We start from the raw sequence: 142969 nt of genomic DNA on the forward strand, positions 1-142969 counted from the left end.
AAAAGTGGTATCACCAGGACAATTTCCTAGATACTCATAGATTTTAAATTTGTAAAGATAAATCCGCAATTTATTTGTTTTCATACTTTTGTAGACGTTGAATCATTTAAAGTAATGTTGGACACATTTCGTAAAAAGTATTTTTTTTTTTTTACTTATTCGTATTGATTTAATATTGATGGTCGGTTTTTTAGTTTTAGTAAACAAAAATGACTCTTTCTAAATTAAGTTTTATAGAGGATGTTAAATCTTGAAGGAATGTTACTCATTAATGCCACGAAAATTGACCCATCGTAAATTTTAAGGATTCCACAGTATCATGACATTATATAAATCAACGATTTGACATAATAGGTTTTATGCCATTAATGTCTAAGTATATACAAAAGAAATTTCATAAACAAAATTAAAAATTCCTGAAATTTCCAGTTGTATCAATGTGAACAACATTTTCTGGGTGTTTTTCTCTCAAAAACTAAACAGTTCTTACATCGCCATACTTCCTTTGAACAGTATGTGTTCTTTTTTCGTGCAGCTTTATGCGACGTTGGCTTGTACCAATGTTCTCACAGTTTTATGTAATTCGTTTTAATTTGATTGTCGACCAAAATTTAACCTTCTGAATGTTATCAGAATATTTAGATAAAGGTTGATTTAATATAGCTACTTGTAAAATATATATATTTAAAGATAAAAAGTTGACGTTATTCTTCAAGATTAAAGTAAATCATACAATACGAAGGACATCGCCCAGATTCGAAAAAAGATAACATGTATAATCTTTATACATTATAGTGCAACCACACAGCAATATTGAATTGCATGAAAGATCACTCGCAAACACTCGACGATCCTAAAGGGAACATTATTAAAATAAATTGCTAAAGGTTACGATCTTTGTACATGTAACCGTGTCAAATTAAATGCGTCACGCAGTATGGACTTTGTAATATCATACGGGGTAGTTTAATCACGCGATGTTATTGAAAACGACTAACCCAGTCAAGAGTTTAAATATCTTATCATTGATTGCTGAACCTCTGAACGAGAAAATGTTTATCTTTATCCATTATATAAACATATTTTTAATTTTGTGTTTTGCTTTTTTTTAATATGAAAAAGAACTTACTGGAAAATGTAAATGAATGACAAAACTCTAAAAAAGGGAAGCAAATGGACATCCATCGGCTTATGTCAGCCTTAAAACAATTATAAAAAAATGATGTCAATACGATTATTTAGCCGTTGTAGAGAAACGGCCTATATACTGTGGTTTTATCAATATTCGCTGAATACCAATTTTCGTGGATTTCGTTGTTTTATTGATCCACGAAGTTACATGTTCATTGAAAATTTTTATTCACCTTTGTAGGGTCTTTGGCCACCAATTTACGTTTTCTTGAAACTGCGATTTTCACTTTATCCACGAATATTGATACCCTTGAATAAAAACGAGACCACAGATATATTAAGATAGTTAAAGCTGTAATCCCGGTTTTTAAACACGTAGATTTGTCTTACTTACAGTAGAAACCAATCAAAAGAAATGTTAATGTTTACACATTTAATACATTACATATACTAGAAACACAAAAAAATAATAAATAAAAACAAAAGGAATGAATTAAACAAAATACAAATTGACATACCTCAGCTGATCAATGACGGCTATGATTCATTTGGCTATCAGGACAGTTTGATACGACGCATACACACGCACATGACATGAGTTCAACATTTACAAGATAAACCCCTTATTCTATTAAACAGTCAACGGATCCTAAACGTGCTAATAGTTTTACATAAAAAAAAATCATTACTTTAAGTAGTTTTATTTTAGAATGATCATTAACATTTAGTATAAAACATTGATGGACTTAAATTAACAAATATTATTTTTAAACATTTACTTAAAGCAATTGAATTCATTTTACATTTAACACTAAATTTTTTAATTGATATATGTATATTATTGTTTGAGCTGTGATTATTATTGTAAGATATGCTTGATTTTATTGCAATATAAACTTGTAATGGTTAAAAATAGCAGTTTTTTAGAAGAGAGCCAAAAATGCGTATAAGTTTAAAATTGCGCCTTCTTTTTAACCTCACTAATGCAATATGAAAACTGGAATTGATCCTCGTCTAGTGACTAATATCTTAAAAAAATGAAGTGTAACAGGTCTTAATGATGTATCGAGACGTGGTTACAGTATTAACAAGTTGATGTCCTTTAAAAAAGGACTACAATACGTGGACCATTGGCATGTGTTTCCAACGAAAGAACTTAAAATAATTATGATCTATATATGAATGAAGTGTGCATGTATAATATCAGGCATTCGGTAAATTCTACTATTTGCGCACACATTACGATTTGCACTACTTTGTTAACTAACGTTATGCAGTGACAGCTTTGTGTAAATTAAAAAAAATATTTTTTGATGCATTTTTCTTGAGATTTAAACTTTTATACAGTGACATAATTATTCAATCATACTTAAATGCATAGAAAAGTTTAATCGGGAAGTTCTCTAGCCTGGCCTACTATAAAGGTAAAGTTACATGGGTGTTCGGAAAACAACAAAACATTGCGAATGATGCTAGTTGATGCATGTTGTAGTTTCGGCATAACATTAACTTGTTTATTAATACTGATAGTTCATATTACATGCCAATCATTTATTTCAAAGGAATACATTGTTTCTGTACTGTTTACCGACAGCTTTACAATTACAGCGCCTTTGAACTTATGTGTGCATATGTGACGGAATCCCGATCCCGATTCAGATAAACGTGTGCTAGCCTGGTTCCCTGAACTACCCATTACGCACAGGAACCAGGCTAGCTCATGCGCAGGCTCAATTTTCCCCATAGCATCCGGTTTAACCTCGCTTATATAGTTTCTGCGTGGACCTCAGGGTCCACGCAAAAACCAGATCTCCCGACAAAGTGGTATTAAAATGCATCATAACATAATCAATATATTATATTATGTTTCGTTTGAATTTCAAAAGCCAACGCTACCCATGAAAGCAGTTTCTTGGTTTTATATTCTACATATCAAATACAACAGAAATAGAAGATTGATATACAGTATGTGCTATCACGGGACCGATCATATTTCATTGTCTGTTAATTCAAAAACCATAAAAGTATTTTCTTGGTCATATAATCTACATATCACATACAACAGAAAAAGAAGACGGATATGTCTGCTACCACACAAGCAACCACGTTTCACTAGCCATACATCCTAAAACCACCGCATACTGTGGTACCGTAGGTCGATAGGTAATATATCAACACATTACGAGGGGCCTAGTGTCAACAACAAATCTGGGCTTTTCTGCAAAAACACAGATAGCTCTGTGTGAGGTCGAGGTTTTTGGTAAGTATTGACATAAAAACACTTTATCATTACATTTTCAGTTTTAAATCGTTGAAAATATTGATTTAAGAGAAAAAAAACTCAAACAAAGAAACATATTTTATGTTCAATAACTGTGCTCTTTATAATATAGCATCACTTTTTTTTACCTTAATTTGATACATATCTCGGCATTATGTGTTTACTGACAAGTCAATATAAACTAAGTGAGAGGGATGGTAAACAACAACAAAAACATCAGATGTACCTAAACTTTTAAGGTGTAATTTTCATAATCTGTACCGTCTTTTTAGTCATGAAAGCATATAAATTATTCGGATTTTAGATTTGAGTATCTCCGTATGGTGCCCTTCATCTTAAAGAAATCAAGTCTGAAATGGTCAAGACCATCCACCTCTCACCCTTCGTAAGCAAGAGGTCGATAACTTCGTTAAAATATTCTTTGTTTCCAACTGATATTAAAGGTTGTCCCCTTGGCTTCTATGGTGGGGATTGCTCTAAGCCGTGTCCTATCAACTGCCATCACTGTAGTATTCTCACCGGACTGTGTCTTGGGTATTGTACTCACGGCTACGACGGTCGCTATTGTGATCATTTTAAAAGAAGTGAGTTATTGCATTTTCTATTGCTATGGATTCTTTAAAAAGAAGATAATAATTTCATTTTGTTTCCGACGAATCTTATTCATGCATACAATTTCTTTTTTGCTAATTCTCATTTGTTTATATTTTATTATAGAACTTATTTTAATTTTTTTTTCTTACGATGTATTTTTCCTGATTTCTTTTTTAAGCAAGATCTTTTTACTTCTCCAATGTTAATTTTCATTCAATTTCATTGTATTATAAAGTGAATTTTCATCTTTTTTCTAAATTAAATCATCTTGAATGAGATATGTATAATAAAGTTAGCTACATACGTAGACATACGTTTCACACACTTATTCCATGATCTATTGTTTTGTGAAAAGCGTTTTTCTTAGTTTAGTTTTCTTTTAATTTTTTTACAGTCAATATGGCGCTGCATCGTCCGACTTTTCAAATGACATCGATTATCGATAAGCATCAAAGTGATAGACTAGTTGATGGTAAAGTATTAGCTGGTATTATCACTCAAGGAGTATACACCTCAACCAAGGAGAACCAAGTTTTTGCTATGTGGGTAGTGAATTTGCAGAGACCAAGACGAATTGAGCGCATTAGTGTGTTTTCAAGAACGGATAATAAGACATGGGGTAAGGAAGGGGTTCGATATTGCTAATGCTTATGTTGAATGACATATTTCTTAAAATACAATTTTACCACCCCCCTTTCCATTATTTTACTGCTCGACCATGTATACGTATATGAACATTGGGTAAATATTTTCTTGTGTATGTATTATATTATTTTCTTTATTCCTAAATTCTAAAATTTATATCACAGATGCGAATAACGGGTTCACAGAAAGGTTTTTGGGATTTTCCATCATTGTATCTAATACAACTGATCGTCGAGATGGCGTCGTCTGTTTTCAAGATACACACTACACGGCGTCCACCATTCCAGATGAGGTGGAAATATATTGTTCTGTGATTGGTCAGTACGTCTTCTACTATAATGAAAGACTCCCTGGGATACATTATCCACAGGATTACAGTAAATATGCACATGGCGACCTCTGTGAGATTGAAGTTTCAGGTGAGGTATTTCATATTAGAGCATGAAATGCATAAATTTGAAATTGAATAACAATGTTGAAAATCACAACACATTGTGAACTAAAAGCTTGTATATGAACGGATCATAGACTAAAAAATACTTTTTGCCAAAATAATTGCTTTTAAAATACCTGTTTAAAATTGTAGGTTGTCCTATTGTCGAATATGGACATGATGATGCTGAATGCACAATTCCATGCTTTGCCATGTGTTCAACCTGTGAGTTTTTTTTTTATATGTTTTTCTTTGTTTGGCTTTTTTGGTGTGTGTTTTTTTTTTTGGTTGTTATTTTCGTTGTTTCTTTTTTGTTGTTGTTTTTTTGTTTGTTTTTTTTAGGGGGGGGGGGGCATTTAACACATAATTGTGGTCAAGAACAAATGGCTGCTACCTAGTTTCTCTCATGTGAGCGAAATCAGTCTTCCCAATTGAAGTTCACACAGACAGACATACAGAGAGAGATTTACTACTTTTTCGAATCCAAGTTGTTAAATTAAGTTAAACTAACTCTAGGTTATTGATTATAATATAATTGAATATGTTAGATACTATTGTATCTAAATATTTTATCTTTTAGTATTAAGGTTTTAGTTAAACGCTGAAAAAAAAACCCATATAATCAAATACAATATTTTTTTAAAGCGTGTGTGTGGCTAAAAGTACCCAATGCAAAGCTAGTATTTTGGGGTTTTTAGATCTGGAGAACTTGAGCTATAAAAAACGCACATAGCAGTCTTCAACCTATGATAAGTTGTATTCGAGCGATAAGGCTGTCGACGGGATGAAATCCCGCCATTATAGCGACGGTCAGTGTACAATCACAAGTCCAGATCAAAGTATTACGTGGTGGGTGAATCTGCAGAAACAGTACAGGATTAGCTTTATTAACCTGTATTTCCGGACGGATAATTCTACAGCACGTACGTAAGGTGGAATATATGACCACACAAAAAAACGGAATTGCAACACATAAGAAGGATCAATAGTCAAGGAAATTTAAGACAGTACTGTAATACTTTAATTAAACTTTAAAAAGTAGACAATATAATAAAGAATATTTTCGCAGAAGTAACGACATCTGGCTTAAAGTGCAAAATGGCAGTATCAATCGTGGGTATATATAAATGTATATATACTGTATACAATTTTCTTTATGTATTATTTGACAAACAGTTTATAATAATTTGGCATTTAACTTTTATATGTTCTTTGAAGATAATTTTTTTTATTTTAAACATTTAGTTTTCAGGAGTACGTTTGCTCCATATTACCTCGGGTTTGCAGTGTACATTTCGAACACGGCCGACAAAGATGACGGTATATTGTGCTATAAAGACCCTGGGTTTACTAAATATACTTTTCCGGATCACTTGACCATAAAATGTGAACACAGTGGGAAATACGTGATCTACTACAATGAACGTCGGCCTGGGGTCTATTACGGGCCTGATTATCGTCACAAAGCTTTTGGGGATTTGTGTGAAGTGGAGGTTTATGGTATTGCGTATTAGAATCACCCGCCATACTTTTGATAAATAGCTCGTTGCATAAATATATTCCAATAGCGTCGCGTTATAAACAGACAGAACATGTAATAATGACAACTGATAATGTACATCACATACGTAAACAATCACAACTTTCTGAAAGAAAAAAGAAAAAAAAGAAAGAAAAACTTTTGTAGGCCTACTCCTTGAATATTCCACTAATAACAAGTGCACGTGTACTCAATTTAAATCGTGTTTTGTTTTAAACTAAGGATGTCCAAGTCCTGTGGCGGATCTAGCGGAATGTTCAAAACCCTGTACTTCTAATTGTGAGACATGTTATCCCAGCACAGGTTTTTGTACAAAATGTAAACCCGGATTCGAAGGTTCGGCGTGTGAAGTAGGTCAGTACATCAGCGTTCAGTTTTTTTTAACGCAGTATGAGCTCGTAAGATATTTTAATATTTAAAAGTATTCTATTGTCTTTTTTAACTCATTATGAAATTGTATTGTGAATATTTTCCTGTCTTCTTAAGCATGCATACATTTTGCTCAATTTTAGTGTGTGATGCAATGAAAAAAGCCGTGATAACCACTGACGGTTTTTATAATGGTTCTTTCAACGAGATGTTTACTTCAAATGGACAGACATTTCTACCTACGCACAGTAGCTACGCGCGTTTTATTTTGACACTCTCGGGAAAGGCCACAAACATTGCAAAGGTGTCTTTCACTATCCATAAGGCATTTAACGTGATTGTGGCATTTACAAATGGCACACAAAATTTTACAAGACTTGTAAGTATTTTCATGGGATCACTTTAATGTAATATGATATGTGTTAATGTATATCTTTAGAGTGGCTTATGGTATTGACATACAATGTAGTTATGTTTGTAGAAAAATTAACATTCAGAATCACAAAGGAAGAGGAATATTCAAAGTAGATTTTTATAATACGTATTTTCAAAGGCAAATGATTGCAGTTTCGTCAGCCGATTGTAATGAAATCAGACAACACGATACCGTCCTTTTTAAATATGTAACATGTATTGTGCTAGTTTGGTTTGTATATTATTTTTGTAATGTAATTTGATTTGACTATTTTACTTAGGAAAAAAAGTTGTTTCTGCATTTAATTGTCTAGCTGTTCAATCGAATCAAAATCTGATATCAAGTCTATTTTAATCTAAAATCTACTCTAAGATAAAAACCCGTCTGATACCGTTCAACAAATATAGTCATCGAATTTATTATAGTCTATTAAACACGCACTGTTTCATTAAATAATTAGTTTTTTTGGATAAGTAAATTTGACAAAAAGGAAATTTGTTTAAGGTATTGTATCAATACAACAACTCAAAACATAACAATTTTAGGATTTTTCATAGAAGATAATTAATTTGATACCGTTTTAGTTTACTATAAATGATAATGCTACGTGTATGTATTAAAAAAAAACAAAATTATGTTTGTTAGCTTCTCACAACCACTGCCAGTTTTTCAAACGCTAACGCATAAAAATCCGACATGTTAATTCAAGTTTAATTACTTATCGTCAGAAGAAATTTTAAAATTATTTTGTATCAACACATTTGGTTCTCTTTTTTGCATTGCTTGTATCTTCTTTTTATTTCGGGGGGGGGGGGGGGCGGGGGTTGGCGGTCATTTGTTAATGGGGTTGGGGTTTTTTTTGGTCTGTTTTGTTTCGTTTTTTTGTTGTTGTTATTTTTCGTTGTTTTTTTTAAACTGACTAAATATAACTACATAGTTTTAGTTTTCATGTATTAACTAACACAATTATTTCCCATTGTAGTATTATGACCAGTTTACAGAAGAAGAACATTGGAATGTCGAAGTATTAAACGGATTTATGTCTAGAGTTCATCTAGTTCGAATCACAGTCGGCTACACCGTTCCTTTAACAATTTCGAATCTGAGGCTTCCTTTGCGGTCTTGCTTCAAAGATGACGACGAGACGGTAAATAGTTTGTTGAGTAATTTAAACGAACATTTTACTTTCAAGTTGACTTTGTAAAGTGTAAGATATCGAAGACTGTTTAGCACAGATTTGGTTTGTCCATGTACTTATAAATAAGTTAAAACTAGCTTTACAAAATTTGATATTAAATAAGAACACAAGATATATAAACTTTTACCTTTCTAGGAAAAAAAATATTGAGAGAGAGAGAGAGAAAGTGAGAGATAAGATAACTAGAAAACATTTTTCTGTGGTTATATGTTACTTCTCTTTTTTAGACACAGCGCAGGCAAGGAATGTTCAAATTTGTGCGGGAAATACACTGAAGAGATATGTTTTCTTGTAAGAATAAAACAAAAACAAAAAATTTTTAAAAAAATGTTTTTTTTAATATAAAAGTTTACATTGACGATGCTTCTTTTTAATTTAGTTACGGTTAAAATAAGACGTTGTTGTTAACATTAACAACGTAATATTCTCAGGTATTTTCATTACAATGCATGTTCATAACATCACACAGTTAGATAGAGATTCTATTCTGACTCTGTTAAGAGAAAATGAATGCCAAGCGGAAATGTAAATTGAGGTAACTAGTAATATTATCAATACTTTTAAAATGAGTTTCAAAGAACACATAACACAAATCAGACGACCAAATCGATTTTGACAATGGCGTTTGTTTATGATCAACTCTCAGGGAAAAGCTACTCTTTATAATCGCTTATACATAATTACGTTATTTACAGATCAATGTCAACTGTATGTGACAATTCACAATTTGTCAGAAAAAACTCTTGCTCTGCAAGGGATGTATAAAGCCTGTTGCACAAGAAGTGTGTACGCTCAAATTATCTACGAAGTATATAAAAGAAAATACATTACATTAATAAACCAAGACAATGAATCGAATGAATTAATGTAAACAATGATTGTCTTTGAACGGAGATGTATTATAAATTGTGCATAATAATAGTTTTTTAAAGAGTATAAAAATTAGAAAAAAAGTATTATTTAAATTAAAGTGATGTTACACATTCTTAGAAAAAATCACATTACGTAAATATACTTGTACTTTACGGGATGCATTTGTCAAAAAAATATTTGTCACCTTACTTAATACCTTAAAGATAAAATTCGCCTGGATAGATAGGTAATAAACGAAATGCACTCTTGAGGTCAGGTTTGGCCAACAAAGCACCCTGCCCAAGTAACTGGATCATCAGCACAGTTTCATCTACATGTATGTTACTATATTGAACCCTGCAAATATATTGATCAATAAAATAATTAACCGAGTTAAAATCGGGGTAGGATAGGTAATGAATTAGACGAAAAACCCCGTCCTTCTTAGGCACAACGCCAACAGGTGAAAATCTGAACGTGGGGAAAGGAATTTCGTCAAAAAGATACCCCAAGCTAACCTCCTTATCAAACTTTTGCTGTACTATTTGACGACCATCCCTGGCTGATTTAAGTTTTTTTTGCTTCATAAGAAATTCTTGGTCCGGCATACTGTAATGGAAAACCACATTTAAAATCTTTTATCAATTGGAGTTCGTCATTCTGAAAGGGGTATGAATCATACTCAATACATAGCTGATTATAAAAATCCCAGACTATACAGGGGATAAACTTGGTTTTGCCTTTGGCATTGGCTTGATGATTGGGTCCTCCGCAATGTTCACATATGTGTCTAAACCTGCAGGGGATTCATGAGCAGGACCCCCTATTAAAGGCAAGGCAGTTGCCGATGGACCTTGGTAGCTTACTGGTATTTTAACATGGTTTGAATTCTGCCCCAGCCCCGTAAGAGCTGGATACTGGGCTGGGGTTCGTATCCCTGGGGCATTGCAAAAAGGTCACTAGGCCCAATATTACCTCCCAACGTGTCTCCGTCAGATGAATGTATAGGTGACTGTTTTAATTGCCCAGGTGAAATTAGCATGACCCACAACTCGACATCTACCCCCCCCCCCCCCGATAATGTCGGATGGCTTTCCATTTTTATCTAGATTGCTCATCATATTTGGACCACGCCAGATGACTCTGCCTACCAGCTGCCAATCGGATGTTATGCATGTATTCAAGCATATTTTGGGCTTAACCTGGGAATTTTTCAAGTTAAATGGACATGAAAATTGTGAATGCAGTTATCAAGGTGTTTATGTTGTTGATAGACTTAAGGTGTTGTTTTTCGATGACAAGTGGATTATTTTTAATCACGAGTTCCTCGGTAATGTTAGGGTCCGTCCGTAAGTCACGGGCCTGTTTTAACAATAATACTAAGTCAATGTAGGCCCCAGCCCATATGTTTTCGCGGATGGCTATGGGCACGTGACTTTCTATAGGGTCACATATGCTCATATCAGCGGCAGGCCGACTAACCTGCACCTGTTCCCCAGTAATGAGACCCCAAATACACTGATTCTCCACGACAGAGCCTACACCCGACTGATTAAATACACAATATTTTGAACAGACAACACATTAGGACTAAAATTAATAGTTGAACCTGTGAATGCGGTGCCCACGCTTTGCTGCAGACTTTGGTCCATTGGTAACTGACCCTGAGGGCGAGACTGTCTACTGCTTTAGCGATCCGAAGACGGCTGTGAAATGACCTGTGATGCTGAATGTAGATGACTCAGGATGACGTTGAGCATCTCCCTTCCGTGTTTGATGCAGGAGGGCATTGTACATCACTGGTCTCGCTCGTAGCCGATGTAAATGTAACCTCGATAATCCTTTGGCTCGGCGTTCTAATTCGTTTCGCCGGGTTCCCCGTACCTTTTGGTTGCCTTTCTCTAAAATGTTCATTTATTTTTTTTTGTGACCCATGTCACATGCCGTTTTTTGGAAATATAGGGCCGCAAACAGAAATGATAATTTTTATGAAATTTTTGCTAAAATTTGACATGTTAATTGATAATTTGAAGAAATTAAAGAAATATTTATAGTTTGAACAATTCTTTAGTTATGATTTTAATACAGTATGTGTTTAAACACCTTAGTGATTATAAAAGTAAAATCTAAGTCAAAGTTTAAAAATTATTGCTTTATTTGTGACTTCAAATGTCAGTACATAATGAACACAATAACAGATGTTACAAAATTTTGGAGTAATCTGAATATAATGCAAAAAACCAAACAAATTATAGTTGTCATCTTTCTAAAACTTTGCATACAAATAGACATTCATATCATGTCTCATTTTAAAGTAAAACAAGTAGGGGGTCACATCTCAAAAAATTGAGATATAGCATAAAATAAGCCTATTTTAGGCCAAAATTGGAGTTGGTTTTTTTTTCTTAATTTCTATGAAATATAAACTAAATATTCCAAAATATATCGAAATACCGTTTAAATCTGTTTTTAGAACATCATGAATATATCGTATTACACAAACTATCCAGAGGTTTGGTCTGCGCTGAAAGTAAGGAAGCTAAAGTAACAGTACTCTAAAACTAGTGAGTTATGAAAATTGTTCATTTCCTTCTCGTAAACATTCCGCCACCAAATATAGTTCCTTACTTAACTATGTAAAAATGTAATTTTTTAAAATCAATTTTATTCTACAAATTTATTTGGCATTGTAAACTATAAATATACCACTAGAATTAATATGTCATGCAGAACATTCAGACTAGAGGTGACCTAAAATGGCTTCACAAAACCTCAGAAGCGAACCGCTTTAACGAAACGTTTCAAGCTGCCCGTCTGCCTTGTAATTGTCGTCTGATAAATCAGTATCTATTAGATGCTTAGTCGTATGATACAATATGTAAATGCAAAGATCATAGTTTCAAAGACGTTTGAATTGAACAACGAGCAGAGTTGTCGCGCTTTAACAGGAATTAAAAGCATTTATCACAATATGGTAATAAATGCAATTATTTACAATTTGGTTAGTTTGATACACAGTATCCGGTAATTTTTTCGACGATCTAATTTTGTCTTATTTCGCTATCACTTTCACATCGTAAAATACCAAATATTAAGCAAATACTACATCAGGTATTGATTAGTATTAGAAACGTTACTCTGGTACATTATGCATTATGCATCTTATCATATCTTGTCTAATCTCGCAGCACCCATACGAGGGTCAATCAAAAAATACGAAGACTTTTGTCATAGCTATGTTACTTAACGTCATATCATTACTAAATTTGGTAGACATAATTAAGCAATAGTTTCAAACAATTTGCAAGAAAAAAAAGTTAATAAATTCCTTTATTTCTAAGAATTATTTAGAATCTAATCCTGTAAAAATGAGGTCACGGCGCACGGTCAAAATGTGTGTTATGTCTACAATAAACCATATAATGTCGAAAGTAATATCTCTAAAAATTCGGCTTAAAACCAAATAATATTGAAACCTTAAATTAAGTTTTGTCTTGGTATTCTATGTTCCAAATAGTGACGGGATATTTTGTTTTGTCGAACAGATATTAGTAACTAAAGACAGATAGTCCTCTTTAGAATTGACTAAAAACATCGACGTCGCCGGACGTCACGGCGCAACGAGAGGTACAAACAAAATGGATTTAACGCAGGAAAAAAGCCGACACAAGCTGTGAAAATGCTCAGTAGTGCAAAAAATAAGTCAACAATTATTTACAAGTTTGTGTTTAACTGTAATAAATTTTGTGGGGGTGGTGGTTATTGTATTTTGAATATAAAACAGTCCGAAAGAGAGTAGAACATCTATAAATATTTAGTCAAAAAATAAGTAATGTCAACCGCCGTTAATTGTTATCCTTACTGTAAACTAAGAGATACAGGGTTAGAAATTGAAAACTATGAAGAACTAACTTATGATTCTCGAAACAATGTGTGCAAATTAGATGTTAAGTGGTTCAGTGTAATTTTAAATTGTAAGGAGAAAGGTACAAGAGACTAAGCGTGATATAAAGATGGGGTTTATCTATAAACTGTGCGTGTTTAATCTTGACGTCATGTTTTGAACGTTACCATGCGCCGTGGCAACAAAACATGTTGTTTTTAAAAAGGGGTAACAAAAATACGGTTTCATCAAATGGACTAAAACTTCGCATATCAATAACATAAGTGTTGGTGCACAGATTAATCTGTTAAGTTTGGCTATCATGAAAAATATATGATAGACAGCCACACTGTCTTCGTATTTTTTGATTGACCCTCGTATTACGTATGTATTAAACAAAATTTGAACAAAAAATAGCATTTTCGTAAACATGTAAAAACAAAGAATGTCTGAAAACCAAAACTTCAGATATGTTTCGAACTAACGTGTTTATGATGTAGTAGTTTTGTTTTATAGTAAATAAATAAATCAAACATTTCATAAGGACTGCGGTAATGCAAACATTTTCTCTAACTAAAAGACATTACATAGCTAATCAAAGTACTGAAGAACTGACGGGAGTTGATTTTGTCGATGTTTATTTATTTTAAAATCAATAATATATTTTTTGCATGACAAGTACACGTATTAGTAGTTTCTAATTTGAATTACGCATATTTTTATAATATGAATTTTTGAACTTTTTCGACTAGAATGTCGAAAAACCTCCATATGAATCATGTTAAATAATATTTAAAGATAAAATTAATTCAATCAAAGTATGTATCAGTGGTAGAAATATTTCTCGAAAATTGTATGGATCCAAGCAATATTAAACTATAGTCTCGTTCAACCAAACGCTCGGCTGACACCGTAAATCTCCGACAAGGGTTAACGGAGACAGCCGAGCGTAGAGTTGAACGAGACTTTATTGAACTCTGGCGTAGGAATACATACAACTACAAAACATATTTAAATGGTTCGTACCATTTAAAATCTGACTATTTTTAAGGTATTTGTAAATAAGTTTCCTTGAAAAACAATGCTTTAGCATACATTACATCGAATTCATCAATTATTTTCAAGAACTAAGTCTTGTCAGGAGCAATGATTTGTGCTGAGGTCCAAACACTGTTTCACTTTCGGTTTGTCCGTGTGACTGAATAGGAGAGTTGATTAAAAATCAACTCCCAAAAAAAGTAATGTCAACCGCCGTTAATTGTTATCCTTACTGTAAACTAAGAGATACAGGGTTAGAAATTGAAAACTATGAAGAACTAACTTATGATTCTCGAAACAATGTGTGCAAATTAGATGTTAAGTGGTTCAGTGTAATTTTAAATTGTAAGGAGAAAGGTACAAGAGACTAAGCGTGATATAAAGATGGGGTTTATCTATAAACTGTGCGTGTTTAATCTTGACGTCATGTTTTGAACGTTACCATGCGCCGTGGCAACAAAACATGTTGTTTTTAAAAAGGGGTAACAAAAATACGGTTTCATCAAATGGACTAAAACTTCGCATATCAATAACATAAGTGTTGGTGCACAGATTAATCTGTTAAGTTTGGCTATCATGAAAAATATATGATAGACAGCCACACTGTCTTCGTATTTTTTGATTGACCCTCGTATTACGTATGTATTAAACAAAATTTGAACAAAAAATAGCATTTTCGTAAACATGTAAAAACAAAGAATGTCTGAAAACCAAAACTTCAGATATGTTTCGAACTAACGTGTTTATGATGTAGTAGTTTTGTTTTATAGTAAATAAATAAATCAAACATTTCATAAGGACTGCGGTAATGCAAACATTTTCTCTAACTAAAAGACATTACATAGCTAATCAAAGTACTGAAGAACTGACGGGAGTTGATTTTGTCGATGTTTATTTATTTTAAAATCAATAATATATTTTTTGCATGACAAGTACACGTATTAGTAGTTTCTAATTTGAATTACGCATATTTTTATAATAAGAATTTTTGAACTTTTTCGACTAGAATGTCGAAAAACCTCCATATGAATCATGTTAAATAATATTTAAAGATAAAATTAATTCAATCAAAGTATGTATCAGTGGTAGAAATATTTCTCGAAAATTGTATGGATCCAAGCAATATTAAACTATAGTCTCGTTCAACCAAACGCTCGGCTGACACCGTAAATCTCCGACAAGGGTTAACGGAGACAGCCGAGCGTAGAGTTGAACGAGACTTTATTGAACTCTGGCGTAGGAATACATACAACTACAAAACATATTTAAATGGTTCGTACCATTTAAAATCTGACTATTTTTAAGGTATTTGTAAATAAGTTTCCTTGAAAAACAATGCTTTAGCATACATTACATCGAATTCATCAATTATTTTCAAGAACTAAGTCTTGTCAGGAGCAATGATTTGTGCTGAGGTCCAAACACTGTTTCACTTTCGGTTTGTCCGTGTGACTGAATAGGAGAGTTGATTAAAAATCAACTCCCAAAAATGATAAGTATCAATACTATTTACATACAATATTTTACATAAAAGTAATTTTAACAAATAAACTTTTGCACAAGCTTGATTTTTATGTATTTTGTTTTAAAAATATTCCGTGTAACAAGCACAGACAAAGTTTTTAAAAATGAATTCGATTAACAATCGATTACATATGGAAATTTCGCGTATTCGATTATTCATCGATAACGGCTTTTTTTTGTCCTGTAATTGATTGTAGTCAGTTTCTTTATAACAATTGATCGATAAATATTCAAATGTTTCAATTTGTTTTCCTTTCAAATTTGAATGATTCCTGTTTTGATCATATTGTATAAACTTTTCAAATAATATAGATTTCGTTTATGAATTATATCATCTGCAGCACATAACATATAGTGGATTTTTTCAAACAATATGCGCATCACAATATACTTATTAGAAGAGTAATCGAAAGTATTCGAAAAATTAATAATAATTTTACTGAAGTTTTAGTTTCATTCTGTTAGATAACATATTACTGTCGATCACGTGAAAATTATTAAAATTGATAACTATTACTCGATTACGGCTACCCCATGCCTGGCGTGTATAATTTGAAATAAATAGATAAATCGATTACGGAACAGTTCAGTCGGTATATCAAACTACAAAACAACATATTAAGATGTTAGAGCGTTTGTATTGATTGTTACAAAAACCTAAGTGTAAATGCAAAATATTAAAGAATACATGTAAATGTATATTTCAGACCTGTTTGCGCAATACATTTTTCTAATACAGTGTTTGAATTTGAATTCCATAAAACAATTATTTTACTAGAACTGTGTGTAGAGACTATCGAATTCAAAACCATATATATATATATATATATATATATATATATATATATATATATATATATATATATATATATATATATATATATATATATATATATATACAATTTATGTTTTAAGTTAGAAAAAAAACTAACCTTAAATCATAGTCGGACCTTAAATAGAATTTGACATTGTACAACAAAAATTGTGTTGTACTACATTTTGATTTTATAATGAAAATAAAACGCCATTGTGCCATATTAGACAACCATAACAAAAATAGATTAGGTGCCTACTGTTTCAAATGTAAAAAAAAGTTTTTAGAACCAGTCTTGCTTTATGAAAAAAGGTCATCTGAAGACACTCATTTTGACAAAAACTCCTATTTCTGAAAGATTAAAGCACATCTGCACAAGGCAAACTATTTTATATTCTAAGAAAAAGATTTTTATCATTTAAAGAAGGTTCAATGAAATTATTGTTTGTGTAAGCATACAAGTCACTTATAAATAACTGATTGTATATTACACAGGATGATTTGTCGTAAATGGTAAGCTATGTTTTTGTAGTTATGTTTGTAAAAATGAAATGCTACTTAGCTACACTTCCGACTTCATAATTTTTTTTTAACCTTTTTGCAATTAATCATGACACCTTCAACCATTGAAAACACAAGCTGGTTATTGAATTCAATCTCAAAGGATGTCTAACACTATTTTATTTTCTCTATTTAAAAAAAGCCATTTATAGTCACACATGAAAAATAAACCTTTGTGGTTTAAATTAATTTATGTACACCTTATCGCACACCAACACAGCACCACTAATAAAATCTTTTAAAATAATTGAATTTGAATATAATTTAGTTAATTGTATAGTTTTTAATATAAAAGCAGCTGTATGAAAAACCAAAAACAGTATATTTAAGATGTCTTAAAGCAAAAAAAATTATTAACAAAATAAACTACTTATATGTAAACACACTATATATATATATATATATATATATATATATATATATATATATATATATATATATATATATATATATATATATATATATATATATACCGGACTCCTGAAGATTATAATGAAACCGGTAGAGTTTTGAATCGGATTTCTGTTATTTTTTATTATTTAATACTTGTGTGGATTAACTTTACTCATTTTGGATTATATTTTTATAAATATATATATATATATATATCTATCTATCTATCTATCTATCTATCTATCTATCTATCTATCTATCTATCTATCTATCTATCTATCTATATATATATATAGAGGTCTTTTTCACATACCGTCCGCTGCGTCGGACGGGATTTTTCTTTCTCAGGCTTGAAATCTTTCATACAAAGATGTAGCTGCCAGGTTTCGATCCGGTGTTTATACATTTTTTAAGTTTTTATATATCATTTAGATTTTAGTTTAGTGCTAGTTTTGTAGATGTTTTTCTTCTTTCATATTTAGTTTTTATTTTGTTGTCCTGAAGAAGAGACGGGTCATTCCGACAATCTGACAATATTTTACTTTATTGTTCGTGTCGTTGGTTATTTTTAGTGCTTATATATATAAATATATATATAAACCACTTGTCATAGTTTACAAGAAGCTACAAGTGGTGTTCTGTTTCAAGTGATATCATTGGCATCAGCCCCAGCCTTTAATAACTTTTTTACCACTTCCAAATGACCTCTTTCATGTGCAGCCACTATTGGTGTTTTGTTTTTTCTGCTTGATTGACATCAGCGCCTGCTTTTATCAACAATTGAACCACATTTAAATGTCCTATTTCACATGCAGCGGTTAGTGGAGTTTTGGTTCCATCACTTTGATTGACATTAGCTCCCGCTTGTATTAACTTATGGACCACATACAGTTGTACTTTATTATATCCACCCATTGTTGGTATTTTGTTTCCCTTGCATTGATCGACATTAACACCCGCCTTGATCAACTCTTGAACCCAATTTAAATGTCCTATTTCACATGCAGCTGTTAGTGGAGTTTTGGTTCCATCGCTTTGATTGACATCAGCCCCAGCCTTTATCAATTCGTCGACCGCACCCCATATTATTAATCTACATGCAGTTGTCAGTGGTGTTTTATTTCCATCACATTGATTAACATCAGCCCCAGCCTTTATCAGCTCATCCACTATAGCACAACATTCGTTTTCACATGCAGCTGTCAGTGGTGTTTTTGTTCCATTGCTTTGATTGACATTAGCCCCTGCCTTTATCAACACTTTGACAACATTCCAATCCTGTCCTTTACATGCAGCTGCTAGTGGTATTTCTTTTCCATTGGCTTGATTGATATCAGCGCCCTTTTTTATCAACTCTCTGACAATATTTATATGTCCGCGATAGCAAGCAAGTGTCAGAGGTGTTCTACATCCATTGTTTAAATTGACATTAGCTCCCGCTTTTATTAACTCATTGCAGATGTCGAAATGACCCATAAAACTGGCAGTTGTGAGTGGTGTTTCTTTTCCATATATTTGATTGACTTCAGCAGTACATGAAATCAACTCTTTAACTACACTCAAATGTCCGAAAAAGCATGCACTTACTAGAGCTTTAGCATACATTTGATTGTCGTCAATATTCCCCTTGTTTAAATCGTTGACTACATCTACTTCTCCTGCATAACTGGCAACTTGCAGAGGTGAAATGTATTCATTTCCTAGATTGACATCTGCTCCTGCATAAATCAGTTCCTGAACTACATGTAAATGTTTGTTAAAGCATGCAACTATAAGCGGTGTTTTATCTCCATCTTTCATATTGATATCAGCTCCACCTTTAATCATCTCTTTTACTACTTCTATATGTCCACAATCACATGCAGCTATAAGTGGCATTTCGTTTGTATTATTACGACCGACATTAGACACCATTTCGATTAACCTTTTGATTATGTACAAATGGTTCCAATAACAAGAACAGTTAATTGCAGTTTCATCTATATTATTTGGATTGACCTCAGCTCCTGCTTTCACGAGCAATTTGATAATATCGAAACAGCCGCCATCAACTGCAGCAATCAAGGGTGTTTTATGTATGTTTACTTTATTTACATCAACCCCTGCCGATATCAACTCTTCAACTACGCTAAAATGTCCATTTTTACATGCAGCTAATAGTGGTGAATCAAAGGTTGAATTAAGGTTGATATCAGCACCTGCTTTAATCAACTTTTCAACAATACACAAATGACCTTCTCTGCAAGCAACTATAAGGGGAATGTTTAGATTGACATCAGCTCCTGTTTTTATCAGCTCTTCAACTACAATAGTATTTCCTTTTTGACATGCACCCTCCAATGGTGAATTTGTATATTTTTGTTTATTGACATTAGCACCCGATTTCAATAACTCTCTTACTACGCTATGCTGTTCACTTTTACAAGCAGCTGATAGTGGTGTTTCAATGCCATCACATCTATTAATATCAGCCCCAGCTTCCAAAAGTTTTAAGGCTATATCTAGATATCCATATTTGCAAGCAATGATCAAAGGATTTTTTTCAAAATAACACGCAGTTGAGGGCCAGACTGTGTTGTTGAGAGCGTCTGAATTAATGTGTTTAAGTAATATTTGCACGGTATTTAGATCGCCTGAATAACAACCAAGACAAAGCAGGCGGCATTGTTCCATAATCACTGGTTCGTTATAAGTGTCAACAATGTTGTCACTATCTGAGTCATTATCTACGACATTATCTTCATCAGCATTTGCGCCACTACCCGTGTAGCTATCTTTGTCAATATCCGTGTCATTATTAGTGCAATGTTCTGTGGCACTATCAGTTTCAATGTAATTGGTATGGCATTCTCCAACATCGTCTGTATATCTATATAATTTCGAAATCATATCATTAATAAGCGAATTACTTCGCATAGTACCAGTGTCGCTCTGGTTTATAGTTGTATTTGTTTGATGACGTTTATTGTAGCAATTCAGGAAAAGGTCATGATTGTTTTTCTTTTCTTGTATCATTTGACTTAAGATATACTGAAGAATTTGATAATGTCCAAAGAAAATAACCCATTTTATTCCTCTGGCACTGCTAATATCAGAATGCAAGTTTCTATATTGAGGTTCAATAAATCTTTCATCTATTAAAAATTGATTGGCATTTGCTCTCAAATTCAAACCCATAAATCTCTTGTCAAAGTCACGAAATTTTCTAAATTGATATTTCCATCTCTGTATTTTGGAGGCATTTTTGAACTCCGACATGAGCAAATTATATAAATCATTATACGACCTTTTACTCAATGTTTCAATGAAGGTTTGAAGCACGGATGGGTTTTTTAAAGCATCATTCCCAAAAACGTTATAAAATTCCCCATGCTGTAGGTCTTTGTAGAAACGTTCAGCTAGCGTTGAATGCTGCGACTCAAGTAGGTATATACTTAAGTCGATGAAAGGCTCACTTTCATGAATGATTTCGTTGAGTTCCTTTTTTTCACATGGTGGACCTTCTTTGCATTCAATTCCTCTTTTTCTTTTTTTGCTGTTATCTCTATCAACTTTGATATAATTTGCAACGTAATTACTACTCCCGTACAACACAATCAGTTCTTGAAACCGACGACCAAAATGATATGCAATAATTTCAAACATGGAGTCGTGAATAAAAGAAAACTCACTGTCACTCTTTTTTGTGTAAGTCCCCAACATTTCAGACAAGGCGACAATCAACTGAAAGCTATCTATGGGTAAATGTCCTGTGCATTGTTTCAGGATCTTGCGTTTCATCTCAATAAACGAATTATCTGTCTTCTGGGTTTCATTATTTTCATTGTCCAATATTTTTTCTGACAGTTTGTTTTCATTAGCCATCAATAAAACTAACGCTGCATACTGGCATTTGTTATGTTTCTGAAGTGAATTCATTTCCTTTATGATACAAGGTACTGGTGATATAAAAAAAGTTGGTCCATAATCTTTCAACTCTTTTTTGCTTGAATACAGTTTGCATAGTAATGGAAACATTTTTGACGATGAAGCCAAATTCTCTGAGTTCAGTATATTTATGTCTAGGTTATACTTCTTAAGTAAATTTTGTTTGTCATCATTACTTAATGCATTTTCTTGACTTTCTAAATTGACCACACTCTCGCTTTTTAGCAAAATACATTCCGATATCATTTCATGATTAAAAACTGCTTTGCGACACGTCATTAGAGTTTTGGTTTTTGGGTTAATTGGATTTGAAAGTCTTTCCCTGAATTTCTCTGTCATATGAAGTTCATGTTCGTTTAATCCAAAAACACCTACCACGTTATCGATAACAAACACCTGTGGAATGTTTTGGTCACAATAATCCTCAATTTTATTTATTTCCTTTATTGGTAGAATTTCATACCCTTCCTTCTGCAGTATTAGAGCAATATGACGGACTGTTGTCGTTTTTCCTGAGCCTGGGACACCAACAAATGTTACGAATGGTTGTTGTTTGACTTTATTAAGCATGGCTGGGAAGTTGTGAGTTTCTAGAAAAACACTGTCTTCTTCTTTCCATTCTGATATATCTCTTTCGTACAAAGCTGAAAGAAAAAATACAATATAAATATAAATATATATATATATATATATATATATATATATATATATATATATATATATATATATATATATATATATATATATATATATATATATATATATATATATATATATATATATAACCATTTTATATTGTATAAAACAAATAAAACTTAAATGAATAAAAACACATAGTCCAACTTAAACATAAGCGCTTTCATTTTCTTCTTTAGATGTTTTACAACTTACCAATGTAACGACGTTATTATGACGTCATAACGTTAGCAAAGCCCCTGGTGTTGACGTCATAATTTTGGCGTATTTTTAAGCATTACAAATATCAATTAAATAAAAACAAATGTAATTTAACACAAACATTAAAATGGTGCACAGATGTTATAACAAACTATTCAATTTATGTTCTTATAAAATGTTTTTTGTCCTTGTCTTTCAGAAGTATTAGACAAATTTTATAAAAGGGGAAAACAGTAAAAGATTTCTTTCCACATACGTCCAGATGTTTAATGAGTTTTTATTTTACAATATTCCAGAGAATTAGTATGCCGTTTATGCATCCGGATTCATAATGACTGCATTTACAAACCTGTTTAATTTAAGGAATTTTGAATCGTGTACGTAACTGAATTGAGATGAATATAATCATATAAAATGCTATGTAATTGCTTTCCAACAATGATTTTAATAAAAAAGTTATTTCCCAATTAGAGCATATTTGCATCACACACTACAATGGAAAATGTAGTGTTTAAGTTCCATAGCGGATGCAAAAGCAGCAATTTTACGATGTCCCAGCATCAAGTTGTGCGCTATATTATGCGTTCGAATTGTGTAGAGATTGACTTTACCTGTGTATATTTCATTTACTAAATGTTTATTTTTTAAATCAACATGTAATATTTGTCTGAAAAAAATATTAATCGCGGTATTTAAACAAGGCCAGACTCTAGTTATTAAAAAAAGCACAGAAGCAGAAAAAAAGAGAAACATCAAATGAAAAAACTGCGTTTACAATGCCGCTACTTTGACGTCTTTTTTAGCATTGTGACGTCAAAGATAAGGGCCCTTTTTTGTCCCCCGCCGCAACGCGGAGCGGGGACATAGAAATGCCGGGCGTCCGTCCGTGGGTCCGTGTGTCTGTGGGTCCGTGCGTCCGTGTGTCCGTCCGTCACACTTTTTTGTAAGCGCTCTCATGCCTACAAATTTTGACGGATTTTCATTAAATTTATACCAAATGTTTATACCACTATTACCTTGGTCAAGTTCGAAAATCAGCATTAGTGGGTACTTTTTGTTGGAGTTATGGGACTTTGACCGCAATAATGACTACGTTTTATCCAAAAATTGACCTTGTAAGCGCTCTCATGCCTACAAATTTTGACGGATTTTCATTAAATTTATACCAAATGTTTATACCACTATTACCTTGGTCAAGTTCGAAAATCAGCATCAGTCGATACTTTTTGTTGGCGTTATGGGACTTTGACTACAATCATGACTCGGTTTTATCCAAAAATTGACCTTGTAAGCGCTCTCATGCTTACAAATTTTGACGGATTTTCATTAAATTTATACCAAATGTTTATACCACTATTACCTTGGTCAATTTCGAAAATCAGCATTGGTCTATACTTTTTGTTGGAGTTATGGGACTTTGACCACAATAATAACTACGTTTTATCCAAAAATTGACCTTGTAAGCGCTGTCATGCTTACAAATTTTGACAGATTTTTATTAAATTTATACCAAATGTTTATACCACTAATACTTTGGTCAAGTTCGAAAATCAGCATTGGTCTATACTTTTTGTTGGAGTTATGGGACTTTGACCACAATAATGACTCCGATTTTTTTCCAAAAATTGACCTTGTAAGCGCGCTCATGCCTACAAATTTTGACGGATTTCATTAAATTTATACCAAATGTTTATACCACTAATACCTTGGTCAAGTTCCTAAATCAGCCTTGGTCGATAGACTCGATACTAGTATACTGCTTGACCGGCGGGGGACCCTGGAATTCTATTCTTGTTCATAACGGCAGTCAATTGATATGTGTAATGCTTAAAAAAATACGCCAAAACTGTGAGTCAACACCAAAGAATTTCCTAACGTTATTATGATGTCACAATAACGTCGTTACCTTGGTTAGTTGTAAAACCTCTAAACATGAAAATGAAAGCGCTTATTTTACTCGGACTATGTGTTTTTATTCATTTAAGTTTTATTTGTTTTATACGATATAAAATGGTTTGGGACAGTTTACGCTTTATTAACCGAGAAGCCGTTTATAAAAAAGCGTAAACTGTTTGTATAAAACTAATAAATATTTAATTCATTGCTCATAATTTAATTTTTTTAGTCTTCATTGTAGATAAAAACGGTCATTGTACAAAATTCAAACGTAACGACAGGCGTATTGATACGTTTTTGACGTTAGTCTTACTATGACGTAGGTAACATTCTTTATAAGATATAAAATAATTTTTCAGCCAATCAGAAAGCGCGTTACAACCAAAATTAAATTATATAGATATACTAGAGCCGAGCTCGTTGCAAAGCAACGAATAGATCTTCCGTTGCAGCTTCCTGTCGGAAAAGGATTGTCAATCGGTCTGATTAAAAGCACCCTTCTATTTTTTCCAGGGTCTGACAGGTATTGATATGGGGTCATATTCACACGACCTAAACCTCTGACCAATCAGGGCTTTAGAAAATTTATTGGAACTTTTTAAATGGAGACAGGCAAATTATAATTCATGCCTGCTTTCTATGTAACCCCCAAACTGAGTATTGAAGAGTTGCACCTCTCATTAACAGATAAAGGCATGTATTTGGTAACTGAGAGTATATTTAGGTTGTGTGTAAATAAGGAGGTCATGTGAAGATGACCTGTTATCGATACCTATCAGACCCTGATGAGTGTAAGCAGAAGGGTGACTCGATTGTCAACATGACCTGAGGGTGCGCTGTACTAGAGGTGCTCAGCGGGAGGGACAACTCTTTGTATAATGTTTGACCATGTAAGCACTCAGCATCGTTTTTGCTTCAGGGAACAAATTTATCCGAAATGTATTAAGTTAAGCAAGGAAATAAAAGAAAGAATTACTAAAATCTTCAAAACCTAATTCGTGGTAGTGGTGGGGGAGGGGGGGGGGGTTGTGAAGCAGCTATAACTTATTTTGTTTACTATAATTTGTTTTCAATTTGCCATAAAAATTTATGTTGCCTTCTACTAAAATGTGTGTTGGGGAAGGGGGGAACAATGCCCCAAAATTCAATTTCCTTTATATTAATTTAAGGGAAAGTTTGGTTGCAAGAAAGGGGGAGAGTGCTCTCTGTAGACCGACTGGCGGTTCTGCGAGCAACCTACTAAGAAAAAAAAATAATAGAGAAAAAGTATTTCTCTATTATAAAAAAAATGGATGCTTCTTTTTCTTATAGTGACACTGAACTTGCAAAAATGATAAAAGTTCAAGTCAGGATATATTAAAGTGCATGTCACAAGCAATCTTTGTGTCAAATTTTAGCTTCTAATCATTTCCATGTATGCAATATATGACAGACAGGAAAAAGCATATTTTTTTTCAAATGACCTTGAACTTGCACAACTGACCCTGGGTCATATTCATGGCACACCCTCAGGTCAAAAGCAATTTTTGGTTTAGTTAATATTTTGTACGCAGCACAGTTAAGGCTTGAATTTGGAGGCGGGGCTTATTTTGATCAACTTTGAACTCATGAATATTCATTAGATATGTAATTTAACGTAAATAACATCTATTAATGGTAGTTGATTAGTTTTTGGATTTAATTTCTTGTTGAGAAAGAGTTAAATCAAATATTAAACTCCTCATTGTGCAATTACGATCATTATTTACTTATTTTCAATGAAAACATTAATTGTCGTTTGGTTCCGATCCGCTCCCTTCCGACGCTTGTATCTATCTGTGACGCGTCGGCTTTTTTTAGCTGGCATGTGCGCCGAGATGTTGTGGATTGATACTATGCGTGTGGATGTCGAACTATGCAGGAGATATGGTAAGTATTGGACAAATCATTCCATAAACTAACGCAAACAGTATGATAAAGAATGTAAACGCAGTACTTATTGTGTGCTGAAACAACAATGTGATGTACAGATCGAGATGTGTTTTCCTACGACCACATGTTGTAAATAATTATGAAGTTTTATTACTTTTCAAAGCACAAGCATGTCATTTTGTTACACAAATGATTATGTATATCAATACTTTAATTGCATATAACTTATTATTTTAAAGAATATTTAAAGAGTATTTAAATCCAACTTGTTGAAAACGTCTTCGACAAATAAATGTCGATGGCGATTTATCAGTTTTTCCCCATCAGACATCAGATTTTACCTGAATGCACAACTCTCCAGTTCCACATTGATTATTTACATGTATCAGCGACGCCTTACATGTATCAATGTAGATAATAAGTAGTGCCACTGTTTTAGACTGTGTTGGTATCTTCACATGGTATATAATCAATATTTTGTTTTTTGCATGTGTACAAATTAATTAAAAGAAATCATTATTACCCTGACAAATTGCCTTAAAGTATCACTTCTGACTGATGATCCATGTGGCTTCAAATAAAAATGTCACTGATCACCTTGTTTACTTAGAAATTAAATAGTCTTAATATTTATTTAGAATTAATTTCAATATAACAGTGTGTCATAATTATATTACCAGTATATGTAAAATTATGGTCTAGAATAAAAAAGATGATACAAGAATTCAAGATAGGTTAATTGTTGTGAGAATTATTATCTCTGAGTCTCTAATATTGTATTGTTTTGCTGACCAGTCTTAACTATCAACATGATCATGCAGGTTGTTTAACATGTTTAATTTATCAGAACATTTTTAAATGAAAGGTGCGGGGTACCCGTGTCATCTTAACTATCAACATGATCAGGTTTTTTAACATGTTTAAATTATCAGAACATTTTTTAAATGAAATTATTTGTCAGGCGCATTGACTGTTCTTGCAGACAATTAAAACATTTTTCAAAGCAATACAGTTATCCTTTTTTGGTAGCATTACATTGTTAATAGCTACAACTAGATTGTCATCACTTTCATTCAACTCGCATCATGCAATTACTGTACACCTTGCTTTCAATGACAGGGGTCAGTCAAAACATTTCGTTGAGACTTATCTGGAGTTAAGGCGGCTATGTTGATTCAAAGCTTTTATGTAGTGCACTGTATGATTTTGACTTTATTTGTTTTAATTGACCGGAATACATAATCTAGAAAGAAAAAGTTGAAGTTTCAAAATACGAGGTGCTATTTTTTTGTCTTTCACACCTTTATTAGCTGATCGCCAGCCTCAAATACTTCATATTGATCAACTATTACTTGTATCGCTGCATAAAATTTGAGTTCAAGTCTAAATAACTGGTAATTTGATGATTTCATTTACGCTGTAGCTGATACATGTATTTCATTTGTAGACTCCTATACTACTTGTGTTGTGTAGAAGAGGTGAAAGATGCGGGGTACCCGTGTCATGTAGCCACGGTTCAAAATCCGTATATGTAGACATACATTGTATGTACATCGCTACACGTTTACGTCCTCACCTACAACCATACAAATAAGGGTGCAACATCCATGTATACATGCATATTATTATAGTTCTGGAAACTATTTATCTTGTTTTTTAATAGATTGGGTATTCATATATTGTTGACCTGAAATTAGTATTGCACTGGCTGTAGCTAATCTTGTTAGTTTATCACATGTAAGTTGCATTACAACCTCATACTTCACAACTTCAATAAAATGGTTTTTTTTATCAATTTTCATATAATTAGCAATAAATAATTAAAATTCCCCAAGAACACATATCTATCTCATTTAAGTGTAACTTTGAGAAGCGCATATATTTTTGGGAGACAGATCTGTCGCTATATTATAGTTTGTAAGTCAAGTGAACTATCATGGAAGAAATCTGTCGACACTTGCAGTATATTGATGATTTCTATGGCGACAGACTGCATTGCATAATGTAGTCGTATTTCATAACTTCTAAATCCCAGAAACAAATTTCATTTGATTTAAAACTTTCAATTATAATATATATTACTCTGTTCATAACTATAGAAGTTAAGCGTGTTCAACAGGTTAATTTATTAGCCACATTCTCAGCTTACGATCTCTCACCTTTAATGTGAAGATGATTGGCTTAATAGCCTCCTTGTTTTACAATTGACCACTGTAGTGAAAGCACCCTTCGATACCCATTAACCTTCGATAACCTTCGAAACATTGTTACATAATTACATAACAATTGATGATCTGCAGCCATAATAACCTGGGGATATATATGTTATCAGCTGTGTGCGCTGAAGCGACACAAGGTTTTCGGCCGCACGTGGCGATTGAATTAACGCAGACTGACCGAATGTTACACATTAGGAGAAGTCGCCAAAAAATGATTTTCGACAAATCTGGATATCTTTTCGCCAATCTAAAGAAATCCAGCGCGAGCATTTGGCAGCGGAGCGGGGGGAGGGGGCAACACAGGAGTGAGTTCGTTTTAACAGTTTTACAATAAAACGAACGACCATGTAGAAACACTACAGAAATGATTAATATATGACTGATAGAATCTAAATAAAACTTGTTTAAAAACTGATGTGAATATTCTTTAAAATAATCACCGACTGCATCAATTTGGGACATTCTTTTATCGTGCCAGCACCTACCGCAAAGATATAATATGGAGCTTTTATTATAATTTGCTTTGATTTTTAAACTACCTTGTACGCAATCGTGTTAATCAATACTAAATCTTCTCGGCCATGTGCGCGGGATAATAATCATTTTTGTTGTTGATTTAAACCATATTTGTACAGTTTTTAACACGTTTTAGACCTACAAACCAACCATTAATTCATGTCTGATGATGTTTCCGAATTGAAGTAATATCGCTTTTATTAATTTTCAGAACGACTTCTTAATTTACACTCCAATGTTGAATTAAATAAATACAAAATGAACACACTTTTATTTCATATATAAACTCAAACACGTTCATATACGGTGTAAGTGTTTGAGTATTAGATAACTGTTTACAAAGTTTAGAATTTATTCTGGAACACAATTATATGAATTTTGATGGTATAACATAAAGAACTAGATGCTGTCATTAGACAGTAGTACCCGCGTTAAGTGTTTGCCCATAAATAACACTGTTTTGTACCAGTTTAATTAAAAATGAAGGCACATGCAAGCTCCGGTAATACATTTAAAAATTATAATTTTCATAACTGCATGAAGGATGAGATCCCTCCCCATATGATAAAACACATGAGCAGCACTTTATGTGCAATTTGGGGTTGAACTGTTTGCAGTGAATTTTCAGTTAATCAATAATCTTAACAGTTCATGTCATAGAAAGTATATATATATATATATATATATATATATATATATATATATATATATATATATATATATATATATATATATATATATATATATATAAAGCACTGAATAAAATCGACAACACTAGGCATCTTTAAAGTGTCGGATCTAATAATCTAATATATAGATACTAAGCCAGTAAACTGAATATAAAAAGCACTAAAAATGGCTAACGACAGGAACAATAGAAATTGAACAATAGAAATCTTCTATTGTTCGTGTTGTTAGTCATTTTTAGTGCTTTATATATATATATATATATATATATATATATATATATATATATATATATATATATATATATATATATATATATATATATATATATATATATATAATGGTCTATATAATTATTACATACAAAATTAAATTATGCCCCCTCCCCGTGGCGGTTGCCGGTTTTAGATTTGCTTCTGTGTGCCTACATGTACATCATCGTGTGCACAGATTTAGAGAAGGGGTGGAAGCGAGGGGTCCAGACCCCCCTCCCCATGAAAATTCATTTATATCAATTGTAAAATTACCAAAAATACACCTTGGACATGTAAACACTTTAACCCATTGCACTTTAATGTTAGGTAACATTATAATGGGGGTAAATATTTAATTAATACTAGTATTTAATATACTTTATTGTTTATCTCAATAGGAAGTATACATCACAATATGCAGGTGTCCTGCACCACCTTAAATTAAAGCTAGCTGTTATTTACCTAACAAAATAGTGCAAGTGGACATAAAAATACATGCATGTTACAAATAACTGATCTTTGTCTGAAGTTACGTACACAACACAGGTTGATCTGCAGGTCTCATTAGCCGGTACTAGTTTTACCCAGCTCTTTGATAAGATCGCCCGGTTCACGTGTTTATACATACATGTCTGTGTTTTCCATATGCAGAGAAGGATTAGTTAAGATCAGCTAAAGGAATTCATTATTGTGTTTTAATTGGATTATCATTATGATGTTGACCAATATAGGTAAGCATAATACATATATAGTAGCAGTAGCACAATATGAGATGCTAGCATGCATAAGTTCTACTTTCACTTTCTAAATATGATCTCCCTTTGACAGCTAGCATACTGTATCATCATCTTTTAATATTTAAATAAGCTTATCACCGTTACCTATCCTATTGCATTTGTAAAGTTTCTGTCATTTTAGTTGCAAAAGTTATTTTTTTCAATTGTCAGACTTGCACTATGCACTATTGAGTTGACCCCATATTGACCCTGTATAAACAATTTCTTATTAAATTTGTGTATAAAATGTAAGTAAGTGTAGACACTTATCATTTTCATATGAGTTATAATAGGAAGGAAGGAGTATTTCTTTCTTAATGTATTATAATGCATAAAATATGATGTAGGTCATGACCTTATGGGACTGTTCTGACTCCACGAAACAGGAAAATACGAAATATCTTCTAATGTCATTATGATGCATCAAATGGTGTAAAGTACACTTATGACCCCCAGGTGTTGTCCCCCCCCCCCCCCCTTTATGAAATAGGAAATGATGATACACTGTATATTTTGTTAACTTCTGAGATCCTCATCCCTAAACCATGTATAATTTATTCTTGCTCTTTGTGTCATTGCGCATAAAATTGTATATAGATTATGCCCCCTTGGAGACACCCTGACATTCTAGAACTAGAAATGATAAAGTATTTTATCTTATTCATATGTAACAGTCGTGTTTGATCCATGTGGATATTTCCTAGCCTAATGATGTCACTGCTTTGTTTAGGAGACTTTACAATTGCCCCAAATAGGCGAATACACATGCATGTAACTTTTGTTTATAAATCTTAAATATTGAATTAAGCAATTTCCAAAATGTTAATGTGCATCAGGAGAGAAAAAGCAATCACGAAATGATTTAAAATTTGCTATTGTACACATGTAAGAATGTATTAAGAAGACTGAATCTTTAGAACCAGGTTAGATTGGGGGAGGGGGGTGAATGTGGAGTATAAACATTTATATTTTGAATCAGTTATTGTTATTAATTTTAACTTGTCAATGAATACTGGTTATATTGATCCCAAGGTAGAAATATGACCTCTGATCATATCTCAATAGATCATTTGTCAAATATGCAAGGTGTAATGTAATTTTTTTTAAGAATAACATTTTTTACCAGTTTATAAAAGTTTTTAGACACCCAAATTATATTTTGATTTTAATAGATCATTCGACAACTAGAGGGGGGGGGGGGAGGAACAGTTTATATTCGAGTTTTTTTGGGGATGGGGGTTCGAAGTCATATATTTGACAATTTTTCAAGGTGTAATTCAAAATAAGACTAAGCCATACTACAGTCATGAACATGAATAGTATAGAACAAAACACAAACTAATACATGTATATATACATAGGAAGTATTACAAAACATAGATGATTGATCTATATCTGGGTTCTTAAATTGAATCATATATGATGTACATATTATCGTTATTATATTATTGTTTCTTTGTTCAAGGCATTTCAGATGGTATGTAGGTCATGATCCCAAGTGCTCTTCCTGAAATTATCAAATATCATAAAACCCATTAAGATCCCCACCTTAATCCAAAGATATTATTCCTCCTTAGGTCATGGCGCATCAGATCATTATGGCATGTAAGTCATGACCCTAAGGGGTCATCCTGACCCCCTTAGAATCAGAAATTGTCAATTATCATTAAATTATTGATGTCTGATGATCGTATCTCTATTTAATCTTAATTATTAAGTCTCCCGAATGAAATTTGGAGACTTATTGTTTTTGAACGGTTCTTAATACATGTATTATTATTCTTCGTCTTCTTCTTAATTTTTTTTTTCTTTCCCGCTCTGAACTTGTTTTTCAGAGATGGCTGAACAGAATTGTACAAAACTCTAGGATATGATAGGCCTGCATATCTAGTTGTGCTCCCTGGTTTGATTTTCCTCATTTTGGGTAAGACAATCACTTTTCAGGGGGGGGGGTGTCTCAAAAAAAAGGGTGTGGGGTCTAACATTGAACCTAATATAGGAAGAATCGTAGACTCTATTGTAAATGGTAACTTGAAAACGGACTAAGATAATAATATAGGGTTTTCATAATCATATATTGAATGTTACTGGCAATATATAGGGTTTATAAGATCTGACCCCTGGGGTCATCCTCACCCCCCAGGAATTTGAAATTGCCATATATCTCAGAAACTGTTATAATCATGACCCCTAAACCATATATATTCATGTTTCTGAAGTCAAGGGGCATCAAATGTTATGTAGGTCATGGGCCCTGTGGGTGGTCCGTTAATATCTTCAAAACAGTTGAGATCCCCACCCTTAAACCATATATATTCTTGTTCCTTGTGTCAAGGGGCATCAAACGGTATGTAGGTCATGGGCCCCGGGGATGGTCATGACCCCCCTCGAACAGGAAGTGCAAGAATATCTCGAAAACGGTTGAGATCCCAACCCCTTAACCATATATATTCTTGATCCTTAAAGGGCATCAAAAGGTATGTACAATGTAGGTAATGGGCCTCAGGGTTAAATTTAATTTTTCAAAACCGTAATGCACATCTATGGAACAGTTCCTTTCATATCCCAAGATATGATGTGTCTATCCATTAAATCATAAAAGGAGTTCTAGGATCTATGTTTTTTTTAAGTGATAAACGTCAATATTCTGCTACATTTTGACTCCCTGGATGAAATTTAAATTTTGAAAACCTTACTGAACATCTATAGAACAGTCCCTATCATATCCAAAGATACATGTATGATGTGTCTATCCATTAAATCATAAGAGGAGCTCTTTGATCTATGTTTTTTTTTGTGATAAACGTCAATTTTCTGCTACTATTTGACTGCCTGGATGAAATTTAAATTTTTAAAACCTTATTGCACATCTATAGGACAGCCCCAATTATATCCCAAGAGTTGACGTAGCTACTCCAAAAGTTGTAAGAGGAGTTCTGGGAACCATACTTTTTTTGCAAAAGAAAGTCATTTATTGTTGCCCACTGATCCCATTAATAAAAAATCATTTTGCTAATGCCAAAAAAAAAAATGACGTTTTTGAAACCAGTTTTTCTTTAAAAAAAAACAAAACAAAAAAACACGTCATTTTTCAGCCATTAAATAACCCCCAGGACAAAATTGAAAATTCCGGAACCTTATTGCGCATCTATAGGATACCCTAAAACATATTCGAAGAGATGATTTGTCTACTGTTGAAAATGTAGGAGAATTCGAGGAAGAAGGTTTTTTGTGAAAAAACGTCATTTTTTACTAATTATTTGACCCCCAGGACCTACAGAGAAGTTTTTAAACCTTTTTACAAAACAACATGATACCCTAAATCACACTCCAAGAGTTCAGTTTGCTGGTTTATAAGATGTAAGAGCAGTTTGAGAAAGTAAAACGTGACAGACGGACGGACGGACGGAACAGAGTAACAACAATATACCCGAACTTTCTTTAGAAAGTGCGGGTATAATTACAGTTTTACAATATTTTAAACAGTTTAAACAACCATTTAAAATTTTCAATGAAGAAAAACTCCCATTTCTTGATGTTACGAGCATAAAAAGGGGACATAATTATTACTGATATATATATATATTATAAACCTACGGACACCAAACTATACCTTGTTTATGATTCGTGCCATCCAAAACCAACATTATAATTTAGCCAGACGCCTCTGTACTATAATATCGGACAAACAACTTCTAAATTCCAGACTAAGTGAACTACGCGACCTACTATAACAAAGAAACTAGTTGAACATGGTATCAAAAAAGCCACATTCCATGATAGAATGAGCTATTACAGATAAAGGATAAAGCAGAAAATGTGTTATTCCATACGTCGCAACAGACAACCTGCAAAATTTTTCCAAATTATAATCAACGTACCGAAGAACTGACGGGAGTTGATTTTATCGATGGTTATTTATTGCATGACAAGTACAGGTAGTTTCTAATCTGTATTTGAATTACGCACATTTTTATAATATGAATTTTCGGACTTTTTCGACACAAAAATGGTGATAAAACCCCATATGAATCATGTTAAGTAATATTTAAAGATAGAATAAATTCAATCAAATAATGTTTCAGTGATAGAAATATTTCTGGAAAATTTATGGATCCAAGCAATATTGAACTCTCGTCTCGTTCAACCAAACGCTCGGCTGTCGCCGTTAATCTCCGACAAGCTAGAGAGACTCTCTGCGTGTCGGAGATTTATGGAGACAGCCGAGCGTCCAGTTGAACGAGACTATATTGAACTCTGGCGTAAGAATACACACAACTACAAAAAATATCTAAATTGTTCGTACCATTTAAAATCTTACTATTTTAAAGGTATTTATGAATTTGTTTCCTTGAAGAACAATGCTTCAGCATACATTATTTCGGATTTATCAATTATTCTCAAGAACTAATTCTTGTCAGCGGCGATGATTTGTGCTTTGGTCCAAACACTTTTTTCACTTTCGGTTTGTCAGAGTAACTGCAAAGGAGAGTTGATTAAAATCAACTCCAAAAAAGCAACCTTCCACAAACAGATTTCATTGAAAGGTTAATTATATTTTGAATTTCTTAGCAATGCTTTCCGATCAAATTTACTTTCGGTCACGATTTCATCACTGTGTAAATCTACCTAATACAATCTAATTTGTAAAAAAAAAAATGTCACCTGTTTTTGTTTCATTTGCTTTTGGTCTACGTTTCGTTGCTTAAATATTTGAATATGCACGAAATAATATGTAACTAAGACTCCATATGTGTCCTTAACATCCCCGCATTGTGGTTTTAATTTTTTTTTTGAAAATGTTTTTGTCTTGGAGAGACCTGGACATGATTTTAGATGATTCCTTTTTTATGCATGAAATAGATAAAATTTGCATTGCTAATGATTGACCAAGGTTTAAGTGTCAGATGTCAATTTGCAAGCGATGAACAAATGAAAATCAAAGTACTGAAGTACTGAAAGCCGGGCTCTCTTGGTGTGTCTTTATGCATATTGTGTGGTAAAGACTAAAAATTAATCTCTTTCTCTCTCTCTCTCTCTCTCTCTCTCACTCTCTCTCTCATAATTATGCTTTTAATGTCGGCAAAGCGTCAAAGAGCGACCAAATTTTGTAAGCATCTACAAACAAAAATATATCTGTCTAGCAGAAAAATGTTTAACAGTTACTGCCTTGAATTTTGCAACAAGCGTTATATATTCAATCCCCATTTCTTCAACGCGCAGCAAAGTAGTTCATAAAAATGCATGCGCATTGTATGTAGCAAAAATGCATAGTCTTGTTTTTAAAACAAGTTATTAATAAGAAAACTAAAAAAGGTAGACAATTCTCTCGAAATTAGAATAAAAGAAACAAAATGCCAACACTTTTGACAAAACGTGGCTCTTTGTGTAACTATTTGGTATAGCGGAAGCTTTTACTTTGACGCTGTTAGGTTTTTTGTTTACTTGTGCTATTTATAGTAACATTGGCGATTTGCCTGCCTACAGCCAGGACTCTGCTTTCAGCAGAGCCCGGCTAAAAATTCTCTGTTAAGTAAACAAAATCTGTGCATATGGCATTTTTTACAAAACAGAGAAATAACGTCACAAACATATGACGTTACGTCATAACGTCGTCTGAAAAGCGTAAATTTTATAACGCGTCATTTTCATCGCGTTTAGTTTTTATACCTTTTTTAAAATCTAATTTTCACATCATTATAAATCATCTCTTACCATACTTCATTTGAACACAAATGTGATTAACTACATGCATTTCTGTGTTTCCCAATCTGAGCTTAATGCTCCAACTTGGCTATGATTTGGAGAAGAATTATAGACATATTTTATCAATTTTAGGTGCTTCACCTTTTTTTTTTTTACAGCGCATTGATATTAACATATTTACACCAATGACATCTTATTTAAAAAAATCTTATTTCAAATATTCAGACCATGCATATACTGTTGATTCCTTATTTTACGCAGGTTCTTAATTAATTCCGCAATTCAGCAGTTTTCCATCAAATCGCTAGAACATAAAATCGCGAATGCCGATTTTTTATCATAGTACACGTTTAATGTAGGTTAATACAAAAGCGAGATTGTAAAATTCGCGAGATGCACTTCTCGCGATTTGACACAGATATTAATTCATCGTGTTTAAATAGGAATCTACGCTTAAAGTGCGTGGAATAAGAAAGCAAAAAAAAAAAATAAACCTAACAAATACATGTACTTGTATCGTCTTTATTCAGCAAGTACCGTTGCCGGTATTGTTTTAACGATGTACGACTTTTTAATGTATGCTGCATGTACAATAAACATATCTTCCTGATAGATTACACAAAAGCAGTAAGTAGAAAAATGTCTGGTTAAACCAGCTAGCTGAAAATATCACAGTAAAAAATACTATTTAGAAATAAGAGAGATTAAAGTCTGCAGTTCTGCACCCATCTCACCGATCCGGTAAACACTTGTATTGTTTAATTTGTCCTAAGTTTAGATAACATGTGTTTGTGTTTCCTTGCACATCCTAATGTTAGGAACGCTGCATTTACATGTAAAAAATGAATCTGATATGCCCATAAAAAACTCAATTCATTGTTTTAATTCTTAATGAGACCAGGTCTAATTATCTCTACCCTATATATTTTTTAATGAAATTTCCTGCATGAAGTTTCACTGGTATATCAATTATCTTTAACAAAAAAATAGCGACCCCTATTTCCTTCAATGTTCCTTGATCAGTAGTCTTCAATGTTATCAATTTTCTTTAGAAGTCCCTATGGGAATTTGTTGAAAAGGCGCTAAATCTTATTTTCCCCTCATATTATTTGTATCTTTGCCCACGATTTTTTTCGACCGATTGATTTAATATCTAGAAGTATATCGTGAGGATTTCAGCTCTGTACGTTTCTATAGAGCTACAAGTATGATTAACTCCTGGTTTTTTAATGAATTGGAGGGGCAAAAATGGGTGTGTGTAATAAGCGCGAATCAAACAATGAAATGCTTTCTCTGGTAAGTAATGCACGATGTGAAGATGGCAACATTGCAATAAATAAATAAATAAATAAATAAAAATTAACATAACACGCCCTAGCGGGTTATGTAATTTTATTCTGTGATGATCGCTACCGTCATAACCCACATGAATCATTAATGAAAGTATTTTATTGTTTATATTTACATCCTTCTTTTTACAGATTAATGAATTGGTCGTAAAGAAAAAGTAAAATTAACTTTATTATTGTTAATGTACATCAATACGTTAAATAAACGGAACCTCTACGTCATCTTAAATGGGAGGTTGAGTCTAAAATCATCATGAATCTTTCGTGTAGTCGAGGATTTTTCTAAAGCTAGTCGATTAATGTTTCGACCAATCGATAAACGGATGTAGATTTCAGTCCTGTCAGTTTCTACAGAGATTTGAATTACAATTAATTTTCTTCAGAAATAGAAGGAATCATACTTGGTGGATGTAAATAAAAACAAAGAAGTTAACTCAATGTACAACTTAATCAATACACCACTTAATGTTCCTATCGGCCGTGTTTTTTGTTAAAAAGGACGTTTTAAACAGACGATTTCTTCTATTTTTTTTTATTGAAAATTGCTATGTTAATATTAAATTTTGCTTGTAATTCTGTCCTTATTACGTCGATTTTGTTTTTAATATTGTTGTATATGTTTAAAAGGTGTTAAACAGTTGAATGATTCAGAAATGATGTAATCATACTCTTATCCTTTTCTGAAAATTAAAACTTCCTATTTCAAGTTATAAATTTAAATAGAGAGCCAGAACAACAAAATAGTCATGATGTGACTCCTATTATACAATTACAGGTTAACTCCAACCTAATTATACATTGACCTGATTTCTAAATAAAAATTTAAAAAAAACCAAGATTCTTTACGACGACGCACGCAGTATGCTTAAAAAAGGGGGAAATGTTTTCTTGCCGGTACCTACGGTGAAACAAGAGTTCGGAATATTTTTCCAAACATGAGTATTTAGTGATAATTTATTGGAAAAAATGTAGACATCATAATTAAAACATATCTTTACTACCATATAGTAAAATTAACGACTCGCTCTTTTCTACTTTAATACCGATAAATCATGATTGAAAATGTTTAATATTACCAACGTTGAACCTACCTCATGTTTTATATCGGAACTTATTCTTTAATTCAATTAGCATTAATAAATCAATAACTTTGCAATCGTCAAGACAAATCTTAAAACTTGATGACGGACATTTTCTTCTGACCATTACTGAAGAACTTGAAAATTCAGACAGTTTCACGATCCCGTCCGAACCTGAGTTTTATTTTCACATTTATTTTAGTCGGTGGAGTGGGTTCATAAAATTATTTTACTGATTTAATTGTGTAAGATTTACAAATGATTTTGGAATGTAGGATACTTAGAGACTAATTACAGCACACTGACGGTGTATTTAAATGCATGCATAAGCTGTGGGTTATGGGAAATGAACGGTTGAGAGTTATTTAAAACTAAAGGTGAAATATACATGTGTACATTAAAAACACGGATTCAATCTCTGCAAACTGCATGTTTTCTCTATAATACTAAACCTACATATTTGCCGTGGAAAAGTAAGTGTCCGGATGTTGTTTTTCATGTGTGGGCACGCCCGAAATGTGTAAGCACGGGGGGGGGGGGGGCTTAACTGTTGTAGAAAAACAATCACGGTAGTTTGGAAAAATGTGTCTTGAATTGATCGAATCGAAAGTAAAAATATTCCACATACACACAAAACCATTTTGTATTATGTGAAATTTATCAGTACTGAAAGGGGGTGAATACCATCCGATCCAGGGAAAGGGCACTCTTTTCCATAAATTCTGCATAAATTCTGCATAAAGTCGAATGGAAAAATCTTTTGAACAGAAAGGGTGGTGTAAAGGGCATGATCCCGGCAGTGGTCGATTAACTACTTTTTTAAATTGTGTTTATCTGTGAATGCACAGGTTAAAGTCTAGTTACTTCTGAAACAATTTCTAAAACTTCAAAAGAATAGTTCAATGCTGCTACTACATGTATAATTGTACAATGGATCATGATTAAAACAATTGTACGATACGGGACTTCTGATATTGTTTTAAAAGTTCAAGTCTAAAAGATGACATATTTAATAATGTCACGAAAATTGTATATGTTGTTTATTTAAAAGAACAAAAGCGACTAATCTGTTTTAGCTATTCATTGTTTATATGGAAACGACAGTGTTTATGTAAATGAAATACGTTCACATAGATTACTCCACTTAATGGTTTCTCGTTGATATCCCAAAAGAAACTGAAACTAAACAACCGCCGTTTCTTTTTTTCTTTTTTTTTTAAAAATCGCTTTTCACTGGCAGACAACTACGCTGTTTTACCGGGGTATTTATGATTTAAAAAAAACAATAAAAACAAACCTTTGTTTTTAAAATAAATGAATACATAGATGCAAGCATATAACTATATGCAACAATGTGATAAGATTCTGATAACAAAGTGCTGTATTTTACGTTTATTAAATGACTAATTCACAGTAATGATTGATAACCTTTACTTAAAAAACTGTTGACGTTGCGTATGTGAAACACGACGTCCTGATTTTCCTTATGAAATAGCATCACTCTAATTGGGAAAAAACTCTACTTAGAATTAGCGTATAGCCATAAAATTTTAGATTTGACAACTTTGAGATGTGTTTAATTCAATTTTGTAAAAAAATCTTAAAATGTGGAAAAAATAACATAAGCACCATTTTCTCATGGGCGCAATCATATGTGTTTATAAATAGTGAACAGTAACGGAATAACTAATTTTTTTCGACAAAATAACATGTGGTAAATGAAAACAACGCGTTTCATTTTTTTATTTAGCAACAAAAACAATGTTTTATTGAAACTCTTACATTTACCAATACAAAAAATCTGTAAGCCAAAAAAGGGATCGAGTTTTGTTTACAAAACAGTAAAATTCTAATCTCTGGAACTTGGTCGTAACTCGATATTTTAATTTCAAATTTTGGTAAAGCATTAACACAAACCATCTTGGCAAATACACACACAGCTATATATATATATATATATATATATTGGTTTGATATTAGCTGACTACAAATAAGTGTTTTGTTTTTCCTGAGGACTATCAAGTGACATACTTTTTTCACAAAAACGCAAAGCCATGTACAAGATGCCTACCATCTTGTCTAAATTAACTCATTTAAACTTAAAATTACTAATTTCACATTTCAAATACTCTTTAAAAATGTTCCCTAAAACATATTTACTAACAATGTTTTGATTTTATTTTTATTTTTTTCGCTAGTCAATTTTAATCGTTTTCTCCCTTTTTGAGCAAATTGCGACGAGGCCATTATGTTTTGCTCCAGACACAACAATGTGACGTCAATATTCATAGGGCAACTACCCTAATTTTGCATAATTTCAAAGGGCAGTTACCCAAATTTTTTAAAGAATTTATGGCATGTGGTTTCTGTATTTAAAAATATGAAATTTCGAAATGAGTAGGCGAAGCGTCGGTCAATGACGGCCATATTACATAATATTAAGTCTCGGCGAACTAACTAAGTGATCTATGATGAAATCACGTGCTATGTTTAAACCAATAAAAGTGTGACATTTCAGTCTGAGGGAAAGCAAATATATATAAGGTACCTGCTACTAACATTGTATTTTTATGCTATGTTATTTTTTGAAATATAATTTTAAAAAATTTCAAAAACGAATATTGCATTTGTATCAGAGTAAAATAAATTGTTACCTTTTACACTCTCGGAAACACATCTTTTTTCAATTCTTTTTGTTCTCTCTGTTTATGAAAAAGAATTAGAGTTAATACTTTGTGTATCTTTTTTAAAACGAGCCTATGTGTCCCTAGTTAGATGCAAAATTATCATTTTAAGTATATTTTAGTAAAATAGCTACCTGAAATATCATGAATTTTTGTATCCAAGTTCTGCAACTCTTTGATGTATTTAGATTCCTGTTCAGGATCCATACAGCATTTTGTGATATCAACAACTGCGGTCTGATATTTGGTTGATATGCGTAGGTAATTTTCCAAATCCTGAATAATGCTGGTAATTTCTAGAACTTTCTTATTAAAATCGGTGTCGGAAATTGATATATCTGTACAATGCCCGTACATGTTTCTTATCAATCGAATCCTTTCAATGTTTGCTGACACACTCCTATCACTTGGGTTTGGATCATATCCCCATTGTTTGGCATGAGGTGGAAGGTTGGATATATTCCGCAACAGAAAATAGAGTAAAGTTATATCAAAGTCTGAGTAGTTTCCATTGAGTATAATCTTTTCTTGATCTTTGGTAATTGGAGGTTGTTTTCGTTTTGGTAAATTAGCTAAATATGTCGTAACCTTCGGTGACAGTGTTGACGGGGGAATCTCTTTCTTGAGAACATCACAAAGAGCATCAGTACAAGGACCCAATATTATGCGGGCTACACGAGCAAGGTTGGTGGTTTCCCGCGTTGATGCATACTTTGAGTTAGCCATCATTTGTAAATCCCGGTACCATTTGTTCTGCAATTTAAAAGGATTTCTTTTTAAAAAGTATTAGGTTGTATCTTTTTTTAATAAGAAAAGTGCGCTGCATGTGTAATTTTCCTCTTTTTTCTCACAAATATGCATGTTTAGTTAGTAAATAGTTTAGGAGAATAATATTTTTGACAAAAATAAAATCAAATTTATCGTTCTTTTCCATATAATATTACCAATACTTTCATCGATATAGTTTAGGGACTTGGCAAGCATTAATTGCAGGACTTGAATTTTGATCTCTTTTTCACTTAATGTTTTTAATCTCACAAATTCAAAATGGTAAGAGAGATGTTGTTGTTAAAAAAAATCATCAGCCTTAAATTGAATAAAATAGCATTCTAACAATGGTGTATTTTAATTGGTATAATATTTCTCATAGAAACATTGAAGATTTACTAATTATTTGGCCATAAATTTGGCAAATTTATAAAACAGTGACACATATCTGGCTTAGTAAGGTAGGTATCGTTTAAGTCTATTTGATATCCCTAAATAACATGTTTTGTCTGCCCATCTTAATATCATAATGACATTTTATTGTTTGAATGCCTGTTTGCTACTTCTATCAGTCAACAATTATTAATTAACTTGTAAGTTAGACTTAAATCGAATAGTTAGTATTGATGATAGATCTGAGGTTTCTCTCACTGGCAACACAGGTATGCCGCAATTGTTGTTACCCATGCATTTAAAACTAATTCGCCATATTCATACTCTCCTTTGTCTTTTTATCTTTTTCCATAGGTAACAAATTAACCGAAGTTCGTTTACTGATGGCATCAACGAAGCAGTAGATTATATGATAGGATACAACCAGTTGTTTCTTGAAGATATAATTTAAAATTTCTTGGTATGGATTAACAACAAACTTTAAATCATTATACATAATTTTATACATAGGAGTCGTTAACAACTCTTTAGATATGATTTTAACTATGTATTGAAAATGTATGGTTTACAAACAAACGTTCTGGAGATATTTTTTATTGTTAACAAGAATTTCATACAAAAACTATGAAATATTTTTATGCAAGAAAATTGAAAAGATTGACCATGATTGTTTGAAATTATGCAATCATATTTTAACATTATAAGCTAATCTGTTTGATTTTCTTTAATTTAACAACAACAGAAAGAATGTTTCGTATATTAACCCACCGATTTGAAATGTCTCTTCATTCTTTATGAACAAAACAACCGTTTTAATCCTTTGAATCATTGTGTGATTTAAAAACAAATGTTTTATTTTACTAGGGATGTCTTATTTGTTAAAGATTTGGCTTTAAATAATATTGTTGACTGATATCCTTTAAGAGGGTTTGCATGCCATTTAATTTCTGTTCTGCAAGAGCATTATTTTTACATGAACAATGGTTTATAAAACAGTTCATATATTTACGTGTTACTAAAGACTGCAGAGCTGTATTTTAAAACTCACTGTGTATTTATCAATGACATGTTTTACGTAGAAACTTGAATTCTTTAAACACCCAAAAGAAGAAGTCAAACAAAGCAAACAAAGTTAGATAATTCTTGCATGTGTGACGTTAAATCAAGTCAATATTTGATATCACGAAGTACTAGAACATTTAAATTACACTCTACAATTTCATCAAAATCGTATATTTTGACCGAATTGCGACTTCTATTATATTTTGAGACTAATGAATATCTTTTCCTACATGTACAATGTTTCCCTGTCACAGTTTTATTGTAAAATTGTATTAAGATAAAGCTAATGACACGTCCTTAAACTCAAAAGTCAAACAGAAATACAAATCAGGAGCTGTGCTAACACGGACCACTACAAAATCAAAGGCAGGATTAGGCGCTATGGAGAAGTTAGCATTTCCTGCTGACAGGTCACACCCACCGTGTGCCTTAAGTCGTAATTCGGTCAAGACTATTAATCGTTATCAACACTACACCAACATAAACATGTTTTTGGGTAAAGCTGACACTTTAAATAAGGCAAAACAATTATTTTATGAATCAACAAGAAATTTACTTACCTTTTCACATTCAAAGCCTCTAGCGCACTATGTTACATTAAAAATATATTCACGTCGTGTTTATTTCTCTCGTTACCTGGCAAATACTATTTCGTGATCGTCCCATGATTTAAAAACCTTTCAGCATTTCCTTATGCTTGATTAAGCAGTGCAAAATATTTAAAAGGCCAATTTATGAAATGGTAGCGCTGCATTCATTTTATTAACAATGCGGCGTGTAACCCTCGGTCATATCAACCCGTTTCAAGTTCTTTACCTTAATGATTCAGAATTTTTTTTTCCAATTTGAAAATTAAATAAACAGCCGATGGGTTTCCGAGATATATTAAAGAAATGTATAGGTTTTTACTTTGTTGATTGTGCTCTCGGATTATTTCCTTCAATATTATATGGAAGAAAAATATCTGAACAAAATATGTTTTTATCACTATGAATATCTGACAAATGTTAAAAAATCCCAAATTATTAATTACAAAGTGGGGCTAATTTGTAAATATTTAAATTTGAAAGTCAACAATGTTCTAAAACTTGTAAACCGTAGATTTTTTTTAATGATACTTGAAAGGCAGGTTTCTTATTGACTAGTTCCCTCTAATTTATATCATTTGATTCTGGGTTTCATTTCATCGGACCTTGGGATCATCATACTGACTACAGGTATGTCGATGTAAGGGTGTATGGTTAACTTGGCGTTTCTCCAATTTTGTCGATTGACTAATCAAATTTCCTTTTTCCATTTTTGTTGAGCAGTCCCCATTAATTAATGTTAGACCATAATTAACATCTAATTATCTACGGACTCTTCCAGGGGGGGGGGGTTCGATTACATAATTACATGTTTCAAGGTTTGTATTTTGACTATCAAAGATAAACTTTATCATCAGCGTTTTATTTTTCCATATTATGACATTTTCTCGGTTTTAACATTTACCTAGATTATGACATGCCCAATTGTGAAAAAAAGCACACGGCGGGTGCCTCCGGTCAGCAGAGGATGCTCACTCCTCCTAGGCACCTGATCCTACCTCTATCATTTTGGAGGTCCGTGTTGCTCTGTTTTGAATTTGTATTTCGTATTATGGTTTTTTGAGAAGGTTGACGGTTTGTTATGTCATTTTTTTTACATAATGATGTTAACATATCAGCATTTTCATTAACAGATGATCTGGATAAAATTGATACATGGGCTTCCACATGGTCTGTGCATTTCAACCCTAACAAAACTTGTAATAAAAACTGTTCAAGACGGTCAAGAAATAATCATCTTCCTGTTCATTTAGGTTTCAATGGTATTTATATTAATGAATCTAAAACACAATGTGATCTTTCAAATTGATGCTAGATGGTCATGTCATATATATATATATATATATATATATATATATATATATATATATATATATATATATATATATATATATATATATATATATACGGAAAAGCTTGTTCAAGGTTAAAAATGCTGAAACATTAACTAGACAGGAGTGCATTAATTAAGATTTATTTTGCTTTTATTCGGCCAATCCTGGAGTATGGTAGTATTGTATGAGAAAATTGTTTACAAGAAAATTCAAATCTCTTATAAAATGGCCAGATAAAAGCAGGTAAAATAATTACAGTTTTTTGGAAAAACTCATATCGTACTGCTCTGTATTCAAAGTTGGGATGCGAACCGTTATATAAGAGAAGGGAAGGATAAGAACTTTTAATATTCTACACGATTTTTATGATATAGCTCCTGTATTTAAACAAGATATGATTCTGCCTTTCAAACCGCCACAGCATAGATATAACCTTCGTAATATTGCTAACTTTAACTTCCTTATACCACAGTCAATGACAGCTACATATTAAAACAGCTTCTTGCCATCCACTATTTAGTTAAGATATAATGAACTATTGGAGACAAAATGTATTGAGTCCTTTTCATCTTTCAAAAATTTAATTCAAATGTTACTGAAATATAAGTCGTAACTTTGATCCTTGAGGGGAGAACTAAAATAGGCATAGCCTAATGTCCAATCCTATTATGTATTTATTTGCATAATAAAATATTTGTTAAATTAAATTTCCATATATCGGGGTTTCATCCAAAAAATGTAAAACATCAGAATATCAGTGGTTTTGTTGCAATGTCCCAGAAAAACTTCTTCAATTTCTAAGTGTTGGTATGATAACTAGCCTAAGGTCTAAATTAAACGTAACATTCAAAAATTTAAAGTTTCGATAAATCTAGTTAATTTGATGTCCACAAAAAATATATGATGCATAAGTATAGCAAAAAGAATAACATAGTACATAATAGTACAATAAAAACAACACATACATTGACTCCAAGGTCGTTAAATGTACATATGTACATGTACAATAATATAATCAATCATACTTCCTTTGTTTATTTCTACATGTATACACAGACCTAAATCTGTCTGCCAACAATTAAAATTCAATTTCGGAGTGATTCGTTAAAAAAAAGTTTCCTTCCCTCTCTACAAAGTTTATAAATTGTGGAACATATGAGTTGAGAGTGGCTCAATCTTCGGAGATTTCGCAGTTCCCACTTACTGAGAACTACTAGTAATTTACATCCTGATTAAACAATGAAAAACAAACTTATATTATACAATTTTATCCATTGCATCCACTTGAAACAATCAAATTTAAAATTAAACAATGAATTATTATAACCTTTACAAAACTTGTTCATAAAACTATAAAAGATTACCACATCATGTTTTGCTCAGCGGTTTTTGAGAAGTGGAAATTGTTCATTCCGAAACGTTCGAAATTGAACAAAGAGAGATATGTTTTGTCACAAGGAAAACTCCAGTTTTCTAAAAACAGTGAATAACTTCACATGTTCATTTAAACAAAAACTTAAAACTCTGTATTTATTTTATAAGAAAAAAACTATAAAGCAATTTCAAAGAGTTTTTTTCGTATATTTTAAGATGTAAATAGCTCATTTCAAATGATTTGCGAAAATTTCAGGCAATTGATCTTCTTTATAGTTGTATACGAAGAATTTTTCTCCAACAGCTCCTGCTACCATCGGTGATAACCCTACAGAACAAAACCGCTCGATAGTAAAAAAAAAAATTATAAAGTAATTGGAAAAATAGATTATTCTATTGTATGGTTATAAACAATTTCTCTAGGTAAATCTTAAATCATAAAAGAAAATTTAAAAATGATAAATTAGCAAACATCATTCTATCCTGGAATGTTGTCTTTTGCGGGTAAATATGAATCTTAAAATCTTACTTTCTTCAGAATCAGAACGGAAAAGACAAATGACAAGTTTGTTGAGAGCAACCGCTCTTCCAATCTCGTATCCCACTCCTAAAGACTTCTGTGTTACTTCAGCAACAATGACTACCATGGGAAGAGAAAGAGAAACACTGCTTTGGGATTTTATATAATTTGTTATGCAATGACATTTTGTCAAATAGAAATACATCGATAAATACAAAATTTATCATTAAATTATACCGTTGTTAATTATTATATACTTGTATTTCAAATGTATGATAAAATGTCCGTAATTGTTTAGCGTGGCTAGCATATATGCAAATATTTGTGGTTATTCAGGGGGTTATTTAACTCGATCAATTTTTATCACTTTATAAAACTGCCCCTCGTTATTGCTTTGCATCAAAAATATGATTCAAATATTATTAATCATATGACTTATTGAAAAATAAAGATTCAGCAAGCTCAGAGTTAAAGAACCTTTAGAAGAATGGTCTCTCATTAATTAAGTTTTATTTTTTCTCTTTTACAAATATTACCGTCACATTCATATAGCCAGTCCATGTCCCTATCATGTATAAAAACGTCAGTTAATCCCGCGTTGTCTTCATCTGCGAAAGTAAAAAAGAATCAAACCGCATTTGCCATATTTTATCCATATCGATTGTATACTCTCAATAACTGTAAAAAATATTCTAAATTTTATTTTACCGGCTTCAACTGTTGGGTTTGCCACATGTTCTGTCAAAACGTTGCCGTATGTCTTTAACTTTTCAACAATTCGTTGATATAAATCAGTATACTTTCTTCCTCCAGTGATTCTCCCGGCGAAGTAGATTGTATGTTTTTCAGTCATGGTTGTCACTGTTACTGTCCTGCTATAGGAAATTAATTTTAATCCACGTTTCTTGATACATGTACACTGTACCTCCTTTTTATATTCAAATCCTTCATTTATAAAGGGTACAATTGAAATAATCACCGAGTCACAATCGACATATTAATATGATATACGAATAATCATTTGTATTCAAGTTCTTACTATGTTATTAGTTCTACTTTAATATAAAAAAAAGACCATTTTTATTTTTATGATCTTTTTATTTCTTTTTTTTTTAAACCATTGCCATTGCATTCCTTCACAATTAGTACGAATTTGCACGCATTACGTTTAAATAATAATTTTCTAGTCAATCAACTTACAGTCAATGGCTTTCTTACATGTAGGATGAAAATATTCTTCAATAAAACACAAGTATATTTAAATCCCAAAGTTCATGAAACTTTCAAAAAATGAGAGGTAAGAGCATGTAAAACCCAAATAATGAAAATCTTACGAACATATTCAACTGAGTTCAAGGTGGTTTTCATGAAAAACAAATGTATCCGAATCCTTGATGGTTACCTTAGGATAAGTTTGTATCGGTCATTGTTCGAAGATAGACAAAATTTCATTGGTTCGTGTACACAGCATTGTTAAAATGCAGCACGTCTTAAAAAGTTGAAAGCTACCGACATCGATCGTCCAGGATGCCTGCACACATATTTTACCTTTCTCATAATGCACCTTGTTTTTTGTCTCATCGGTTACCATCGAGGTTTTCTTTCCTCATGTCCTTCACTTTTAAAGGTAAATCAAACATAACTACTTATTAGCTTGCTTAAATTCATTTGGTTGACAGGTAGAAAACTCAGGTAACTTGGTCGGTCTACTCTTTTAATCTAAAATTCTGAGCAGGATTTACATTTCCTCTTAATTTCTCTCAAAACTATCCTATTATCATGACACTCGGAAAACACTGTTCACTTAATCAGCAAATATTTCTAAAATCCTACAACATGTTCTCAATGCTACGAAAAATTAACCGAAAACGTTTTTATCCGCGTTAATGCAACCTCTAAGTTTTACATGGTAAGACGATTCAATCTATGCATTTTTATTTTAAAAACAAAATTAGCAGATATATAGACAATTTAATCAATTTTAATGAAAGTCTGTCGAAAATTATTCACATTAATACATTCATTACTTACTACGTACGGGAACCGGTTGATGGTTTTGATAGTAGCTGTATGGACGACACCATATATTTTTTTTAACAATGGGTGAAACCATACTCAGTACATTTAAATATGGTAAAGAAAACTGTTGGTTAGAGATTGTTTATTTGACCTTATGTAATGAATCATTCATTATGTAGATTATAACGTCTACTTAAGACATATTTTAAAACATATCAAGAGATAGACATGTTACGTCTGTGTACCTTTAATGAAATATCTAAATAATACATCATTACATTGTAAATACAGACATCAGTCAAGGTGAGGGAATCGTTTCTTGGGCAGGAAAATGTTGTTTTTTTCCGAAAGATACATGGATGAATATAATTCCATTTTCCCATGGTAGACACGAATAAGGATCTCTACAGAACAGTGCCCCTGTAGAATTATGATCGTGTAGAATAATGACCTGTGGAATAGTGACCCGTATACTTAGTGTATGAACCTTAGATTAATGACAAAGTAAAGAACATAAACATTTTGTCATACCTGAATGCATACTAACAATAATCCTTATTTTGCTAGATATATCTTAAAGAGGAATAACTTGTCCTGTAACATGGGCAATTTTTTCAATGACTTCGTCAGCGAATATTTGCGTTACCCTGTGGTCCACCGCTTATTTATATGTACAGACGCCCACGTATAAATTAAAAAAAACAGGAGGTAAACGTGCACTTTAAACAAGATTTATTTTTAATTTTGCATTGTTTTCTTTTTGGTTTGTTCTGTATAATCAATAAAGAGTACTGCTGACTTTGAAGCCATAACTAAAACGGCATACTTTGATTAAAACGTCGTTTAAGACTTCTTCAAATCTTAAAAAAAATTCAAATAGAGTAATTTTTAAGTAATATTTGAAAAACGACACTTTAGCTAAACAAAAAACTCGAGTCAGCTTTTCAATCATCTTTTGTCTCACAACATTGGTAAACAAGCATCCTTACGCTTTAAAAAGGTTTCAAATTAATACAACTTCTTCTCCAATGAATTCAGCTTGACAAGTTCGACCAAAGTTGGTGTCTGGTTAACTCACTTTTCACAGTTTTCTGCTGCAGTTTGATACGATTCTGGCAACCAAAAAAGTTTAAAGCAATATTTACTGCCTCCATATCTTGCTTCTGTAAATTCGTTGGGACACCATTTTAATAATACTCGAAAATGATGAAAAAAGACAGTGACAAAGGTTATGGAACAAATAATACCATTTACTTGAAGAAATACCTTGAATGAATACTGTTTATTTCTTAAAAGGTAAACTTTTATTTTCATTTTATTCTTTTTATCTTTTTTATTTTTTATTTTTTTTTTGTCATTGAAAAAGTTGTAGAAATTTTGGTCGCAATCCATTTAATCTGTGAAGCAAATTACAATTTGTTTGTACCGTCATATTAAATACGTAACAACATGTCATACCTGTAAAATATAGATATACTGCTTTATAATACATCATTAAACAAAATTTAAACATCCTACAAAATCCCTAACAAACGTTTGCGATCCTCGCACATGTATCATCAACTTTGTTTATCACAAGAAACACATGTATACTCTGTACAAATGACACTTTTTCAGTGAAGAGATTTTATCAATTGTATTTATCAAGAACACACTCTTAAGAAAAACAACATCAATGTTATAAAAGTTATTTCTAATATGATAGGACGGTATTCGAGTCCATGTACTATATATTTAAGATGCATGATTACAAACTTCACCAGGTGGCATAAATTGATCAAAAAACAACTTTATATTGACCCACTTAATAAAATGACAAAGACTGACTTTGAATAAAAAAAAGTGAAACCAATCACGATAGAAAAAATTGTCAATATATGTCCGTATATGGAAGAAAATAAAATTTAATAATTGGCTTTAATTGTGAATAGTCTTTACTCTTTCCGAATCATAATAAATAGTGACAAACAAAAAATGGTAATTGAAATTATAAAAAGAAACATCATTCACAGTTTAGAAAATAAATGCCTTTCATCCACAACGTAAAATAAATGTCAAATATTTATGTTTATGAGGCAAATCACAAAAATAGTATCTTTCTTTAAATTACAACTCCTGTTCTTCCTAACTATCACAGTGAGGCGCACTCATATACAAACACACAGCCACACATTTTTATATATAGATAGTTCATGATAAGATTTGATTTTTCACTGAGACAATTTTTTTTTTAAAAAGAGCTATAATACTGTATTATTTGTTTCAAAAATATCACTTCTCTTTTCGATTTCCCTAATATTAGACAAAATTCACTCCATGTTACATGTACGCATCACAATATAGTAAATGTACATGTAGTATGTTCTTAACACATCAATCAAATGTGATGCAATCACAACGAATGAGGAACTAATAAAATAATAAATAAAACAGTTAACTCTATTCTCTCATCCTGTTTACATTAAAAAATTAAATCTGCTTTAAAACATTTCTAGTCCCATGACCTTACAAATTGTTTCCAATTCAAGTTTTCGCACCATGTTTTTTCAATAAATTGACTAAACCTAAATTGCCACTGTTATATGCAGCTCTAAGTGGGGTTATATCCTTTTCACCGAGATTAACGTCAGCTCCAAATTTTAATAACTCCTTAACCTCACGCGAATGGCCCCGTTCGCATGCAATGAGCAGTGGTGTTTTATCTTCATCTCTACCAGTTACATTAGCCTCAGCTTTTATCTGTTGATTGCATGCTGTTGCAAGTGAAGTCTTATTTCCAACAATAAGATTGACGTTGGCGCCAGATTTTAGCAACTCTTTCAGTACATTCTCATATCCATATTTACAGGCAATAATTAGTGGAGTTCCTTCTTTACTGATCTGATTAACATCAGCACCAGCTTTGATGAGTTCAACAACTACGTTAGAGCACCCACCTTCACATGCAGCTGTCAATGGTGTTCGATTTCCATACTCAAGACTGGCATTAGCACCAGATTTTATCAATTCCATAACTATGTTTAAATGTCCCATTACAGATGCTGATATAAGTGGTGTTTTGTTTCCATCGCTCAGGTTCACCTCAGCCCCCGCTTTTATCAACTTAATGACAAGCTCTAAATGTCCCATTGCAGATGCTGATGTAAGTGGCGTTTTGTTTCCATCGCTTAGGTTGACAACAGCCCCAGCTGTAACCAATTCAACAACTATTTCAACATGTCCTTTTGCTGATGCTGATGTAAGTGGGGTTTTATTTCCATCGTTTAAGTTGACTTCAGCCCCAGCTTTTATCAACTCAATGACTAGCTTTAAATGTCCCTTTACAGATGCTGATGTAAGTGGCGTTTTGCTTCCATCGCTCATGTTGACATCAGCACCAGCTTTTATCAATTCAAAAACTACATTAAGATGTCCCCCTGCACACGCTGATGTTAGTGCTGTTTTGTTGACATTTTTAAGACTGATGTCGGTACCTGCTTCTATATGTGCAGCAACTGTATTCATATTTACAGTTCCACACAACAGAAAAAACTGATTCCTTGTTAAGTTGCTGTATTTTAAACGAGCACCCGCCTTTAACATTGGTTTTTCTTTAGTTGAATTACGGACATGTATTTCTTTTGGTCCTGTAATAATATTGGAATCAGCACCAGATTCCAAAATTGTTTTACCAACTATTAAATCTCCCCACGCATAGGTTAAAAGTGTATAATGTTTAGTGCCTAGATTAACATTAACTCCTATATTTCTCTTAAGCAGTTCAAAAAAGGCATTGTTATGTCTTCCTGTACATGCAGCGATAGGTGGTGTATCATTTTCATCCACTAGATTAATATCAGCTCGTGATTTGATCAATTCCAGAATTAGATCCATGTGGCCATTTAAGCACGCTGCTTTCAGAGGCGTGGCATATCTCTTGTGATGATTGACATCAGCCCCTGCCTTTAACAATTCTATAACTATCTTATAATATCCCAGATAGCAAGCAGAAACAAGTGCGGAATCCATTTCTTGTTTCAGATTCTTATCTTCCCTATGTTTCAGCATTATTTTGACAACATCTAAATGTCCCCAAACACTTGCAATTTCAAGAGGTGTTGTATACCCATCGCTTAAGTTAACGTCAGCCCCTGCCTCTATCAATGTTTCAACAATGCATGTGTATCCATCTTTACATGCAGTTATCAGTGGGGTTTTATATATATCTTCTAAAAGTAATGGAGCGTTTGAGTATTCCATTGGGTTGTAAACATCATCTGTACATCCCGAAACATTTATATATTTTCGCATTTTGAAATTGCCAACACTCAGATTTACATCAGCATTAGCTTTTATCAATTCTTCAACTACATTTGCATGCCCCCCTTTACATGCGGCTGATAGGGGTGTTTTATCCCCATCGTTTAAATTAACATTAGCCCCTGTGTTTAGCAACGTCTTAACTATCTGCAGGTGACCTTCACTGGAAGCAGCTGTGAGCGGAGTTTCACGAGAAGAACATATGTTTATATCAACCTTTGTTTTTAGCAATTCCATGACAATGTTTTCATATCCATATTTACATGCTATGACTAAAGGGTCAAAACTTTGTTTTTTGTCTTGAATATTTTCTTGATTTATATGTGACAATAAAATGCACACTGTGCTCAAATCACCACTTAAACAACCAATACATAATAGGCGCGATTGTTGTTTAGCCACTAGAGCACTGTTTATTTTGATTTCAAACTCACTAGGTATTTCACTAGATGATGACATGTTTATATGTCTTGGCTCATCTGATTTTTTTGCAAAATCGCTTTTTAAACCTAAATTGATGTCACTCCCCATTTCAGTATATGCATCTTGTTGTTTTTTTAAAAGAAATTTTGGAACTTTATCAGTGTTTGGGTATTGAAATAAATCATGTATCTGTCCGTTCTCTAGGCATTGTCCTACGATGTAATTTAAAATGTGATGATGTCCATTATAAATAACCCAGTCAATCACTCTTACTCTGCACCTATCTTCATTCAAAATCATAAAAAATTTTAACGTAGGGTCTTCCTTTACTAAAAGTTTAATGGCGTTGGTTTTCAGAAAATCTTCCTCTTTATCATCACGTTTTGGTGCATAAAAATTCTCCCATATCTTGGATATTACTTTCGTTTTTGACAAGAATATCAATTTCATTTCAGTGTAGGACTTTTCTTGCATCTCTTTAATAAAAGATCGAATCACAGACGGGTGTTTTAAGGCTTCATTTCCAAAAACTTTATAAAGCTCCCCCATTTCTATATCCTTAAACAGACGTTTAACGAATATTGGGTATTGGGATTGTTGCAGTTGTATGCACAAATCAAGCACATTTTCGGTTTTACTTATTGTTTTGCTGTAAACGTTGTCTACATAAGCTGTGTTTTCAGACTTTATGCTTTCATTTTCCTTCCCATCAACGTTATCTGTTTCGATCTTGATTTTATTAGCAATATAATCACTGCTCATGTACTGTATAATTAACTCTTGAAACTTGCTACCAAAATGATATGCAATAATTTCAAATATTGAGTCATGAATAAATTTGAACTCGTTGCAACACCTTTTTGTGTAAGTTCCTTCCATTTCTAACAGAGCATCAATAAATTGAAAAGTGTCTGTGTTACTCTGTACTTTATACTTCTTCAGAAAATTGTTTTTCATCTCACGAAAACTATTTTCATTCGTATTAGTGTTTCCATTATCTAATATTTCTTCCGATAATTTGTTATCATTTGCTGCCATTAATATTAACGTGTGCATAGTGATGCCTGTTTTCTATTTTCATCTTGTCCAGATCTTTAAGAATGCAAGGTACAGGAGAAATAAATAGTGCCGGTCCATAGTCCCCATGCATTTTTTCTTTTGAAAATAGTTTGCATATGAGTGGAAACATGTTTGATGACGCTGTCAGCTGTTCTGAATTCAAAATATCTATGTTTAATTTATAATTTGCAAGTAATTTATGTTTATCTTCGTTATCTAACGCATTTTCAGAACTCTGTAAACATACTAAATTTTCTTTTTTAAACAAAAAACTGGTGGAAATTGTCTCATTTCTGTATACCACTTCACGACACGTAAAAAGAAACTTCGTACTCTTCATAATAGGTTCCCTTATTCTACATTCGTACTTTTTTAATGTGTCAAATTCAATCCTGTTTAGCCCAAATATGCCTAGTGCATCATCCAAAACAAACACTTGCGGATTTTTTGGATCACAGTAAGTTTCGATGCATCTGATGTCTTTAATTGGTAAAATGTCATACCCTTTCCTCTGGAGTAGAAGGGCAATATGTCGGACTGTCGCCGTTTTTCCTGATCCCGGTACACCAACAAAAATCACATGTGGCTGTTGATTGACCTTTTCAAGCATTGCTTGAAAGTTATGGGTTTCAACAAAATCATTGTCATCCTCCTCTTTCCATCTTGAAATGTCAATTTCATACATTTCTGAAAAAAAGATGTAAGAAAAAAGTAAAGCACGCAAGTTTATTATAATATATCTTGTGAAATTGTAAGTTTTATCTTCATAAGATTTACTATTTAGATTGTCAAAACATATATTTTCATATAGCATTCGCGTAAAGTAATAAGTTCCCAACGCTTTAATAGATTTCAGCTCTTACAGCTGCTAATGTCTTGTATAAATAACTGGCCTTCTGTACGTTAATAGGTGATATTAGCACTATGTGGTATATTTTTAAAAAAATGATTTTTCTAACTCTTTTCTGTTATATTTACATCAATAACCAGCTAAGTATATGTAATGAGTTCTACATTTCACCGATTTCAGTAAAACTAGCAAATAATAAATTTCAAATGCTAAACAAAATTATTATTATTATTATTAAAAAGTACCTTTTACATTCTGAGGAACACAGCAATTTTCAATTTTATCTGCTTTGTCTGTGAATGAAAATGATAAATCGAAAGTAGCTCGTGTGTCTTCGCAACAGCTTATTTATGATCTTGGTCATATAAAAATTTATGAATTAATTTATGTCATATTTGGGTAAACAGTACCTGCAACATCCTGGATTTTTTCATCCAAATTCAATAATTCTTCGATGTATCTAGATTCCTGTTCAGGGTCCATGCAGCAATTAGTAATCTCAACAACCGCGTCCTGATAAATGGTAGATGTGCCTAAATACTTTTCCAAATCCCGAATAATGCCTGAAATTTCTAGAATTTTGTTATTGAAATCGGAGTTGGAAATTGATATATCTGGACAATGTCCGTACTTGTTTCTTATCAATCGAATTCTTTCAATGTTTGCTGACACGCTCCTGACACTTGGGTTTGGTTCTTTTCCCCATTGTTGTTACCCATGCATGTAAAACTAATTTGCCATATTTCCCAAAGAAAAGTCATACTCTCCTTTGTCTTTTTATCTTTTTCCATCGGTAACAATTTAACCGAAGTTCGTTTACTGATGGCATCAACGAAGCAGTACATTCTATGATAGGATACAACCAGTTGTTTCTTGAAGATATAATTTAAAATTTTCTTGGTATGGATTAACAACAAAATTTAAATCATTATACATAATTTTAACAACTTTTTAGATATGATTTTAACTATGTATCGAAAATGTATGATTTACAAACAAACGTTCTGGAGATATTTTTTATTGTTAACAAGAATTTCATAAAAAAAACTATGAAAAATTTTTTTGCAAGAAAATTGAAAAGATTGACCATGATTGTTTGAAATTATGCAATCATATTTTAACATAATCAGCTAATCTGTTTGATTTTCTTTAATTTAACAACAAAGGAAAGAATGTGTCGTATATTTACCCACCGATTTTAAATGTCTCTTCATTCTTTATGAAAAAACAACCGTTTTAATCCTTTGAAGCATTGTGTGATTTAAAAACAAATGTTTTATTTTACTAGGGATGTCTTTTTTGTTCAAGATTTGGCTTTAAATAATATTGTTGATTGATATCCTTTAAGAAAGTTTGCATGCAATTTCATTTCTGTTCTGCAAGAGCATTGATTTTACATGAACAATGGTTTATAAAACAGTTTATATATTTACGTGTTACTAAAGACTGCAGAGCTGTATATCAAAAACCACTGTGTATTTATCATGTCTTACGTAGAAACTTGAATTCTTTAAACATCCTATAGAAGGAGTAAACAATGCAAACAAATATACAAGTTAGATCATTCTTTCATGTGTGACGTTGAATCAAGTCAGTATTTGATATAACGAAGTACTAGATCATTTCAAATACACTCTATACAATTTCATCAAAATCGAATATATTTGACTGAATTGCGACCTCTATTTTGAGACTAATGAATATGTTTTCCTACATGTACAATGTTTCCCTGTCACAGTTTTCTTATAAAATTATATTAAGATAAAGCTAATGAAAAGTCCTTAAACTCAAAAGTCAAACAGAAATACAAACCAGGAGCTGTGCTAACACGGACCACTACAAAATCAAAGGCAGGATTAGGCGCTATGGAGAAGTTAGCATTTCTTGCTGACAGGTCACACCCACCGTGTGCCTTTAGTCGTAATTCGGTCAAGACTATTAATCGTTATCAACACTATACCTACATAAACATGTTTTTGAGTAAAGCTGACATTTTAACTAAGAAAATACAATTATTTTATGAATCAACTAGAAGTTTACCTACCTTTTTACATTCAAGGCCTCTAGCGCGTTATGTTACATTAAAAATATATTCACGGCAAATACTTATTCGTGATCGTCTCATAGCTTAAAAACCTTTTTAGCATTTCCTTACGCTTGATTAAGCAGTGCAAAAAATTTAAATGGCCAATTTATGAAATGGTAGCACTGCATTCTTTTTATTAACAATGCGGCGTGTAACCCTCGGTCATATCAACCAGTGTCAAGTTATTTACCTTAATGATTCAGGTTTTTTTTTTTCAATTTAAAATAGAATAAACGACAGATGGGTTTCCGAGATATATTAAAACAAATGTATAGGTTTTGACTTTGTTGATTGTGCTCTCAGATTATTTTCCTTAATTATTAAATGGAAGAAAAATAGCTGAACAAAATATGTTTTTATCACTATGAATATCTGACAATAGCTAAAACAAGAGGCCCATGGGGCCACATCGCTCACCTGAGCAACAATGGCTCAAATGATACTGTGCTATATATCCCCTCGGTAGAAAAAAAGAATGCCATAAAATAAACCGTATCCAAATTTTACACTTATTTTTCTACACTTAATCTTTGACAGTGTACCCTTAAAAACCAATTTTACCAAACATTAGATCCTTTGCAAGATATAAAACTAATTTCTTTCTGGGGGGGGGGGGGGTGTACACTGTTTACTTCCAATTCCTTTTATTTTAGTTCTGCCCCCTTACTTTATAAAATGATTACATATGAGAATATGCATATAGGTACATGTTCATCTTCAACTACATTGTACTAGCTAGTTATTGCATTTTATTTTAAAAAATCCTATATGATAAAGAAGAAAATTGTAACTCAAGGCGCTCAAATTAAACAATTAAAAAAAATTAATTGGTCCTCCGCATTATACACGATTGTTGTTTACCAGGCGTGAACTCATGCGACGTTTTATAACCTTACTCACTTGATCGAGGAAAACATTCGACGCGGGGGTGTTAAGGAAGCATATGGGCAATTTAGGGTCTAATTTTGACTGTTATATTCAAAATCGTGAAATTAAATAATTATTTTGAATAAGATCAAAACATTAGTATTATCCTTTAAAATAGATGTCAGTGCAATTAAATCGGGTAGTACATTACTGCAACATTGGTACATTATCACGTGACAACTATTTATAAATCTAGCTTACGTATATACCTTAACCTAAAATAAGATAAAACAACACTACCCCGCGGTTTCCAAAATAAAATAAGCATACCAAGTGAAAGCAAAACATCTCAGTTTAATCAAACCCGATGCTAGAATCATATGTTTGTCCTTATTAAAAAGTTATTTATTCGGTTCTAGTAAAACCTTCCCAACTTTCATATAGTTTGCACGAAAAGCGGCAAATTGCATCAAAACAACACATAACATGGGATTCTAGCAGCACTTTTCAATTTTAGCATTGATCAAACTCACGATACGTATAAAATTTCAAGTTCAATATATACGGGGTAGTGTTGTTCTAGTCGGATTTTTACATCGTAAACAGCGACAGAGGAAAGCCTGGCCGAGAAATAAAAGCAAATTTACATACCTTTTAGCGAATGATTGATAAAACTAAATCTAAAACTAAATCTCTCCCAGTATTCTTAGATTAGTTATATTTTGAATAGGTTTACAATGCTTTCCGATCAAATTCACACGACATTCAACTTTTAGTCATGACGTCATCAAGGTGTAAATTTACGTAACACAAACTATTTTCTGGAAAAAAGTGGTCTTCAGTATTTTTTATTTGTTTTTGATCTACGTTTCGTTGCTTAGATATTTGAATATGTTCATAATAACTATGATTTGTGATTTCACGGAATTACATGCAACTCAGATTCCATATGCTTCCTTATGAAGAATGTTGTCATGTGATATGTTAAAGAGCTATTACATTCCAATCAATGCATAGGCGTCGGCACTGGGTGGAGAGGGCACCCCACCCCTTTTTTTGGCAAAGATAGACATAGCCATACTCAAAATCTTTTTTTTTTGGCTTGTAAAGATTTCTGAAAAGGTCTAGCCCCCCCACCCCCAATCCCTCTCAATGAGCCTCAGACTGCAATATCGCTCTGTTTTACTTAGGCTCACGTACCCTTTTTTCATCTTTATTCAAAATCAATGTTTACAAATGGCTACAAATCAAGATGATTTTCCGCTGTACTTTTTTCTTAAGAATAGCGATAATACATTTATCCCTGTAACAGTAATGTTTTAAACTGTTTTAAAGAGGTCGTTTTAATTTAATTGTGTCTGACAGTTGTAGTTTCATCATATAAGGAGGGGGCCCAAACAGTTGTTACAGCATATCATCCTTTAATTTGTTCTGTACAAAAATTAAACGTTTAGTTAGACATTTCTAGTGATAAATCAAAATGTCAGCGTCAATTGTAGAATTATAAGCAAGATACAGAACTCACAATTCTGTTTGGTTTGAGCCACTGTTTTGTTCACAAGAGTTAATTACATTCAACTTAAGATTTTTAAACTTGGTATTTCCTATTCAGAATGAACAAAAGCATTGGCTAAGTTCTGTGAGCAAAACTCGGTATATTACTTTCAATACGAAACTTGACACAGGTGAATATGGTTTATAAAGAGAAAATTGTAAACAATTAAAATAGAGGAAACATGCACTAAAACAAAGAAAGAGCACAATTTTTTTTCATAATATATCTATACCTATATATCTTTAGCAGCAAAAACAATCACCGTTTAGACTGAAAATGCAGAGCATCTTAACAAAACACGTTGTATTATACCGGTAATCAACCATAACGTAGAGATCGTACCGAAATACTAATAGAATGTATAGTATTTATTATATAATACGTTGTTAGTGCATCAGATTTTGCTAATTTGGCACAGGTAAACAATAACTGTCAAATTTACCGAAGTCTATATTTGATTCGATACGTAAAAATTCCAAAATACAGGCGATTAGCCCCCTCAAGTTAAAAAGCATAAACGAAATTCAAAACAACTTAAAACCACGGTCACGAGTGGAAATGTCAACGCATTGAAAGATTTAACTTCAATTCACTTCACGAAATCGGCACAAATATATTTGGCATGTTTCAAGTATCCCTTCGCATGTAAACTGTTGCACAACAAGCAAATTCATCTTTGTCAGTTTGACCCGTTTGTCATGCGTCAACATTCAAACATGGCTGCTTTGTACATAGAACTTTCGTTTTCGATATGGAATACCAAACCAGAAGTTATAAACTGATTGACCGCGATTATCTCTTTATTTTTATTTTTCGTTATTTACTCATATTTGAAAAAGAATTCGGCGCTAATTTTGCAGTTTATATTATCCTTTTCATAAGGATTAATTATGCGAAATTACGTTGAATTACTAGTTCTTGAGAAGAAGATTTTTTAAAATGCACCCCCGTGTTTCTACAGTTTCAAGGTTTTCTCCGTTTTAAATTAAGATCGGTCTTTCATTTCTGCAATTTATAATCACCTTTCTATAGGGTTGCTTTGTGCCAATTTTGGTTGAAATTGGCCAAGTGGTTTTAAAGAAGAAGTTTGAAATGTGAAAAGTTTACAGACGGACGGACGAACGGACGGATGACAAACAAAAGGTGATCAGAAAAGCTCACTTGAGCTTTCAGCTGAAACATTAACTAGACAGGAGTGCATTAATTAAGATTTATTTTGCTTTTATTCGGCCGATTCTGAAGTATGCTGGTATTGTATGAGAAAATTGTTTACAAGAAAATTTAAATCTCATATAAAATGGCTAGATAAAAGAAGGTAAAATGATACAGATGTTTTGGAAAAATTTATATAGGACTGCTTTTGGGTTGGGATGGGGACCATTATATAAGAGATTGGAAAGACAAACACTTTTAATATTCTACACGATTTTTTATGGTATAGCTCCTGTATTAAACAAAATTTGATTCTGCCTTTCAAACCGCAACAGCATAGATATAACCTTCGTAATGTTGGTAACTTTAACTTCGTTATACCACAGTCTAGGACAGATATATATCATAACAGCTTCTTGCCATCCACTTTTCAGTTATTGAATTCATTTACTATTGGAGACAAAATGTATTGAGTCCTTTTCATCTTTCAAAAATGTATATAAAAAAAAAATCTGTAGAATTGGCTAAAAATGCCAAAGTTTACAATTATGGAAATTGAAAAGAAAATATTACTTACTGTCAACTTAGAAATATATCCCGAAATCTTAAGAAGCCACAAAAAAAGGAAAAAGTCTTCATTCAAAATCTTGAAAATCCTAATCCGGGGGAGGGGGGTGGTATACGTTTTTACCTTTAACTTTAATTTCAGTGATAATTTCCTTATTTTAATTCAATTTTTACATGGTCCCAAAAAACTGGTGGTTGGGGGGTTGGAGGGGGGGGGGGACAATTCCATGTTAATTAGAATTTTTGTATGTAATTTTAGGAAACATCTTTGTTGCGGAAAACATGCTACGTGCCTGACATTTACGAGTTTAACAAAAAATATGTAATTTTTGTAAACTTAAGGCATAAAAAACATGCAAACGTGCAAATTTACTTTTAATTTTTTAAAAGGCATTATATTAATTCTTTACAAAACAACTTTCATACAGAAACTCAGTTAATAATATTTTAATGTATATCAAAAAACGGACCGCCTTTTGACGGCCCGAAATAAACCATTTACATGTTCTAGTTTTCGGCGATAGAAAAACTTCCCTAAAAAACCAACTGCTCAATTTGTCGAGCAGTTCAACAATATATCAGGTCAACAAAAAGATTCTAAATAATACCAGTTATTTAATAATCTTGCATGATATCATCCTAAACTTTTCCTCAGTGTATCTATACATGCGCTCAATATCTTTTATCTCTTATTTTTTATATAATTCATAAACTATTCATAATCGTTAAAAAAATTCTTTTAATTGTTTATATAACCCCAATTTTTGGTAATTATTTTTTATTTATTTATTTTTTTTATTTTTTGTTTTGTTTTTTTAAATTTGGGGGGGGGGGGGGTTGTATTTTTGTTTCTTATTTTTCTTTCTCTGTTCTTAATCTTCCATGAATTCCAACTTCTTAAATGTTTCAATAACATGTTTCATTTTATATTATGAACTCATTATATTCTGTAACTACTATTCTTATTGAATTCAAATGTAACTGAAATATTAGTTGTAAATTTGATCCTTGAAGACAGAACTAAAATAGGCATAGCCCGATGTCCAATCCTATTATGTATTTATTTGCATAATAAAATATTTGTTAAATAAAATCTCTATATATCGGGGTTTCATCCAAAAAAATGTAAAACATCCAAATATCAGTGGTTTTGTTGAAATGACCCAGTAAAACTTCTTCAATTTCAAAGTGTTGGTATGATAACTAGCCTAAGGTCTAAATTAAACCTTAAAATTTAAAGTTTTGATACATCTACTTTATTTGATGCCCACAAAAAATATATGAAGCATAATTATAGCAAAAAGAATAACATAGTACATTATAGTACAATAAAAACAACACATACATAGACTCCAAGGTCGTTAAATGTACATATGTACATGTACAATAATATAATTAATCATACTTCATTTGTTAAGTTGCTACATGTATACACAGACCTAATTCCGTCTTCCAACAATTAAAATTCAATTTCGGAGTGATTCGTGAAATAATAGTTTCCTTCCCTCTCTACAAAGTTTTAAATCGTGTAACAATATGAGCTGTCTGCCAACAATTAAAATTCATTTCGAAGTGATTCGTGAAAAATAATATTTTTCTTCCCTCTCTACAAAGTTTATAAATTGTGGAACATATGAGTTGAAAGCGGCTCAATCTTCGGAGATTTCGCAGTTCCCACTTACTGAGAACTACTAGTAATTGACATCCTGATCGAACTATGAAAAGCAAACTTTTTATTATACAATTTTATACATTGCATCCAATTGAAACAATTAAAATTAAACAATGGATTATTATAACCTTTACAAAACTTGTTCATAAAACTATAAAAGATTACCATATCATGTTTTGCTCAGCGGATTTTGAGAAGTGGAAATTGTTCATAACGAAACGTTCGAAACTAAACTAAGAGAGATATGTTTTCTCACAAGGAAAACTCCAATTTTCTAAAACCATTGAATAACTTCACATGTTCATTTAAACAAAACTTAAAACTCTGTATTTAACTTTATAAAAAAAACTATAAAAAGTTTTAAAGAGTTTTTTTCCGTACATTTTAAGATGTAAATAACTCATTTCAAATGATTTGCGAAAATTTCAGGCAATTGATCTTCTTTATAGTTGTATACGAAGAATTTTTCTCCAACAGCTCCTGCGACCATCGGTGATAACCCTACAGAACAAAACCGCTTTATAGCAAAAAAATTTCAAAGTAATTTGAAGAATAGATTATTCTATTGTATGGTTATGAACAATTCCTCTAGGTAAATATTAAATCATAAAAGAAAATTTAAGAATGATAAATTAACAAACACCATTCTATCCTGGAATGTTGTCTTTTGCGGTTAAATATGAATCTTAAAATCTTACTTTCTTCAGAATCAGAACGGAAAAGACAAATGACAAGTTTGTTGAGAGCAACCGCTCTTCCAATCTCGTATCCCACTCCTAATGACTTCTGTGTTACTTCGGCAACAATGACTACCACGGGAAAAGAAATAATGCTTTGTGATTTTATATAGTTTGTTATGCAATGACATTTTGTCAAATAGAAAAACGTCGATCATAACAAAAATTATTAATTAAATCATACAATGTACATTGTAATAATCCTTTGCTAGTACTTTCAAATTTATGATAAAAGGTAAGTAATTGTTTAGCGTGGCTAGCATATATTCAAATATTTGTAGTTTTTTTAACTTGGTCGATATATATATCACTTTATAAAACTGCCTCTCGTTTTTGTTTGCATCAAAAATATAATTCAGATATTGTTATTCATATGACTTATTGAAAAATAGAACTTTAGCAAGCCCAGAGTTAAAGAACCTTTAGAAGAATGGTCTCTCATTAATTAAGTTTTATTTTCTCTATTACAAATATTACCGTCACATTCGTATAGCCAGTCCATGTCCCTATCATGTATAAAAACGTCCGTTAATCCCGCGTTGTCTTCATCTGCGAAAGTAAAAAAGAATCAAACCGCATTTGCCATATTCTATCCATATCGATAAAAACTGTAAAAAATATTCTAAATTTTATTTTACCGGATTCAACTGTTGGGTTTGCCACATGTTCCGTCAAAACGTTGCCGTATGTCTTTAATTTTTCAACAATTCGTTGATATACTTCAGCATACTTTCTTCCTCCAGTGATTCTCCCGGCGAAGTAGATTGTATGTTTTTCAGTCATGGTTGTCGCTGTTACTGTCCTGCTATAAGAAATTAATTATAATCAACGTTTCTTGATACATGTACATTGTACCTCCTCTTATATTCAAATCTTTCATTTATAAAGGGTGCAATTCAAATAATCACCGAGTCCCATTCGACATATTAATATGATATACGAATAATCATTTGTATTCAAGTTCTTACTATGTTATTAGTTCTACTTTAATATAAAAAAGAAACCATTTTTATTTTTATGATCTTTTTATTTTTTTTTAAACAATTGCCATTGCATTCCTTGACAATTAGTACGAATTTGCACGTATTACGTTCAAATAATAATTTTCTCGTCAATCAACTTACAGTCAATGGCTTTCTTACTTGTAGGATGAAAATATTCTTCACTAAAACACAAGTATATCTAAATCCCAAAGTTTAGGAAACTTTAAAAAATGATAGCCAAGAGCATGTAAAACCCAAATAATGAAAATCTTAAGAACATGTTCAACTGAGTTCAAGGTGGTTTTCATGAAAAACAAATGTATCCGATTCCTTGATGGTTACCTTTGTATCGGTCAATGTTCGATGATAGACAAAATTTCATTGGTTTGTGTACACAGCATTGTTAAATGCAGCACGTCTTAAACAGTTGAAAGCTACCGCCATCGATCGTTCTGGATGACTGCACACAATTTTTATCTTTCCTGTGGACTCGTAATACACCTTGTTTTTTTTTTTGTCTCATCGGTTACCATCGAGTTGTTTTTTCCTCATGTCCTTCACTTTTAAAGGTGAATCAAACATAATTACTTATTAGCTCGCTTGAATTCATTTGGTTGACAGGTAGAAAACTCAGGTAACTTGGTTGGTCTACTCTTTTAAATCATAAAATACTGAACATTTCCTCTAAATTTCTCTCAAAATGTCTTATTATCATGACACTCGGAAAACACTTTTTACTTAATCACTTAATCAGCAAATATTTCTAAAATCCTACAACATGTTCTCAATGCTACGAAAAATCAACCGAAAACATATTTATAATCCGCATTAATGCAACCTCTGAGTTTTACATGGTAAGACGATGCAATCTATGCATTTTTATTTTAAAAACAAAAGTAGCAGATATATAGACAATTTGATTAATTTTAATGAAGGTCTATTGAATAATATTTACATTCTGTATTCATTACTTACTACTTACGGGAACCGGTTGATGGTTTTGTTAGAAGCTGTATGAACGACACCATATCTTTTTTTAACAACAGGTGAAAACATACTCAGTAAATTTAAATACGGTAAAAAAAAACATGAAAACTGTTGCTTAGAGATTGTTTAATTGACCTTATCTAATGAGTCATTCACTATGTAGATTATAACGCCTACTTAAGACATATTTTAAAACATATCAAGAGATAGACTTTTTAAGTTTGTGTACCTTTAATGAAATATCTAAGGAATATATCATTACATTGTAAATACAGACATCGGTCAATGGAATTGTTTTTTGGCAGGAAAATGTTTTTTTCGAAAGATACATGGATGAAAATAATTCCATTTTCCCGTGGTAGACACGAATAAGGATCTCTACAGAACAGTGCCCCTGTAGAATTATGATAATGTAGAGTAATGACCTGTAGAATAGTGACCCGTATACTTATGAACCTTAGAATAATGACCAGAGATTCGATACAAATTCACATCATAAACATTGAAATACCTCCCACTGAAGAAAGACCCCTCTCGTGTGGGGTTTTTTTCGTTGAGTATCTTTTTTGGAGCCTGATCTCTATTGCTCCGATATGAAAGTGGACAGGAAACATATTGAACTCTTTTAACAAACCTTATATATAATATTCGTTAAAAAATTATAAACTTTTAAAAAAAGATTTAGAGATGACATTTTAATAATCACGACCTTATAAACTATTACCAGGTATTCAATTATAACACTAAAGTAATATTTTCGTGATATCAATCTATGCCGTTACCATTTTATAGACTAGATCTTGTAGTACAATATTTAGTCAAATCATTAAATATGCAATGATAAACGATATGATACCATACGTTATTATATTATGCATATACATTTAATATGTCATCAATTTAATTAATATGGTATTACACATTTCATGATAAATTATAGGCCTCTATCACAGTTTAAAAGGCGTAGGTGGTCAAAAAATTAACCACCCGATCAACCTTACCTTTTCTTACAAATAAAGATTAAGCCTATAAATTTGAATTTGGTAAAAAATATGTTAATAAATATTATCTTTGAAATTATAATATTTTCTAATATATCTATATAGAGACTTTCTTCTTAAGGAGATCTAAAAATGGTATCAAATGGTTCCGGTCATCGATGCTTATAAAATATTGATTTTTAAATCTCTCTACTTACAGTTTGGTCCCTTCTTGATAGTAGAATAAGCATTAATCAAATAGGCATCAACTAAACATTTATAAGTGTATGGCACAGGTTTCTTGAAGACTTGCCAACAAAACTCCACGTGAGAGTCGTGTGATGGGAGTTATACAGCCATAACCAATTAAATGCAAGGATCATTTTTTTTACCAGATTCATCAGGTTTTATGCTGTTTACCCCTTAAGGAGATCTACATACCTGCTCTTTTATAGCAACAACGACAAAGTATGATTACATTTAATTGCAGGGTAATTTTTTTCTTAAAAAACATACACCTTCCATATTACATTTGCGTTTCTTGCATCTGTGTTCACTTACATTCATGATCTGAATAACGTATCATATTATGTTTAACACAGGTGGTTGGACCATAAGGCAAAGTAAAGAACATAAACATTTTGTCATACCTGAATGCATACTAACAATAATCCTTTTTTTGCTAGACATATCTTAAAGAGGAATTACTTGTCCTGTAACAAAGACATTTTTCCAATGACTTCGTCAGCGAATATTTGCGTTACCTTTTGAACATGGTCCAACGCTTATTTACATGCACAGACGCCCACGTATGAATTAAAAAAAACAGGAGGTAAACATGCACTTTAAACAAGATCTATTTTTAATTGTGCATTGTTTTCTTTATGGTTTGTTCTGTATAATCAATAAAGAGTACTGCTGACTTTGAAGGCATAACTGAAACGGCATACTTTGATTATTCCCAGTAAACGGTCGTTTAAGACTTCTTCTAAAACAAAAATTCAAGTAGAGTAATTTTTAAGTAATATTTGAAAATCGACACCTTCTTAGCTAAACAAAAAACTCGAGTCAGCTTTTCAATCATATTTTGTGTCACAAAATTGGTAAACAAGCATCCTTACGCTTTAAAAAGGTTTCAAATTAATACAACTTCTTCTCCAATGAATTCAGCTTGACGAGTTCGACCAAAGTTGGTGTCTGGTTAACTTACTTTTCACAGTTTTCTGCTGCAGTTGGATACGATTCTGGCAACCAAAATAGTTTAAAGCAATATTTACTGCCTCCATATCTTGCTTCTGTAAATTCGTTGGGACACCATTTTAATAATACTCGAAAATGATGAAAAAAGACAAAGTGACAAAGGTTTTGGAACAAATAATATCATTTACTTGAAGAAATACCTTTTATAAATACTGTTTATTTCTTAAAAGGTTAACTGTTTTTTTATCATTTTATTCTTTTCATTTATTTATTTTTTTGTCCATCCATTTAATCTGTGAAGCAAATTAAAATTCATTTGTACCATCATATTTTAAAAATACGTTACAACGTGTCATACCTGTAAAATATAGATAGATTGATATATAATACATCATGAAACAAAATTTAAACATCCTACAAAATCCCTTAAAAGGTTTGCGATCCTCGCACATATATCATCAACTTTGTTTATCACAAGAAACACATGTATACTCTGTACAAATGACACTTTTTCAGTGAAGAGATTTTATCAATTTCATTTATCAAGAACACACTCTTAAGAAAAACGACATCAATGTTATAAAAGTTTGAACATATTTAACAAGTCTTAATTTCATTTACTTACTTTTAAGTAATTGGGAAGAAAAGCGTGTAGAAAAAATAACTTTGAGAAAAAAATTGTTTTAAAAACAGATAAACTGTTCTCTAATTTCTAGCAGTTGCTTAGTATATTTCTAACAGCGTAGTTTTTATTACCGTTTCACGACCGCCATTTTGACAGTTTTTCCAAGAATTTAGCTAACAATTTTGAAATGAAAAGAGTGACATTTACAAAAGGTAACCTGTATATATTATTAAAGCTCAGATATCAAGGGTTCATACTATGTTCTGTGTCACAACCTTATGGTAACCATGGCAACACAATATAGTCACGAACACAACATTTGATGTATTTTGATTGTTTTTGTCATGATTAAAAACGAATATTAAATACTTTCTAAAATACAATTAATCAAATACTCATGCAATTAGCCAAGCTATGTGCCCCAACAATTTAGTTATAGTATTTTTTTAACCTTTGAATCTACCCATTTAGTATCTCAATGCTTTACCTTTTTAGCTCACCTGAACTGAAAGCTCAAGTGAGCTTTTCTGATCACTTTTAGTCCGGTGTCCATCTGTCCGTCTGTCTGTCTGTCTGTCTGTCTGTACACATTTTACATGTTCGACTTCTTCTCCAGACCCACCGGGCCAATTTCAACCAAACTTAGCACAAAGCATCCTTGGGTGAAGGGAATTTACGTTTGTTAAAATGAAGGGGAGATGATTAAAAATCATTAAATATTTTTTGATATTTTTTAAAAATCTTCTCAAAAACATTTGGCCAAAAAAGCTGTAACTTGTGTAGAACAGAAGCATCCAGAGTTAGTGTAGATTCAAGTTTGTTCAAATTATCCCCGGAGGTAGGGTGGGGCCACAATGAGGGTTCAAATTTTTACATAGGAATATAAAGAGCAAACCTTAGTAGGTTTAATCGGGTGACAGTTTTATCATGTTAGGTGCCTAAAAAATCTGCAATTTTAACCTGATTGAAAAGAGAATGGTTTGCATATATTTGTATAAGCGCAATAAATTTTATTTTCTTAAATATATTTTTTAAAAAAAAGAGATGAGTGGAATGAAATGCTAATAACATGTTATTAAATTGAATTTAAGTTGTTATGATAATCGCATGTAGTATTAAAGTATCAACTATTGTAGATTCCTTATTTTACACGAGTACTAAATTTCGCGACTCAACTGTTTTGCATCAAATCGCGAGAATATGAAATCGCGAACGCCGAATTTTTTCATCATAGTCTAATTTAATTATCAGAAAACTAAAAGCAACATTTTAAAACAAGCTAGATCTCTAATACGCAATTTGACGTCGATATTATTTCCTAGCGTCTATTTAAAAATCTACAGTAAACGGTCTACGATTAACTATGTTTGGAAGCACAATGGAACATACACGAAAACCAATACTTTAGAAGGATAATGTTACATTCGTGACCGCCAATACCATTGATCACATTCTGAAATTCATTTGATTTCTCTGTTGTAGCTGGCATTTCGCTGGCAAAATCAGTTCGTTATTAGAAAAGGTAGCTAAGTTGCGAAATTCATAAAATTCTTATCTCTTTCTACATGCATGCCCTCATTTCTAAAGAGATAACAAATTTGACATTTTAACGCGTTCCTTATAATCACTACGGTTCTTTTCCTATCCATATTCAATGATGTTAATGCTCTTCAATTGGTTTCTCTTTTCAGTCCCTCTCTCGTGTTTGGCGTTCATTCCTGACAACACAGAAAAACTTACGTCTGTGATCGGTGAATTGACAGAGAGAATTGCCGATTTGGAGGTGAGATTGTCTACACAAGAACATATTAACATAAATCTGGAGTCACGGCTAAAAGTGCAGGAGAAAAAGAATCGAGAACACGAAGACCTCATTAATGCATTATCTGCTCGAACGTGCACAACCTCAAAACAGTCTGCTTTCAAAAGACAACAAGACGAAATGCTGCACAAAAACAGTTTTAACAGTAAGTCAAGTTTCGACAGGAAAAACACTGAATCTTCCGTTGCAATAACTTCTAAAAGGTCAACAGTTTCCAAAAAGAGTGTAAACGAGCAAGTTATTAAACGTCGACATGGCATACATGATGCAAACAGCTTAATTAAAGATGTTCAAAACATTGACCGCGGTAAGGACAAGAAGGTAACGCTAGCATGTAAAAGAGGGGAAAAGTTGAAATGTTCTGTAGCTTCCATTATATAAATAGTGTTTGTTTGACAGGCCAATGCTTTTCGAGCGGTGTCAATTTCAAATGTTATCCTCCTAAACAGGCCCTTTTTATTTTATTATAATGAATGTGATTTCTACGGCTAACCGTACGCGCAAAATTTATGCGCATGTAACAATTCATTGTTTTACCCGTTGCCAAGTGTGTTGATAACGCTAAGGGTAATAGAACGGATTGTCAACTGCGTATTAACCAATCAAATTTCAAAATTTAACAGAAAAGTATAATAATGAGCACTGGGATTGTATTGATTTGTTGTTGTTTTTTTTGTTTTGTTGGAAAGGGGTTTTGAATCATAAAGAAGGCTGTTTTGATTGTAACTTTGTTTTTGATGTTTTCAGAAAGTAATAATTCGTCACATTAAAGGAATCATTTTTCTTGTTTGCTTAGATAGAGTCGCTTTCTATTCGTACCTTTCAAACACTGACATGCACCCCAAACCAAACCAGACGATAGTCTTCGATCACGTGGTCACAAACACTGGCGGGAAATTCAATTCCAAAACTGGAGTCTTCACCTGTCCTACACAAGGTGTTTATGCATTCTCGTGGACAGTGTACTGCAGTAATGGCGGCTATTTGATTTCCGAACTGGTGGTCAATTCACGGAGTGTAGGAGATATGCTCTGTAGCGGACAAGGGGACGACAATATCCGCCATACTTCAAGTGTAGCCGTGGTGGAACTTAATGAGGGTGACAGGGTGTATGTACGCACCCATCCCATAGCCGTGTTGAACGGTGTTCTATGGAGCGGCCCTACTTACCTTTCTTCTTTCAGTGGCTGGACTATCTTCTAGTGTACGTTTAAAGAATAAATAATCTAAGGTGTAGTTGACGATATATGCTAGTTAATTGGATATGTATTTATAACTTGTTTCTTTTTATATCAAGAGGCGTGGGAATGTGGGTTAACAATTAATTGATTCAATATGTGTGAAATCCAAGTAATATATTAAGGTCTTAAGGTCTAATTTTGTTCAGCTAAATGATTTTTCCCATTTAAATGGATAGTATAAATCTGAAGCTATCTTGCTAAACATCAGGGTTTTATTTAAATGATAAAATGTATATTATACATTAATGTTTGTAAAAAAAAAATGATAATTACACATCGTGTGTTACAAAGTTACTAGTAACAGTTCAAAGTTTAGTAAAACACACAAAAATGATTAAATCATGATAAATCATAATCTAATCTTTATTTTGACAAACCTGCAATTGGAAATACCTGAATTAATTTTATCAGTTGAAAGCGAAGCCTTTATGCAGGCATGCAGCCTAACATGTGTACTTTAATGCTGCTGTTTTAATATTCTCATTGGGTTGTTAAACCGTTTAAAAATCATTTGCAAATAAGTTCAAATAAAAAAATCGGTTTAATATATAGTTGTTTATCAAGCTGTCAATGAATAAGTCAACAAAGTCTCTTTTTTTCAAAGATTATTTTTACTTCATTCGTCAGACTGACAAGTTTAAATATGTACATACATAACATACAATGACACAAACCTTACTTATATCCAAACCACCATCTTCATATAGGGAAAATGATTCAACAAATCAAATTCCATTAATCCTAATTGTTATTTCATGTTTGAATTTGTATGTAAAGTTTTCTTTACATTTTCCTTTTTTCGTTCTAGTACATGTGAATAATCCACTCCCCATTCAACACACGCACGGTTTTCAAAAGATTTAAACTTTTGCATAGCCCATTCTTATTTTCTACTTTTCAAATACAGGTAGTTTGCAATATTAGCTGACCCACTTTACCTTAAATTGACATTACATTAATAGATACCATCACAATTAATCATGTGCGGATCCAGAAAATGTTTTCGGGGAGGGGGGGGGGGGGGTCTGACGGTTATTTGAGTTTACCGTGGGAGGGGATATTTATGCTAATTCTATAATGTAAATTTAAAGAAATTTAAATCTAACACAGGGTGAAGCTCTGCCATTCAATCAACTGAATGATAACTGAATGGTCTGGAAAGGTGACCGAATGGCACACATATGCCATTCAGTCATATTTCAGTCACCTTTCAATTGACTGAATGGCAGAGATGCATCCTGTGATTTTGCAAGGTGTCTACCCCCCCCCCCCACCCCCCACCCCTTACTCTAGATCCGAGCATGACAATTCATTTACTTCAGAGATCTCTAACCTGCAGAAACATTAACATGAAATCAGACATTTTTTTTTAAGTTAGACCCAATACACAAAGTTAAAATAAATCAAGCAGGGTGTGTTACATGTATGACTGAAGTATTGTCAAACTTATACCAGGCATTTATGGCATGACGGATCAATCATATGCTAAATAATAAATGTATATTGAAAACATTAGCCTTTATCATAGAAATAATTTGTCCAATTCAATGTATTCAATTCAATGTATGAAATTGTGTATTAACTAGTCGTTAATAATCAATCTAAAATATATTAAGGTAGACTTCTAGATTATGAATATACGATAAAAAAAATTCCAGCGACATGAGAGAGGTAGAAAACATGAATTATAACATATAGAGGGGTGAGTCTGAACCCTCAAACCAATTTTTAAAAAAAATGTCTTGAATATACGTAAAATTAAAATTAGGCCTCGACCCCCCCCCCCTCCCCCGAAACGCATGAAACACTTCATCCAACTGTTTTAAAATAAAATCATTAAGATCCAATTTGATCCCAGATATGCGATATTAAATATCAAACACACGAACATTCAAAAAAATCAAAACCGAACGATCCGCTCCGGATCTCATCACCTGACTGTGTCGAGTGTCTAAAAATAGACTGTAAACAAAACCATGTCAATATCACGAGTTGGTGACCGAAATCCCGGCGTCTAAAATCAATAGAACCGAACCGATTGTGACGTAACAGATCTTGTGACTCCGGTTCTTTGAATAAAACACCTGTGTTTTTGCTGTATGTCTGTCTGTCAGTATCGGATATTAGCCAGGTAAGTAAGATTTGCTGTAGCTGGACTTCTTTTGTATTCGTGGATCTATCTGTACATGTATGTAAACACACAAGTTCAATTATTGGGTCACTGTTTAAATCTAGTATATTAGGGTTGTGTTTAATTTTATTTTGCAATTTTTGTTCATTAATTAAATATGTAATCAACTGATGTTATATTCATTCATTTTTTTTTATTTTAAACTTTTTCTAAGATCTTTTATTGTTCCTTGATCTATCATATTCAAATGTTAATACATGTCGTTATAAGACAGAATTAAACATTACTTCAGACTTAATGTTTGGCGATGAAATGAGCGGTCAGGCATTTTAAATGTTGAAAGCAACTATTCACGCTTATAAAGTATATATAATTTTTCATTAATATTTCGAACAGAATAGATTGCCCTATTATCGGTTCTGTAGAAATACAATTCATTTATAATTTTTTTTTTTAATTCGGAGAGTCTTTTATTCAATTTCAAAATTTGGAATATTTCAGTATTTTTTTTCGTAAGTAAATACATGTGTTTGTTAGCATTATTGCGTGGACCCTGAGGTCCACGCAGAAAATATATAAGCGAGGTTAAACCGGATGCTATGGGGAAAATTCAGCCTGCGCATGAGCTAGCCTGGTTCCTATGCGTAATGGGTATCTCAGGGAACCAGGCTAGCACACGTTTATCTGAATCGGGATCGGGATTTCGTGCCGTATGCACACATAAGTTAAAAGGCGCTGTAATTGTAAAGTTGTCGGTAAACAGTACAGAAACAAAGTATTCCTTTTTAAAAATGATTGGCATGTGATATGAACTATCAGTATTATGAAATAAGTTAATGTTATGCCGAAACTACAGCATGCATCAAATAGCATAATTTGCAATGTTTTGTTGTGTTCCGAATACACAAGTAATTTAACTTTACTTTTATAGTAGGCGAGGCTAGAGAAATTCTCGATTAATTTTTTTAAGCATTTAAGTATGATTGAATAATTATGTCACTGTATAAAAGTTTAAATCTCAAGAAAATTGCATCATATGAATATGAAATTTTTAATTTACACAAAGCTGTCACTGCATAGTTAACAAAGTAGTGCGAATCGTAATGTGTGCGCAAATAGTAAAATTCACCGAATGCCTGATACTGTACATGCAAACTTCATTCATAGATAGATCATAATTATTTTAGAAGTATGAATCCTTTAAATTCTGAGATAAAAAGTCAGGGCTATACATACATATATACGTAATACAACGTACAAATTTAGTGGTTAAAAGCAGAGGGCTAGAGTCGGTGGAATCTCTGATAATCTTAAGGCTTTCACTTTTTCGTTGGAAACACATACAAATGGTCCACGTATTGTAGTCCTTTTTTAAAGGACAGCAACTTGTTTTAAATATTAGCAGAAAAATGTATTATAATAAAGTTTGTATAACGAGGTAACAAAATCATTCGGGTATTTGGCAATATTACAAGGGATTATGTGTTCAAAATGTGAAGCAATGATATTTCATTTATTCCAAAAGTAAACATTTTCATTTAAAAGGACATGTGCACTTATGGGTCCAAGTAAAAAGTGAAAAAAATGAAAATTCAAATTAAGCATTATTTTATATTTATTAATATTCAGACTATAAGAATCAACAAGTTTTAGCGCTGAATTTAGTGTATAAAATAGCACGAAGCTTTAAAACATAGTACGAGTCAGCCGACATTTATGATTCTATAAAGTAATTCGAGGACGGGTATTCAATTCAAAGTAAGTGTTTACTGTCAGACTAATCGTGTTCAAACTTGTGGAAAAGACAAAAGACGCATTATACATTTAGAAAACTCCTGTGAAAAAAAGTTTGCACAACATTAGGCAGGTACCCAAAATATGAAAAAACGTATGAAAATTTCGAGGATTTTCCTATAAGTGGCAGCTTTTACGTGCATGACCCATGTTTGAACCCACTTATGGAATAAATTATTTCAAACAGTAACGTGGGTTCTACCTAGATAAAAATTGCACTGAAAAGGGGCTCGTTCTCTACAGCTTAAGTGCACTTGCTTTTTCATATGAAATAAGAGTCAACATGCATGTAAACTCTCTCTCTCTCTCTCTCTCTCTCTCTCTCTCTCTCTCTCTCTCTCTCTCTCGCTCTCTCTCTCTCTCTCTCTCATTAAAACGCGTTTCAATCATATCATTCAAAGTTTGTATGTCTGCATTTTAATAGAATGTCTACTGAAAAAGAAACACTACAACGGCGTAGCCAGCCGGTACCAGGGGAACAACAAGCCCCACCAGCCCAGCCCCCATCGGGCTTCACACCCAACCCACAGGGCGCTAATCCAAACAGGCACCTGCCGCCACCATTACACGGGGCTAACCTTCCATCACAACCACAGAATCTACCACAAGGTGGCTATCAACAACAGCCGCAATATATATACCCACAAGTACCACAATACGTTTTGCCCCAGAACCCTTTGTTGTCACAGCAACCACCTACGGGATACATTCGTTACAATCTTAACCACCCAGTTATGTTTTGTCCGACGCCAGCTCCAAAGAAATCCATTTTAGAGGCGTATCTGCTACTGATTGTGCTAGGCTTGTTCGGAGGACACCATTTCTACCTTAGACGTCCTGTATGGGGTATTTTGTACTTTTTCTCCTTCGGATTACTTGGCGCAGGATGGCTGATTGATATTTTTAGACTTCCGGTTTTGGTGTCACGATGTAATAACGACGCTTCACAACAAAACCCAAACCTAGCTAAGAAAAAGCATTTAGATGACGCATATGTGCTCTGGTTTCCAGGCGGTTTTCTAGGTAGGTTTTATTTTAGACAATAGTGAAAAAGCGAAAGGCAAAGTCAGGACTATAAATTTGTTTTTCTTTGAAGAGCAATACCATTTTAAATGGATAAAATATTAATGGTTGAAATACATAAGAATAAAATATTCAAAAATCTTAAAAGAGTGGACGAGTGCGCGTTATATTTACAAGCATAGTAGATGGAAAGATAGTATTCATAATTCATTTGATTTAATTTTTTTTCAATTAAGTAACGTGATAACAGCGTTAAACTACCTTCTTTTTCTATTCAGGTCTACATCATTTCTACTTGAATAACATTGGCCTCGGAGTTCTGTATTTGTTCACTTTCGGACTCTTCGGTGTTGGTTGGTTAATTGATGCCTGTCTGATGCCATACCATGTTAAGAAAGCCAACTCAAACATTCCAGATTGCATTGAGAAAAGCGCAGCCGCGACTTGCATCCTAGCTGTTTCTCCTGCGGGACTTCTCGGGGCTCATCATTACTATTTAAATAGAATCGGGTTCGGGCTTCTCTATACTTTTACTTTTGGTATTTTCGGTGTTGGTTACATTGTTGATTGGTGTCGTTTCCCAATCTTGCTTAAGCGCTATAACAAAAGTAAAGAAATTGGTCATACTTCTCACAAACACCTCGATGACGCCTATCTCCTTTGGTTTCCACTCGGATTTCTCGGGTTTCATCATTTCTACCTGAACAGACCTGTTTGGGGGCTTCTGTACATGTTTACCTTCGGTTTGCTCGGCATTGGGTGGCTGATTGATTTATGCCGGATGTGGAAGTTGGTAGAAAATTGTAACAAAGAAATCGATGAAAGAGTGCATCTTACCCGGAATAATCGGAGTGTAGCTAATCCCAACTATATTCAAGGACAGTATTATGGCAACATGCCGACAACAACTGGTAAGAAAATAAATGTGAATGTTACAAATTATAAACCCCTTCATAAATATGTATAAAACCCATTTTCAGTGCTGAAAAAGTATGATAATACACTTAATGTGGTTAATATATCTTTTGGTAACTAGTCTCTGTTATCCAAATTATTTCTTGGTAAATGTAAATGTTACAAATTTTGAAATTATAAACCCCTTCATAAATATGTATACAACCTATTTTCAGTGCTGCAAAAGTATGATAATACACTTAATGCCGTTTATAAATCTTTTGGTAATTAGTCTCTGTTATCCAAATTATTTCTTCGTGAATGTACAGATTTCTTTTTGTATTCTATGTTTTACCCATTTTAATGGCTTCCTTATATCTTAAATCTAGTTGGCGGTCATGTGCCGGTCAGCTACGGTCAGTTTGGTCCCTGTCCACCGGGATATTCCAACCCACATCCGGGGATTTATCCAACACAACAAAACGGTGAGTTGACAAAAACAATAGGTAAATGAAAACAAAATCACTGTTAAAAAAAAAACAACACTTTAGGAAAATTGTGAGCATCGAAATGAAGTCGTCACTAATAGACATTGGCTTTAATATCTGAAACTCACTTAATCGGAAAGAATTATCGAAATAAAAAAAGATTATGCTGATTATGTCTTATTAATAAAGACAAAGTGCCATGCATGATTTAGGTTTATCCTAATTAGGTACTTATATATGTAGTAACTTTCAAAGTTATGTAAAACTGAAAAGGTACATAAACTAATTCTTGCAGTCAATATTTAGCAAAAACTTTATCTATTTGAGCTGACATTCTACCAATACATGCTCATTGAAGGGTTTCTTTTTCAGTTTATAAGTAAATCCTTCAACAGTGGATAAAAAGGCGCATACATGTTAATGTACAGATGATCACTGCTAAATTAAGAACGTTTATAGTCCTTTATTTCATTCAATTATCTCAACACATCATATTTTTCTTTAAATTTTCTTAAAAGAGAACAGAAACAAAGGGAAAACACCGTGGATATGAAACACTTTGATTAATATATTTTTGAACAGCACATTCAAATATCACATTTAAATATGTTATACTGTCCTTTTTAACAGGATATGGTGCAGTTCCTGGAATGAATGACCAACCCCCTCCATACGAGGCCGCGTCAATTCCTACCAAAGGTCACTAGTTCAAAGGTCAAAGTCGCGATATAATGGCCTTTATGCAATCGACGTCACTAGCGTCCAAAGTTTGTTTTGGAATTTGTTACAGGTGTATTTGATATTTCTAGGATTAAGAAAGTGTCTGAACTTTCTAGTGTGGGAACTTTGTATAATGCATACATCAGATGTTATTTATAGCTATATCCGATGTTGAAACTCATTTTATCATCATTTAAAGTTATGATTGACGGACCTGTTGTATAATAGCATGGATTGTTCAAATTGCTACAAATATGTCTGAGCTAGAAGATAAATATAGCATAGGCTTACTTAAAAAAAAAACCTGTTTTAGAATAAATTGATGTTTTAAAATAGTTTTAATGCAAATATTTTTTATATATTAAAGTAAAGTTTTTTAGTACAATAACGATTATATAGCCTATCTGTATGTTACATGTACGTTTCGCTTGAGCAATAAAAGCGGTTTGTTGTATTTGATTTACATACTTGTTAATGTCCTTTTAATATAGGCCTGATATATCTCTACAGCTATAAAGCTATGGATAATTATGCAAATGTCATAGTTTCCTAAAGAAGAGATAATTTCCTTAAGTTTTGATAAAGTGAATTTTATTAACCATGGTATTTTAGTCTTACTGCTGCCGAATTTACAGAAACCCCTTATTTTCACCGGTGACAGTTAATTACTCGAATTCTCTTACCCCAACGTTGGAGCCCCTTATGCAATTATAACAGTTAATTATACTAATATTATATGATAAATACTGAAATCTGATTGGATTAGACGCAGTTGATACAGGTAGTATACATTTATTGCACAATGGTGAGGGAAATATGAAGATTAAAATTTTATTCCCCAAAGAAAAATCATATAATTTAAAAATTGAAAATTATTTTTCTGGGGGAATAAATTATCATTTTACCCGAACATTCATGCAATAAAAGTTTTATCATACGGGACAACAAATGATGATACAACATATATTGATTTTTTTTTCTTTTTTGCTTGTCGAGATTTTTGATAAAACTAGCCCCCCCCCTCCCAACCCTATCAATTTTCGTCCGACGCCACTGATATGTATCAACGCAATATGCTTTGGTTTAATAGAAATATAGCGGGTGTGTACAGGGATTATTTCTATAAACAATTTTTCATTAAAAAAAAAAAATAAAACTTAATATTTAAATTCAGTCATCAATTTCAAAATTTTTTATTTTGTGAAAACACGATTGAAACCAAAAAAAAGTTATGTAATGTAAAATTTCGTTATATTCAAGCTTTTTAGCTCACCTGAGCTAAAAGCTGAAGTGAGCTTTTCTAATCAAAATTTGTCCGTTGTCTATCGTCTTTGGCGTTGGCGGCGTTGTAAACTTTTCACATTCTTCTTCTCTAGAACCACTGGGCAGATTTCAACCAAACTTGGCACAAAGAATCACTGGATGAAGGTGATTCAAGTTGGTTCAAATGAAGGGCCACGCCTTTTTTAAAGGGAAGATAATTTAGAATTATTGAAATTTTTTGGTATTTTTCAAAAATGTTCTTCTCCAAAACTATTAGGCCAGAAAAGCTGTTACTTGAATGGAAGCATCCTCAGGTAGTGTTGATTCAAATTTGTGCAAATCATGGTCCCCGGGGGTAGGATGGGGCCACAATGGGGGAATGGATTTTTACAGAAGAATGTTTAGAGTAAATCTTTAAAAATCTTCTTTTCAAACACTATCCGGCCAGAAAAGCTTAAACTTGTGTGGAAGCATTTTCAGGTAGTGTAAGAATCATGGTCCCCTGGGGTTGTGTGGGGCCACAATGGGGGGATCAGGTTTTACATAGGAATATATAGAGAAAATCTTTAAAAATCTACTTCTCAAAAACTAATAGGCTAGGAAAGCCCAAATTTTAGTGGAAGCATTGTCAGGTAGTGTAGATTCAAGTTTGTACAAATAATGGTCCCCAGGGTTAGGGCGGGGCCACAATGGGGGAATGGATTTTTACATAGAAATATATAGAGAAAATCTTTAAAAATATTCTTCTAAAAAACTATTAGGCTAAGAAAGCTCAAATTTGAGTGGAAGTATCCTCAGATAGTGTAGATTCAAGTTTGTGCAAATCATGGCCCCTGGGGTTAGGGTGGGGCCACAATGGGGTAATATATTTTTACATAGGAATATATTGAGCAAATCTATAAAAATCCCCTTCTCTAAAAATATTAGGCCAGGAAAGCTCAAATTTGAGTGGAAGCATCCTCATATAAAATAGATTTAAGTTTGTTTAAGTATGGTCCTTAGGGGTAGGGTAAGGCTACAGTGGTGGCGAAATATTACAAAGGAATATATAGAGCAAAGTTTAAAAAATCTTTTAAAACAATTTGGCCAGAAAAACTTAAACTTGTGGAAGCATCCTCAGGTAGTGTAATTCAAGTTTGCAAAATCATAGTCCTTGGGGGTAGGGCGGGGCCGCAATGGCGGGATGAATGATTACATAGGAATATATAGAGAATATCTTTATAAATACCCTGGGAAAGTTTTCAGTCCAAAAAGCAGTAACTTGTGTGAAAGCACAGGTTGTGCAGATTAAAGTTTTATGAAACCATGATTCCCTAGAGAAAAGTGGGGCCACAAAATTGGGGGGGGGGGGGGGTATAAAGGAATGGAGAGAAATACAGGTACAGGTACAACAACAAAAGGGGCTTGGTATTTACCAACAAAAAATATGTGGATAAAAATTGACAGATTCTAAATTTTTTTAACAAGGTCTACTGTACTAAGTTGTCAAGATATTTTGATTTTGATACTGTTATGTTAATTTGATCAGAGTTAAGGCAATTGTTGCTCAGGTGAGCGATGTGGCCCCTGGGCCTCTTGTTCTTGTTTATATTTTGTCAGCGTTAAAGGTTTAACAAATAATGTTTTTTTTTTACTTGAAAGGCTAATAATATTTACTTTTAACGAAAAGGAAGCAAACGATATGTTTAATGTATATTTTTCCGTTATCTGTTATCTCAAAAACTTTGACTATGAAGCAATGTTATGGTTCGCACTGTTCATATACGCATCATGCTGATAAAAACTACTATTAGCGCGCGAAGCGAGTTCTACCGGCAAGGCGTGTGTGAATAGAAAATTCGGACTATTTGCACATTCATTCAACGGATTTTTTTGGCGTCAGAAAATCGGACCAGTAATGCCTTGTTTTAATCGTCCCAGTAGTTCCCTGTAATTATGGTTTCCCATTTCACACTCTCACGATAACAAGATAAAAGACTATGTACATGTACATGCATTGTAAATAACACAACGCCAATTTCCATTACTTTTAAGACTAACGGAGTTATCGTCCTTTCGAGTGATGTCACAATGGATTTCTTGCACATTGATCCGAGTATATCAGAATTTTTCGGCGTCAGTAAATTTCGACCCACAATGCAATTCCTCAATGTCGGCCGATCTCACTAGACTGTATACTATCTCGCGAGAATCAAAGTAAAACTTTTGAGAAACAGATAAATTGTGTAATTTCCAGAACATCATGCTTTTTAAGTAAACAAAACAATATTTTTCACGTAGTTTTTTCTAGAGTGTTTTCAAAGAGGCAGACCATACTTGACCGACGTGAACTTTGACGTCACAAAAAGGGGAAACTACTCTAAGTAGTTATTGTAAATCTAAATACCAAAATCTTCTCAAAATCTTGCAGAGCTAACGAATCGGGACATTTCTTCAGAGATAGGAAACAGCTGTAACTTGCTTTCATTTGGATGAATGCTCACATTTATTTTATTCACTATATTTACGGTAATTTCCAGGAACGTTTTTTTAAATGGGGCGTGGCAACATCATTCAAAAAAACCGCACAAGCAAAAAGAAAAATTTAAATTCTCAAAATCAGGAAAATTCTAATCGGGGTGAGGAATGGGGAGTGCGTGGTATGCCTTTAGCTCTTTAGCTGCTCAAAAGTGTCTTTATTTTCACTACTTTTTACGGTATTACATGCTCCCGGGAGATCCATTTTCCTTATGTGATCAACAAATTTTTTTATATGTAAATTTGATTTTTTTTTTTTAAACGGGGTAGGGGGGACTTTGTGATAAGTCAGTTTTTATTTGTAAGTTTAAGAAAAATGTCTGCTGCTAGAAAAGAGGAAATAAACTGCAATGTACATTATGTTAAAATCTTTATTATTCAACAACATTTTATCTGAGATAAATTCTATACTGACGTGCGACCAGTATATAAACAAACTGTGTAAAATCAGATTTTTGATCCGCTCCGACAAATTCTGATGTCGCTACACTTTGTTCAGCGACTATCAGAATTTCGGAGCGTTATTAAGATCTGATTTTAATCAGATTGGTATATAAATAAATAAAAAATCTTATGAATTATGAATAATGAAAATTTACTGGAAAATAGGTATATTTATTTTATTTTGCATTCTTCATTTACTTTACGTCACTACTTTTATTTTTATTGATTTATCATAATTCATTTTTGATCACCTGCTGCGCTCGCCCCGACAGTCGCACCGTAAAACATATTAGTGTGTAGTCATTTTGATGATATATTCAAAGGAAGTGTTCCCTACGAATACTCACAGTACATAGATAATGAAGCATGCTTACAGGAGGTGTCCTATGTTTGAAAGAAGTGATCCCTACAAATACATAGATAATGAAGCAAGTAGATACATGTATCACTTTGTTACAAAAATAGATATTGAACCCAATATTTTAAAAATATGCTTGGAATCATAACTGACTAATAAAATCATATGGTACTGGATAACTGCCAGTGTTATTTTCGCCCCGTGTTATTTTCGCTTTTCTGCACTTGCCAATAGTTTTGCCCAGTCTTGAATTCATCAAGCAATTGGTGTTAAAAGAAATAGAATAGGACACATTGGATTTTGCCAAGTCGTAAATTCGCCCAGTGACAACGAGGTCGAAAATAAAACGGGGGCGAATATTTCCCTGTATACAGTAATACATTCATATGTAATCACGATATCAGTGTGGTTAAACACTATTTTACTTGACGTAAGGGCTGATCCGCGAGTCATCATTCTTAGTAACATCTTTTGTAAAACTGTACCGCATAATTTTGCCAAAGATGGCAGTTTTGTAGTAGCATAAGATGTTGGTTCCTGAAAAACAAAAGCGGCTATAAAATCTCAAAAAAAAAATAGTATATTTGATAACATATTTTGATTTTTTGAAAAATGTATATTCAGATTGGCGCGTAATAATTATCCACCATTATATAAATAGTGCCTGTTTAGGAGGGTAACTGTTGAAATCGACACCCCGTGAAAACCATTGTCAACCAAATCATGTCAAAAAATAGGTGTGTTGACATTAGTAAAGCATGAACTAGTTTTATATCTGATACATGTGGGTATATATGTCTATTGTTTACAATAATCGTTGATAAAAACAAAATCATCACTCCATACAAGGAAGTTACAAATGCAGTATAAAGAAGGATAGCTGTTAAACCAATTACCACAAATATTATTCTTCTCTAAAATGTGATATTTTTTGTCATTAACTATTGAATAGGAAAGAAAAAAATCCAAATAATTTGTAGTTCAACTGTTCTCAATAATACTTTTGCAGAGCTCTTCTTCATAAAGAGATAAATATAGTCTAAAAATGACCATGGTCTTAAAGCCCCCTTAAGTAATGTTTATTACAGTTGCGTGTGAGTCCATTTTGACCCTTTTAACGTTTTAATATTAACCTTTTTTTTCAAGCTGAATATTTCTCTTGATCCCTTTTTAATGGCAGAGACGGTGATTTGTTTATTTTTTTCTCTTAACTGATTGCAGCTTATTCAATAACTGTGTAGGTTAAAGTATTTTACTACTTTCGTTGTGTTCTGCGAATGAAAGAATTTTTAAAAAGAAAATATATGAGAGTTTAAAATTCAAAATAACTTTTTATAAATTATATCCCTTCTTTTTCATTTCACTACATTTGGCTACGCTTCATATTTTACTTTATCATCTGCATGACAATTACACTATCAGTGTCTAAAAATATAATGTTATTCAATTGTCTTTATCACGGGAATTTGATCGGGGAATATTGAACAGAATCCGGCGTCCAGGCGAATTGTGACGTCACGCAGGTGATTTGAATAAAACACCTGTGTATTTATGTTTGTATTTTTGTCAGTGTCAGACTTCAGCCACGTAAGTAAAACTTGATGAAGCTTGACAATTTTAAGTTAATTTTTTGTAGTAGTTTCTAAATATTCAATTATTAATTTTATTATCATATCATATATTTGTTTATATATTGTTTTGAATGTGTATCTATGTTGATCAAATATATACCAATAATGCCGAGTCTGTCTGTATACTGTTTGTATTTTTTAATTTGCATCTTGAAGGAACCTAGTTTACAATAAACTAATTTCAATAAATTTTCATATAAAATTAGAACTCCTTTGCCTTTCGTGTAATAATTGTTATGTAGGTGACGTGCAATAATTTCTACAAGAATTAGCGTACTCTTAATGTGAAAATTTTAATATGATTGGTTTAAATGGTGGAACATCTGAATTTCTTGTTTAAAAAATCCGTATCAATTAAATTCTTGAAGAAATGTGTTTATAGTTCGAGAAATAAAATTTATGCGGTAAATTATTTTCTCATGGGATAAATACTTCGTCTCGTAAAATATATAATTTAAGGATGATATCTCATTCATAAGGTGAACCATGATAAAAACAAAAGTGGTAATCATAATCTTAAAGCAAACGAGTTTGCTTTAGAAAAAAAACGTAAAATAGGAGTTGCAAAAATGCCATTTCTGCAATACACATGTAACATAATTATTTAGCTCAATTTTGATGCTTAGTATTTTTGGCATTTAAATGTTCTTAGAATGAACACAGAAATAGAAACTCAACAACAATGCACCCATCCGGGATCTGACGGTCAACAAGCCACAACAGACCAGTTCCCGCCAGGCTTACCAGTCAATCCGCAAGGTGCTAATCCGAACGGGCACCTGTCGCCGCCATTACATGGGGCTCACCTTCCGGCGCAGCCACGTAGTCTTCCACAATATGGCTACCAGCAACAGCAACCGCAATATGGATACCCACAATACGTCTCGCCAACAAATTCGCCAGACTCTCAAAAACTGATGGGGGAATACGAGGGGAACAGCCACAATCACGCGGCTATGTGTCCAGAGCCAACGTCACGAATACGTGTTTCTCTCATTGAGGCTTACTTATTGATGATTGTCCTGGGCATATTTGGGGCGCACCATTTTTACCTAAAACGCCCACGATGGGGACTTCTCTACTGTTTCACTTTTGGTTTACTCGGCGCTGGATGGCTTATTGACATCTTTCGACTTCCGGTCTTGGTTTCTCGATGTAAAAATGAAGCTTCTCATCCAGATCCAAGCCTTGCCAAGAAAAAGCGTTTGGATGATGTTTATGTGTTGTGGTCTCCAGGTGGTCTTATGGGTTGGTAATATTATACTGTAAAGGTGAAAGCGTTACAAGAATTATGAGATATTTATCTATCGTAGATAGAATTATTATAGTAAGATTACACATAAAACTGATTCATTGACTTGTGTAAAGCTCCTTATTTTCCAATTTATTTTTGACCAGGGCTCCATCATTTCTACTTGAATAACATCAAGCTGGGAATTTTATATCTTTGCACATTCGGAATTTGTGGTATTGGTTGGTTAATCGATGCCTTTCTAATGCCGTACCATGTAAAAATCGCCAATTCTGACAACCAGGATTCCACTGAAAAAAGATTTACAACGACCTGCATCCTTGCGATTTCTCCAACGGGACTCCTCGGAGCTCATCATTACTATTTGAACCGATTTGGTTTTGGGCGTCTCTATAATTTCACTTTTGGGATTTTTGGCATAGGATACATCGTAGATTGGTTTCGTTTTCCAGTTTTACTAAAGCGCTCTAACACAGCCAGGACAATGTGTCACAGTTCCCACAAACACCTTGATGACGCTTACCTTCTCTGGTTTCCACTCGGATTCCTCGGGTTTCATCATTTCTACTTAAACAGGCGTGGCTGGGGACTACTGTACATGTTTACTTTTGGTTTCCTTGGCATTGGGTGGCTCGTCGATCTTTGCCGGATGCGGACGTTAGTAGAAAATTGTAATAGAGACATTGACGAACGAGTGCATCTTACCGGAAGTAATATAGGTATACCTAACCCGACCTATATCATTGGGTAGTATAACAATAAAACGCCAACAATGACAAAAACATGCTTGTTAATAAATTTTATGTAAATTACATATTTAAAATTGTATTCGGTTAAAAGGTACCAATTTAGGTACGCTGTTGATTCGGTATGATAAGTTCAAAGTGGGGTTTAGAGGTGGGCTTTTGTTTTCTAAATCAACAGTATTTAGCCTCATCGACCTAATTTTTTTTCGTTTATTGTCAGTCGGGGGTCACGTGCCGCTCAACTATGGACAGACGGGTCCCTGTCCACCGGGATACTCCAACCCACATCCGGGTATTTATCCAACCCAGCAGAACGGTGAGTTTGAATCACAAATTGACAACAGGGTACCAGACACAGGTTATAATTTGGTTTCACTGAATCAGATAATTGGAGTAAATAACAAAAAGATAGTCAAACCCCACAGCAACGTAGAGAATCTAAGTAAGATACATGTAGGTGGTGTGTTAATTTCACCTAGATAAAAACAGCGGATTTAAAATCTAAAAAAAAAAAAAAGCATTTACCGAAAATGTACGTCGTAACCTTTGGCAAACACAAATATATATATATATATATATCGAAACCCGTCTCTCCCCCCCCCCCCCCCCCCCCTCCACACACATACACACTGGAATATTTTTGAATCTGCGCATGTACAGGAACCGATAATGCACATAATAGTAAAATTAAGAATGATTCAATTACAGATCATCTCTGTTGCGTTATCACGAATTAACTCCGCAGTAACTTCTTGTTTTCAATGAATGCGTTTTATTTAGCTTCTATAGCAATTTTCATCTTTACATATCTTCTCTTCGTGGTAACTTAAACACCTTTGATTTTTTTAACAGGATATGGTTCTGTTCCTGGAATGAATGACCAACCCCCACCATACGAGGCCGCGTCGATTCCTACCAAAGGTCACTAGTTCAAAGGTTAAGGTCATGGTGATTTGATCGTTATACATCCAAACGTTACAGCTGTCAATTATTAATACTATTTAAAGTACAAGTTAACTATAAATTATGAAAGTATGTTATATTTGTTAACCAAATGTTTTATTACACTGTTTTATGCATTATTATGTAAAGCACGCAATTGAAGCTGAATAATAAATAGTATTAACTCTTGCGTTTTATACGTGAAACTTTCAAGACTATATTTAAAATTACTGACAATAAAAACATAAAAGGTCCACTAGATTTAGGAAGTGTATATTATAATTGTTCGTATTCCGTCAATTTACACCACTGTCTTTAGTTTTTACTTATTAAGATTTCACTTGATGTAAACAAAATTAAATCAAGCTTGGTCTTTATTTTGATACGAAGATACGAAACTTTTGGTTTGTTAAAACTTTGGAGGTAAAAATAGCTACTGATAATTCATAAGTAAAATACAATTATCTGAAATTGGTGTTCTAGTATCCTTAATGCTAGCTGCTGATCTGTAGCCCTATGGTTGTACCGTGGAGCTATAGTATATTGTAATCTCGGTTTAATATATTTTATTATCATATGGGCCGAACTTCAAAAGAAATGTTCATTGATTAGGATTCAAACGCGTTTTTTTTATTTGATTAGTTATACAACAAAACGATGTATTTATGTTTGGTATTTATTTTTGAATGATCCCTCTGGGAAGTTATAATCACGTGATGCAATTCTGAATCATTCTTGCAAAGATAGCTTTAAAATCGATTTCAACATGAAATATGAAAAAGGCAAAACCTTTTACATACCTCTAGCACTACCATCCTATATCTACTTACTTGTAATGTTTGCGTTCATAACCCTATAAAAGCAATGATTTTTGCTAAAAATTTTGATACTTTAAATATCAAAACTCAAAAATGAATAGTAGACTTACCAAGTTAAAAAATTTGCTATAATAAGTTGCATTCTTTGACGACAAAGATGACTTTACATGAATCATGATAGGCATAATGGACAATTACAAAGAATGAATTATCGTCTACGGCAAACACCTCTTGAATTACACTTAACTATGAACAGTGTGATATTCTAAAAAATAAGGAGTTCAAATTTCAGATTTACCATCTGGAATTTTTTCATATTGTTCAAGTGACAGGATAAGGATAAAGAGTTAATTGCAAAGAGGGAATTTGGGTCATTTTAAAAAGTTCTGGTTTGATTTGCTTCAGGGCCAGACAAAACCAGTCCTGATGAAATTTGTTACTGCAGTATTTACAATCAGAATTATCACCACCCCTATTAAAATCGGTAATGAAAATTCTACGTGGATTTAATATCATAAAAAGATTATATCCTCATTTTTTGAGTAGAATTTGTCGTAACTTACATCGACAATTCTTATGTTTCTGAGATTATTTAGCCAAAGTGCTTGATTTCTGGCCTTCATTTATCATTAGTTATTAGGTTGATACCCAAACCTTTGAACTTCTTTATATGCAGGCAAATTCTTCGTCAGAGGTCATAAGGCAATATTACTCTAAAAATTTTCAGCCTAATATTTTGCAAATGGAAAAATTTATATCCTCAAACTAATTTATGATGTGTTATATTTTCCCTATTAATCATGTTTTATCGTTTTAGCTAACACTTGTGCTTTAGGTTTAGCTGTTAGCTATTAGTACACTATTACACATGGTTTTCAAGCCTTTCATACATATATTTGCTCTTTCAATTACTTAGATATGCATGTATCATATTCCATATCAATATAAGTTTTTGAATATCAAAATAAATGCTAATTCAGCGTGATATAGGCAATCATCAATACTTTGGTCTTTTAAAAATAATTACCGTTAGTATTTTTTTTCCAGTCAAATGGTCCAGCGCCAGGATATTTTCACAAGTACACCTTTAAAAGGATGACCAAAAATACCGAAAACGGACCTATTAAGTTTGTTTGTTTTTATTATTTAGTTCACGTTTGTAAAATCATATTTAGGTATGCAGATGTTTTGATCAACAGAATTATTGCAAATATAACAATTCTGTTTCAATAATATCCACGGATAAAAATATAAACGATCCAAACTTTCCAACAGACACTCGAAGATATGGATAAAAACATTTTAAAAAAGTATTTCCCAAAAGAAAAATGACAAGAGAACAAGAAAATGAAGCATGTGAAATAAATATTGACTAGTTTTTATTAATTAGCATAATTTCGAGTCTGTATATATTAATGGAATATGCAGTGAAACAAACTATATAATTATGTAGTTTTCATGAATATCTAATAGAATAGGCAGGATGTTTTCTTGTGTATGAGATGTGTAATATTGCCTGTATATTAGTAATAATTCATCTCATATATTGATTGTTAAATTACATTTGAGACGTTGCTTTTGCTGTGTACATTTAAGCATTGAATCATTATTTTTTGAAAGATATAGTCTCATAACTGCAGCGGTGTGTGCATACAAATTGAGTAACGCGCTAGCTTTCAAAAAATAATGATTTAATACTTATATTTACATTTTTTTAACTTCTTGCCTTGTCTGCAATTGTGATTTAAACGTCAAAATTTCTGTTTTATCCTAAATGTAAGTTCAAATTAACGGAAGAGCCACTGTAACAGCCACAAGCGTGAACTTTGATTCTCGCTTGTGACGTTGCATTTTACAGCGTTCAACGTTTGTGACGTCATAATAAAACTAGTCATTCTAACCTATGAGTACCCTGTGTGTGTTACGGTCTTATAACTGCAGTGTCTTTTCACACACTTTACATGCAAACAATATTTGGAATGTAAATATAGACAAATATTTACACATACCGAGCATGATTCCTTCTATTTCTTACGGAAACTTCTGCTATTTCATAACTCTATAGAAACTGACAGGACTGAGAACTACCAGCCACGTTTAAGGATTGGTCGAAACCTACAGCGACCTAAGAAAAATCACTGTCTGCACGAAATAACCATGATGATGTCAGACTGATAAATCATGCAACACAAATAACAGTACAGTAGATGAGTATCTCGATAATGTAAATTTAGAATATATATTAAACGACAAAGACAGAATAGAACTAGACAAATTTCCAACGCTTTTGGAATGTACAGAAGCTATTCTAAGTATGAAAAAAAATAAGTCCCCGGGACTTGATGGATTACCATCAGAAATTTATCAAACATTTTGGGAAAGCTTAAAAGAATATTATTATTGTACTATTCAAGAAATTTATAAAAAGGAAACTATGGCATATTCGCAGAGGCTCTCTCTAATCACTCTATTATTTAAAAAAGGAGATCCACAAAACTTAAATAATTATAGACCTATTAGCCTTACAAACACCGATTATAAAATTATTGCTTTTATTTTGCTAACAGACTTCAAAATATACTTGATAAAACAATATATATTAATCAATCAGCTTATATTAAAGGACGAAATATAGCGTTAAATGCTAGATTAATTGTTGATATTTTTGATTATTATGAGGAGAATGACTTGGAATCAATTTTGTTGTTCATTGACTTTCAAATAGCGTTTGATTCTGTTGAGTGGAATTTTATGTTAAAAGTTCTTAAAAAATTCAATTTTGGAGAAAACTTTTTGAAATGGATTAACTATTGTATAACAAACCTATATTCAGAATAAAAAAACAATGGGTGGATATCTAAGACATGTAATATGTATAGAGGCATAAGACAGGGGTGTCCGGTATCAGCAATATTATTTCTTTTTATTTTTGAAATCCTAGCAAACGTCATAAGGTCTAATCCAAATATAATAGGCTTTCAAAAACCTGGAATGATTCGGAGTATAAAGATTATACAACATGCAGATGACTGTACTCTCCCTTTAAAAGACGAAGCTTCATTGAAAAATTCCCTAGAGATAATACAAAGTTTTAGTAAAGTATCAGGTATGAAATTAAATATGTCTAAAACAAAATGTCTCTTAACAGGTCCCTGGAAAAATGTTTTACAAGAAATAGAAAATATAAGAGTAAACAAAACATGTATAAAAACTCTCGGAATCTTTATAGGTCAAAACAAAGAGATGTGTTACAATAAAAATTGGACAAAAATTGTTGACGATTTAGAAAAACTATTTGAGTCGTGGAAAACAAGAAAATTAACAATATTTGGTAAAGTTTGTGTAATAAATAGTTTGGCAATACCAAAATTCTTATACACTGGATCAATTTTAAACCTCCCAGATGAAGGTATACTGAAAAAACTACAGAGTCTTTTATATAATTTTAATTGGAATAAAAAAGACGGGATCAAAAGAAATACTCAGATAGGAAAAATTCAAGATGGAGGCATAGGTATTGATGATATACTGATGAAACTTAAATCAATAAAAGTGTCCTGGTTAAATCTCATTTCCAGAAAAAAACAGTTCCTTATCAATTTTTGTAGACAGTCTGTGTAAAGAAATGTTTTTTTTTATTTTGAGTATCTCTGTAAAACCAATGTAACATGTTTACATGATTATCGAATGATGGAACATTTTTCCCTGTTTTACAAAGAAATATTTGTCTTTTTTAACGAATAAAAAAATTAAATCAGACATGAGTCTAAACGCACTATTAAAAGAACCGCTGTGGTGTAATAAAATTTTTGTGTTTAAAAACAAACCAGTATTTTTTAAAGAGTGGTTAAAAAGTGGTATTAAGTATTTAAACGATATTGTAAACGAAAATGGTTTGAAACCTGCAGAATGGTTTAGTGACCAACTTGTCTGTAAAGGAAACTGGATATGTGAATATGTAATTATAAAAATGATCTTTTCAAAATGTTGTCAAAAATATGTTTTGTCAGATATTCAATATGAAAACATTGTATTCGGAAAAACGTCTTTTGAACTGTGTTTTAAAAACCATGTATACATCTGTGATATTAATTAAAAGTTAATTTATGACATTTTTCGTCAAAAACAATTTGTAACACCATTACATCAATTTTACTATAAAAATGATTTTGAAATTTCCAAGGAATCATGGAAATCTATTTATGAACAAAAAATCTTAGCCATTAAAGACAAAAAAATATCTGACTTTAATTACAGACTACTAAACAATTTTTTATGTAATAGAGAAATGATGAAAAGATGGAAAATTGTTGAAAATGATATGTGTGTCTTTTGTAAAGATGTAAAGGAAAACAACGAGCATCTCATTCTGAGATGTAAGAATGTAAGTCAAATATGGGACACTGTTCAAAAATGTTTAAATTTTGATGTATCATGGAAAACAGTAGTAATAGGTTTTTATTTTGAAAAGAATGAGAAAACACTATTTCTTAACAGTTTGATTTCTTTGATTGCCTGTAAGATATATAAGTATAAAATGTATTGTAGAATTGAAAACAAAGAGGAAAAACCTCAAGAAATATGTAATCATATAAAATATGTACTAACTTTTTTCTCTGAGGTCTACAAATCGTTGTCACAAAGGAGTTTTGCAATCCTTTTAAAACGTATAAGAAACAGTTTATAGTTCTTATGATACTAGGTAAATTGATACATAACTTATTTTTATTTTATATATATTTATATATCTTTTCTATATCTGTTTTGTTATATAAATAGGCGCCAACAGGTCCACATACCAGGTGCAGTCGCTGTTTTGCTAACATGGGGCATTAGAGACTTGTTGTTAGTAGATTGTGGCCCTTCATGTTAGCATAGGCAATATCTTGCTGTACTAAAAGTGAAATATATATATATGTGTGTTTGAACAATTCTGAAACCTTTTTCATTACCTTTTTGTCAATCATTTTTTTTTTGTTTTTTTGTTTTTTTTTTCAAATATTTTTTTTTTTTACTTATAAGATTTTTGTCGAATACTCTGTATGAAAATGTGCATGTCTACTTATATTTAAAGATCCATTACATATATGTTGAAAAATTATGTAGTAAGTACTTTTGCTATTGTATTAAGAACAAATGTCAATTAAAAAAAAAAAAAAAAAAAAAAAAAACTTACTTTTAAGATAATTTTACTTACTTTTTACAATCAATTTATAAGTTTGTTAAAGATGTAAACATAAACAATTTTAAAATGATTTCTTTGATGATTTGTGCGGGTTTTGAAGATAGCCATTATTGCAGAATTTTATTTTTTGGCAAAGTCGCCATCTTCATATCCCGCATGAATCACCAAAGAAAGCATTTTATTGGTTACATGTAACTATTTCCTAGTTTATTTATTCATGTTATTTGTACTCATCAGACTCCATTAAAAAGTCAAACCTCTGAATGTCTGAAATTTATACATGACAGAAGTCTACTGAAGATCTTAAAACCTTTTAAAAATGTGTTGACGTGTGTAAGCTAATATGATGCAATTTTAAAACGTTTTTATGATTTACAAAAGTTGTCCATTGAATAACAGATTAATATTTAACTGTTAATTTAAGATTTATTCTTCAGATATAGTGGTTCGTTATAAATTACGAGTTATTCGAGTTTTTATACGTTATTTGATGCGCCGAAATTTGAGATGATGTTGTTAGGTATGTGGAATAGATAAAATGATAAGGCTAGCTATCAGAATTCAATTACGTCCAATGAATTGTGTGAAAAAATATTTGTTTATACTACTTAATTATACCTTTTCCATTGAGATTTTTAAAATTATTCCTCATGTCGATGCATTTTATTGATTTGCAATGTATCAACATGAGAAGTACATAATCACAAATCATTGAATAATGGCATCTATTATATTAAGTTTTTACTAAAGGTGAAACATATCTTGCACTGGTTGGTAATTATCCTTGAATAGAAGGTTAAAGTTCTTAAAAAAATTTGGTTGATCATAATCAATATTTAAAAGCAATATATGATTGACATGACAATGTATTATTATTTCTTTAAAATGCATTATAGAGGAGCTTGTAAACATACTACATTTGGTGGTGTATTCTATTGGACGCTTTTGGTGGAATGCGTCCGCTTAATCAAGTACATCGCAAAATGCCATGCATATAAGTGTAAGAATAGTCACATTCAGGAATACGCTAAATCAAATCTACGTCAACTTGTTTACAAACTAGATTCCGCCAAATATCGTACACGCCAAATATAATACGTTTACAGTAGTCTTTGAGCGTTGTGTGTATTGTGACTGCATACAGTAGTTACAATAGTATGTACAATGCATTTGTGGATACTACACTGTACTAATAAGTGGATTGATACGTGCGTATTCCACGTACATTTTTTTGACGTTGTTTTTTTTTTTTAAATTGTCTTGCATGCTATAGATTTTATGCTATAATATTGTTTGTCTGTCATTTGATTTCACTGACTGTATGCCAAATGGTGATATCAATAAACCATGGAATTAAATTGAATGTATTTGATCATATTTTATTGTATGGAAACAAAGGACCAGGAACAAGAGTTATTCCTCCTTAGATGTAACGGGGAGTTGTGCAATTTCAATACCAAATGATGGATATTCATGTACAGAGTTTTGACAATACCATCAAACATTGATTTATAGGTACAGTCATGTCTACTAGTTATTTGTACTTTTTAGAGAAAATAAATGAATGTGTAATAATTTTTGCCAGGTCATAGAAATCTGTATATTCAAAATTAATCAAAGATTATAATTAAATCACTAAAGTATTGCCAAAAAAGTATGAACTGAAATAGATTGTTAAAATGTATGAATAATTTCCAATATTAACCATTTTTTTAGATACAAGTATTTCAAATATGTACCTATAATATTCGATTAAGTGTTTCTCTTCAAATAATTATACTTTTGAAGGTTGAAATCTATTTTTATATATAAAATATTTACCCTCTAATTATTTTTTTCTTATGTCTGCATTGGAAATCTGTGATGTTAAGTATTCAATAGACCAATCCACAAATAATAAAAGATATGTCCCTTGGCCGTGATCTTTGGGGAAAACCCCATAGGTTTCTGACGGAAGCTTTTGTAGTTTAGAGGTTTGTAACTATGCCTTGACAATAAAATCCCGTTAAAGTTGTGTATTTTGATTGCCCGAGGATGAGACATCTCACACATTAAAGGAATAATTAAAATTCCAGTGGATTTTATCACAGTGCGCCCAAATATTTGGTAGCAAAAAAAGTGTTTTTTAGTCTTTTAACCTTTGGGTTGACACCGCAAAGGGGAGCAACTTTTGCAAAGTGTGGACTGGACTAGTACTGCAACTCGTCAAACCTGATTGCGGCTTATGAACACAATTAAACATCCAAAGGCGTCCGGAATCGATTTATTGTACGATTAAATGAAACGTTCAAACGTACACAACCAATTTGATATAACTGTTTCTATTAAGAAAGAGGATTTTATATTCGTGTCATTTTTTTCAGTGCAAAATGAAAAATGAACGCAATACACTAGGGTCTGCAAATCTCGTTTGCTTTCACTTTCGTTTTCCAACATCCGGGTGCATCAGCGTTCGTAGTAACATTCCTGTGTAATGGTGTATTGTTTTGCAATCGATTGTACGCATCGCACTGGCGGAAAGCAGATATGCAGTTTGCTTAGATTCCCAACTTATTTTAGGGAAAGATAGAAATGGATAGATAGGTGCAGGTAAGTCATAAAAAAAAGATATAAAACGCATCATTGTCTTTATATTCAGTGTTATTTAGAGGTCAAGAAATAAAAAGATGCATTAAAACAATTTTCGTCAAACTGTGAGTGTATTTAAAGAAATTTAAGACGAAGATGTTCAAGCCAAACGTTTCTATAGAATTAGCATTTGATTTGCATACTTTTATCTGGCAATGTTGAGATTAAAAACCCCTTCAAACAATTTCCAACCAATGCAGTAATGCCATGTTATTCTGGCCTGTTTTACTTTCTCCTAAAAAAAACCAGATCTAGTTTTCAATCTCACATCAAAAAATATATTGATGGTTTAATTCTCAAACAACTGAATTGTTATTGACAACATTCTGCAACAGAAAATAGACCGATCAGAAAAACTTACAATTTTTAAAATTAAACCACTAAATACGGACATGTTTCTAATTACAATCAGTTATAAATGAAAAATTAAAATGTATGCCAGGATCAACTAAAAATATGTTTGTATCAAAATGACTGAATCTTATGAATTGCACATTACAGTGTCCGTCTTAAAGAATCAGATAGCGAGTCTCCGAGAAGATATTGAAATCATGCAAATACAAACACACAAAATGTCAATCAAAGATACTGTGGTTTCATTAATATTCAAGGGTATCAATTTTCGTGGTTAAAGTGAAAACCACAGTTTCAAGGATACGTAAATTCGTGGCCAATGATCCTATCTATACAAAATGTTAGTAGAAATTGCACTTCAATGAACATTTATTTTCATGGATAAACTTAACAACGAAATCCACGAAAATTGGTATTCAACGAATATTGCTGAAACCACAGTATAATAAATGACACTGAGAAGGTAAGTTACATAAATGGAGTCAAGGACATTTAAAATTTTAAATGCTTCATTTTGTAGAATTATAATTGTTAATCTTAAATGCATATGCATAATAAAATACTTGTTACTCTAGAAAAAAAAAATGACAGTGCATCCTAAATTGTGTTTGTTGTATATATGTAAGTACATTTTAATGTGGCCTCTACACCTTATTCCCAGCTTATGTGTTTCAAATTGTTGTCAGTATGCTCTACAGAATGGCACCGTATAACTATTCCGCTGGTTGGGCTGTGACTTGTTTTCCATTGAGGACCAATTGTTGATAATGTTAATGAAGCTGCGGCTTAATTATCGTAATATGGACTTGTCGGTACGATTTGCAACAGCCAGGGCCACTGTTTCAAATATCATTAACACTTATGTTTCAGTCTTGCATGAAATCTTCTTTGACGGGATTTTTAAGGAAAAAGGTATTTAAAGTCAGATAGAGTGCAAATGATCGTTGCCCAAGTCCTTTAAAGAGTTCGCGTCAGCTCGAATATCTATAGACGCTACTGAGATTATTCAAGATGTGCCATCTACATGAACCCGCAGTCCCTGCCTTACATTAGTTATAAGAGCAGACATACAGTCAAGGCAGTCACGTGTTTCTCCCAACGATGCACTTGTGTTCTCATCTGACTTGTACCCTGGTTTAACTTCAGATGCAGCCATCGTTGATCACTGTGGAGTGTTGCAGCAGCTTTAAGCAGGAGATCTCATATTAGCCGATAAGGGTCTCAACATCTACGACAAGCTTCCTTCTGGTGTCTCTTTGAATTTTCCACCATTTCTTTCACAAAGAGCACACTTCACCAAAGAGGAGGCAGCATTATGCTACAAGGTATGACAAGCCAGGATTAATGTCGAGAGAGCAACTGAGCGCATCAAAAACTATGAAATTCTTAATCACATTCCAGCTCAGTATCGACATATGTCTTCTAAAATATTTCAGTTATGCTGTTGTCTCGTAAACATTCAGGCACCACTTCTTAGGAAAATTTCAGATAGATACGAAATTTAAATAATTATGCTATAAAAGATATTAAAAATGATTCAACTTGAAAAGTAGCATTGTTCTTATATTTACAGATATAAATGAAAACACAATTCAATTTATTAATACTTAAGAATGTCCATTATATGATCTTTTAGCATCAGTGATATAACTAACCTGCTTTACTTATTAAGTGATTCCAGAAACACCATGAAATAAAAGTATATTATAGCAGAAATTTTTGGGGCCCACATGTGTGTAATAAATGTATATGGGTAATTTTAGTCAATAAAATAAGTGTATTACTTTCATTCTGACTTGAGTGTAGTTGATGTAATTCATCACTTTTTAATTTAATAAGCAACATATGCCGTTACAAAAACATTTGTTACGTTATCTTTTTTGCATCACATATAAAGTAACAAGAGAATGCATGAAAATGTGAATGCGATAAGATTTCTATAAATTATCTCTAAATACCCAAGAAAAAATCTTTGACGGAGGGGCACGCCTCCATTATGGTCTTGCCCTTAGCTTTAAATGGGCACTTGACCTCTAGGATAGCCGGTAGAGCTGCTGGTTGGTTGTTCTGCTGAAGGTGGACAATGTCAGTTTTGTAAAAATCTCTCTGGACAAAGCCATCAGATGATGCACCCAAAACACCTGATTCGTGAAGCCAAATACCTTAAGTACACAAGTAGTAATAAGTACACAAATGAAAAAAAAGCTTAACAGCCTTAACAAAGTAATTATACAAACATATTTTCAACGTTCACTGTACCTACATTAAATCCATTGTCATAATATTAAAGAAACATGTTTACTTAAAAGAAAGAAAAATAACGGGTTGATTTTTTTAAAAGTAAGTAAACATACCCAAACAAATGTGCTGTAGCAATATGATGGCACTTGTATTGTTCCATTGGGCACTGGCAAGTTGTATTTTTTACCACTCCTGTATCTTTAATATCCAAAAATATCTACAATTCCAAATGAAAATTATTGCTTGTAACGTGTCTCTGGATATTCTTTGCAACATTTTTTATTCATTATTTGTTAATATGAATATATTATAGTTTTTAAAGCATAATAATGCACCTCAAGGGCCCTTGTGAATAAACATATTCAACATGCGCAAATACATTTTTTTTTCCAGGGTTGGAGGGGGGAGTCCGACAATTTAGCTTGACAGAGGGGTCTGAGGTATATTAATTATGTACATTTGAATTTGAAGGTGGGGTTTAGACATCCCCTTACCCCATCTGGATCTGCGCATAATCATTCATAAGAAACCTGTATTACCTCACAACCCCCACCCCCTTTCCCGTCGCTATTTCGAGAGCACACCTACGCAAACCCACACGCCTTTATAAAATGCCTTGGCCTGAAAAGTGTAGAATGTTAACATGGCATTACCTGTACTTTGTACGATGTATCCCTCATAGAGACCTGCACACATGCATTAATAACGCGCAGTTCGTCAACAACAAATCGTAGAACTCTCCCGCTCTCCACTGCAGCCTCGCTCTTCCTCGTTTACTTTGTATGCCTCTCAACGTATATCACCCAATACAAAACTGAAAGCGCCATTCTCAACTATGTACCCGGAAAATGTCTTTCACGCGAATTCTCGCTAGTCACGTGACGAGACTTACGCACACTATTATTACTTTGGAAAAGAAGATGTGCCGTTATTGCCGAGATCAAAGAGATGCCGCGGACATTATTCTCCAATGTTTCACGAACACTATCAATAATTCATCAGATCTTCAACACATACCAAACTCAAGTCGATCACGAGTTTCTAACTTAAAAACTTGCTCTTTATAGAAAGTACATTATGAACACGGATTGGTGTCCTTTAAAGCGATGCGTATTCTCATTTAGGTTTATTTCAAAGAGCTAATCGCCGCTGTTCCAAGACCCTCCCCCAACACAATGTCACTGCTTGTTTGTCCAAAAATATATTGATACGTTATCGATCGAATTCTTAAATTTTATTTAATTTTAAAAAAAATTATAAGTGATGTATGTGTGTATTTCATTCACCGAAAATATATCGTCCTATCGATATTTGCGATATAATTGTAAACAAACTTGCCGAGGTACAAAGAAGTCAATACTAACAAAGCCTTTTGGAGTTACTCGGAGCAGCTGTTTCAACCAATCGGATTCATCTCGCTTGAAAATATGCCCTACTTCCTCTCTCTATAGATAAAGCAATCAGCTGATAGTTGTTAGTTAGAGAGCTGTTAGTAGAATAGAAATCAAGTTCTTATTATCGTTAATGTTGCAAAATAACCTCTGCTCTCTCGAAATTTTGTTTAGAAATATAAAAGCCCCGACTTCGCCTCGGCTTTTTTATTTCGAAATAACATTTTTCGACCTCAGAGGTTATTTTGCAACATTTACGAAAAATCGTAACAAAATCGTTTCTTAATCAAATTATGTTATGTAAATCAAACGCTAATTGCAACATTTTTTAACAACCGCCCTTCCCCATGACGTATTAAAACTATTTATTAAGTAGGTAAAGCATACTATGACTATCATAACTTTATTGAATGATTTTATATTTGCTTGATTAAATTGGTTCAAATGGTAAAGTACATACATATTCGCATATTAAATACTAATATGGACACAATTTCAACGAGTATAATTAAACATAAAACCAGTAAATCATAGTTGTTTCATTTACATTGTATAGTTTACTTTTCATTAACATTTGAGACTGTACCTTAAAAATTAATAATATTTTTTCCCAAAAAATCAGTGACACAATATTGTGTCAAAAGAACAACACAACTTTGGCCAAACAAATATCATTTTTCCAATTTTTTTTATCATTATTACTCATTTAAATAGAGCATACAAGGTATGTAGATGTAAACTGACAAGCAACAATGCAAATGCCTAACAATTTGAAATGATTCAACCAGAAATATTTTATTTTTTATAATAAAGAAATTATTATAATAACTATTATTTGAAATCAAACAGTAATGAATTACAATCATTACCTAATACACGTATACAGTCTATGCATCTGTATTGCATACTAGGTCCCGTTTAAACGGTTCTGATCAAACGCAACACAATCAATGTTGTCAATCAAATTTATAATAAAGCTATATACTTATTATATAATTTTTGCTTTAAAGACGATTCCTATAATAATCATAGTTGCTAATCTATAAATGCTAGTCCATATGATACTATTCTCTCTCTCTCTCTCTCTCTCTCTCTCTCTCTCTCTCTCTCTCTCTCTCTCTCTCTCTCTCTCTCTCTCTCTCTCTCTCTCTCTATATATATATATATATATACATACACACACACACATAACGAATAATAACATATGAATAATATCATTTAAATATCAATCCATAATTTATTCTTACGTTGCAAAAAAGGCAAAACATCAATGAATTGTATCATTTCATTCGATACGACGAATACAGATCTTACAAACATCAGTTTACAAGAGACTTTATACAATTTGTGACACAATATGAACATAACATTAAGAGTTATTGATGAACACTTTTTTATTGTATTGCAAAATAACTCTAGAACTGATTAACTTGACCAAATGATCTTTTGCATGAATTGATTCATAACTATTTTTATTACACATTAATTGACATCAAGTTTTAATATGTATAATTTTATAATCTTTGTTTGTCCGCAAAACAGTTGTTTTCTATTTCACTGAAACAAATACAAAACAATTCATATAAAATAACTGAAATCGGATATTGATCTCTGTTTTGTGGAATCATATTTCAAAAAAGATTCTCTATCAACCCATCGAATAAAATGTAGATATGTCGAGAAAGCTTAAAAGACCAACTATAGGTTAAATGGCTATTGTGCTGTCCCTTCTTACACTGTAAATCAAAGGGAGCTACCGCGTAAGAAAGTGTTTAAATTGTCTATATCTATGCCGTGATATAATTATTTCTTCTTCTTCTTCTTCTTCTTCTTCTTCTTCTTCTTCTTCTTCTTCTTCTATCGCCAGTTTTGCAGTTCGGAGGGGTGTGTTCTCTAAATCCATTATTTCAAGAAGTGTTTGCAAATCTTCTTCTTCTTCTTCTTCTTCTTCTTCTTCTTCTATCGTCAGTTTTGCAGTTCGGAGGCTTGTGTTCTCTAAATCCCTTTTTTCAAGAAGTTTTTGCAAACATGTAATAATTTCGTCCCTTAGATTATCATCAGCTCCCGCTTTTATCAAGACCTTGACTATGTCAATATGCCCCCTATCCAGGGCTATTGTTAGCGGCGTTTTTCCATATTTGTTGTTGAGATTGACATCACCATTAGCTTTAATCAACTCTTCAACAACTTGTGTATGCCCAAAGGCACAGGCAGCTGTAAGTGGTGTTTGATTTGCATTTCTAAAATTAATATTAGCCCCTGTGTTTATTAACTCTTTCACCACAACAAAAGATCCCAAAGAGCATGCAGTTAATAAAACACGATTTTTTTTCACGCTGTTCATTACAATCGTTGGTTCTCTTATAAGTTTTTCAGCTATTTCTAATCTTCCTCCACAAAATGCAGCGTCTAGTGGTGTTTGTTTAGCATCACTTAGATTGATATCAGCCCCTTCTTTTATCAACTCCTCAACTATACTCAAATGTCCTTGAAAACATGACGCTGTGAGTGGTGTATTTATTCCGTCGCTTTCATTGACATGGGCACCTGCCTTGATTAATTCTTTAACTATACTTAAACACCCCGAATAACATGCATTTATCAAGACGTTTTGTTTATTATGAATAATTCTTAAATCAGCACCTACTTGTATTAATTTTTGTATGACGGAGAACAGGTCATACTTTGTAGGAAGTTTTTGTAAAGCATCTTGACAAAAATGTTTAAGTAAATGGTTGAGATTTGTTTTGCTAAAACTTATAACTGCTTCTGCATTAATCAACGCTTTCATTACATCTGAATGGTTGTTTTCATATGCAGCTAATAGAGGTGAATATACTGTATCTTTACGATTAATATCGGCCCCATTTTTTATTAAAACCTTGACTACACCCAAATGTCCTTGGATACACGCGACAGTAAGCGGTGTATTTTGTCTGTCGCTCTGATTGACATCAGCACCAGCTTTGATCAACTCTTCAATAACATTAATATTTGTCTCAGAACAAGCAGCAGTCAATGGTGTTGAAAATCCATCGCTTTGATTTACAATTGATCCTGCGCTTATCAATTCCTTAATAACACGAACGTGGCCACCTTTGATGGCAGCTGTCAGCGGAGTTTGCTTTCCATAGCTTTGATTGACATTCGTCCCAGCTCTTATGTAAGCTTTAACAATATCGAGATGTCCCTCTACACATGCCGTTGGTAGTACATATTTAATTTTATCGCTCAGAATGACATTAGCTCCTGCTTTCAACAATTCATTAACTATACTCCAGTAACCGTGATTCCATGCTGTTGCCAAAGGCGTATTGTTCTCACTATCACTTTGGTTGACATCTGATCCGGCTTTTATTAACACTTTAACGTATCTTAGTTTTCCTTTTTTACATGCAGTGATAAGAAGTGATGTGAGTTTACAAAAGAAATCGGAATCAGGTCCAGCTTTAATCAACTCTTGAACTATACCCGGATGAGAATAATCTAATGCAACTGTTAGCGCTGTATCTGATTCAAAGCTTAATTTAACATTAGCTCCCGCTTTAATCAGCTCCTTTACTATTGATACATGATTTGATACACAAGCAGCTCTTAGAGGTGCATGAATTTCGCTGTTTGAATTTAAATCAGCTCCTTTTCTTATCAAATATTTTACGATATCTATTTGTCCAAATGAAGAAGCAGTTGATAGTGGTGTTATTTTTCCAACGCTAAGGTTAATATTAGCCCCAGCTTTCATCAACACTTTAACTACACTCAATTGTCCACATTTGCATGCAAGGTGTAGAGGGCTATGGTATCCACAAATCAAATTCACATCAGCCCCGGTTTTAATGAAAAGTTTAACTAAACTTACTTTTTCCCCTTGACACAAAATTGAAAGTGGTGAAATATTTTCATCAATTGAATTGAGTTGTGCCCCCGCTTTTATCAATGCTTTGATGATAGATTTTTTGCTACGTTCACATGCAGCTCTTAGTGGTGTTTTATGCATTTTGTTTTCATTGACATCAGCTCCAGCTTTAATCAACTCATGAACTACACTCAAAGGTCCACTTTTACATGCAACTATTAGTGGTGACTCATTATCATCAATTTGATTTACATTTGCCCCACATTTCAACAATAAACACACTATATCTAATTTACCGCTTTTACTTGCAGCTATTATTGGTGCATATTTAATGTGTTTATTGACATCTGCTCCAGCTTTCACCAGCTCTAGAACCACATCCAAGTGCTTGTTTTCGCAGGCAGCTGCTAATGGGGTAAACGATGCATGATCCAGATTGACATCAGCACCGTTTTGTATTAGTTCGCTAACAATACTCAAGCATCCACTTTTACATGAAGCTATCAGTGGTGTATTACAGCCGTCATCTTTGTTTACATCAGCTCCCATTTTTAACAGTTCCCTGACAATGCTTAGATGCCCTAAATTACTGGCAATAACCAGTGGTACATTTCGCAAACTGACGTTTGTCCACGAGAGTTGTAAAATCTCATTTTCATTAAAGTTTATAGCTTGTTTATCGATGTGTTTAAGTAATATTTTAACGGTGTTTAGATCACCAGAAAAGCAGCCAATACAGAGAAGGCGACAGTGTTCTACAAGCCTTTTTCTTATGATCATGCTTGTTTCCATGACATCGGCACTCGCACTCGTATGTGCAGATCGAGGTGCAGTTGTATCATAATTAAATTGAAACATATCATGAGGGTTTCTGTTTATTCTAATAATTTGATCTATCAAGGTCTGAAGAATCTGGTGTAGTCCATAAACGATGACTAAATAAATTCCTTTTGGACTACAAAACACGTTCTTAGTAAATCTGTATCGATAACTAGGGGAAACGAACGCATTACCTAAACATATTATTCTGTACATTTCTTTTGATTTTGATGTATATGTAATATTTAAGAGAAACTGGGAATACAATTCTGTGTACGTTTTTTTCTCAATGAGCTTAGCGAAAGATTTGACAAATGAAGAATGCTTCAAAGCCTCATTTGCAAAAACATTATAGAATTCTCCATTTTCTAAATCTTTATGCAAACGCCAAGCAAAAATGTCATAACTTGATTCCTGAAATTGAATGCACAAATTAATTTCATGTTTTTGATAATTAGCGTTGTTTGAACCACGTTCGATGTTTGTCGTAGTTTCCCCATTTTCACATTTATCTGTGCTTTGGTTGGTCTTATCTGAACCTATTTTGATATAATTTGCAACGTAGTCACTACTCATGCATTGCAGAATAACTTCTGGGAGCTCCTTACCAAAATGATAAGCAATTATTTCATACATTGTATCATTCAAAAAAGTTATCCGGCCACAGCATTCCCGTGTGTAGGTTCCGTCCATTTCCGTCAATGCTGTTGTAAAATCAACAATATCTGTTGACCTATTGATTTTTAATTTCTTTAAAACTTTGGTTTTCATTTCATTGAATTTTTTTTGTTCAGCATGTTCATCTTCTAGATCTTCTTCGGACCAGTGGTTTTGATTGACCATTAACAAAACCAAAGCAGCATATTGAATTTTGTTTTTTGTTTTCATATCGTTTAGCAATCCCAATATGCATGGAAGTGGTAATATGAAAAATTCAGATCCATAAATCAGTAAATCTTTCTCTTTTGTGAACAATGCACAAAGTAACGGAAACATCCTTGATGTGTGGCATACCTTGTTTGGGGGTAACAGTTCTTTATCTATATTATACTGTGCAAGTAAATCATATTTGTCCTGATCAGTTAACGCGTTTTCGGTACTATGTAGCTGAACAACATTTTCTTTGTTTGTAAAAAAGGTACCTTTCAACATATCATTTTTGAAAACTGTCTCCCGACAGGTCGTCAGAATTTTGGTTTCTGACATTGAAGGCTTCGAAAAGAAATCTGCATATCTTTGTGTCTTTTGAAACTCTGCTTTGTCAAACCCAAAAGTTCCTAGAACGTCATCAATTACAAACACTTGTGGATTGCATGGATCACAGTACGTTTCTAGCAAACTTATATCGACGATTGGCAAAATTTCATAACCTTTCTCTTTCAGTTTAAGAGCGATGTGATGGGCCGTTGCAGATTTTCCCGAACCCGGGACTCCAACAAACGTCACGAAAGTGTTTTTGTTTACTTTCTCCAGAATCGCTGGAAAGTTGTGTGTTTCTAGAAAAGTTTTGTCAGCTGTTTTCCAAATCGATATTTTTCTTTCATAGACTTCTGAAAAAAAATTCCATTATCCTTTTTATCATATTTGTTCCATTTTTTAAAAGTTTTTCTTATCAAAAACTTGGCAGCTTTAGCTTTTGTAATTATCTTCTTATAGCGTGTTAATGAAATTATATCTAAATAAGAAAGAAAATAATACACAAAAGACCCTTCAAACAATCGTTTTTGAAAATTTAATTCAAAAAGAAAAATATATATATATATGTAGTATCTAACATTGATTTCATTGTAGTTAAAGTAAAAAAAAAATCGCAGTATTTAATTTGCAAAAGAAGCAATTATTTGATATGTAAGAAATATGATTATTAACTAATAGTACAAGTTATTGTATATTAATTTTCATTTGTAACACAACTGAAAATTGAGTATATTGCTTTATTATACCTATCCTTTTTTCATATTTGTTCCATTTTTTAAAGTTTTCCTATCGAAAACTTGGCAACTTTATTTTTTGTAATTATCTTGTTATAGCGTGTTTATGAATTTATATCTAAATAAGAAAAAAAAACATGCACAACAGACTCTTTATACAATCGTTATTGAAAATTTAATTAAAAAAGAAAAAAAAAAAATATATATATATATATATATATATATATATATATATATATATATATATATATATATATATATATATATATATATATATATGCATTCATTTTATTGTAGTTAAAGTGAAAAAAATCGCACACAACTGAGAATTTGGTTTGTTTTATCATACCTATGTGCATATTATCTTTGTAAAATTACAACGAATAAACATGCTCATCATGTAACATTAAGTACTTTCCGTGCTATCTGATCCTGATAAATAGTCATTGAAACTATTCATTTGCGGCTTATGATTTCCCTTCTTTTGAAACTCGCCACACATCTGGTGCAATACGAGACGCTATGTTAAATTCAAAGTCCGATAACGCTCAGTTGTTTACCATGAAGAAAATTTGAATCGCCGAGAAATGGAGTTTTCCCCAGAATAATAAAAATATTTAACTGATTATTTGGACGATAAGAAGTTTAATGTTTACTTTGAATGCAACTATTTACTTCGACTTCGCCTCGTTAAATACATGTATTTGCTGTCTCGGATGACAATAAACTTGCTATCGTCCTCAATGCCAAAGGTATATTATATTAACAAAGACATGAATCCCTCCAAATTGTTTTTTTATAATTCGAAAGTTACGGTTCTTAAATTAGTTACTATTATGATATTATAAACACAGAATAAATAAAGACTATTACGCAACTTTAAAAACATATACTTAAGGTATATAAAATTGTAAGTCGAGGTTATAAACTTATTACTGTTTCAACTGTTTTATAATTTTCCAGATTATTAGTCTTTAATAAAATCAAGGATATTTTCTTCGCTAATAAGAAATGCAAATGAAACTTTACAGTTCATCCTAGAGTAACAAATCTATAGGAAGACCCGACTAACTGACAATAGATATATAATATGACAACCTTGGTGTAAGATAATCAATGTTAATTCGAACAGTACCACAGAAATCATGCTATTTATGTTCTAACACCAACTGCATGGTTTTTTTAAAATAACAAATATGGGAAAAGATTCTTTTAATAAACTGTATTTTTAAAAAACCTTACCCTTTACATTCCAAGGAATAACTGACTTTTTCATCGTTTTAACGTCTTCTGTAAGAAATCAGTTTGCTTGTAAATTTTTGCCTTTGTTCTTTTCAATTTAATACATTATAATTAATGTCATACTTTTTCTAATATCCGTATTCATCGTCGGTAAACCTTTTTGTTTTTGTTTTTTACATATTTTAACAATAAAATATAGCAAATACAAATCACCTCGTCATTTTGTTTAGTGACGTCGAAGAGAACCAACAATATTTTACGAATCAACTTGCGTATATTATTCATAAAACAATACTGTTTTTGAGATACATAGAATTATTTGCAGTTTATTTTTACAGATCGAAACTGCGCCGTTCACTTACCTGAAGGTCGACTGAATTTTAACTCGAAGGTGACTTAATGACAGTGATTTGCCAATTAATAGGCTTATTAACACGGTTATTTGGACATGCAAAATAAGAATGTTCTTTTGTAATTTCAAGAACAAACAAGAGACCAATAGGCCTTCACTGTCACTTGAGTAGCATAACCAATATACAAACTTGTCTAGGAGTCTTATATATGCATTAAATTACGTTTCATTCTGGAGTAGAAAAAATATAAATTTTTAATGACGACCACCTCCCTTCCTGAAATCTTTAAAAAGGACTATAAAACCCATACTTTTTGTAGAAAACTTATTGATCATAATTGAGTGCATGACCTGATATTAAAAATGCAAGACTCTGTTAGAAAAAATTGTTTCCATATTTGTTGACTTTCAAGAAAGGTTTTACGTGTATATGTTTTCATAAATAAACTAAAACAAGGTGGCTAGTAAACTTTTTTTTTATTTTAACAGCCTCCAAGCCCCATTTCCAGGAGGCAGAAAGAAACTCTACCTGTGGGCATTTAAAAACGCCATTCCAAAGCCATCATGAGTGACTCACTTCTTTTGTTCCAGCTTTTGATTATTCAAACTTCATTGACAATTATAAACACAATCTTGGCAATTATGCCAAAATCATTTTACGTGTACTGCGTATTAGTGATTTTATTTAGCAAATTATTACTTTACAATTAACATGTCTATTTGTTAATTTAGGAAGTTCAAATTGTAAGTCGAGGTTATAAACTTATTACTGTTTCAACTGTTTTATAATTTTCCAGATTATTAGTCTTTATTATTTGCAGTTTATTTTTACAGATCGAAACTGCGCCGTTCACTTACCTGAAGGTCGACTGAATTTTAACTCGAAGGTGACTTAATGACAGTGATTTGCCAATTAATAGGCTTATTAACACGGTTATTTGGACATGCAAAATAAGAATGTTCTTTTGTAATTTCAAGAACAAACAAGAGACCAATAGGCCTTCACTGTCACTTGAGTAGCATAACCAATATACAAACTTGTCTAGGAGTCTTATATATGCATTAAATTACGTTTCATTCTGGAGTAGAAAAAATATAAATTTTTAATGACGACCACCTCCCTTCCTGAAATCTTTAAAAAGGACTATAAAACCCATACTTTTTGTAGAAAACTTATTGATCATAATTGAGTGCATGACCTGATATTAAAAATGCAAGACTCTGTTAGAAAAAATTGTTTCCATATTTGTTGACTTTCAAGAAAGGTTTTACGTGTATATGTTTTCATAAATAAACTAAAACAAGGTGGCTAGTAAACTTTTTTTTTATTTTAACAGCCTCCAAGCCCCATTTCCAGGAGGCAGAAAGAAACTCTACCTGTGGGCATTTAAAAACGCCATTCCAAAGCCATCATGAGTGACTCACTTCTTTTGTTCCAGCTTTTGATTATTCAAACTTCATTGACAATTATAAACACAATCTTGGCAATTATGCCAAAATCATTTTACGTGTACTGCGTATTAGTGATTTTATTTAGCAAATTATTACTTTACAATTAACATGTCTATTTGTTAATTTAGAAAGTTCAAAAAATATTATTGTTTCAAATGATTAAAAAATACTTGCATCTTTCTTTTGATCATACAACTTCTTAATTTCAATATATTCAATGGTTAATAACTAAATATGAAAAGCAAAGGAAGATATCTCCATTATGAAGAAGCAAGGGAAGATAATTAACTGTTACCACCACAACCCCCCCCCCCTCCCAAAAAATTCTTTCCAAACGCTTTAACAATCTCTTAGCTCTGATAGACAGCTTCATTCTTTTTTCTAAATATGTGAATTTAGTCATTTCTTTCATTGAAATTCTTGAGCAGATTAAAATAATAGAACAAATATATTCCCCTCTTCCTTAGCTATAACCCATGCCTTGCATATAGGTGACATGAAATATTATTAAAGATGACAGCTTTATGGTTATTTCTAACTATATAGTCATTTATATGTGTCAGTAGACGTTTTTTAAATTATTATATACGTTAATACTAAATGATCATTTTGGACACACCCTGCTTTAAGAAACCCTACCCTATACACTATATGAGTGTTTTTGCCCCGCCCTAGATTTGACATCCTACATTTGGAGGCATGGATTTTTTTAGTATCAGCAAGAGTAAAGAAGACGATTATTTGAAAAAATTAAATACATTTACACTATATGAGTATTTTGTCCCCGCCCTAATCAGAACCTCTACCTCAGGGGATAGCAAATTTATAATTTTAGTAGAGGGCTTCCTGGTCTATAAAAATTATGAATTCAGTTATCCTTACAGGTGTGTGGGAGTAGAAAATATAATTTTTAAGTATTATATGCATTAACACTATACATCTATTTTGGCCCTAGAGTCAAAACCCATACTCCAGGGGACATGAATCTTACAATTTTAGTCAAGGACCTCCAGTTTAACATAATTATGAAGTCAGTTTTTTTCTTACAGATGTATGAGAGTAATATTTTTAAACATTGTATGCATTAACACTATATGACCATATTGCCTACCCACCCAACTCCTAAACCCCTGATTCATGGGCCATGAATTTTACAATTACGGTAGAGGAAATAGTGGACATAATCATCATGCATTCAGTTTTTTCCAACATGCATGGGAGTGAAGAAGAAGATTTTCTAGGATTTAATACATTTTCAGTATAAAGCTATATTGGCTCCGCCCTAGGACCTAAATCCCTGTTCCAGGTATCATAAATGTCATGATTTAGGTAAAAGACTTCAAAGGCATCATAACTAAGTATTAAGTTTTTAACAAATATATATGGGAGTAGAGAGAAATATTTGTTTAATATTTACTTTTTTTACTACATGGCCATATTGGCCCTACCCTAGAGCCGGAACCCCTGATCAAGGGGCCATAAATTTCAAAATTTTGATAGAGGGCTTCATTGACAATATAACCATGCATTGAGTTTTTAACAAATTTATATGGGAGTAAAGATGAAATTTTGCTAAGATTTAATACATTTTTACTATATGGCCATATTGATCTACTTTAGAGCCTGAAACCCTGATCAAGCCTTAGGGACCATGAATTTCACAATTTTGGTAGAAAGCTTCATGGACATCATGACCATGCAATCAGTTTATTCCTCATATGTTTGGGAGTAGAGAAGACAATTTTTGAAAATGTTAAGTTTGTTGTTTTTTTTTTTTGCATATTTTGCCCCACACGTGGCGCTATGGGGGAGGTAGAGCCATGAATTTCACAAAGTAGATTCCTCTTACCAAAGATATGCTTCACACTAAGAATGGTAACAATTGGTCATGTAGTTTTAAGAAGAGATTGAAAAAGAAAAATTGTTAACACACGACGCATGTCCACGACAGAACAGATAGCAATAGGTCACCTGAGTTTACTCAGGTGACCTAAAAATAAGTGGATTTTAATCAATTTTTTAGTTCAAAGTGTATTTTACCTTTAAGAACTGCTACATCGTATTGAAGTTTTTTGATATACTGAAGGTTTCCCTCTTGGTCCATGCAGCATGTCTTTAGTTCCTTTGTGGCATCCTGATATTCAGTGGAAGTTCCGATGCCATCTTCCAACTCCTTTACAATTTGAAAAATGTTTTTCCATTTTTTTTCAAACTCTGAGTCCGAAATGGAAAATTCGGAATAATGTCCGAACTCATTTCTTGTCATACGCATTCTCTCTATGTTAGCTGAAAGACACCTATCACTTGGGTTCGGATCATTTCCCCATTTGTTCACATGTTCGGTAATTGTGCATACATTGCGTAAGAGCAAGAAGAGCAGTGATATGTCAAACTTCGAATAATCTCCACCATCTATGAGTTGCCTCTGTGGTAAGCTGATCAAAGGTTTTTTCTTGTTAGCAATGTGGACTTTTATTTTTTTTTGCAAGTCAGACGGAGATATTTCATTTTTTAAGACAGTACGCAAAACGTCAGTACAAGGACCAAATATAATGCGTGCGATACGAGCAAGATTTGTGGTTCCTGGAGTTGAATCGTATTTCATTTGGAACATTTTTCAACCCAAATATGTGAAATCTATATCTGCAAAAGGTAAATAGCGTTAATTTTTTTTTTATTTCCCTTGTTTTTAAAACTAATTTTCTTTTAAAAATTTGAAGTAATTGTTTTACATTAAAATATAATCTATACAAATCAACGGGTAAAACGACTGATAAACGTATATAATAAGTTGACAACATATTTAAAGACATCGGAAATATTATAATCTAACCACTTGAGATACATATGTGATTTAAATTTTGATAAGCACACGGGGTCCTTTAACCTTCCCATACGTGAGAACAGATGTGTTAAACATACTTTTTAAATGTGTAAAACGTAAAATATAAGTTGGTGGGTTTTATTTTTTTGTAGTCCCTATTTCATTTGACAAATAATAAATAAAAATAATAAATACGAATAAAATTATAAAAATGATAATAAAAAATATTAAAATTATTAAGGTCTTCCGTTACAACGGAAGACCTTATAGTGATTGTAATGTTTTTTTTTATTATTAAGGTCTTCCGTTTCCAACGTAAGACCTTAAAGTGATTGTAAGGTTTTTTATGGTCTTCCGTTTCCAACGGAAGACCCTCTTGTTATTCTACGGTTTCTTTTTCTTTATTCTTATTTTTAAGGTCTTCCGTTTCCAACGGAAGACCTTATTGTTTTCGTTCGGTTTCTTTTTCCCTATTATTTTTTTTCTTACGTATTTTGTGTACGCGATTTCTCAAAAACTACATGAAACTTTTCGATCTCATAGATATTGCTCTGAACCTTATTAAAAATTTTTTTAATGGTGACATCACTTCCGGTTTTCAAAATTAATGATTTAACGATTTTTGGAGGGTCGGTGTGTCCACAAAGGTTCTCTTAAACTAAAAACGATATTGAGTTCAAAATTTCAGGAATGATAGACAAAATAATGTTATTATGTAATAGGGCATTTAAAATTTTTCAGCGCAAAAAGCGCCGAAACTATTTGTTTGTTGAAGCTTCTATTTAGTAGACAAACGTCGGATGTTTGTTTTGATCCCTTCGGTTATCACCTGTAACTATATTAAATCACCTTGTAGCGAGTACATAGTAACATCGTTTAAAAGGTTTAAGTATGTTCGACCAAACAAACTGAAACAATAGAACTCAAAGGAAGGAGAAATAAAGCCGCATAAGTAAATCTTCTCTTGATAACGGTTATGTGATAAGAATATGATTTTAAAAAAAATAAATATACGTCGCAAATTAACATCCTGCTGCTGGGTTCTTATCAAGATTCAGTTTTCAAATATTAAAGTCAACAGCTTTATCTAATTTTTTTTTTTTAAATCGAATCAATCGATATATGCTCCCTGTACATAATCCGAGGTAAATAGGACATCTAGATACACAGTAACCAAGCACACCTAACATCAAAGTTAGGTATTGAGATGCAATTACATTTAAAAATCGATATATTGCCACAATATTAAATTACTTTTCTGTGTATAAAAAGTAGACTTCTAAAAACTAATTTATCTGCATTTAAATTGGGAAACTATTGAAACGATTTATGATAATTCAATTTCCTTATATTTATTGTAGAAAATAAATTCCCTGTCCTTTGACCTTTAGAATGACATTAAATTGTACAGAATTAAAACTTAGTGTTTTACTATGATCTAGAAAACATTCTTTATACGATATAACTAATTTGTTTAGCAAAGCAATAGTGCATTACAGCTTTTCAATTATTTTACCAAATTTCACTTGCATAATGTCTGAACAGTCTGGCATGTTCAACGTAGTTGTTAAGGAACGCAACGAGAAAACATTAATGTGAAATCATTTCATGAAAAATGGTTAAAACAATGTGTTCTGCTTCGTTCATTTTTTTTAATTAACACTTTATTACATGGAATTATCATTAAATCTATATCAATGGATTGAATTAAATCAATTACATAAAACTGGTGTTACCTGAAATTGTGATTGAAACATGCATGCCTTAGATGCCATGCGCAATCCACAATTGTTTTTTTTTTTTCAATATCTGACCTAGGAACATACGGAATAATACGTACAGATTTATTTTTTTACCTTACAACAATTCCTTTAAAAAAACCAACAACATTTATAGGAAGAATCCTGTTATCATGTATATTTGGAGGAATCAATCTATATGAAAAAAACTTGACATTATGTAATTATTTTGCGCAGCGTTGCAATTGACTTGATATCATGACGGGAAAGTGTACCTTATATAAGTGTGCATCACTGCGAAATAATGTATTCATAGGACAAAGAACCACATTGAGACAAGTCCTTAAACTTGACGGAGCGTAAAGGATATACGATTTTTAAGCGACTTTTAATCCACCTTTAAGCTAAATTGTATAGGTCTTTGATGTTCAAATTTTTTCAACCACATTTAAGTCACCTTTAGGTAGTCTTAAATCATCTTTAAATGGCATTTACACACCTTTTTAGTTGTTTTTAAACTGTCTTTAACTAGTGTTTTAGCCATTTTTCAACAAACTTAACACTTTTATGCTAAACAGATAGCATAAATTGCAAGATTTTGTTGTGGGGGTCTAGGGGATTTTTTTTTGCGGAAGGTGGGGTTTGGGGGTTGCTATGCGGTTTTTTTAGTTTAAATTTTCTATATGGGTGTTCATGCGGCCTGAATTGTCAAAACACATACAATACAGACACAGGTATCTACGTGTCAAGCCCGGTTTACCTTTTGTGTTCAGTAGAGTTTACACTTCGTCGCTCCATTGAACACCTATTGTTGTTATCAACGACGCTCCAATAAGCACAAATCGCCGCTATATAATTTAATTGCGGTTAATTCTTTTCATTTTTTTTTTGGGCAAAATGTTTTGGCAAAGAATAATGCCCCTGCCGTCCCTGTTTCCCCGCCCTATAGATCCCCCGATCCAACTCTCTAGATCCGCGTGTGAAATTATATGAAAGTATTTGTGGGTATTATTAACCTACCTAAAATCCAGTCTCTCTCTCTTTCTCTCTATCTCTTTTCTCTCTCACTCTTTTTTAGAGGACAAGCTTTACTTCTCGACCAATCGCAGCCCTGAATTCATTGACTCCAAATTCTATAGGAATGGTGACATATTTAGAATTTCTTGTTCGGAGGGGCAGCACTTCTATAGAATTTGGAGTCAATAGTTAGGTGCCTGTATTTAAGATAATACCACAGGACAAAATTCAAAACAATGATATCATACTAAAAAGCATGTAATTTATCTAGAAAACTAAACTAAGATGCAGTTCACAGCAAGTAAATGTTTACAGTGATAATTTAATCCTTTTCCCATTTTCTCATTAACTTATGTTTCAATTTCATTTAGTACAATCAAAGTAAGCACTTTGCTCTGGTCACAAACTGTAGAGTCCTTTGTTGTTTTATTTCTTTTTTTTTTTTTTGGTCTTTACTTTGAAATATTATTTTTTTCATCATTGACGCTCTCAGTGCATTTGAAACTGACCACTTCTCGACCTCACGGTTTGGTCATCAAATCCTGATTAAATATTGAAGTACAGCATCCTACCTTTTCAGATTGGTTGGTTATTTTCGTTTACTAGGTGTCGATCCCAGCATCAAGAAACAGCTTTTTCATCATCACGCCAATTTTTTTTCCCATATCACTTCTGAACTAAATTTTAGAACATTTTCTTTTATAGGTCGTCTGTAGAAAGACCCTATATTTGGAATTAGACTCAAAATATTGTTCGTAGATTTTGACAACACAGTGCTTCATATCATATCTTGCTGTTCATAGTGTTTGATATTTTAGGTGTCAACTTTTTTGTGTTTAAGGCTTCTTTGAACATTTTTGAAGATCTACCGTGGAATTCCAGTAATGACAATTTGGTCTCGTGATCGTGATTAATTCAAAATTGAGATGAATCCAGGTTTCTGTGTATGACCTTCGCTCTGAATGTAAATAGTTTGCAAAAAAAAAAATAGTTGTAAAACTTACAAAATTGGAAAGTCCCTGAGCAGTATACAAAGCTTATGAATTCCATAGCGCTCCTCATATTGAATAAGAACAGGATCTGCACGGTTAACTTTGGTACAAATTCCCATGTTTGTCATTTCTTTCATTCTAGAGTCAAAGCTTTTCCCAAACAAATCAAAAGTTGGATCATCTTTTTTGAAGAAGTTGATAGCCGGCCTATTACATTTTTCTTTCAAATAACCTTGTATTCCGGCGGCAATGTTTGTCAAGGTGTTTGGTGGATAGTCTGTCCCATCTTTTCTTCTAATTACATTGATGAAACTTGACATTCAAAACTGCAAGTTTTTAATACTTGCCATCGAAATTTCTATTGGCACTGGAAAGAATGACGGGTTTTCCAAATATGTTTCCGGGACTGTGCTTCGGTGCATGGACCAATCTTTTCACAACTTTACTGCCCATTAGTTTTTAGCTCACCTGAGCTGAAAGCTCAAGTGAGCTAATCTGATCACATTTTTTCCGTCGTCCGTCTGTCCGTCCGTCCGTCCGTCTGTCCATCTGTCTGTCCGTCTGTAAACTTTTTACTTTTTAAACTTCTTCTCTATGTCTTAATAATAAGACAAAGAGAATGGGGGTCAATCAGTTTAACGTCGGGCTCGATATTTCATATATCGAAAACCAGTCCATATTAGAAGCAGCCATTTTGAACTGAAATGAATTTGCTTGTTGTGCCACAGTTTACGTGCGAAGGAAATATTTGAAACATCAAAAATATATTTGTGCCGTTTATGTGGGGTAAATTGAGGTTAAATATTTCTATGCGTTGACATTTTCATTTGTGACGGTGGTTTTAGCTTGTTTTGATTTTCGTTTAGCATGGTTAGTTTCTTTTAGTTTTGACTTGAGAGAAACCGTCGTCTTTATTTTTGAATTTAAAATTATTACGTGTAGACCGGTAAATCAGACAGCTGATTGTTTACATGTGCGAAATCTAATGCACTGACAACATATAAAATAATATTCATTATGTTGGTACATGTTATTCGATACCCTTAACGTAATGGTTGATTAATGCAACATGTTTTAGTAAGATGCTCAGCAATTTCGATCTAAACGGAGATTATTCTCGCTGCTAGAAATACATAAGTATATATATGATGAGAAATAAATTGTTTTTTCTTTGTTTTAGTGCATTTTTCTCTTGTTTTAATTGTTTAAAATTTATATTTACTTATCTGAGAGTCAAGCTTCGAGTTATAAGCAATATACAGAGCTTTGCGCACAAGGCTACTGCATGTCTGTACATGTACAACAAAGCTGAGGTAATGTTTTAGTTCAACTAGGTCTCTCGATTCTCTTAAATTGGGCCAACGTGAAAAGGGCATCTTTTTTCCCCAAATTAAGTGTGTTTTTCCTAATTTGAGATTGACTAAAATAAATAATGTAAATAAAGGAAAACCATACTTATTCTAAATATATATCATGTGTATTCAGCAGTCATAAAAACACTGTGAAGATATGCAACACTACCGCATTGTAAACTGTTTCTTGTGGTCGGTAACTTAGGCAGAATTTCCACAGACGGAAACAGTGTAATTGAAAAAGGATGTTTAATACTTTTAATTCTGATATTACAGTTAGTTGGTGAGCTGGTAATAGCTTATAATTCTGCAATAAATGTTAAAATTATTAAAAAAAATGTTTGTCTAACAGATCCTCTACAAAACGGTAGTAAGTGGGTCAGAGGGTTGGACTAATACCCCAAATACGCAGAAGTACAGATAAATATTGTCATTCAGCTTACACAATCAAAAAACTTAGTATTTGTAAAAGGTTTAAATACAAAAATAAATTAAATTTTACATTTATACAAATAAGATAACTTTTTTGAAATTCTGATAAAATGTTTCATTTTTTGTTTTGCCATTTGACATATATAGTAATTACACAAAAACCTTTTGGGAAATTTAACATCTTCATTAAAAAACTTGTATCACACTCTATGAATAAACTTTTTTCCTTCCATTGTTATACTTACATGTTCCCTGTTTAAAATTTTTTTTAAAAATATTAATTAAAAAAAATCCTATCAGTATACCGGTACCCTAGTTTTTTGTTCATGGGACTGTACGTGAATCGAGAAAAAAAAATCCCAATTTTTATCAAAATGTCGCATTTTCCCCAATCCATTGGCCCCGGCCCCGGTACCAATCAAAGTACTGAAGTACTGACGGGAGTTGATTTTCTCGATTATCATTTATTCAAAATCAATGATATGTGATTTTGCATGGCAAGTAGTATCAGTAATCGAAATATTTCTGAGAAATTGTATGGATCCAGGCAAGATTGAACTCTTGTTTTGTTCAACTAAACGCTCGGCTGTCTCCGTTTATCTCCGACAAGTAAGAGAGTCTCTGTTTTGTCGGATATTAACGGAGACAGCCAAGCGTCTGGTTGAACGAGACTACATTGAAATCTAGCGTAGGAATACATACGACTTTAAAAAATACTTAAACTGTTTGTACACTTTAAAATCTTACTATTTTCATGGTATTAAAAAATAAGTTTTCTTAAAAAAAACAATGCTACAGAATAGATATCATCGAATTTATCGATTATTTTCAAGAACTGGGTGTTGTCAGCGGTATTGATTTGTGCTTAGGTCCAAACACTGTTTCACTTTTGCTTTGCCCGAGTAAGTGCAGAGGAGAGTTGATAAAAATCAACTCCAAAAAATGGGTGTGAGAGGCCTGCTGAGTTCGTTTTGTATTTTAAATTCAGTTATGCTGAATAGGAAATACCAAGTTAAAAAATCTTAAGTTGAATGTAATAAACTCATGTGAACAGAAACATGACTCAAACCAAGTTATGTATTTCGCTTATAACTCTATGATTGGCGCTGATCATGAAAGTTTGGTTGATAGAAATGTCTTGCTAAAAGGATGATATGTTGTACATGTAACTACTTTCTGGTGTCCCTTCTTAAACGAGGAATTGCATAAAATCTACCCAAATTGTTGATAGTTTTTAGAGCACAAATAGAAACGACGTCTTTTGAACAGATTCCATAGTCCTTACACATTATTATAATGAGGATAAAAGCATAAGCGTTGTTCTTAAAGTTTATTGCAATGAAAAATCATCTTTGTAGACATTTGTTGTTTTTTAATAAAGATAAAAATAAAGGGTGGGCCTTTGTACAATAGAGCGACATGCCTGCCGATTCATTGATTTGAATTATAGCTCTTTAACATATGTACCAACATTTTTCAGTTAAGCTTATTCATCAGTCAAGTGAGTAAGGGTATGAAATGTCATACGAAATGAATTCATGCCTGGTAAAGGACAATCGTCTATAATGGAGAAGGCCAATGAAATTTTTTAATGTATTTATATAAAAATTGTAATACATGGGATTTGTTGTCTTTATATATTTTCATATCCGACATAATTGAATATTGTTTGGTGTATTTGATCATTTCTTTGACACAGGCACTCATCACCCAATGCAGTGTTTTTACAGTTAAGATTGGTTTCTTAATTTTTCATATATTGCTGCAAATAAAAACTAATATCAATACATTTTTAAACAAAGAAAACAAAAAGTAGTTAACACTTATCAACTTGGAGATGGGAGAATATATATTACCTGGAGTCTAATATTTTATGCAATATGAGCAAATATAACAAATTATGTAAGAAGATGAAAGTTAATATCAAGGTCTAATCAATCATTTGATAAGTCAAAACCATGTGATTTTCTAAGAATTTAGCTTACAGGCAGACATTGTATATAGTATATAATTTATAGGTTTCTTGAAATGAGAATACTTTACAGCTACAAAGTCTTGTTCTGCAGAGGTTTAGTCAGGTCGTAGAGATGTGTCCATTCAGTCACCTTTCCAGACCATTCAGTTAACATTCAGTTGACTGAATGGCAGAGCTTCATCCTGTGTGTATTATTTATTATACCGCACTGCTATAAATCTTCAGTTTATCATTGTGTCATAAAAGCTCAATGGGAACGCTCACCTACCGTACAACGAAAAACCCTTTCAAAAATAAGATATCATTATAAAATCTAAACGTATCTGTATTATGTTTATCATGTTCAATTCTATAAATGACAAAGGAAAAAACTCAATTAAAGTAAAAAATACATTGTATTTTACAGACCCTGAAACGTACTACTACACCACACGCTCGCTGTACGCTCTCTAAACGGTTCACACAAAACGCTGAACGGTTTACACGAAACGCTGCACGCTTTGCCCGAAACGCTAAACGATTTACACGAAACGCTGAACGGTTTACACGAAACGATTCTCGCACGAAACGATTCGCTCGCTTTTCACACGCTTTGGACACGCTTTTATCCTGATCGATTCGGATCTTCTTGGATTTTTACCCTAAATCTGTTTGTAAGAATTAATTCTAAGAAAACGCGAAATAATAGAAATACTGATATTAGAAACATATATGTACATAAGTATTGAATTGATTATTTAAATCAATTTGGTACTTATATTTAAAGCAAAAAATTATTTCTTCACAGAATTAGCCAAAAATATTACTTCTATAAATTTATTATTGCTCAAAAGAAATATCCATGATTCTTATTAGTCCGATAAATAATAAAAATTTCAGGGAAAAAAGTTACCGTTACACAATATTCAATACCAGAAAAAAAAATCCGTATGATTACAAACTGAAATCGGTTTTTCAGTATTCGGTGCGATTTGTTTTTTCTTCTCACATTAATATTTTTATTGGTTTCAGAGAATACGATGTAAAAATACTAACTGTAAATAAACCTGTAGTTATTTATATTGATGATTTTGAAAGTTATGTAAAATAAAATTAGTCACATAAGTTAGAAAAATGCTATAAAACAACCGATGTATTTTTTTTATGTAGAATCATTCGCGTAAATAAATGTTCGTACATATTATCACATAGACAAATCAATGGATTAAACAATAAAGAAAGTTGTCATTACTAATTTGGATTTTGGAAAGAACAAAAAATAAAAAAATGACTTAGATTTTTGTCTCAATATTCGTATACATAACCGGTGCCCCGCATAACGGCGTGCAATACTAGTATATCTATCATTATCTATTTGAATTAAGTACCATACATATAGATTCCCATAATAATAAATTGCATGTTTACATTTTAGAAAAATTTCAGTGTGTTAATTACTTGTTGTTGTCCGTTATCAGTGTTTAAATAATTAAAAATAATAACTTGTAGAAAGATTTTTAATCGGGATTCAGAAGAATTTACTTCCCGCATTTTATAGAAATGAACAGTATATTTTCTGTCTATGTTTGCATTTAATTTTTTTCAAATAATGTTAAATAACCTATCATTGAAATTGTGTGCATCATCAAATACTGATTCCGACTACCTTGAAGTCATTAAATTTCTATTAGATATTGACAAAAAAAGAGACGCGTGACCATACAATAAAACGAATACACAGAGTTTGATTGACAGGTTCAGCCAGGTGCAGGTCTTACCCGATGCCCGAGGTTATGTGTACTGGTTGTACGCAGCCGAATAGTCTCAGTAACTAGTCTTCTTTTAATACGCGTACTTTTCTTTTATTTGTTAAAAATTTATTCAATTTTGTAAAAAGATAAGTATATATCATTTCTTATAGATTTTTTTTCACGAGAATATCTCAGAGGAGTTTTGCCAATCAGTTTAAAGTAATGTTTAACACGAGCGCTATTTTGAAACAATTAAATTGTCAGAGAGTTCCGAATGAAATCTGATGAACGTTTCACACGGTTCTCGCACGCTTTGCCCGAAACGATTTACACGCTTTACCCGAAACGCTGCACGCTTTGCCCAAAACACTAAACGGTTTACACGAAACGCTTCACGATTCACACGATCCGCTAAACGGTTTACACGAAACGCTAAACGGTTTACACGAAACGTTTCTCGCACGAAAGTCGCACGCTTTTTTGGTGTAGTAGTACGTTTCAGGGTCTGTACTAGAATGCGCAAAATCATGGGTAATTAAAACTTTAGTTGACCGTCTTATAAACTTAAGATAAACAAAATAGGTTCCTATTAGTGGTTTACTAGATTGCAGTCTTTGGAACTGATGGGTGTCGATGATTTTCACAAAGAGAGGGTGAATCCTAATATTAGTAATATATCCTAATACCGAGAATTGGGTCATTGAAAGTCCAGAAAACATGCAAAAATCTTTATTTAGTATCTGAATGAATTAGTTCTAATATGTGATCTCAATTCCTAAAATAAATGTTAAAAATAATTATGCGTCGTGATATTTTATTATTATTTTCATGAAATCATTGTACATTTCTGTGCGAACGATGGTTGTTCTTGTTTATATTGAAATTTCAAAATGCCATATCTCTCATAATCGTGCGTGATGTTAACAGATGTTGGTTTGAAATATTAACATTTATTTTAAGAGGTATTCGTATTTCGTTTACGATATCCAAACTCTTCCCTGTTTTAACTCTGATTAAACCCGCCCGAATCTTTAATTGTCTTAAAGGGAAACCATTACGTGTTTTACCTGCTTGTATAATCTCGGATTTATCAGATCGATTTAGGCTAAAAATATCAAAGGGGATTATACCCTTCCCTTCAAAAATTAAGATGCATATATTTGCCTATCAAGATGTTGACTTTCCACCCATTTTTTTCTAAGAATCTCAATTAAGTCAATTTCGTGCGATATGCTGATGTCACGTGACAACATGATACGTATCATATAACAAAATGACATATGACAAAAGAGGTTATACTTTCCTGACAGAAAAAAATCATTAAACTTTACATCTTTTTTAAAAGCGTTTGATTTAAGAATTGTAATTTACAGCATATAGGTAACTTTTATAATTATTTAAAGACATGTGTTGTCACCGTTATTCATAGTCATAATAAGTCAATAAAGTATAAAGTATAAATATTGAGATTTTTATGCGAAGAAACCATACCACTTATTTTACCTGAGTATGATAATGATGTGTTAATAAGATAAAACTAGAGGTCGTGAGTTCAAGCCCAGGCCGAGGACGAGGACGAGTTCCAATATGGCGATGCACAAAGGACCTTATATATAAATCCTTCACTATTGGCAGATAAATGTCAATTTGAGAGTTTTGCAATGATTCATTATATATAAAAAAAAACAATGACAAACATTGGATTTTAATTACCTAAAAAATGAGCATTTGAGTGGGTTTTTTTTCGCACTGGTGTTCTAAAAAATCATATTGTTTTTTTTTAATTAACAGAACTAGGTAAACGTATCCAAACACGAAACAGGCAGACCATTTTTTAAAGAAACCCATCTTTGATAACTTTTACAATACAGGTTTACAAAATAAGATTGAAGTCCCCTACCTTGTTCTTTCTTAGGAAACTCCGTGTTTTCCCAAATGCATGTACATTTAGCAATAGTAGTTAAAAGCAACACTGTCAAATTATTTCCTTACATTTTTTTATAAGTATACAGGTGCACATTTATCAAAAACTTTTCCCTAATAACAGGAAGATTGCTGGTTTATGTACACACACCAATAATATATAACTATTAACATTAAAATACAATTTTTGAAATGAACATTATATTATTTAATTATATACTTTAAATATTTTTGTTTTGTATTTGTAGTTATTCGTTAAGATTATTCATTTATTTGATATTTTGTTTTGCGTGTCTGTGCAACCACGCTTACCAACTGTATAGAATTTTATGTTGTGATACTTCTACGTTCGCACTTAGTGTGTTGGTTCATTTAAATCTTGTAATGTTTGAAAGCCTTGATATCTGTCATACCGGTGTTATATAATGTTATAAAAAGGAAAAAATGAAACCGAGATCAAACTATTATACGATAATTTCAATCAGGTTCAATATTTCGCTACAAAATATTGCATCCTCTATAAATTCTCTGAACCCGTAGTAAAATGGTACTTTCTATGTAGCTTGTAACAAGAGATTTGATTGGCTAGTAAGCTGGAGGTAAATTTCCGTACACCCGATTTGAGTCGGAGGTATATAACATGACATCACGATTCATTGTCTCTCTAAACGGAAGGAAAGTGTTCAATTGGAACTGTGAATATTATTTTCAAGTCGGAATTTTGTGTAAAAAGAATAATAACAAACTTTATTTTTAAACCGTTTATTATTTTTGATTTATTAAAAATGATGGTTTAATTTAAACTTGATCATGTTATACGTAAACGGTATATCTTGAAAGCGTAATACATCCTTGAGTGGACATGAAAAACGGATTTCTTTGGTTGCAATTCCGAAAATTATGTAGTGTTTTTCTTCAGATTATTGTCTTTACTTATAAACGTTTTTGGTTTTTTTGCAATTAGTGAATAGATGGCGTATTATTAATATTGATGACGGAAGAGTTTAACCAACCCCAATGTCTATTTCTGTGCGAACGATTGTTGTTCTCATTTATATTGAATTTTCAAAATGCCATATCTCTCATAATGTTGCGTAATGTTGACTGATATTGGTTTGAAATATAACATTTATTTTAAGAGGTATTGGTATTTCATTTACGATACCCAAACTCTTCCCTGTTTTAACCCACCCGAATCTTAAATTGTCCTAAAGGAAAATCATTACGTGTTTTACCTGCTTGTATAATCTCGAATTTATCAGATCGATTTAGGCTAAAAATACCAAAGAGGATTATACCTTTACCTTTAAAAATTAAGATGCATATATTTGACTTTTATGATGTTGACTTTCCACCCATTTTTTTCTCTAAGAATCTCAATTAAGCAGTCAATTTCACGCGATATGCTGATATCACGTGAACACGTGATACCTATCATATAACAAAATGACATATGACAAAAGAGGTTATACTTTTCTGACAGAAAAAAAGGCATTAAACCACATCTTTTTTAAACACGTTTTATTTAAGAATTGTAATTTACAGCATATAGGTAACTTTTACAGTTATACAAAGACATGTGCTATCACCGTTATTCATAATCAACATAAGTCAATAAACTATAAAAATAGAGATTTTATGCAAAGAAACCATACCACTTATTTAACCTGAGTATTAGTTCTGTTGATAATGTGTTAATAAGATAAAACCAGAGGTCGTGAGTTCAAGCCCATGACGAGGACTAGTTCCAATATGGTGAATTACAAAAAACTTAATATACAAATTATTAACTATGGGCAGATATATGATCATTTTTTTTTACAGAAAGGCATATTTAATAACTTTTTACAATACAGGTTTCACAATATAAGCTTGAAGTCCCCTTCCTTGTTTTTTTTTTCTTAGGAAACCGTGTATTCCCAAATGCATATACATGTAGCAATACTGTAAAATTATTTCCTTGCATTTTTTGATAAGCATACAGGTGCACATTTCTCAAAAACTTTTCCCTAATAACAGGAAGATTGCAGGTTTAGTTACTCACACTAATAAAATATTACTATTAACATTACAATATCATTTTTAGAATGAACATACTATTTTTTTTTTATGTTCACGGGTAACCAAACTATCTTTAGTGTAAATTATAGGTTTTCATTTTTTTCTTTTTCTTTTTTTTTTTTCTAAATTACATATTTTTCTTTTCTTTGTGTATGAGAAAGACCATCGATGATAGTAAAACATTCATATGTTTTTTTAATTGTTTGTAATCTTCTACTGCTCCTTCCTTTGAATTAAATTTCAAACACGGAGTGTAGATTCATAATGAAAAACTATATATCAAGTTTCGTGTCGTTCCTTTATATCAACAGGTGTTTAATGAAATTATTTCCATATGTATTAATGCTAATATTCTAGCTGTGTCTCAATTTGAACAAGGTGAGATACTAGAAAACGGGAAATTACCAAGCAAACCCAACTGTACATCACATTCGGCATTCGTCACTTGTTATCAACAGCTCTTATTTAACTTTTAAACGTATCCGGACCTTTATAACCGGATTAGAAACACGCTATGTTTTACAATTGAAGTCGCAATGGCAGATGGTGGAAGACGGAGATCCGAGAATATACATTATGAGGTACTAATGTAGGAATATTCACAGGTGCGACATCATCGTCAAGTTCTGCAAACTATGCTTTGGGGAAAAAAGCGCAGAATTAAACAGTTATCTCCATTACTGAAGTAGTTAACACTGTTCTCGAAAAAGTTTAGGTGGATGAGATTATTGAAAACTATATCTCTTTGATGCAATTTTTCTTTGTGCGACAGCCAAGCTTTCTTTTTTATAACAGAGGGCTTTCGTGTTTATTAAATGATGATATAATTTATAAACTTCATGCGAATTATCAATTGGCGAAGTTCATTTACTATCTTGATTTTGACGTTGATACTATTCCATGTTATATCAAATCGACTCTAGAGATTCAACGGTTTGATAACAATATATATTTATTTTTATTTTTTGATTCAGAATTGATATTTTAAAAGACTAGGTGGTTGTTGCCAATGTTATAGTTTATATCAATCTCCTTTAGATGAGAGCTCTGTATAATGATAAAGGAACATGTTTATATTTTAAAGCTAAAATATTTGACATATTTTCCTACTTTTTTCTAGTTTATGGCCAAAAGTATCGCATTTAAAAGCCTATTGTCAACCTAAAGGGGATTCCTAGGCCTTCTGAACATCCTGACTTCCTTTGAAGAAAAGCATTACTTAGAGGAAGTACCCAATAAATAAGTAGCAGTTATTAGATCCCACAAAATTTTTGAACCGATTGCACTAAAAGTTTTTTTTTTTTACATTAAAAAAGTTTTAAAGAAAGGAGGTATCATTAAATCTTGTGGTGCAGCATTGGAACGAATGTTTTTACAATCTAGAGAAACTTTCTAAATCTAAACAAAAAAATCAAAGTTTGCACAGTTATATCTTTATTGTAGCTGCCAGTAAAAGTAGATATTTATCTGTAATATTTGAAACAAGGTTGTTTAAATGGTGCAGTACATTGCTTATGCAATTATTATTTACAAGTCTTGTGTTGACATGTTTAAATAGACAACCTTTCCCTGACTATAAATGAAAGCAGCATAATTAATAGTTCTTACATACAATATATGAAATACGATTTGAAAATACATATAAGTGTTTGTATAAACAACACTATCAGTCACTCAGTGCAATAAGATATTTTATTTTTATTTCACATATCATTGCAAATGGATTGAAGTAATTTATAAAAGTCGAAAATCAGATGATTTGCAATGCGTTTTTTTATCAAACAAATTAAAGTTTGTTCTGCTGATATTGCATTAAAATGAATTCATCAAATAATAAACATATAATGCTGTTGACAAATAGAATGAAACCCAAATGAGACTGCTTGACGTTCAAAAGATCAAAAAGGCCAAAGTGATCATGCCGATTGATAGATGTTTAAATTTAAAGCAATAGGAGGCGCATTTTTAAAAAAAAAAAAAAAAATTTTTCGTTTCTGTTTTGTTTTTTCTTTTTTTTGTTTTTTGTTTTTGCTGCAAAAACCTGCTGGTATGATAAGTCTGTAAATAATTTTAACTCTAATGATCAATAAGATTTGAAAAAATCATTAAATTTTTTTTTCAGAAGATGGGGGTATCTTTTAAGGAATATACTCCATTCTCAAAGAATATTCATAAGCCCCGCGTTTGATTTTAAAACGAGGCTAAGGTCGGTTGATCGATTAAAGCACAACAATGGCGGCTGCAACGCAAGGGAAGAACGATCGACATTGTTGCGTGCCTCAGTGTACTGGCAACGGTCGTTTAAACCCGGAGTTATCGTTCCACAAAATCCCCATCAATGATGAACTCCGAAAATCATGGATTCATGCTATCAGAAGGGATCCAGGGCCACTTTTTAACGTAAGGTTTAATGGTGAAATAACTTTGTTTACAACACTGTACAATCTAGGTCACACATATTTACATCAGCTTATCGTGATTTGATGTCCATCTTGCCTCGTATCTATCCTGATATGCACATAAAGATACGAGTAACATCTTTATAAATTAGATTTAACCGGAACCTGCATGCATTAGGTTAAAATTTTGTAGTGAACAGGTGAATGCAGTACATGTACTGTAGCGTTACTCTTGTCACATGATTAAACATAGATAAAATGTTCTAGTGTAGCCTCAACACGGTTAGATTATTCTTTCTAGATAAAACAATGTTACTATTATAAAAAAAATAAACCACAACAAACATTCTGAATATTTTATGGATATTTCTAGGAAGTAGACCCATATATAATATCTAATGTTTACAAATTATAACATCTACAACTGAAAGGAATGAAAAGGGAATGGATAATCAGACTGGGCAGGACGAAGAGTATAACATTTTGTCTCAATTTTTTGAACCCCTACAGTATTACATTATTTATTAAACTTAGATTTCAAAAGAAGCTGTTGTTTGTTCGAGACACTTCAAAAAAGAAGATTTTAAATGGACTCCAGTAAGGAAAACTCTCAGACCAAGCAGTGTTCCATCGTTATTTAACTGGAGCAAGGAGTCAACCCAAAGGAGACAGATCATTAAAACTCCACTCCCCCAGAAACGTCGCAAGACTGATGATGATGCAACCGACAATGACGAAGAGCTAGGTTCATCTAATTGGTTACTCCATGAAAACAGGTAAGTCATTGAGTAAATTAATTATAATACATTTTATAATATCCATCTTCCTGTGTGGGATATTATAATTATATACCTATTTACTGGCTATGAGGTCAATACCAAGTATATTTTGTAATATTATATGTACAAAATTTATACAGAGGTATAAATGGAAAATATTAAATCTTTCATATCAAGGATAAGTTATGATTTAATGAACTGAACTGTGCAAATATTCAATTTGATCAATTTGTAACATGCTGATAAATTGAATATTAAGTTTAAGTTTTTCAGGTGTTCTGCTGGTCAGAATGCAATGATGCTGGATCATCAGTTTTAAATCATTGTCAAAATAATATTCAGTTGTCAAGCTGTGAAATAGAAAATCAGTTTGCAACTGTAATATAACATTTTTGATGATTTACTTATCACCAAATGTGATGGTCGCTGGACGACTCATTCTCTGAAGGGCTGATGCTGGAACATCAGTCCAAGATATGAAAAATGCCTGTAATGTAAGTATCACATATAAATATTAGAAAATTAGATTTAGTATTTTCAACATTTGAATTTTTAGCTGTCCATTGGCAGAAGCTAATGTGGCTGTAACTTCAGACAAAGAGAGAATCCAGATGCTGGAAAGCATGATCAAAGAACGGGATGAAAACATTGAAAGACTTCAGCAGAGGCTTGCCATAGAAAGATTTGGGGTTGAGAGATTTTCTAAAGATGATTCAATGATTATGTTCTACACTGGTTTTATGACATTTTCAGTTTTCACCACTGTTTTTGAATTTATTAAGCCAGCAGCTACCTCCATGACAAGTCATTATTTTAAAATGTCAGCTATTGGTAACCCAAATCTGACTGGTAGGCAAAGAAATATGCTTCTTATTGATGAATTCTTCATGTTTTTGTGCCGCCTCAAATGTGGTATGATGGCGCAAGATCTTGCGGTTCGATTTAATTGTCATGTTTCGACAGTAAGCAGAAAAATCATTACCTGGGCAAATTTTTTGTATTTTGCTCTTGGCAGTATTAATATTTGGCCATCTCGAGAACAGGTAGATAGGAAAATGCCCGATTGCTTTAGGACTCTGTACCCCACAACACGAGTTTTAATCGATTGTACGGAAATTAAAACTGAGAAACCCTCCTCCTTAGTGCTTGGTTCTAAATGTTATTCCTCATACAAAAGTACACACACATGGAAGGGACTGGTTGGAATAGCACCTCATGGTGCTCTTACCTTTGTTTCAAGTCTTTACACTGGCTGCATGTCAGATGTAGAGATTACTAAGCTTAGTGGTCTGTTAAATTTACTTGACCAGGGGGACTCCATTATGGCAGACAAGGGGTTTGTACTGAACAAAGTTTTAGAGGGGACTGGGATAATTATCAATACCCCACCTTTTCTAATGAGTCAGGGGCAATTTACTCTGCAAGAGGTTGAGGAGACTCAAGCTATAGCTAAGCTTAGAATACACATTGAGCGCCATATTCGCCGTGTCAAAGAGTTTCATATTTTTGATGGTGTTATTCCACTTAGCATGGTTGGGACAATAAATCAGATTTGGACTGTTGCAAACTTGCTGACACTCTTCAGAGGGCCTTTGGTTAAAGAGTGGGCATAAATTCTTAATTGTCTACAGAGATTTATCAAATTTCTGATAGATACATCACAATTCTGAATGAAGTATGCATTAAAATGTACTCTGGCTATGGAAATCCAGTATTTTCTTTGAAATGTGTGTGGTTACCCTTTTTCATTAACAAAGAAGAGATTTATTAAGCATTGAATTGCAAAATCAATCCACCATTAATAAGTTTCTTTTATGAATAAGTAGTAATTTTTTCAGAGTTTTTGAAAAAATATAGTTAATAACAATTATTAAAACACTGACTGTACCAAAAATGTACTTATTGTTGGTGAAAAGAATTGAAATTTATTTCATGTTTATGCATTCAAATTAAAAAATGATTAAAAAAGAACAGATCCATTTTTTCCTTCATTTCCTGCCAGATGTCAGCATCAAAACGGAGCAGTTCCAAATGTGACTCCTCAGGTGTCCACACAAACAAGTGACACCACTTCAGCCCAGTTACTCCTAACTGTGTCATTATCTGGTGGAAGTATTTGTGTGTTTCTTTCAGATGGTAACCATTTTCATCCTTAGACAGGTAAACACAATCAGCTAATGAATTGACTGGACACTTGATTTCCAGCAAACCATGAGGAGGATCCAGGGAAGGGCAGAACACTTTCCTGTCTGGGGTGGCCGCTAACCAAGGTGACCATGGGCTAATCACAACACCACATGGATATATGTTTACCTCCTCATCCATTGCCTTTAATGAAAACAAATTATGATTATGAAAGGTTAACACAAAATTGGTAAAGGAAAATATTTTATGAATTTATTGTTGTTGGTACATTATTTACCTGAACATAAGCTAGAGCAGCAGTAGCTTCGCATGCTAACCCATGTCTCATGGCAGATGTCAGAACCTTGGGGCTTGTCTTTAGTCTGGCAACAAGTGGTTCAGGATCTATGAAAAGTAATTGCAGTGTACAGTTCAGTGTTATTATACCGCATACATAGATAATATTAGCATTTTGATGGAAAAGAGACAGATATGTTATTTTTTTCTTCATACATATTTAACCATTGCATAATAAATTGCCAATTATTTTTAAAGTTCGTTTTATTGTATCATGCTAATATATTTACCTTTTCTTCTGCGGACAATGTCACCTGCTACCGAAGCAGTTATACGATCCTGACGAATCTTGTGCCACTTTGGGTCCTCTGATTGTAGTCGGGTGGCTTCTTCTATCTCGTTGGCCTGGACCTCAGAGATTGAGAGCGACTCCAGTTTCAATGTTCGACTGTGGTCCAACACTACAGAAACACTATTACGCATGACATTCCTCACCGGTAAAGGTGGAAAGTCTTCAGCATCCATGATGTTCAGCATGTAGTCGCTGTGAAGTTTCTGTTGTGTTGCTAAAGAAGATCCCTTTGGGAAATTTCCAAACTTTGTGCCGACATCTTTCTGTTGGTGTTCTGGATCTACCACTGACAAAAAAAGACAAGATTTATCAATGTTTGAAAGGGCAGAACACAGTTCCTCCAGTGGTAGGCACTTGGTGTTGATGGGATTATACAATGTAGACTTTATTCCCTTGGTTGGTTTCCTGGGATTGCTGGGAGAATATCCCATTACTGTGACATCAGTGGAGGCACTTCCGCCGATCTTCTCCCCTAAAATTGTGAATAAATAGTATAAACATGTACATAATCAAATCTTACACAAATTGATTTAAAATATTTATATCCATATTAAGATATTGCATGTTACATGTAGGTATATACTTGTATATATAATTTTATTTATATATTATTTTTTAATTATTTCAACAATTGTTTTTGAAAGGGGGAGGGGTGCAGGTCTAGGTAATAATAAATTGTATATACCTCTCGGAATATGCCAAGTTTGAGGCAAGGATGTCTTGGCAACATCTGTAGGAACCGCCTTAAGGTTGGACGCTTTCATGTGGGCTAAAGAATAAAGAAGGCCCACAATGTGTCCACATGATCCCGAGGTACCAATGGCACAGGAGCATTTGCTGCCTTCCCTTCCAAATACTGGCCCCTTCTTTATTACTACCTGTGAATCATATCATATATATTATTGTCAAAGTTTGAAAAAATAATTGTATTCTCGACTTGCTAGTTAGAAATAACAAAAACTTATAAAGCAGTTTTTTCCTAGTGTTTCTGTTTAAAGTATACAGATATGCTTACTTAAATTTGCAACTGTATATATTTAATGATGTTAATTATAAAAACCTCCACATCATGAGGGGTCTCATTCTTCTTCTGAGATCTGAAGCACTTCGCTCTTACAAGACACCCATCAGTACCATCCAAAGCGTACACTAAAAATTCAAAGTCATAATTGATTTAGACTACATCAGGTTGTAAGTAGGGGCCTACACATAATATCATCTTTATCAATTCAACGGTTCGGTTGCACGAACGTCAGTTAGATTAACTTTTAGTTAAAACCGTTACTAGCTGTTATATTTTTTTAATGGCAAGTTACGTAAGTAATAGTTATAATTTAACTGACGTTCGTGCAACCAAATCCAGGTATGCTATATGGATATTGTCACAACCATTGCAATGCTTAGGCTAGCCTATATATTTGTGTGTAAACTTGTGCGATATCTCTGTATCCATTAAGTATTTACGTGTTTCACACAGCCGGAGATTTTTGTCTGTTTATAAACAAAGTACATGTAACTTAGATTTGTTTACATGTCGTACAAAACCGAAAATAGGCAATTACCTCTTACATCTGTGACGTATTTTTCACTGAAGTATTTGTAGCCCTTGGTAATTTCTTTTGCTCCATCACTTTTGCTACACTTTCGAACAATATCTTCCACAAAACCGAACGTAATAGTGGGAACAACAGACAAATCGCGCGAAGTTGATTTTACTTTCACTTCATCAGCCATGATTGTTGTTACCGACGCTAGCCTCGTTTTGGATGCGATATGAATATTCATTACGATCTCATTAAGAAAGGAGTATATAGCAGTTCTTCGACAATAATTCGATTTTGCTCTATTTATTCACACAAAAATATAGTAATATATGAATCATAATAATATAAGAAATCTAAAAACCTGTGTTAATTTTACAGAAACTGTTACATTACTTAAATGTACGCAAGAAAACATACTGTGTCGTAGTGAAATATCAAACCCTATAATGAGGTTCCGAATTATATTTTTGTTCGTTGTGAATGATTATAAAAAATATTGAAAAGGTTAAAATTCTTTACGTTTAACAACTATTTATTTTCTTTTGAGGAAGGTGTCCAATTTACGTATAACATGATTATAAAAAAGAAACTATACCAATTTTACCTATGAATTTTGTTAAGGTCTATGTTTGCCCTACTTCTATTTTGTATTTTTCCTTCGGACTTTTGATTCTGAAAACTGGTCCGTATTACCAAATTTCATGATTAATTATAAGTACCATTTATTTTATAGATACAAACAACATATCTATTTCTATTTAGTTTATTTGCAAACGTATAATACATTTTTGCACTATGAATAAAAAGCTAAAACGTATATTTATAAGTCACTGTAAAATATTTTATACAATAATAAGTAAAATATAAGTAAATTTTAGTTAAGTAAAAACAAAGGATAAAAAAAAAATATTTTATATGCTTAACCGAACAAAGGCAGAGTAAAACATGTACATATCATGTAAATAAGCACGTTTTCTGTTTCTTGCAAAATACACACACGTCTTATAAATTATCAATAAAAATATTATAACAGAAAATGATTATTGATATGTGGGTTTCTTTGAAGTACAATATGCGTTTACATACTAATCCAAAACAGTTTTAACATTTTCATACTGAGCATTATACATGTACTACCTGTATCAGTATGATATTTTTACTGAATGTTTTCTACTGAAATACCATAATCTGCTGGTAATTTTTTTTTAAATTACAATTTAGCATAATCAAGTTTATTACGTAATGAAAATTGATATTTATATATAATAAATACAGTTTACTATCAATAAGCTTAAATCGTTTTCAAGAGGAAAAGTAATGAAACATTGAATTACATTGTGGTATAAGATTTTAAGTACAAAATACATCTTTCAAAGGACATTTTTAAAACTTCAAGTACTGACTCAATGTGTACATGTAAGTTCTATCTGACCATCTATTTGTAATCATTTTTTACATTTTAAACAACGTTGTCTATTTAAATACAAAGTATCCTTACATACAATTTTTGAAATAATGTTATTTATTAGCTTCATATCTGTTTAATAAACACGCCAAACTCTAACATCCTTTCTCAATTACAAAAATTGTTTTTTTGCATTGTCTTTAACAAACTAATACAATCATTGAAAATGCTCCAAAAATGTAACTGTTAAAAGTGTTTGATATCTAGTACTTAAACAGCACCTGCTTCTTTCAACATTTCTATTAAACTCGAATTTTCCCTATCATATGCAACCATAAGTGGTGAATTATCTCTAACGCCTAGACATCAGCTCCAGCTTTAATTAGCTCTTCAACTACTTCCAGTTTCTATGTGTAACATGCTGCTGTCAACGGAGTTTCCTTTTCATATACCTGGTTGACATCTATCCCTGCTTTGATTAACTCTTTAACTACCGCCTGGTGTCCAAAATAACAAGCAGCGGTTAACAAGACTGAATCGTCTTTATGTATTTGACGGATATTTACTCCTGCATTTATCAATTTTAACAATATGCTAGAATGTCCCTCATAGCACGCAACTTCTAAAGGTGTTATGAATTCATTTCTCATATTGACATCAGCTCCTGCTTTTATTAGCTCTTCAACTACAGACAGGTGTCCCTGATAACACGCAACGATAAGGGGTGTTCTTAAACCATCTTTTAAATTGACATCAACTCCACTTTTTATTATGTTTTTAACCACACTCAAACATCCTTGATCACATGCGCTTATAAGTGATCTTTGATTGGGGTCTTTGAGATTTGCATCAGCTTCTATTCGAAGCAATTTGTTTACTATGTGTAATGCTATTTCATGTGTGTCTTCTGTTTTGCCATCAGCACCAGCTTTCATCAACAATTTAACTATTTTCAAATGTCCACCATCATATGCATTTGTTATGGATGTTCTATTTCCATCTTCAAGGTTTACATCAGCTCCCTCCATAATCAACTCTTCAACTATATTAATATGACCCTCTTTACAAGCAAATGTTAATGGCGTTTTCAAATTGACATCAGCCCCTGACTTTATCAACTCTTTAACCACATCTAAATGTTCCTTTTCACAGGCAAATGCCAGCGGTGTCTGTAAACAATCGGCTTTATTGACATCAGCCCCTGCTTTTATCAACTCAACAACTATACCTAGATGTCCGTTTTCACATGCAACATTTATTGGCGCATCAAAGCAAGCATTGACGTCGGCCCCCGCTTTTAACAATTCTACCACTATACTTAAATGATCATGTTCACATGCAGTTATTAGAGGTGGTATATAAGAGGTAGTATTGACATTAGCACCTGCCTTTAATAATTCCTTCACAATGTTCAGATATCCAGACTCGCATGCAATTGTCATTGGGTTGAGTTCGTTTTGCATATTGACTACACTTTTATCGATATATTTCAACAATATTTGAATAATCGTTAGATTCCCAGAATAACAACCTAGGCAAAGTAAGCGCCATTGTTCATAAGTCACCTCTTTGTTGTAAACACTAAAATGTGATTCCTTGCCTGAGTCAAATGTTGCAATTTGGCTATTCATAACTAAGTTTGATTTGTTATTTGATGTGGTTGCCATACAATCATATAATGAGCGTCCTGTTTCAAGGTTGGTGTCGTTCTGATTGATATTTGAAATACAACATGGACATTCATTGTATGAATTTTGGAATAGCTCACAGATAGTGCCTTTCTCCTTCACAATTTAATCTATTATATACTGTAGAATCTGATCATGTCCATAATATATCACCCAACTAATTGGCCTCACGCTGCTTATATCACCATAATTGTTCATATTATGATAACCTTTTTCATTAAGCAACAAACTCTGAATGATACATTCATGATAATAACCCTTTTTAACACTACGTTTTTCCGGTCTAAATATAGCCTTGTGTATTTTAAATGCTTTCGTAATCTCTGACAGAAAAATGGAATGCAGTTCAGTATATGATTTTGTTCTCATTATTGAAATAAAATGTTGAAGAACAGCAGGATGTTTCAAAGCTTCATTTCCAAACACATTACACCACTCCAAAGTTTCTACGTCTTGGAACAAACGCTCAGAAAGAATTGGATAATCTGACTCTTTCAATTCTATACACAGGTCTTTCACGGTTTCATTTTCAGAATAAGGTTTGCTTTGACGATGGCTGACACTCGTATCGGTTTCTATTTTACGTTTTTTAGGGCCATCTTTTTTCACTTTGATGTAGTAACAAATGTAATCACTACTCATGTATTGCAAAATGAGCTCTGGATACCGTCGACCAAAACTATAAGCAGTGATTTCGAGCATGGAACTGTGTATAAAAGTGAACTCATTGCCACACTTTTTTGTAAACGTTCCCACCATTTCTGATAGAGCATCCATAAATCGAAAAGTGTCTGTGTCATGAGGCACTTTACATTTTTTCAAAATCTTCATTTTCATCTCATCAAAATTGATTTTATCAATTGAACTTTGTTTATTTTCGAATGTATCTTCCGACAATTTGTTTTTATTAGCCATCAGTAAAACCAGTGATGCGTACTGACATCTGTTTCGTAATTGTACTGAATCTAATTCCTCAAGAATACAAGGCACTGGAGATATAAAGAAGGTTGGTCCATAACATTTGAATTTTTTTTCTTTACAAAACAGTTTGCATAAATAAGGAAACATATTTGATGACGATGCAAGATTTTCAGAAGTCAAAAGGTTTTTCTCTAAATCATATTTTGCAAATATCTGCAACTTGTCGTGATCATTCAATGCGTTTTCAACACTGTGTAACATTATTATATTCCTGCTTTCGAACAGAAAACAGCTTGACACAGTTTCATTTCTATAAATCATCTCTCGGCAAGTCATGATGAATTTTGTTTCCGACATGGTAGGTTTCCTAAGTCTATCTTGATACTTATTTAACGCGTTTAACTCCTCCATCTTTAAGCCAAACTCTCCTATAACATCATCGATAACAAAAACTTGGGGTTTGTGTGGATCACAGTAATCTTCGATCTTGTTTTTATCAGCTATCGGTAAAATTTCGTACCCTTCCTTTTGTAGTATCAGTGCTATGTGACGAGCCGTAGCTGTTTTTCCAGAGCCAGGGACACCAACAAATGTCACAAATGGTTGGTTTCTTGCTTTTACCAGCATGTAAGGATAGCTGTGTGATTCTACAAAACGTTTGTCATCTTCTTTCCATCTTGCTATGTCTTGTCTAAACATTTCTAAAAATATATTTTTCAAAATTATATTAAAATCATTTCTAAGATCAAAATTTTAATTTGAATCACAAAACAAATTTTTATGAATACATTATGTGTTTTAAAATCTTTTTGTCATTCTAAATTTTAAGTTTGCTTAATGTATGTCATGATTATGTCATATTAAATTGATATTCATACAAAATGCTAGTTTCATGTGGTAGATTTAAATTAGAAGGTATGCCAAAATTCAAAATGCTTTGTTAAAAATGTTTCTGTTTTTTAGAATTTTTATGCTGTTTAAAAGGATTTTTCTGTTTTGTTTTTGGGTTTTTTTCGGTTATATTAAATGATTTTTTCACGTCGTAGTTCCGATGGACAACTGAGATGAAAAAAAAATGAAAACAAAAGCAGTAGGGGAACGCTATAAAATTGCTGAGTTCATACCAGTAAGTATTTCAAAAATAAACGCAGTTTGAGCTCGGAGACTTTACAAGAACCTAAACACAATTTAAGCTCACTCCATATATAAAGTAATGAAATTAAAATACGAAATCTAATTTTATTTTTGTTTTCAAAGATCTAAAACTTAATACCCTTGACGTTTTTAGGAACACAGGCATTTCCAATCTTTTTTATTTCTGCTGTAAAAAACAAAAATCATTTTCTTAAAGCAATACATTCAAGAATTATCTTGTACGTGTATGATATCAAACAATATCATTTAAAATTGTAAAAAAAATATATACGAGGGTCAATCAAAAAATACGAAGACTTTTGTCATAGCTATGTTACTTAACGTCATATCATTACTAAATTTGGTAGACATAATTAAGCAATAGTTTCAGACAATTTGCAAGAAAAAAAGTTCATAAATTTCTTTATTTCTAAGAATTATTTAGAATTAAATCCTGCAAAAATAAGGTCACGGCGCAGGGTCAAAATTTATGTTATGTCAACAAAAAACCATATAATGTTGAAAGTATTATCTCTATAAATTTGGCTTAAAACCAAATTATATCAAAACTTCAAATTTAGTATAGTCATGGTATTTTATGTACCAAATAATGACGGGATATATTGTGTTGTCGAACAGATATTAGAAACTAAATTCAGATATTCCTCTTTAGAATTGACTAAAAACATCGACGTCGCCTGACATCACGGCGCAACGAGAAGTACAAATAAAATGGATTTAACTCAGGAAAAAGCCGATACAAGCTGTGAAAATGCTCAATGGTGCAAAAAATAAGTCAACAACTATTTGCAAGTTTGTGTTTAACTGTAATACATTTTGTGGGGGTGCTGGTCATTGTATTTTGATTATGAAACAGTCCGAAAGAGAGTAGAATATCTGTAAATATTTGGTCATAAAAGAAGTGACGTCAACCAACGTTCAGGGTTATCCTTACTGTAAACTAAGATATACACGGTTAGAAAATGAAAACATTGAAGAACTAACTTATGATTCTCGAGCAAATGTGTGCAAATAAGATGTTAAGTGGTTCATTGCCATTTTAAATTGTAAGAAGAAAGGCACAAGAGACTAAGCGTGATATAAAGATGGGGTTTATCTATAAACTGTGCGTGTTTAATCTTGACGTCATGTTTTGAATGTTACCGTGCGCCGTGGTGACAAAACATGTTGTTTTTAAAAAGGGGTAACAAAAATACCGTTTCATCAAATGGACTAAAACTTCGCATATCAATAACATAAGTGTTGGTGCACAGATTAATCTGTTAAGTATGACTTTCATGAAAAATATACGATAGACAGCCGCATTGTCTTCGTATTTTTTGATTGACCCTCGTATTTATTGGGATTGAAAAGAGCTATTGCAGTAACCTGATAAATCCAGAAGTTTTTCATCCACATTCAGCTATTCTTTGATGTAACTAAATTGTTGCTCATTGTCCATGGAACAGGTTTTGAGTTCCACTACTGAATCATGATACATAAGAGATGTACTTAACGAACGATGTCGGATATATCTTGCCATTTTGTGTTAAAAGTATAATCCGAGATTGAAATTTTAGAAATATGCCCAAGGTCATTCCTAATCAAACGAATCCTCTCTATGTTTGCCGACACACTCCTGTCACTCTGTCTTGGAGTGTTCCCCCATTTATTAATATGCGGTTGAATTTGGGTTATATTTCTTAATAAAACATACAGTAAAGATATATCAAAGTCCGAATAGTTTCCTGTATTTATCAGTGATTCTTGTTCTTTAGTGATCAGACTAGTTTTTTGTTTTGGTGCCTTGGCTAAAAATGTTTTCACTGTTTTTGACAAGGACGATATGGAAATCTCCTTCCTGAGAATAGCTCGCAGAACATCAGTACAAGGACCCTGAACAATGCGGGACAAACGAGCAAGGTTAGTCGTTTCCCGGGTTGAATGATATTTTGAATGAGCCATTATTTTTTATCCCACCATCCACTAATGGCATCTGCAAAAAGAAGAGCTGATATAGAAGCTTTTTTATTACAATAAAATGCCACATTTGATGTCTGTTTAGATGATTGATCGGGAACCGTTCCAAACTATTTTAAAGAAAGACTAGGAAACTATTTATTCTTGATCACGGAGAGGTCTTTTCACCTCATTATTTCTTTTAAGTCAGAAAAAGTTGCAAGTTACATTCTTAATTTACTGATCCAATCATATATGCATACGTTAGGTAAGTGACAAAAATTATTTTTAAAAATGTCTACAACGCATACATAGCATACAAAAAATAACAAAATTAGTAACAAATTGATGATTGATGAAGAACAAAATGAGAAATAACACAGACACACAGTTCATGGTTTTCTTATTTTAATGATGATTATTAAAATGTAAAAGAATGATAAAACATGATTGTGTTTGCAAAAAAAAAAAAAAAAAAAAAATTAAACACCTTTGTTTTTATCAAAATATTTTAATAAGTCTGTTTAACATTTAATTTATGCTCAGTGGTAGTTTGTTTGAGTGTATTAGCATAGAGCGGGACAATTGGAATAAATGGTTGTTAAAGTTTACGAGACAAAGCCAAAGTTTTTAGGTTGGGGCAAGTCCAAGGGATTGAATTTCACAATCATGACAGATATTTAGTTCCTTCTGCGCTCACCCCAACGATCACACCGTAAAACAACATTAAATAACATAACGACTTAGTAAGTTTTTTTTATTTTTTTTAATTGACTTTGACTTTGACCTTTATGTAATTTTGATATGCAAAGGTAAACTGTTCATTTTCAAGTGGTTTAATGCTCCTACGATGTATGGTTTAAAGATATAAATAGTCTAAATGTATTTAGTATTTAGATTGAAAATTCTTAACATAAACTAAAGGCATTAGTTTTAGTTTCAAGTCTCTCGTATCACACTTTTACGGTTTTAAAGTAGTAGCGATAACAAGCATTATTAATATGTGTAATAATTGTAACATTGCATATATAATAAGCATATTCTATACACTATTGATAAATACATGCAATCAATATAATCGTTTTTTTGTCTGTGATCTAAATATTGTCAAGAAAT

The 142969-nt window shown here is 32.4% G+C and overlaps 8 protein-coding genes and 3 pseudogenes across 9 annotated transcripts; 5 read left to right on the plus strand and 6 right to left on the minus strand.

Annotated features, from left to right (window-relative positions):
• The first annotated feature begins 4432 nt into the window (after window positions 1–4432).
• On the plus strand, window positions 4433–8881 carry LOC128171767 (uncharacterized; annotated as a pseudogene).
• A 9397-nt stretch (window positions 8882–18278) lies between these two features.
• On the minus strand, window positions 18279–42309 carry LOC128174076 (uncharacterized; annotated as a pseudogene).
• Window positions 42310–46285: 3976 nt separating this feature from the next.
• LOC128171800 (putative 2'-deoxynucleoside 5'-phosphate N-hydrolase 1) lies at window positions 46286–48479 on the minus strand. Its single transcript, XM_052837588.1, has 4 exons — window positions 48319–48479; window positions 48147–48218; window positions 47620–47730; window positions 46286–47418 (listed from the first exon to the last, which is right to left on the minus strand). Exons 1-4 carry the CDS (start codon window positions 48461–48463, stop codon window positions 47318–47320), a joined length of 429 nt encoding a protein of 142 aa, XP_052693548.1. The 5' UTR covers window positions 48464–48479; the 3' UTR covers window positions 46286–47317.
• A 3673-nt stretch (window positions 48480–52152) lies between these two features.
• LOC128174077 (ankyrin repeat and KH domain-containing protein 1-like) lies at window positions 52153–66077 on the minus strand (annotated as a pseudogene).
• A 5220-nt stretch (window positions 66078–71297) lies between these two features.
• On the plus strand, window positions 71298–72845 carry LOC128171781 (complement C1q-like protein 4). Of its 2 annotated transcripts, none has more exons than XM_052837565.1 (2): window positions 71298–71800; window positions 72290–72845. In XM_052837565.1, exons 1-2 carry the CDS (start codon window positions 71326–71328, stop codon window positions 72694–72696), a joined length of 882 nt encoding a protein of 293 aa, XP_052693525.1. In that variant the 5' UTR covers window positions 71298–71325; the 3' UTR covers window positions 72697–72845. The 2 variants fall into 2 exon arrangements, with proteins under 2 accessions (XP_052693525.1, XP_052693526.1); XM_052837566.1 differs by having other exon boundaries at window positions 71298–71638; window positions 72290–72821.
• Window positions 72846–74710: 1865 nt separating this feature from the next.
• LOC128171766 (uncharacterized) lies at window positions 74711–80237 on the plus strand. The gene is made up of 5 exons (XM_052837548.1): window positions 74711–74865; window positions 77084–77682; window positions 77961–78593; window positions 78966–79061; window positions 79695–80237. The coding sequence occupies exons 1-5, from the start codon at window positions 74834–74836 to the stop codon at window positions 79769–79771; spliced, it is 1437 nt and encodes a 478-aa protein (XP_052693508.1). The 5' UTR covers window positions 74711–74833; the 3' UTR covers window positions 79772–80237.
• A 5360-nt stretch (window positions 80238–85597) lies between these two features.
• Window positions 85598–88924, plus strand: LOC128174078 (uncharacterized). The gene is made up of 5 exons (XM_052839713.1): window positions 85598–85953; window positions 86650–87245; window positions 87396–87968; window positions 88216–88437; window positions 88848–88924. The coding sequence occupies exons 2-5, from the start codon at window positions 86651–86653 to the stop codon at window positions 88922–88924; spliced, it is 1467 nt and encodes a 488-aa protein (XP_052695673.1). The 5' UTR covers window positions 85598–85953; window position 86650.
• A 10948-nt stretch (window positions 88925–99872) lies between these two features.
• On the minus strand, window positions 99873–105959 carry LOC128174079 (kinase D-interacting substrate of 220 kDa-like). The gene is made up of 4 exons (XM_052839714.1): window positions 105707–105959; window positions 104651–104905; window positions 103583–103828; window positions 99873–100084 (listed from the first exon to the last, which is right to left on the minus strand). Exons 1-4 carry the CDS (start codon window positions 105957–105959, stop codon window positions 99873–99875), a joined length of 966 nt encoding a protein of 321 aa, XP_052695674.1.
• Window positions 105960–129402: 23443 nt separating this feature from the next.
• Window positions 129403–132029, plus strand: LOC128174080 (THAP domain-containing protein 6-like). Its single transcript, XM_052839716.1, has 4 exons — window positions 129403–129651; window positions 130185–130426; window positions 130986–131118; window positions 131958–132029. Exons 1-4 carry the CDS (start codon window positions 129484–129486, stop codon window positions 132027–132029), a joined length of 615 nt encoding a protein of 204 aa, XP_052695676.1. The 5' UTR covers window positions 129403–129483.
• Window positions 131845–135005, minus strand: LOC128171780 (uncharacterized). The gene is made up of 6 exons (XM_052837564.1): window positions 134765–135005; window positions 134263–134351; window positions 133888–134080; window positions 133141–133674; window positions 132852–132958; window positions 131845–132757 (listed from the first exon to the last, which is right to left on the minus strand). Exons 1-6 carry the CDS (start codon window positions 134985–134987, stop codon window positions 132374–132376), a joined length of 1530 nt encoding a protein of 509 aa, XP_052693524.1. The 5' UTR covers window positions 134988–135005; the 3' UTR covers window positions 131845–132373.
• A 1211-nt stretch (window positions 135006–136216) lies between these two features.
• On the minus strand, window positions 136217–138742 carry LOC128171770 (ankyrin repeat and KH domain-containing protein 1-like). Its single transcript, XM_052837552.1, has one exon. It carries the CDS (start codon window positions 137816–137818, stop codon window positions 136559–136561), a length of 1260 nt encoding a protein of 419 aa, XP_052693512.1. The 5' UTR covers window positions 137819–138742; the 3' UTR covers window positions 136217–136558.
• Window positions 138743–142969: the final 4227 nt, after the last annotated feature.

This window comes from Crassostrea angulata, chromosome 2 (assembly GCF_025612915.1).
Source record: "Crassostrea angulata isolate pt1a10 chromosome 2, ASM2561291v2, whole genome shotgun sequence".
Lineage (NCBI taxonomy): Eukaryota > Metazoa > Mollusca > Bivalvia > Ostreida > Ostreidae > Magallana > Magallana angulata.

Bases quoted from the DNA above. Each gene is read 5' to 3' on its own strand.
- LOC128174078 (XM_052839713.1), top strand. From the start codon at position 86,651: ATGAACACAGAAATAGAAACTCAACAACAATGCACCCATCCGGGATCT. The intron at 87,246-87,395 runs GTTGGTAATATT...ATTTTTGACCAG, and splicing joins GTCTCCAGGTGGTCTTATGG to GGCTCCATCATTTCTACTTG. The intron at 88,438-88,847 runs GTAAGATACATG...TTTTTTTAACAG, and splicing joins CAGCAACGTAGAGAATCTAA to GATATGGTTCTGTTCCTGGA.
- LOC128171766 (XM_052837548.1), top strand. From the start codon at position 74,834: ATGTCTGTCTGTCAGTATCGGATATTAGCCAG. The intron at 77,683-77,960 runs GTAGGTTTTATT...TTTTCTATTCAG, and splicing joins GTTTCCAGGCGGTTTTCTAG to GTCTACATCATTTCTACTTG. The intron at 79,062-79,694 runs GTGAGTTGACAA...CCTTTTTAACAG, and splicing joins TTATCCAACACAACAAAACG to GATATGGTGCAGTTCCTGGA.
- LOC128171780 (XM_052837564.1), bottom strand. From the start codon at position 134,987: ATGAATATTCATATCGCATCCAAAACGAGGCTAGCGTCGGTAACAACA. The intron at 134,081-134,262 runs GTTTTTATAATT...TATGATTCACAG, and splicing joins AGACCCCTCATGATGTGGAG to GTAGTAATAAAGAAGGGGCC. The intron at 133,675-133,887 runs GTATATACAATT...TCACAATTTTAG, and splicing joins AACTTGGCATATTCCGAGAG to GGGAGAAGATCGGCGGAAGT.
- LOC128171770 (XM_052837552.1), bottom strand. From the start codon at position 137,818: ATGGCAACCACATCAAATAACAAATCAAACTTAGTTATGAATAGCCAA.
- LOC128171781 (XM_052837565.1), top strand. From the start codon at position 71,326: ATGATGTTAATGCTCTTCAATTGGTTTCTCTTTTCAGTCCCTCTCTCG. The intron at 71,801-72,289 runs GTAAGGACAAGA...TTGTTTGCTTAG, and splicing joins TGTTCAAAACATTGACCGCG to ATAGAGTCGCTTTCTATTCG.
- LOC128174080 (XM_052839716.1), top strand. From the start codon at position 129,484: ATGGCGGCTGCAACGCAAGGGAAGAACGATCGACATTGTTGCGTGCCT. The intron at 129,652-130,184 runs GTAAGGTTTAAT...TATTAAACTTAG, and splicing joins ATCCAGGGCCACTTTTTAAC to ATTTCAAAAGAAGCTGTTGT. The intron at 131,119-131,957 runs GTTGAGAGATTT...TATTCCACTTAG, and splicing joins TTGCCATAGAAAGATTTGGG to CATGGTTGGGACAATAAATC.
- LOC128174079 (XM_052839714.1), bottom strand. From the start codon at position 105,959: ATGGGAGCTGATGTAAACAAAGATGACGGCTGTAATACACCACTGATA. The intron at 104,906-105,706 runs GTAAATTAGATA...TGTTAATAAAAG, and splicing joins AATAGCTGCAAGTAAAAGCG to CCGGATCAGATGTCAACCAA. The intron at 100,085-103,582 runs GTTTGCAAAAAC...TGTGTACTTAAG, and splicing joins AAGGGACGAAATTATTACAT to GTATTTGGCTTCACGAATCA.
- LOC128171800 (XM_052837588.1), bottom strand. From the start codon at position 48,463: ATGACTGAAAAACATACAATCTACTTCGCCGGGAGAATCACTGGAGGA. The intron at 47,731-48,146 runs GTAATATTTGTA...TTCCCATGGTAG, and splicing joins CTGGCTATATGAATGTGACG to TCATTGTTGCTGAAGTAACA. The intron at 47,419-47,619 runs GTAAGATTTTAA...TTTGTTCTGTAG, and splicing joins CCGTTCTGATTCTGAAGAAA to GGTTATCACCGATGGTAGCA.